This window comes from Ptychodera flava, chromosome 2, assembly GCF_041260155.1.
Source record: "Ptychodera flava strain L36383 chromosome 2, AS_Pfla_20210202, whole genome shotgun sequence".
NCBI classification, from domain to species: domain Eukaryota; kingdom Metazoa; phylum Hemichordata; class Enteropneusta; family Ptychoderidae; genus Ptychodera; species Ptychodera flava.
This window is the reverse complement of record NC_091929.1, coordinates 42,869,042-42,993,624: the sequence shown is the minus strand read 5'-3', so window position 1 is coordinate 42,993,624 and position 124,583 is coordinate 42,869,042. Positions and strand designations below refer to the sequence as shown.

Sequence of the window (124,583 nt, the reverse complement as noted above, 5' to 3'; positions counted from 1 at the left end):
AAAATCGTAATAAAATGGCCGCCTGGCAGCCATATTGGATCGTATCATGAAACAAATCGACGTGCATCTGTATGACATATGAAGTAATCCTTGTACCAAGTTTGAATGAAATCGCTCCAGGCATCTCTGAGATATCTGCGTGAACGGATGGACGCACGGACGGACGCACGGACGGACGCACACACGCACGGACATGACCAAACCTATAAGTCCCCCCGGACGGTGTCCGTGGGGACTAATTAGCGAATTAAATTTTAGCTAAAGTAGCTAAAAAAGGATGCTGGCTAAAAAGACTTGTTTTACAGTAGTCTGCCACAATGGTCACCCAGCTCATGTCTAAGAAAAAATTATAGACGATAATCGTCATTTCACCACTAAATGCCATCACAGAAGAACAGAGTCGCACACTTAAAAGTGAAGCCGTGCAAATAATTTCAACGTTCAATGTTTTGTCATCTAAATTCCGAGCTTGACACTATACAGACGTGCTGATCACATGATCTTGTCAGGTGACTGTGCTCATTAATATGCAGTCAAAATTCTGACTAAAATATCAGCCCATACCTGATCCGATTTTTGTGAGCAGCACAGCCAGCGATAGAAATGGGGCAGGGGACCACACTACGGCGACATGCAGAAGTGAGCGCCCCCACACTGTGGAAGAGCGCCCCCACATTGTGCAGAACAATGATGTAATATGCAAAGTTTTCTTGAGTCTACTAGAACTTTCTAAATTCAGTGGAGTCCATATTTGGCTTGGAGGCGTATTGCACCTAAATTTGAAGAAAACACTCTCAGCTGAATATCTCACTAAATGCTGAAACAGTGAATACACAAATATGTAAAACTATGAATGTTTTCATTCTGAACTTGATCTAAAAGCAAGTCCTACTTGCAAATCTAATACGAGAAAATACCGTCAATGACGCTGTACCTTCTCTAATGTGTGGCCAGGTCAGGTAATTGGTGTTGGCATGGAGTTGTTGGTAAATAGTTGATGATGTAGGGGCATGAGGTGGGATATGGACCCAAAGAACCCAAAAGATGATTAAATACATCAATCAAAAAAATTCTAAGCTACAGTATAAACTGCCTAAAGATAGTTCAATGTGGAAAAAAGTTAAACAATTCAGAAATAAGAATTAACAGTCCAAAATAGTAATGACGCACTTCCTGAGTGCATGTGAAATATACATGTACAACCTGGCATCTGTAAATTAAATGTATACCAAGTGATCATTTCCAGTCACTTTTAACTGTTTTTAATGGATTTTCCAAAGAGTCCTGTGGAAATGATGAAAAACGCTTATCTGGTCTTGTGTTTGTATAACCTCATGGCTGATAATTGTCATAGTATTGAAAAAAAATTGAAAGTGAAGAAAGTACTGTTTTTAATAGGCATATTTTCCTTGAAATACATGACCGTGTAAAGAATATATGCTAAAAGTGTTTAAGAGTAAATTTCTTTTCAAAAAATAATTTAATTTGTGACCAAAGGATTTTTATTCTTTGAGTTTACAAATTCAAACATTGCAATTTGTTCAATCATCTTGTGCAGTGCAAAATTTATAAAATGACTGAAAAACAAAAAAATTGGCAGAATTACAGTCTTTGTGATGTAAAATTATGGGTTGACATCACGATAACTGTTAATCTGTTTGAAGTACTAATATACTATAATTTAAAAAAGAAAAATTCATGCAGAAACGGTAAAATATATTGTCAGCAAGGTAGTGTTAATTTTGACTTTACATCAAAATATGCCTTTGCTGGATACCAAATATATAGGGCGAAATATCAGCCATGTTCAGCAAAATCCACACAACAGCATTGATCCTTTTCTAATTTGATTTGATTTGCTTATGTTATCCTTGTATGACAGTCAGTACAATATGGAACAACACAGTGAATAAGTATGCTGTAAATGAAATGGTGTGGCTGCATCCACATGCAGCAATAGGAGTGCCTTTGTCTCTCACCCCTCATTTCCAACCTGTCCCATCCCTGAAAAAATAGTTTGGTCATATATTTATAATGTTAATAATTTCTGTATTTGTTAAAACGTGCGCATCTCAAAAACTTTTGATCATAAACATTTTCAGATCATAACATTTTCATTGTTGTTTTAGACTGACCAATCAGTTACCCTGTTTATTTTGAAATATTTGCGCATTTTTCCTCAGTATTTGACATTTTCTGAATACCTTCTTATTCAGTTTGTCATTTTCTAAAAGTTTAAATGCTCCATTGTGTGGTCAAGCTTTCCACAAGCATCAAATGTGGTACTTCATATAGGAGGGTCTGCCTCTAGAGGGCGGGCATCATGAACACTCCTGTGTTTGTTGGTTAATTCCTCCACGTAAACTTCTGATTGTACTGTGAACGTTGAACATGGCCGACGTCGATTTTCTGTCTAAAACTTTCACTCATTTTCGTTCATATGACTCTGAAACACCAGGAAACGATTGGGAAGAAAGGGTTATCTTGAAATATTGAGGTACTCGCCGATATTTTGCAAAATTAAATGAGAAAAAATGCAAGGAAAATGCCGAGAGGCTTACACAATGACAGTTTTCAGACTCGGAGGCATATGATCATCTCTGCAGATTATGCAACAGGCCCAGATCACGTGAGGCCATGAGCAGTCGGGTCAGCTCCAAAATTGGAGACTCATTATGATAATGTATTCCGGCATTCAGCCAATCATCGACCAGATTACATCATTAATAAAGTACAGGTCACGCTGGGTCACAAATTACCCACCAAGTGTGATCGGCAGTTTTGGGCCGCTTATTAAGCCCCTGTCTTGTGAATTTCGACGAATTTCGACAGTCAACATAATCCACGTGTTCTGCAGAAGGTCATGTCCAACAAGGAGTCCGATTAGTGAACAAATATTCGAAATATTGACGATTCATTTCTACCCCCAGTTTATCGATTTCGCTCAAGTACCGAGAATCATTTTGTGGATGTTCGTCATCTCTATTAGAAATACTGTTATAAAGGTTATTTGTGTAGGTACGCGTATAACATTTTGCAAGGAAGAAGAGCAATGTCAAAGCTTTAAAACGATACCTGTTTTGTAGTTGTCAAACGCAGACTAAAAATGGTACGCGATTTTGAAAATGTGTTGACAGAGTGGCCACACAACTGTTCCCCATACGGTAGAATTTGTATCGCTGCCATCACCGATACAAATGGGGTATTCTGAACGATCTGTGTAGGTACACGATTTATATTTCGCAGGACTTCAAGCCAGAGTCTAGGAATCACAGCGATATATGGGGTTTGGTTGTCTTAGCCAGAATAAAACTGGTACGCGCTTTTAAAATTGTGTTTTGACAGAGTGGCCACACAACTGTTCGACATTATGACAGAATACGGCGCGGGAGTTTGACACAGTATGGCGTACGTAACGAAGGACGCATGTGGAGGTTGCCAGGAAATACAATTTTTACTGATGGCGCGCTGGCCGCTGGTTGGCAAATGAGAGTGGGGAAATATTATGGTATAGCGCTCCAATTTTGGAGCTGACCCGGACTGATGAGAAGATATCCACGCAACTCAGTACCAAACACTAGCGCTCACAGAGTGAGCAAACACAAAGTGAGTACCCCTAACGTCAGCTCAGTAGTCTGTAATAGATTGTAGTCAACTAAGAAACCTTGGAGAAAGGCTTAACACTGTGGCTATGCCGCTAAGTCCCTTTTGATTTTTGTCATAGCTCAAAATCGTTCTCCCACACCTCAACCTGAGCCATGAACACCCCCACCAGTTTATGATATGACCCATCACAATGGCATGACGTCAACGGATCTTGACAGACGGAAGTCTTGACAGATGGAAGTTCTTGACAGCAGCATATTGGTTTTCAACTCTAATACCTTCTCTGTCTATAAATAGACACGAGAAGGTAAAAATTGTCAGTCTTTTGAGTAACAATTGTTTTTTCAATTTTCAAGTATTTGAAATTACTTGCACTGACAAACCAACATCACAATATCATCTGAGTTCACGATTTTTTTAAGATTACATTTCATGTTTCCTTAACTAACAAAAAAAATCATAAAATACAGTGACTTAGTCCAATAATATTTAAGCTACATAAAATAGCACAACAAATACAAGAATAAATAAGATGCTTTGTATATGCAAAGAATAATCAATGATATATTGATAATGTATCATTTTTAGATTGTGGTAGATTGTTTTGGATCATGAACAAATATTGCACTGTAAATAAATTCCATTCTATGAATCGTTTGATTTTTAAAAGTGATGTTGCTATGGTGATTAAACAGCACATGGATTTGTTGTTTACATTGTGGAATAGAACAGCACCAACTGAACTGGTAAATCCTGAATGTGGATAAACAAATCATTATTGCATCAAAAATACATTGCATATGTCAAATAATACTATTAGTTCTGGCAATCCATACACCGTAGAGAAACGTTTTTCTCTACGGTCTATGGGCAATCCAAGGTTTGATTTAAATGACAAAACATCAACCAGCGGTACAACAGAAATGATCACACTTTGCTGTTGAGACAGTATGTTTTAAACCCTTTCACAAACACTGTTCAGCTCAAAATTCACTGTTATTCATGATGATTGTACTGGTAGACCTGTTTACATGGAATCAGGGGGGTTGGGGTTTGAACAGGTTAAACCTTGCTTGAAGTTGACGTAATTATCTATGTGACTTCAAGCTGAGGCAAGATTGCAACACTGCAGATACAAACTTGCTCACAGCCAACTCAAGTTATTTTACAGTTGGCTGATACTTGCAGAGTTACCGAAACATGGAGTTAAACATTGAAATCTGTCTTTTACTGCAAAAATGCATCAAGAAATACTTTTGAACAACAACTTCAAGAAACTGAAAAACACTACTGCAGAAACTGCATACATGTATGAACAGACGAGAGGTATTTCATACTCTGGGATAATTGATCACATGACAGTCACATGATCAATTTCCCAGAAGCTGTCTGCTTATCTCATTGTATATCACAGTCAGTCATAATAACATCAACTCAAATGTAGCTGTGATATCGCAGCAGTGCTGGTGGTGGCTATCGAACGCGCTCAGGCGGTGACCCTTGACCTGAGCTCCTTCAATAGACGCCACTAGCACCGTTGCGATATCACCGCTACTCCAAATGCAGTGTAAAATGTGCTAACCATCTGAAGACTGGGCTGCAATCATTTCTGTTGTGAAGTTAGCTGCTGGGGAGATTACGGAAGCCATCAAGTGCCACAAGACAAAAACATTTATTGGTAAAAAATCAATGCATAGATTGTTAAATTACAAAATCACAAAAGTCAAGTAATTGTTAGATGTTAGGGACTACCTAATCTTTCGGGTAGCAGGTACACATAACATACAGATATATGCCCTGGGCGAGGAATATTGACAGAATCAAGTGTTAGCATTTCTATTTTGTATCTAGTGGGCTAAGAGCTACTATCAAGGTTCGGCGTTTAGGCAGAGGGGTAAGTGTATATTCTATTCTTACAATCCAACCCTTTCACTACAATGGTTTGGCCCAAATCCATTGTTGTCAACCATGATTGTGGACCAGTTTACTTGGAATCAGAGGTGAGCAGGTTAAACTGTATTCACTGATCTCTAAGACCAGTGCCATAGCATATTCACTTGGTTCCAACAAGAGATAGGTTGTCCAGCACCTAATGATCACTGGCTTAGTTGCTAAAACTTTTCTCAATGAAACTTTCAACCATTTGAAATTCAAAATGGCTGCCATCTCTGTGTTAGCTCTATGGGGAAAAATAAAATTTTCAAGTTTCGGAAAATGAAGACGGTGAAATTTTTTTCTTACTCATGAGTTTTAAAATGAGCCCCCACAAGTTGTATATCAGAAAGAATTGTAAAAATTTGAGAGTCAGAATATCTGTCCCCAAGATGCATTCTACCTTAATCCCTGATAATATGCAATGGTAAGAATACAATAGCACACAGCAAAGTTTGTGAAATGGTAAATTACTGGCTGCATATAATATATGCATGACATCACACAAGGTACCAGTGTCTGATTGGACAGATCAGTGTACAGTGGTTGTCCATGTGAATAACTCTTGGCACTGATATGGTCACTGGCGACAAATGATAATCAACTGAAAGGGCTGTTGATGACCTAGAGCCAAGGTCAGGTAATTGCCCAAAGTTTTGCTCCATCTTGTGAGGCCCAAAATGTGGGAACTGAACAGAATTCCCAAGGAATGGGGGGTCAGGATGGAATCCTAGGCCCCTGCTTGAGAGCACTTAAATTGTACATGTTCAAATTTAAACTTTTCTGGAACTGTCATATAATATAAATTGCATAATAAGTGTACATTATAAATAATTAATGTGTATATTGCATACAAATAATTTAATCCAAATATGGTCAAATGAGGTTCGTTTATATTGCAGCAGAGCAGTTGTTCCTAGCAGTAGTTATCAAATTGTTCATTTAACTCTATTGCTGTGAAAATAAATTGTTTTTACGAAAATAAAAAGTGATCAGAAAGATTAATTACGTTTATTTAACCCAATTATCAGGGTTGAACAATTGCAATATTTCTGCAAAAACAATGTCTGACTGACTTAGTATTAACTCTCTCAAACTTGACTACCAGTGCTGATAATACATGTGATTTTATAGTTTGAACTCTGACCCCTGGTGACCTTTGACATGTGTAGATTAAGCCCTGTACATGTCTAAAAGGATTAATCCAAGGAAGCACCATTGATTTTGTTCTTTCATTGTATGCAGAATTTCTACTCATATTTACTGTGCGTAATGAAGTTTTACAATGGCAGGTCAGGTTCTAACACAGACTGTTTCTCTAGGGTCTGTGGTCCTACACAAGATTCCCTGTACTTGGCAATATTTAGGATGACATCTCATAGATGTATGCTAAATGTTGTCAAAATGTTGTCTAATACGCTGAGGCAGTACTTGGTTGTATGTTCAACTTGCCTGGCAATGTTTTCCCAAGGCTATCACCTTGTCTTCTCAATTCAAATGTCTACTCAGCTCAACTGCTAAGGGAGAGATCTTTCAACATCCTTCTGCGTATCTTGGATTGTCTATATCTTGCATTGTCTACACATAAGAGTGTCTACACATCTGTAGTTCCGTTGTCTGCACATTATATGTGGATTAGCCTGTCCAAATATCCTGGGCTGGGTGCTGTATACTTTATATACATGCGTTTAGCCATCGCCATGGAAGACAAATCTTTTCTCAGTCAAACCTTTCAATACAGCATCTAACGTAAAAACTTTGATCATGATCTGATCCACTTCTGTGTGATGGCCGCCCTCATAGATGATTGCAAATTTAGGTCCTGACTCACTGTTACCGAGGTAAGTCATGTCAGAATATCCGGAGTACCATGGATAAATAGTCCACGGATTACTCCATGTTTTACATCCGTCATAGCTTAGCCGGATGGACATAAACTTCCGTAATGTATCACTGGCTGGGTTGGAAAATAGGGCCCATGTTTTGTTACCAGGGGCTCCATTGGGTGCTGGGAATGTTACGATGCTAGCCTATTGGAGGAAACAAAAAGGTCAAAGGTCAAACTGTGACATAATTATCAATGATATCATAAAAACATAAATATAAATGAGCTCAAACAGAAACTGAATTTTAATAATAGCTTCTTTATTGCATACTCATTTCCCTTGTGCTCATCATCAAAAGAATCAGTTTTCTCAAGAAAGCTGCAAGTTTCTATGCATGGCTGTATATATTTCATTTCCTAGGTAACACAAATGAAAACAGGCAGGAAGATGAGGCCTAAAGCTATTTCAATACGCATTTCCTGTGACATGCCTTTTGGAAATATATGACATCAAATGAGTATGCATATGTAAGCGCTATTTTTGTCCAAAAATTAAACTTGAACAAGGTATGTATGAGTACACTGATGTTGTTCTCCAGAAAATCTTCACACCAAACGGAAATCTTCCAGAAGTAGCCACCAGTAGGAAAACATAGTGTCAGACAGATGGCTTTCAATTTTTTATCCAAATGTTGTTGTGTTTGCTTATTGGCAAAAGAAAGTTCAGAGAAATGCTTCATCTCAGTGCTGTGAAGACATACAATGTATCTCTACAGAGTCCTGTACACAGAGGTGTGTATCATATGTTATAGCCCCAACAAGGGACTACTTGCCTGAGCATTTGCCTCACGTATTAAAAGATGGCAAACAGTCTCCTGCCTCAAGGATACATAGTCCCTTGTTGGTGCTACGATGTTTTAAGCACATGTCTCCCCTGCATAATTTTCACAATTTTCACATTTAGTTAGATTTATAAATGACAAGCATATGCATGATTACCGTGATAGACAAAAATCCAACAAAAAACAAACAAAACAAGGCAGTATTGCTTAAGGCAATGAGTACTTGGGCCGTGATAGAGTAATTTTGAGGACAATATATACAACTATTCAAATATGGTCTTGAATTTCCTCCTGTCAATTAGGCATTTGATTAACTGGTTATTAAACGAAGCAATGACATGACAACGGCAAAATATGTCTAGCAACTTTTGTGGAGTTTGAGGCAGGGGTTCTTTATTTATAGTGGAAATGCTTAAACTCCTTAAATATTCAAATTACAGCAAATTTCTTTTGTTCTCGATGGTAGATGTCTAATATTTAGATGGGCATATTTAGATTTTTACCCTATAGTTATCCCTATATACCAAAAGTCGGACATCCAGCTCAGCATTAGATATGTGCATAATTGATGAGGTACAATATGTGGTGTCATAAGGTGTCCCATCATACCATATATGAAGGGTGTAGCACTTGTGGTTACTGAGTTGTGGACAAATATATATATATTTGAGGTCAAAGGTCATTGAGGTCACGTGACATTTTGTCAAAATAATTGTATTGCTAAGTTATTCCTATATACCAAAAATCAGACCTCTAGCTCTATTGGCTCGCTCAAAATTAGATATGCGCATAATTAATGAGGTACAATATGTGGTGTCATAAGGTGTCTTATCATACCAAATATGAAGAATGTAGCACTTGTGGTTACTGAGTTGGGGACAAATATATATATTTGAGGTCAAAGGTCATTGAGGTCACCTCACATTTTGTCATAATTGTATTGCTAAGTTATTCCTATATACCAAAAATCAGACCTCTAGCTCTATTTTGTCGATCAAATTTCAGTAAATTTACCTTACCTAGATGAAATTTTGTCTATAGGCTGAAATTTCGCCGAAGTTTGACAAAATTGCATCGATTTTTCAGGTTCATATCCGACATTTTTGAGTTTTGAGTGCAGACAGAAATAAGTTTTGAGGCAACATGGCTGCGACCCCATGTTGACCCTACCTGCGTACGATGCTATGTGCTACAGCTAACACACAGCATCGCACGCAGGGCTAGCGATAGCCCCGCTCACCACAGCCCTGCAAAGACCCGTACGTAGAGTTGGTGACTTCAAATCCATTTTTGGACTTGACGTAAAAAGCCAAATTACTGCCGAAATTCAGCGTTCTTGGGCCCAAGTCGTATCCCTGCCTACCTCAGCTACTCGATCGCTTCCAAAAATGCCAGTCTTTTATTCTTTTTTCGTAAATAACCGTCGATGTCGGCAACTCTCTCGCTAGCCCTGCGTACGTACGCAGTGTACGCTGTGCATTCCCTGTGTGCGTTCCTAACACACAGCGTACACTGCGTACGTACGCAGGGCTAGCGAGAGAGTTGCCGACATCGACGGTTATTTACGAAAAAAGAATAAAAGACTGGAACGTAGAGTTCAGCTCGCTTAGAGTATCATAACATTCTTCGGCCTTCGTTTAGATCGACCCTAATTCTCCCATTTAGGAAATAAATACACAAGCTACCTTGACAAAACTTCGTGCACCATCGATCCAGGACCAAACGTACTACAAATCTGTCACGGTCTTGACGTCATCATTTCCTTACATGGTAATCGGCATGCCGTATTTTTTAGCAAAGGAGACACAGAATACGTCGGAGTATTCAGTTTCAAAACGTATTACATTGTGTGATGTTGTCAAAAAAGGTAATGTTACTGCAGTAGTATAAATTACAAAACACAAAAGTTCAAATCAGTTTATTTTGGACTGGCTTTACCCAACATTTCATATTGTTTCTTATGCCAGATTTGACCACGTGCTTACTGGCGACCCCTTTACATGCAAATTTTGTGTCAAATGGTGTGCTCTCCTGGAAAAACAAACGTACGATTTCTATATGAAGGAGGCGAAATTTGCCCTCAAAACTCGAAACCACCCCTTTATGGGGTGTACCTAGCTATTTTGAACGAGCTTCTCGAATCTGCAGCTCTATTTCGAAATGACGGTCTGGTTTTCTCAGCTCAAGGATAAGTGTTCTCCATCGCTGTGGGCATTACTATTCTCAACTGGGGGTGCAGTTTCCAGTCGTAATGTTTTTCATTGTATCCGGGATATAAAACCTTTCGTTTTCACAATTTTAGTTTGATTAAAACTAGTCCACATCTTGTCAGTGATTAAACATGTTTCAAGTTTAAATGTTAAATTCTGGTCTCGAGCCCTCTTGTTCGACCAAACTGAAATTACCCCTCCCACTTTGGCTCGTCCAGTGGGTGTAGCAAGGGTCGTGCCATCGCATAGGAAACGGAGGGTGCATTAATTGTTGCATTTCGATGCACATTTTGATTATATTCAGAAGATTTTGTGGCAAAAACTCAGATAGAGAAGCATTAATATTCACATCTCACTTATTCAAGACTGGCTGAGAGCAGCACTTCCATTCAGTTAACATCATTACGCCATTTATTATGCCAAGAAAGATGAAGCCAAGGCATTTTGCCCTCCCTGGTCTCAGCCAGAAATGGTTATACCTTACAGAGTTTTTTCCCACGGAATGAAAACAAATGTACTTGGGCTGAGGCCCAAGTACAATAAAACTTTTCTTCATTGAACAGCCCATGAATATATTTTTGAATCACTGTCATGCGGTTCAAAAATAGTTCTGGGTTAACAGTTACCTTTGAATCCAATGGAGGAGTGTCGTTCCATATATGATGAGTGTAATAAATACATATAACCAAATGTCATTAACCCTTTTAGAGCTGTAAATTTTACCACCTAAATTTTAGTGCAACATTTTACAAATTTTCATGAATTTTTCTGTAATTGTTTTTGTAATTTTGGAGCAAAAGGTTGTAACTTGTCATTGACTACAATTTTTTACCAAAATTTTGGGAAAAATCTGAAAAGAAATTGTCTTGATCTGAAAGAAAATTGTCTGCACTATATTTTATGAAGGCAACAAAAGTTGACTTTGGCTCTCAAAGGGTTAAAGCCACAGAAACTCATAATAATTTTACAACACCATTGTATCCACTGTGTTCCTTACCTGACAGCCTGGTGCCACCCTAGGCTTCAAAACTCTGTTCTGAATTTTATATCCTGGTTCTACAAGATTGGGAATAATTTCAGCTTTGCTAAATGTCATGCCACCATCATGACTGAACGCCTGAGCTCGCGACTGATGATGATCTAAAGTACGTATGCCCATTACGATGACTCCATCGTCTAGCTCGGCTACCTGAAAGTGTCATATTGATTCAAGAAATGGAAGCGATATAAGCAGTTATCAAAATATCCATTATCTCAATTAGCAATTATTTGAACTAGTCATCTGGGAACAATTACCTAGCATTGTGGCTCTGCTGTATTCAGTCATCTGTGAATTATTTATGGCACAGTAATTTCAATAACTATTCAAGAAATTTTGCAAATTTTAATGCAATTATTTCTTAATGCAATATTTGAATATTCAACAATATCTTTGTTTATTCTGTAGGTAAATTAGGTTTATATATCCTTTTAACTTTAATTGATAGAACATATGCCCTACTTTCTCTATTTCAATAATAAGTACATTTGTTCCACCCATCACTGAGATAACTGCCAAACACCATCACTAGGCAACTAGAGGCAGCCATCTTGTCACTTGTATAAAATGGCGATGAATATACAAATAAGTCAAAATCACATTGCCGAAAACCTGAAGCATTTTAAAATTATTTTATTAAAAACTTGCTTTTTCAGTTCAAGTTATTGAAAGGTTTACCCTGCCTGCCTAAACATTCCACTGTATTCTGGTTACTGTACAAATGTACAAATACAGTTCTTGCCTGCCATACATCTTCTTCCTCTGTCTATACCCCTTCATGCTATGAGGTGAGGGGGAGGTTGGGGTAGAGGTGGTTGGAAGTAGGTAGATGACTAGAGTACTGATAACATACACTGATGGTATTGCACGGTGATTAGGCAAAAAGAATAGTGCCAATCGCAAATGATGTAATTTTTTCTCTCATTACTATGCATAAATAGATATTTGTCTGTATTTTACTAATAAATGACAAAAATAAAACCTGCTAGTGCTATAACGGCTACTAAAAGTCATACTTATTCATATGAATTTATGGCTCAGACTACAAGCTGCAACAACAACACTGCATGCAATAACAAAATTTGTCTGAATTTTAGGCAGCATTGTCTGAAGTGGCACGTGCATGAAATCTGACAAAATCTGTGAAAACACACACATAGACACACAGTTTTTCATTTGGCCTTATCATACCGGGTAAATATTCACCAACAATGACAGAAGCATAAAGTATTCAATGTTGAGTTTTCAAGGACCATCTGACTAACCTGTGCTTCATTGGCAAATATTTTTCTTCCTTCTTCGTCTCTGGACCTTGGCAGTATTCCTCCCATCTGCCAGGTATCACCGCCATCATCGCTGTAAATAACGTTGCTGTAGTCGCTGTTGTTGAACAACTGTTTTGGACCAACTGTGCCAAAAAAGGCAAACACAGAGTCAGTGACATTGAGATACATCTTGAGGTTCTTCATCAAATCGTTTTATTAGTGTATCTGATTTCACGACGGGACAATAGCTACAAGTCTTGATGTTTTAATAATTTTTGTACCACAAAAAAAGGAGGAAATTTTCCCATATCCTTTTCCTGCAAAGTCAATATTTCACCGTCAGGTCAAGTTGGTTAAAACTGGTGAAACAAAACATGTCCCATATGATGCATTTTAACAAAGATTTTAATGTCCCTGAAGACAAAGATACTGTAAACATGATTTTTACCGACTAAAGCTGCTATAACATACTGTACCAAGCCAAGTGGGTCAAATACACATGCTTTTGGCTCAAAGCCGCTTTTTACTGACTTGGCTGATGGGAAAGTGATAGTGTCTGGCAGGAAAAGGGATACAGGGGTCAGTGAGGGAGATTGTACCTGGTGTTGTTCAGGTTTGCCTACATTGAACGCAACATTGGAACACAGCACTCATCACTGACAAATAGAAAATCAAACTTACCAAGACCACTCCAATCTTTCTGATAATGATTTCCGGGAATAAGTAGTCTTCCAGATTTCAACTGTATGCCATGGCCAGGGCCTGTACCAGATTAAAAGATGGAAAAAGTGGACAAATGAACAGCAATGTTAAATAAATACTATCTTAGATACATAAAATCCCAGACACTTTTAATGCAAAAGTAATCGTTTTCATGGCAAAAAGTTGTGTGTTCTTGAAACTAGCTAGACTTATACATCTTTTCAACTTTTCAGTGTTTTTGCTAAGGTTGGGGAACATTGGTAAATGATTTAGGAACCATGTAACATTTCTACTGTCCCTTAATCTGATTGCATTGATATACTTGATGGTGTAACCTTTTTAAAATTGATTGTATTTACCCAGCGTCTCTGATCACACTATTTGTGTGGATTTAGTCGCTTTACAAATGAATAAATTATTATTATTATTATTATTATTATTATTATTATTATTATTATTATTATTATTATACCAAGGGGAATACCGCTAAAAGACTGGGGAACCCCGGTAACATTTACGTGCCTTAACAAAAACAATGTTTCAGGCATTTCTGGTGTAAATATCTTTTGTAACCTAAAACTTTAATTTGGTTTCTGTAATCTCCATGTTTCACCTGTAGAAATCTGCCATATTTACAATATGTAAACCGCCTGACTTTTATGACTCATTTAGGTGGCAAAATCATATTTAAGGTATTAAGAATTAACATTACATCATATCCACATACTTATTATTATGTGAAAGACAAATTAACTTCTTTGCTTAGGACAAGATATAATAGCCTCCAAAGAAAAATGTACATGAATAAATTCTGTATACATTATAACAAAATATTTAAATGTGAATTTCAGAAATTGAGAGTTTTTGTTACAGTGACTGTGAGTTTATACTTTAAAATAGTCTATTCTTGCATAACGTATTTGTACATGTCTAAAATAATGATGAAAATGGGAAAGAACAAGAACTTCTGATGATGAATCATTGTTGGGAGGTGCAGTGGTTGGGAAAAACGTCTGGATACTTACCTGGAGCATAGGCTGAGGCTTTGGGGTTTTTGATGGTGTTGACAGTAGATTCTGTGATGTCACGCCATTTTGTCCACGTTTTACCAAAATCATGGCTCTATCAAATATACATTAAATGACATATATTAATTTACATATAACGTTCATTTCTTGTTAGAATAACAAATTACAATGACCAATTTATTGAAAATGTTTAGTTGTTTAATTTTTCATGAATTTTGTGGAAAGAATTGTATAGTTTTGTGAATCTTCCAGCTGTTATGTTAGTCCCTGCCGCTCATCCTGCCGTAATATGAAGTCCGTCAGTTTAATCTGTTCATCCCATAACACTGTACAGATGCCCAACTTCACCATAAAAAAAATGGGCACGGGACAAGTAGGGTTAAGTAAGGTAATAACAACGTCAATTCTCTTCTTGCACTGACTTCACAGATTAATTACAAATACATTTATTTTCAATCTTGATAAATGTATCAGCAAGATTGACAAATAGTTTAACCTCTGACTTGACCATGGTACAAACCCACATATGCAAAGGCCCATAGAATTTCCTGTATTGCAACACATGGGTTTGTTTATACCGCCATCATGTGATCTCTTGCGCATACTTGTGTGTAGAACACATCGGTAATTTCAATTCTGTAGTAGAACCATTCAGTGCCCATGCTAAGCTGTATGTTTGTATGCATTCCAGTGTTCTTAAGATGTGCCATTAAGGATGATATAGAACAGATACACGTATATACTGAATAGATACCGGTATATTGAAAGATATATATATATATATATATATATATATATATATATATATATATATATATATATATATATATATATATATATATATATATTGAATAGATGAAAAGATATACATGTACAAGTACTGTACTAATATACTGAACGGATATACATGTACTGGGCTGATATACGGTACATGTACTGAACAGATATTGAACAGATATACATTGAATATAAATAACCAATCACTTACAAAGTTTTATTCAGTAGGATTTCTCAATGTTTAATCTAATTTTAGATTACGATCACACGACTCACTTTGACAACTGCAACTTGTACATGATGCTCTCCGTCTCTCACCATTTGTCTTTCAGAAAGAGTGCTTTCAATGATTAAGAAAATCAGCACTACGGTGTTTCTTATCTTATCGTAGACTGCAGTGGGACTCATCGTCCTGAAAAAAATTAATGTAAGTAATAAATGAGAGATAATCAGTAAACATGAACTTGAATGATAGCAATCTATGATGTCATTAATGAAACAATTCACTATTGTCAATTACTGCAGTCATTGTTGTCACTGAAAGCTGTGAGCAATGAAAACAATATCATCAATGAATGCGGTCAATGATGTTATGAAGACAGGTAAAATCAACAAGGAAAGTCATTGATGATGTTGCAAAGTCATTGATGCAATCAATGAAGACCCGTAATATCATCAATGAAAAGATTCAATGATGTCATAGATGAAATGTTATAAAGGTAGTCATTGATGCAATCAATGATGACATATCATCAATGAAAACAATTTTATAGGCACTGTCAATGATGAAGTCAATCAAAACAGGTAGCATCATCAATGAAAGCATTAAATGTCATCAATGAAAGCTCTTAATGATATTATAAATGCAGTCATTGATGTAATCAATGAAGATGCATATCATATATAAAACCATTAATAGATGTAACCAATGCAAGCCCTCAATGTAGTCAATGAAAACCCTAAATGTTACAGATACTATTAATGATGCAGTTGAGCGACAGGTAGGACCATCAATGACAATATTCAATGATGTCATCAACGAAAGCCCTAAATGAAAGCCCCTCCATGATGTCAAAAATGAAAGTCCTCAATGATGTTGCAGACACCGTCAATGATGCAGTCAATCAAAACAGGTGACATAATCAATGAAAGCATTAAATGACATTATCAATGAAAGCTGTCACTGATGTGGCAGACACGGTCACTGATGCAGTCAATCAACAGAGATAGCATCATCAATGAAAGCAGACAATGTCATCAATGAAAGTAACAAATATCATTGAGGAAGCTGTTGGTGTCATCAATGAAAACAGTTCATATTATCAATGACAGCAGTCATTGATGTTGTCAAAGAAGCTTGTCAACGGCAACTTTGATATCAACAATCTGTGACTTCATGCTAGCGGTCATTGTTTGTAACCTCAATGAGAAACAGACAACGGCAAGATGGAATGTCAATGTTATAAATAAATGTTGTCAATGAGGTGTCAATGATCTTGGTTTCGAAAGAGAATGTTGAAGGTTTGTTCGTGAAACGTTTGAGCAAAAGAAATCTTTCATATTTTGAGGCACGAACTACCTTTAAAAGGATATGATAGCTGTTTGATGGTTTGGTATCTCTCACCTCATTGCTGGTATTTGCACAACTATTTTACTGTCTTCCCAAACTATTGAGTTGTTGGCGAGCAGAGATCCTCTCTTTGAAATAATCGCCATGTGTCCAAAGTCTGCAACCATCGTCCTGGCTTCACAAAACACCAGGAATTTTCCATCATGAAAAATCATGGCTGGGATCCTGGGAAGAAACAGGTAGCTCAATTTATTTGAAAAACCCCACATAATATTTGGCACATTGTCTAAATAAAGAATCAATAAAACCAATTTTAGCAACATTAATGGGGAAAATTCCTTAAAATGCCTGTAACAGCTATATTATGGTATTCGTGACCACATTATTATATGACCTATATTTGATATACATGTATATGTTTGCTCTCATCTGTTTCAACTACTACTGAGTTTCATTTACTTCCACTGTCTGTTTTGTTTACATCAATGCCATCTGAAGGCAGAGACAGTACTTGCCTTGCTTATCAACTTTTCATGAAATGTTACATGCGAAACTTTTTCTGGGTTCAAAGAATTACGTCACATGTACTTGTTGATGCCGATCGTTGATTTTCAAAGTGATACAGTACTGATATTCAAAAATGCAAACTGCTTAACTGTATAGAGCCATGACAAGCAAAAGGTAAACACGGCTAAGGTAGGATTCTTTCATTTATAATTACAGTGAAACCTGTCAAAACCAAACCCTGTCTAAACTGGAAACCTGTCTAAACCAAACCCTTTTCCAAGTCCCATTCCAACAGAACTCTATGTTAAAAGGACCTCTATAAACCGAACACCTCTCCAAACTGAACAATTTTATCCGTCCCTGAAGGGTTTGGTTTAGACAGGCTTTACTGTATATGCAAATTTACAGTGACTTGGTAACTCAACTGACACGTCACCGCTCATCAAAATTCTCATTGACAGTTAACACTCTCTGCTTAAGGTCAGTTCAGGTCACTAGAATCTAAAAACTGCCACTAGGCCATATTTATCATCTCTTACTGTCATTCTAGTCTGGTTAATGATTACTCTATGATATTACGTGGCAATGGATATTTGTGAACAGGAAAGGGATATGCTTTCAACAGAACCATTCAACTGATGTGTTGACAAGGAGCAATTTTCTTTACACTTTATGCATCAGTGATAGTTTATAAAGTCTAGCAATTTACAGGAAACTGGATGGTCTTCTCTTATCATTTGAACTAAAACACAATATTGCATTTCCTATAAAACTTGAAATATTTGAAATGCTATGAATTACTGACTCAAATTATAAATATTTGATAATTGATTCCTTGAACATGGACAAGAAATCAAGTTTAAACTTGATTTTTAAATTGTGTTTTCATTTTTAAACAGTGTTAAGTTTTGACACTGTCACTTGATATCAAACGGTTACATTGTATCATCACTTGATCAAATGGTTACATTGTATCATCATGGTTGCCACATCACTGTGTAGCCTGTTGCAACATAATTATCACTGCAGTGTTCGAAATAATCGGTGGCAATGGTGGCATTTGCCACCAAAAACTGTCAATCTGCCACCAAATTTTTTTTCTGGTGGTATTTTTCTGCCACTAAATTTTGGGTCTCATGTCATCGATCCTGTACGGCTTGAATGAAGGAACACTGAAGGAACACGCGTTGTCAGACGGCGGAAGAAAAAACTCATTAGCAAAAAAACCCGAACTAATTGCGACATTTTGGCATGAATGAAAACATAGCGTGAATCCAAACTTGTGATTGGCTAATCTCCATATCGATGACAGCAGCTTTTGTACACTTGACATGTTGTTGCCCTCTGTGATAGCCGCATATGCAGTCATACGGCACAAGATAAAAGCATGTTGTGACATTTTGAAAACAAGCCAAACTGCAGCCTGCATGAATTAATAAATAATAACAAATACTTGCAATTCATTAGCCAGTACAGGGCTCCAAAATTCCTATCGCCCGACGCCCGTGGCTAGCGAATTTTGCGTTCGGGCAAGTAAAATCAATATGCTTCCCGTCCGACGGGCAAGTGCACCAGCGGTTGAATTAACTAAGCTCTGGACAATTCGACCTTGAAAATGTATTTCATTATACAATCATTGTAAGTCCTTCAACTCTCAGAAGTTTTTCCTGGAAACCCATGAAGATCCGCCCGACATCGCAAAATAATCGTTCTTGCTGTTGTAAAACACAAAAAGTCGTAAAAATAGAGTTTTGCGACATGTTCTCTCCGACGACACGGAGTGAATTCACTGTTTTGTATGTGTATGCCGTAAAGTGGTATGCTCTTGACAGTAGTTGCCATTCTTTTTGTGCCAAGTGTATGAGTCGTATGACAATCGATCGGCTTCACACGATAGTGTAATTGCACCATGTGCTTGGTAAATGGATGTAAACTTATTCGAAGCCATTGATCTCGGCAATGCTTACTGTTCAACGTAAATCACTCAGTCGACCAAGGCGGCCTAGTGCGTGAGATGCAGACAGTTTCAAATTACGTGACCTTGGTTGTTAGGGATCGGCTCTCACTTACAGAAAACAAATCTGCACTGAGGAGTAATGAAAACGAAACTTGAATCTTATCTGCTCTCTTGACGAATACATTTACCAAAATAAATCTTTGAAAGACTGCTGTGTTAGATGAGCAAACATGTAAACAGGTAAAAGGGTTGCAGATGTACATGTGCGTATGCATTGGCCAGATAAACACTGTAGCAGAGCAGTTGTTTGTGATCTCAGCTTGATAATAAAGAGCAGCAGCCAGCCATGCACATTGTAAATCACACAATCTTATTACTCTTATGCAAAGATTTTAATTTGGATTAGGTTGTGGAAAAATTCCAAATTCAAAGATGTTTTCTAGATGGCCTAATCTACAGAAAAGACTAAAGTATTCTCACATTTCTTCTGCGACATTTCAGATTTGGTAATAGTCCTTCATTTTAACAAGATGTAGTTCATGTTTGAATCTGTTTTTTCCCCCTTTGAATTCACTTCATATGGCCAAACTCTTGCTCTCTGTTACAAATTACTGGTACAGTTATTAAAAATTTAGGGCAAGTAATTTTTCCTCTCGGCCAAGTAAAAATGAAATTCACGTGTCCCACGGTTAGTAAGTTTGAAAAAAATTTTTTCGAGGCCTGCACTATGGGTTGACTTTTTGTAACGTGTACTCACCATATTTTCAAGAATTTATAAATTAGAATGAGTATGTGGCAATGACAAAATGTTGTATTATACCAATCACATGATGTGTTAAACTGCCACCAGATTTTTCATAATTGCCACCTGATTTTATATCCGGTGGCAAACTTTTGCCACAAGAAATAAAAAAGTATTTCTATCCCTGTCACTGTCACAAAGTATTTTGTTGCCATGCTAGTTAGTGGCTGTATTGTTGCAATATGGCTCCAAGTTTCATTACGGATGTCACATGTATTGAGTTGTCACTGTGTATTTGGAGGTTAAATTGCCTCACTGAGACTGTCACAATATATGAAGTAGACACAGCTGAGTAGCCACACTGTTTCATATACATACTTGTCACAATGTGTCAAGTGGTAATTGCTACATATTGTTTACATTCTTTCATTATGGTTGTCACAATATATCAAGCAGTTACTGCTACACTATGGCTACATTTTTTCAACATAAATAGTTGTCATTGCTATTGAGTGGCTACATGTGTTATTATGGTTGTTTTGAATAGTAACTGCCCATCTAATGGCTACATCCAAATTACTATTATGATAATAACATTTATTCAGTAATATAGGCCACCGGCCTGTTTACATAACATGAAAAGTAAATACAAGTGAATACATGTGTGGGGCTAATACATAGTTAAACCATCTCAAGAAGTAGCTATTGGTGTCCTGCTGTATCTAGTACAGTGGTGTTGGTGCTATCGTTGTCACGCAGAATTGTGTGACTTCAGTAATTAAATCAAGTAGCTACACTGCATAATACCCTTTGTCACAATGTATTGATGGAAACTGTACAGTCAAGGATTTACATTAGTGTAGCAAGGATTCACATTCGTGTAATATTTCATGCATTGTCACAGGACACTTTATTTCTTTGATCAATATTGTACAGACAATGGTTATAGACTTCATTTCACCATTTTGAATGAATGGTGGTCCTTCTCGGTCTAAATGATCTACGCTTCTGATTTGGAATTGTAGAACTAGTAGCACTGTGTCTACTAAGTATAAAATAAATTATTTCATGGCATAACTATGTTTATAGCTTTAAGCAGAGTAGGGTTTCTTCAGATGGTTTAAATTATTGATGAGATGTGGTCCTCTTTTCGTCTTTGAGGTCATCAAGCTAGGGCATCTTACAAGGGGCTGTTAGCCTTGACCTGATTAAAATGAACTTGGCAGTTTTTGATGTGTTGACAGCACACTGAATATTGTACTTTCATTTCTAACAGTCCAAGTAAAAGAACCGATGCCCCCAAGTTGCTGATTCTAAGGATTACTGTGTTTCTAAGATTAACTAGAAACTGACAGAAACTTACAAAAAAAAAGTTTCACTGACCTGGCAACCGAATAACCTTGTTCATTCCCAGAGAACACATCTGTAACAGTAAAACAAAAATGCTCTTTAAATTTACTCCTTTCACACCAGATGACCTTTGACCTTGACATCTCAAATGTCTCTGCTCTTGCCAATGGTACTAGTATCTACTCTTATATAGACTGTTTAGTGATTTTGGTAGTATTCTTCTTGTGTCCTCAAATGTCAGCATCCTTGCCATCACAATACCTACTCGCAGACAATCTCTCACACTTTACTTGGCAGGTTCAGGAACACAAGCAATTTCCATATTGACCTTAGCAGCAAATAAGTCTACATTTATGAAGTTTATTGCTGTGGTTCATGTTCAGATGCAACAGTACAGGTTTTATGGTGGAAACTTGAAGAGCTTGAAGGGATAAACACTGAAATTCAAGATTTATGAGGTCTGATTTCAGAGGGTAATGGGACAGTTTTAATGACTTGCACTTGTCATATGATCTGACTGACCCAGTAATCACATGACCATATGAGCTTTGGTATAAGCAGATAGCTTTAATACTTTCCTGCATTATCCATCTATCTGTTTACATGTACCTATCCCTCTCTGTTTACCGTATATCTATCCTCTCTCTCTCTCTCTCTCTCTCTCTCTCTCTCTCTCTCTCTCTCTCTCTCTCTCTCTCTCTCTCTATATATATATATATACGTGTGTGTTGTGTACCTTTGTGTCTATAGTACCAGTATGTATCTTTGTATCTATAGTACCAGTATGTATTTCGGTGTCTATAGTACCACTACCAGTATGTATCTTTAAGTCTATAGTACCAGTATGTTTCTTTCTGTCTATAGTACTAGTATGTATCTTTCTGTCTATAGTACCAGTATGTATTTCAGTGTCCATAGTACCACTACCAGTATGTACCTTTATGTCTATAGTACCAGTATCTTTTATGTCTATAGTACCAGTATGTATCTTTCTGTGTCTATAGCCCTCTACCAATGTATCTTTATGTGTCTATAGTACCAGTATGTATCTTTCTGTGTCTATAGACCTCTACCAATATGTACATGTATCTTTATGTGTCTATAATGCCTAGTATCTTTCTGTGTCTATAGTACCAGTATGTATCTTTATGTGTCTGTACAGTAAATACCAGTATGTATCTTTCTGTCTATCTACCATATGTCTATCAATATGTCAGTAGCTACTTAACCCATGCTTTCCATCCTACACTAATCACAAAGAAAGGAAAATTGCCATGGAAACATGTCAGCAACTTACTCATCAATTCAGAGACGTGCACATTCTTGTCATTCCATGGCACTGGTAGTTTGTAGTTTGCCTCATTTGCTGCCACTTTTCTCAAAGGCGAATCTTGCATTTGCCGCGGTGGATTTGCCTGTATCGCTATTGGTGCTTTAAAAGGATCATTCTGTCTCCGTAGTTTGTGTTTTTGCATAGCAACAATAGGTCCCATTGGACCATGGAAATGATTGTCTGTATCAAAGTGATTTGGTTCTGATTTTGGAAACCAGTAGAGTTTTACAAGAATGAAAAATAGCACACAGCTGACAAAGAGTGCCAACTTTTTGGGTTTAACTATTATCTTCATATTTCTTCACAGACTTTTTTTCCCTCCATTGACTTAACAAAATCAAAATCGGCTGTAGCTCTCTCAAAGATTTGTCATAATTCTATGACAAATGTTGGATGTCGTTAAAGAAATCCTTCAGTCTTTGAAGGTAGTATGTACCATCATTACTAAAGTGTGTACCAGTGGGCATTCATACAAATGGTGACACGCTACTGGATACAATATATGCTGTACTTCAGCTTTTAAACCACATTTTATCTGCGGTCGGAACCTGTGATGTTAAAACAGGATTTCCTTGAAGGCGATGTTTCCCTGTAAGACAAGATGAGAGAAAATCTTGAAATATGGGACTACACTAGACCTGTTGTGGAAGTTACACAACCATTCAAAATTTGAATTGGTATTGACATGTTAAATTATAGTATGGTCTTTCAAGACTACCGGTCTTGGTTGACAGAGGAAAAAGAAACAATCTTGTTTTGACAAAAGCAGAAATGGATAAATCCTTAGTCTAGAACCACCCCTCTTGGGTTACGGAGTACAATACACTCCCACTGAAACCTACATCAGTGGGTAGCTAACACACACCATAAGTAAGGAGAGGTCCTACAGTGCGTTTCACATAGGTACCGCAACTCAGCGTATGAGACGAACAAATTTCATGAACAAAATACATGATTAGCTTGGGTATCACGACACATTTCAAAGCTACCGACTCATCGATTGATTACAGTAAACCAGCATAGGACCGCCGCAGTCTAGACTGAGAGATACAATTGATCTACATTGTAACTGGGTTTTTTTTACAATTTCAGCTAAGAGTTCAAGAGGTGAAGTTATTCTCAACAGAAACTAACTAAAAAGACACACATTGTAGATAAAGTGTATCTCTCAGTCTAGACAGAGCGGCTGCCCCATAATGAGACGGGGACTTTTAAATGTGTCGTGATAACCAAGCTAATCGTTTGTTTTGTACGTGGATTGTGTCCGTCTCATACGCTGAGTTGCGGTACCTAGGTGAAACGCACTGTAGATGTGGGTGGATGTGCACTTAATTGAAGTCACAGATGGAGATAGTGTTTTCTACAATACAGTGTACTCAAAGGATTTGATAAATCCTTTGAGTACACTTTATTGTAGAAACCACCATTGCCATCAGTGACTTCAATAAAGTCAGCATTCACCTACCTGAAATGCTGTGCAAACGTGTTTTGGCTAATAAAAGCTTTCTATCAAAAGCACAAAGTAATAATTGTATTGCGATGGATCAACATAACCACATCGATTCGAGCTTTAATGTTTAATGTTTAATGTTTAATATATTTCTATAGCGCTTTTTCTACAATAAAATATTCAAAAGCGCTTTACATCAAGTAAAACAATAAAAAGTATTGCATTCAATAAAAATACAAAACAAGATTTAAACAAAAATCTCATAAAATGTCCAATAATAATAAAAATTAATCAGTGCAGTTGATAAAATTGTTTAAAAAGAAAAGTTTTTAATTTTGATTTAAAAGGTTGAATTTCTGTTATGCACTTTAATTCAAGTGGGAGTGAGTTCCAACCTTGGACCACAGACTGCAAATGCACGATCATTGTACTTGTTGAAAGATCTTGGTACTACAAGATTCATACCGGAATTTATCCGCAGATTATACCTATTAACGCTGACTTTTTCTACCAAGTCACAAATATACTGTGGTGCCATACCATTTAGAGCCTTAAAGACCTGCAAGATAATTTTGAAATTAACCTGGCCTTTACTGGAAGCCAGTGTAGTTGGATCAGTGAGTCAGTCACACCATCATACTTTCTCAGATGCATTACCACTCTTGCTGCATCATCTTGGACACGCTGTAATTTATTAAAATGCTGATTTGGCATGCCATATAAGATTGAATTGGTGTAGTCGAGGTGGGAGCTAATGAGAGCGTGAACAAGAATTCCAGTAGTGTCTTTATTCAAATAATGACGAATACGTCGGAGGTTGTATAAGCTGTGACTGGCTTTTTTACAAATCTGGTTGACATGGTGCTCCATCGACAAGGTCGAATCAAGATATCCTCCTAAATTACGAACCTTGTTAACAATTTGATTCTGTCATTACCAATTGAACATATTCACAAGTTACATTGTAATTTGGCGAGCTGTTGTTGGTACCAAAAATCACAACTTCTGTTTTGTTGTCATTAAGTTTCAACCTATGTTCCAACATCCAATTTTGAATATCACAAACACAGTTTTGTACACATTCAAGTGCTGTGGTCTCATCATCAGCTCTCGGTGCAAACACTTTCAGGAGCTGTGTATCGTCTAGCTTTGGGGCCAGTTGGTCATTTTCACATATTTGTTACAGACTAGGGAGTAAACAAAACCTGTTCACTCTGAAGTATGTTGTCTGCCAACATCATAGTTCCGCTGTTTCAGTGTGTGAACAGGTGGACAGGCAGTGGGGGAAATTTCATACTATGGCTCAGGGTTCAACTTGAAAAGGCCCAATGGGCAAGCAAGAGGTAGGATTCAACTGTTTTTGTAGAGTTTGCCAATCAATGAATGGGTCAGAGGAAAAGATATCAATCAGAGTGAGAACTTTGAAGTGGGAAGAAACCAGAGGGAAGTTTTTGTGAGGAGACGGAAAAGTAGGGATACTTACTGGCCAGAGTGAGGAGAGGGGAAAAAGAGGGGACATTTTCAAATCATAGTGGGAGGGCATTTACCAACAACAATTACTTTATGATAAAATTTAAATTTTCTCCAATATATTTCTACGGCTTCAATTTCTCATAATCAGCTTGCTGGCTGCCCCTGTTTTACATGACAAACTCTGGCCCTAAAAGGACCAGTAGCTGTACCTTATGATTTTTCCCCCACCATCTTTGTTTTGAATGTTACTTGCAAGTTGTCTACTCCCCAAACATTTACTATTTAGCTTGTCAATGTAGCATGTATACTGTAAAATGCATTGTAATTGTTTACATTTTGGGTCAACTTGAAAAGGCCCAATGGGGTGAGTAGGAGGTATGATTCGGTTATTTTCTAGAGTTTGACATCAGAGTGGGAATTTGAAGCGGAATTTCTATGGACTGTCTACAAAAAGCAAATTCACTTGTCAACAACAACAATGCAATTTAGGCCGAGTTGACAAGCTGAACACTATGTGTCTCAACGTGCTTTGGGGATTAGTGTAAAACCCATCGAAAGTTTTAGGCACTGGTCCTTTAAAGTTTAATGCTTGAGACTATGAACGCTCTTGGTTGGAATCACACCATTATTCCTCGAAGTAGAACAAGAACCGAATTCTTATAGAACGCAATCAACCCTGTTTGCTTTGAACCTTTCTGGTGTTATTACGTGGTGCTAAAGAAAGCCATGTATTGCCGAGAAGGCACACACTTGGCAACAAGTCCCAGCTTCCGAACTTGGCAACGAATCTTATCCTGAAAATGAAATTGTAATTCACTCAAACTATGACAACACTGACTGGCAACGAAATCTTTCGACTGTCCATAAATACTCTCAAGGATATTCTTGTGCAACGTCTATTGACGGCCTGAACGGGACTTTGCCTACATAAAGAACAGTTACGAAACTGTATCATCCACTTTCACGACCGGTCATTCGGCATGTTTGTGCTTGATTGGCGAGGTCTGAGCCCGGGGGTCTGAGGTGCGCGACAGTGATGTCACCAGTCGACGAGTTACGCTGCACCGCCGTAAAGCGGGATAACACAGCGCGAATTGTGTGTTTGGATGTGTTACATCAAATATCACGTCTTACCTGTGTCAGTTGACACGAAAGTCTCCTTCGTGGGAGACTTCACGCCGAATTCTTTGTGGTTGTATTCCTGGGATGGGTTGTCGAGCTGAGCAACCGAGCAACCTGTGGTACGTCGCACACCAAATCAAAACTTACGACTAGACCCCTTAACTTTGTGGTTATCAATATACACAAGAAGGTTGCCACGTATTCAGATAGAAGTCAGTTTTGAAAGGATTCGATCTGTTGCATACGTGATCGATGGGAAACCACATTATGTATATCAATACGTGTCTTGTAAAGGAAACACGCCTGGCTTTCTGTGTTAAAAATTGCAAATACCAGAAACGTGTCCTGCGCCTGTCCGTACACCATGACGCGGTTTATAGCGGTTTAGCCTACAGCGGTTGTGTGTACATATGTACAGAAGTCTATGGGGGGGGGGGGGGGGGGGCGCATAGATAGACGCAGAGCGGAATAGACCACAGGTGATTGTTGGTTTACTGATAAATGCGAAATAGAGAGCGGACTGGTCAAACCGTTATCAAAATTGTACACAGCAAGCCCATGGAAGTGTGGACCCCCCCTCCCCCGGGAGCTGCATTGCAGCCAAGCAGCAACATTTCACTGGAATTTCGTAAAGTTCCTAAAGAGACGTGAATTTCAAGAAAGTAAAAATAAAATGTTACGGAATAGTTTGTTTTTGTTTGTTTGTTATAAAGGGTACTTCAATCATACACACAAGGCTTGAAGTTTAGTCATAAAGATTTGTTCAGTAACGGAGTTCATGACATGAAAGATATTCCCCATCCTTCAACAAATCCTAGTAAATAGAAAATACATGGGGAAATATTAGTAAATTTGCCTTACATGTGTTCCTTCGAGTTGTATATTTTGTACAATTTGTGTAGACAGTGTAAAATTTGTTTAGGCCTACAACCAAACTTATTTATCTTACGCCTTTTCAAACATTCACTTTCTCTTATCTGGTTGTAATAAATGTTCTCTCTTCCAATATTTGATCGTGATTTCTCTGACGCAAAGTTTATCTACAATCATTCAGAGGATGAATGAATTGGATGAATTATTATTCATTTTGCATCATCATCATCATCATCATCATCATCATCATCATCATCATCATCATCAACATCATCATCATCATCATCATCATCATTATCATCATCATTATCATCATCGTCATCATCATCATCATCATCATCATCATCAACAACAGATCATCGTCATCATCATCATCATCATCATCATTACTATCATCATCATCATCTTTATCATCATCAGATGCTTGACATTTTTTTCGATGATTGCGCTCATAGTTACAGTTGATATCATTTTCATCTAACCGGTAATTGAGTCAGTTTGCGTCACTTTTCCAACTATGAAGTAGGGCGCCACCAAGTTTGGATTGCCATAATCCTTTCTTTCATGAAGGTGTTACAGAGCACATACGCAAAAACCTTTTCCCGTCTTCTCTTTCTGCGAAACGTCTCATAGTTCAGTATTGGCCAATTGTATAATTCTGTATGAGACTACATGAAGAATTACATCATTTCTATTTCTCTTTTTACCTTGCTTATATTTGTATGTTCTGTCGCATGGCCTAACGGTCCCTGGATGCAAAATGACTGTCCGATGTTTTACAAATTATACTACTAAAGGAGTGTGATAAACGCCGAAAGTCATCATGCTTCAAAGTGCAGACACACTCCTTTCCCTCCGAATTGGAATGTATAACATAATGTACACTCCTCAGAGGTTGACATTCCTAAAGATGCAGGGTATCACAACTTCAATGAAATCATCGAAGCCAGTTCTACAAGTGCATTACATGATTGTTATGGAGACATCCAGCTTGCAAATTCAGGTCGATAGTTCCCCCGTGACAGGGAGGAATGTTCTGTCAAACACGAAGAATTTTTGTTGGAGGATAAATGCGGAAGGCCATCAAAGTACATGTGCCGTCTGAAAGTTTTAATTCCTAGCGTATATTGTCAAGGACCTGTATCAGCTGTATATCAGCGGCACTTTTTAGCGAAATATACGAATGAGAGTGACACAGTTTTAAAAATTGTGGTAAAAATTACAAAGATGGTTTTCGTCCTGTTGTTTGTTTTTATTGTTATGGGCTTCAGCTACGGACCCCTGGACCGACTCGGAAAACGCTTGAGGGCGCGCTGCTCCGGACAATATTCCATTCACTTTACAGGTGTCACAAACCGTTCCCGAATCATCGTTTTTGTGTGTCTCTGTTTTTAAAACAGGTCATCATACAGAGTTATTTACGACTAAAAGATTGAAATACTCCATGTCCTTGACATCTTGAGAGGAGATTTTTTTATCCATTCAAGCCTGCCTTGATCTCCGAGAATCACAAACGGAAATATCGAAGAAAAAGGCATGTTTAGACTGTTAGTCAGCAATATTTTTATTTAAAGAAATGCAGTTGGCATAAAAATCAGGCCGGATGACGGCACTATCTTACATATATATATATATATATATATATATATATATATATATATATATATATATATATATATATATATATATATATATATATATATATATATATATATATATATATATATATATATATGTATTCAATGGCTTCTATCGGCGTGAGGACATTGTGAGAGTTCAACGGAAAATGTATTTTTCGACCAGCATTCTACACAGAAAGGTTTCTGTGTTATGAATGGGTGCGTTGAGAATGCTACAGCCCTGGGAAAAACAGAAAATATTTGGGTTGAGAACATGAAGGTAGAAGGAAGAATTCTACCTCCTTTCTCAGACGTACATACAATTCGCATAGATCAAACTAAAAATACCAATAAATGAATACTCTGGGTCCATCATCACACGTACCAGATTTGTTCTGAATTGGCAAATAAACGTTTCTTCAAATGGGTCAACAGAGGGCGATCTCTCTCTCGAAATGGGAAGACGAAACAGTACACTTTGTTATAAATACCTGCGTTGAGCAAAAACAGTAACTACATAGCTGAAACGTGAAGATATATGATAATAAACTTGAGTGTATTTGTCCTAATAAAGCATTAGTTCGGGTAGAGCGCTGTGTGCTGTTCTGGCTTTTATTTCAAATAAACATACATCATGTTTAGTTAAGTTGTTATTTACTCTATATATGTAAACAATAACAAACAACAAGAAAACATCGGAGACTGAAGTCCCTATGTGGTGAAATAGACACAACATTCCATGTAGTACACAATTTTGTTTTCGTTGTCTGTACAGAACGGGGGCAGTCTGTGTATAGTTTTTGAGCAAAAATGTTGTCAAAAGCTAACGCCCCTTGGGCAATAAACCGTATAGTCCATCATGATCCAATGGAGAGACTATGGCCTACAGACAGGGCACTGTGGTCGATCGGCTGTCGAATACGTACTTCTTCATCATTACGACGTCACGTATTTTTACAGCGCACGATTTTAAGTTTATTGCTATAAAACCTGATAAAAGAAAAGTATAGATATTAATTAGGGTTCATCGTAAGACCATATGTATTTCCCGAACAGCACAATATATAATTACATTTATGATGATGAGGATGATGATAAGAGTGATGATAATGATGATGTTCGTGGTCGTGATCATGTAGGCCTAGGTATCAAACACGGCGTTTCGGTTGGCTATTGGTTAAGATAGGGTCATCCGGGGTCAAGCCCGCCATATCTCCGCGCGCGTACTGAGGTTTTCGGAACTTTTCTGGGGATCACCGGAGGAAACATAAGACATTTCTTGCAGAATTTTCCAGCATTGGCAATTTTCTGTCAGTACAGAAAGCAACTACTTTTTACACTGTAACAAATTTCCTTACTAAAACAAATTGATTATAGTAGAAGATAATACTTACGGGAATAAATAGGCTGTATGAGAAAACTGTCAAGAAATAGCACATTGATTTAGTGTTTATATTTGTGTGTGTGTGCTCTATCCGAATGGACGCAAAACAAAGAATTAATTTCTCCGGCCTAATGCTTCGTATAAGTGATGATGATGATGATATGATGATTAAGATGATGATGATGACGACGAGGACGATGATGATGATGATGATGATGAGATGATGATTAAGATGATGATGATGATGATTAAGATGATGATGATGACGACGACGAGGACGACGAGGACGAGGACGAGGACGACGACGACGACGATGATGATGATGATGATGAAGATGATGATGATGACGACGAGGACGAAGATGATGATGATGATGATGATGATGATGATGAAGATGATGATTATGACGACGACGACGACGACGACGACGACGACGATGATGATGATGATGATTATTATGATGATGATGGTGCATCGATGATGATAGAAGAGACCAAAACCATTGTTACGTTACTGAAAACGACGACAGCAAAATGCAGTTGTTTTGGACAATTGTTTCTAGGTTTTGGGTACAATTGTTTCATTTCTGTAAGCCTGCAGCCTAGTACAATATATCATTTCACCCCGGTAATAGATAAAAGTAGCTGCTTGTGAATTCAAATAGCAAAAAAAATAATTATGCACCATGATATCAATGTAAACACATTTGTCTTTTATGCCTTTTATGGCCTATCCCGGGATGCAGAGTTGTCGTTTGATGAATATTCATTTTTCAGCGCGTCTTTCAGCATTTTAGCAACATGACCTTCTCAATCAGCTCAATTTGCTGCAAAAATTGATAAAAAGTGATGTTTACTTAGGTAATTGCTTTAATATTGTCTTTGTCCCCTTAGCCGTAATAAGTTGAGTCGATCCGGTCTCACTTTAGTTTGATAATCAGCTACAAACACATGCTATAAGCTTATTGTATTGGAATGTGCGTGTGCCACATACCGGTAGGTGAATTGGCCGTTCTCGTCGGACAGGTAATATGAGCGACATCCTACCACAATTGGCAATTCAAAATGAACCTAAAATATGAACTCTGTTTTCAGCAAAAACCACTTTTGCATCGTTTGTGAAGTTAGGTAAATAAGTCTGATTGCGGAGGTATTAAAAATCAACGGCTAAACAACAGCAGCAAAAAAACAAGGTAGACACGCCGACACCTCTATATTGATTGAAATAGATTGAGTACATGTCACTAATATTATATTATTTTAAGAAATTATTACCATTGTAGTACATTTCTTAGTGACAAATGTCATGTTTAAACTTCTGTTGTCGTGTCGCATACAGCAATAAATACGAGTGACATAGTTGGCCATGTTAACAATTTTCACGAAGTTAGGGGTTCAATTTCTCACCACAACACACGTTACGGCAGCCAGAATGCACATTGCTTGCTAGTTTCGAGTCATGTCAGCTGCAGCTTCTGCGACCTTCGCCGGTGGATTGAAGGAATTTCCTTTGACAGGTGAGTCTTTGTAGAGCTGTTAAGTGATAACAACCGCCGTTTTGATGTGTCTGTCGCTTTTATCATTATGGTCCCTCATGCTTGTGAATGCCCGATGGCGAGTCTAACTTGCCTCGGGTTTGCGTTCGGAGCCCAGGCCAGCAGCAAACTTTATGTTGCAGACGTTGAATGGCTGGAGGACAGTTCACACTCGGCACACACCTCTTACGTACGCTGCTATTCCATACTTTGAAGCAGGTTTATAAGAAAGGCAATGAAAGCCCACATTTTAATTGAAATAGAACTGTTTTCGAATCTTAAATTTGAAACCGCTCTCAAATACGACTCGAACTTCATCACCGGGAAACGGGCAGCGCTCGGAAACTGCCCTGTTACATCCATACTTTACGCTGAACGATAGGAGGGCCTGTGATTATAACATCTGCCATAATTTCATTACTATCAGGTATGGAGCCGTCAGTCACGTTGATAGCCATTATCATTGTCAAATATACAGGCATCGGTTGCTCGAGATGAGTTGATTGAAGAATTATTTCTGTTTCTGTACATTCCACAATGTAGTGATGTATTTTGTAATTAGCTGAATGCAGGCAGTTTAGTTTGTTTTGAGCGCATGAAAGTAAAACGTGGTAAAACTCTCATGTTGGTAAACAACAACAACAACAACGACAACAACAACAAGAAGGATAATACTGATAGTATGAAAAATGAAAAACATAGTTTATAATTGTCATCGACATCATCAATTATTATTGTTGTCTTTATCCTTTGGTTGTAAAAAGATACAGCATACCCTGGTAGGCCAGACGGAAAACAAATAATTGCTTCACGGATTTCTTTAATAAAGCTACATAGGCGTTGAGCAAATATTTTCCCCTTTTTTCATAAACCAGCAAAATCTCCCATTTAAATGACTTGAGGTCTAAATTTTATGATATGTCAACAGTAATACATATACAGGCAGTGTTGACAGAACAAAGTCTGAGTATTTCCGTATACTCCCAGAAGAAAACAAGAAAAACTTTAGAAACATGCTAAGAAAAATGCCCTTAATGTGAAACAACTGCGGTATAAATTGCCTTTTTATTGTCCTCAAGGTGTGCTCCAACATTTGCACATTTTCCTTTTACTTTGATCTCATGTTTTAGCCGCTTTAGCACTGTTCTATTTACACAATGGTCTCACAACACTACTGTGCAATTCAAAAAAAATAGGTTCAAACTTGGCAAAAGTAGAAGCTTTATTCTGAGGAACAATTTCCTGGCCTTATTCAATTTTTCAGTCTTCTTGTGAATTCCACATTACACCTGAAGAACACGGCATGGTCCTTTATATCTTCATCAATAAAGAATAATCAATACTTGTTCAAGGGTGCCTGTAATGGAAATAAATAAAAGCATGCCCCCCATATAAAAAGATGGTGTTGAATCATACTATAGTTAGCATGGTCCCAGTATTCTATAATAATGTGGTACCACTGTGAACGGTTTTGCAGAAACATTCCACTGGTTAAATCTCTATTACTAATATAGTATTTAAAATTCTCATGTGAGCCAACTTAAAATATTCGAACATTAATTTTTTTTTTTATCAATTATTAATTGAAATACTTTCAACAAAACATTTTCAACAGTGCAGTTAGTAAAATCTGTAACGCTTGCAAATTGAGGCTTTTACAAAAAATAAGTGAGGTGATTTTTTTTATCAATTACTTTCAACAAAACATTTTCAACAGTGCAGTTAGTAAAATCTGTAACGCTTGCAAATTGAGGCTTTTACAGAAAATGAGTAAAATGTCAACCGGAAAAAAATGTCTGCCCCTTTATGTCAAGCAATTAAGACAAGATGCTATCTGTAACTTTGCTTTCCATCTTTTTGCCTTTGGTTTCCCGTTGATCTTTTCTCTGATATTATTTCCAAAGTTTTTGTTGTATGTGCCTACAAGCATTTTAATGCATACCGGTATATGGTACTTATATATATATTTTTTCTTACAGTGTAAAATTTTTTTGTAAGTTCAATATTTTGTTGATCTTTAAATATCCTGATAGCATGCAAGCATACTGTTGTTTGTCCTTTTACAGATCATTTATAATTTTCAGATATTTTCCCTCCGTCCAGAGTTCTTCAACTCGTTGTCTTCCAAGCATGACCTGATACTGTTTTGCTGTTGAGTCTTTCACTTACATGCAGTATGTTCTTTATCCAGAAAACTTACAAGAAATTGAGAACACATTCATTGCTACTCTCAGTCAAGTGATCCTGACAAGCTAAACTAGACAGGTATTGATGCCTACCCTGTTAGGCTCCCACTATCAAAGGCCCTTGGGATTACACAGAAGTCGGCTTAAGATTTGGATAAATTTGATCTCGTGACCGATCAATTTCCCCGAAACCCACAGGCAAATATTTTAATTATAAACATCAATATTGTATCAAACTGGTGATTAAATCAATTTAGTTAATTGCATGAAGATTACATGTTGCCATGGCAACATACTTGTCAAAGTCTATCAAGTTGTGATAGGTTATACCATATAAATGTCCCATGGCGAAGTTACAGGAGTTAATTATCAAATATTGTAATTGTTTTTCCTCATTAACTCTGAAGAAGACGCATCGATAAACATGATATAGGGCATTCCATCTTTCAAGAGGTGGCTGCAACATAATCTCAGGATCTTGTTAATATAATCACTTGAGGTGATGTTTACCCCTTTCATCACAATGGTTTGGCCCATACCTTTTGTTAGATTAGTGATTATGGATGTGTTTACAGTGAATCAAGGGTGAATAGGTTAATTCTGTGGTGAATGGTGTCGTCAGAACAGCTTTCCTGTTCACAGGTCTTTTTTTAAAATCCAGGATGTATTATAATGGAGAGGGCATTCCTATTTCCACTTCTACTCCCATCATAGTAAATGGCCTGAAACCATTATGTTATTGGGCATGGCAGGGTTGATGTAGTATGCACCACGAAAATGAAAGATTTGAACTTTTTCTCAAAGTTTCCTCAATGAAACATTTAACCATTCTCTCACCAAATCAAGAATGAAAATCAGGGGTCACAGTTCAAACTTTGGTAAGAAATACATTACCTAACATTTCAAGATTTGAAATTTCTGCCATTCCTGCGTTAACTCTATAGGGAAAATTCAATTGTCGATTTTAGAAAAACGAAGACAGTGAAAAGTTTTTTACTCCAAGAGCTTTAAAATGAGCCCCCACAAGTGGTAGATCAGAAAAGAATTATAAAGATTTAAGAGTGTAAATAGCTGTCCCTGAGGCACATTCTACCGCAATACAAGAAGCCCACCTTTAAGACAGATATCCAAACTTGAAGTTGTAAACTTTTCAGTTTGGTTGCCTCCATTCAGTAATATTACTGCCTTCTGTGACTATTTCTTGTATGAATGCTTTTTACGTGAGTACCAAGTGAGTTTTCAGATCAGTTTACCTGCAAAGCACAGCTAAGCTGCAGAACACTGGGTCGAAAATGAACCATATCACAAATCAACATAATTCTAGGCGGTCAAGTTGCTTCAACAAGCTAAGAAGACCCCAATAGAACTGAAATTGATATTATTATGAAAATTGGGCATATGTCTTTCAGACGTGATTCAAGCCAATGAAAAGTCCTGACACGTTTCAACAGGGTTCACAGCAATCTGTGCTTTAGAATATAGAAAGGTTGAAAGTTGACATATGGTTGCGAGTGGCTGTCTCTTTCAAATTGCCTGTGGATAACTCACCAGACTCTCTATTTGCTGGAAATCTTTATTCCATTACGGCAAAACAACCTACTCAGGGAAAATGCCAGTATGCATGATGACAGAGTACTACCTTAGGGCTGTTGTCAGTGCAGATATTCAAAACTATTTTTCATTCTGAAATGTCACTGGATTAGTTTGTACTGGTAGTAGGATAACCATAAAATAATGATGTAATCTTGTTTTGTGCTGCACAGCCGAATGGGTAAAAGAAAATTGGAAAATCTAAAGTACATGTGGAATATTGTCATTCATCAGGCATATCTGGTCACTATTGAAAGTTCATCTGCCGCATTTAATTGTTTCTGTAACATTTGATTACAAACAAGTCATAGAATTAGGGACAAAAATCTAATACCTCAGTGAATTATTAATTTGATTTTGTTTTAATTGAAGCAGGACTTAGATTTTTTTTCTTCTTAAGAAAATTTAATTACCATTTGAAAAAAAAATGGTACCTGAAAAAATTCAGAAAATTTGAACAGTCTGTACAATATGTATGAGTGCAAAGTTCGTTACAGACCATTAACAGTTTGATCATCCATGGAGATGTGATTTTATAAATTCTCAATAAGTACTTTCAGCAAATTTCTGCATCGAGGAGAAATTGTTGCTGTCGTGTGTGAGGCATTTATTGTATGTTGTAAAAATTTGCTGTCAGGTATTTGATTTTTCACACCTGGTACATTTGGAGCACAGACCTGTGACTTAATTTGAGGTTAATGTACTCTTTAGTGTCATTGTATAGTCTTATGGACAATCACAAAAAATTGAATTTACATTTGTTGGGAACTATTTGTTACAAAAGAAGAAAGGCTGAATTCATGCATTTTGCATAAAAAGCAGACAAAAATGTTTTGAAATTTTACCAGTCTATTTTCTTCCATCGTAAACATGTAACCTTTCTGATAACTGATATAATTACAATGGAATTCATAAATTCACTGTTTAATTTTGTTTGGTTAATCAAATGATTCAGCAAAAACACAGAAAATGTTAAATAATTCGTAGTAGTTCAGGAAAATTTTATGATTATCAAATTGTATTTTTGGCAAATTTTATTAAATTTTTTTCGGTCTGCACCTTTGCTATTCTTGCTGCGTAATACTGTTTTCCTTGTTACTGTAAATGGAATTGTAGGTGCACAGTGCTAGTAATAAAGAAATTTCAAAAAGCAGCGACTAAAAACAAACCAAAAACATGATGCAATAACTGAATTGATATGAGCAAGATGTATATGACAACTGAGATCACTTTAGTGCAATCACTGGCAGTGAAAAGTAGAAATATTTGTGTCGTACGAACAGTTACACATCAGTGAATCGTGCATTGTCAATGGCAGTACCTCTCATGTGCTAAATTAAACTGTGTCCTTGTTAACAGGACTGTCAGACAGGGAAACGGGGCAGACTCATTTGATTGGAATTCCTGTACGTAGGGAATGTTTCCATGGTTTTGTGTGTGCCATGATGACAAAGTGTTAACTCAGAATAATATCCAAGTCAGTGAAGCTTTGACCTACACATACACCTTGTGATAAATTACACTGGCCATTTCACATTTGGTCTTTGTTTCATAAAAAAATTATGCCAAAATAAAATGCTCCAAAGTCTATTCCAGCTCTATGAATAAAATGAACAATAAATATTCTACCAAAATTAACCCTTTGAGCGCCAAAGTCAATTTTTAACGCCTATATAAAATATACGGTAGTCAATATTTTTCAAATTTTTGCCGAAAATTCTGAAATAAAATGTAGCCCATGAAATTTGATGTCCATTTGGTTCAAATCAAAATAATAAAAAAATTACTGACAAATTCATGAAAATTAGTTAAATGTTGAATTAAAATTTTGGTGGAAAAAATTATAGTACTCAAAGGGTTAAAGGGGTTTGTTTGAAATACGGCTTGCAACAATGATGACAAGGGCATTTGTTCCCATCAGTACCCTTTCACTACCATGGTTTTGTCCAAGCCCATTATTATCAATGGTGATTGCGGACCTGTGTACTTGAAAGTGGAGGTGAACAGGTTAAAAATGTAGAAAACCTGTGAAGGGCTCCAACTTCCCTGAAAGATACAGCTCTAAATAGGAAAAAAGTCAAAATTTGTCCAAATATCTGTCGGCAAGAGTTTGAGCCTGTGTCGCACACATGATGCTATGTTTAGTAACGTCCCATCAATCGCGATTAGTACTCTTCTACGACTACACATAAGAAACCTGTGGTTTGTTGAATAGCGAATATTTCTTTTTTCTATAGGTGCAAATATGTGATTTTCTCATCAATTTTCTATGTAAATTATTTTCCAAGTATTAATTTTCTTTCAGTGGAAAAATATTACCAAATGATTTAGTGAGAAACACAAAATTTCAACCATGTGGCTACATCCTTCCCTTGAAGTTAATGGTGGCTTTGAAGTATTGAGGCAGAGTATAATTGGAGATTTAACCGTGGAAATACTTGGAATTAAGTGATTCCAGTGGATTTTCTGAGAGAAATGTATGAAGTCAATGTTGGAAGTGTAGTCCCTTATTTCCAGTCCAGTTTGGTTAGTGTTATTGTTAGCTATGGCTTGGATAATTATTCTAATTGCACTGATGATAGTTTTCCGGGATTTCAGTTGTATCCTCATGTAAAAATATATTGTTTGGGAGAATCCACAAGGAGAATGGATAGCGAAGAGTTTATGAATACTTTAATCAGGCATTTTAGGGCGGATTATCAAATCAAATTTTAAAATATGTATCCCGTGAAGAGGAAATTGTTATGATCAAATCAAGTAATTACGGTATAATTTTGCCTTTTCAGCAACTTAACCTATTCCAGATACATCACAATGATTTTTGTAAAGTCAGCTGAAATGATGCAGAGTAGTTATGCACAGTGACATTTACATAATGAGTGGTTTTCAGATTCAGTATAATTGGTCTGACGTGAAATATTCGCACTTTAGAATGATTAGAAATTGTCGCTGTGACAACTTAAGTGAAACCAATTGTGGAAATGGATGTGTATCATTAGAGGACAGAATCACCCAACGACGGACCAATGAGGATTTCCCTATCCCATCATGCCTTGCCACTAAACTTCAATGGGTTGCCTTCTTTAGCTTTTTGGATTTGTTTTATGTGGTGAGATTTTACAAATTATATTATGTATGAAAATGTGAATTCTTTTAGTTCTCATTGGTGAATTGAAGGTTGAAGCCATCGCTGCAGATATGTTGATGCTGTTAGCTTTGAAGTCACTGTTCAACATCAGTGATATAATTAAGCTAATTGCATTGGAACGTGCAATATTGAAGTTTAATCAGTTGGATCTATTGCGTTGGTCACGATTCAATATGATTGGTGAAACAAGTTATAAATAGAGTGCGTCTGAATCAAACTCAAGGTCAGTTAGCAGAGTGAAAAATTGCTGATGTAGAAGAATTTCGTTGTTGATATCGTAGGTCAACAGAATAAAAAATTCATAGGCAGCTGAAAGGTAGTCAAGTATGAGTTCAAGTGAACATCTGTTTTGAGTTCAAAACAGATTTACTGTTTAGACACTGGACTACATGTAGCTAAAACCATTGAGACTTGAGGTTGATGTGGCTGTGGGATGCTTAATGAAGTTCAAAGTTATCATTTTGATTTTTTCCAGTCATACTATATTTAACTTACAGCTTCTACAAAATCATTTTGAGAACTAAAAGAATTCACATCTGTCTTTACATAAATCAATTTTTCAATTGTGATGGCAATAACATAAATGACAATCATTGTAAATGTGAATTTAATGAATGACTTAATTTTAATATTTTCCTCGCAATTATAAAGGGAACAGATTCAAGGTGAACAAAGTTTTGAACAGTTGTTGAAATGTCGGCGAGATTTTTCTCATTAATCTAAAACACAAAAGGGAAATTTTCAGTACCGCAATTAGTTTGACATGTATCTTGTTGATCAGTTATACAGACAGACATGGGTGTGATGTACTGATTAAATTATTTTGTCAGACATTCAGTCTGTGTCACCATGTTTGTAACCATTTTCCATTAGATACTTTTTTACCTGGTCTTGGAGAGATCTTGTGATAAATTTGAGGTGAGTGATGCAAATCAAATTTTGCATTAAAGTGAAGTGTCTTTGTTGTTTAATTAAGGTAGAATGACTCTCTGGAACAGATATTCACACTCTCGAATCTTTACAATTCTTTCTGATCTACCGTTGATGGGGGCTAATGTTAAAGCTTTTGGAGTCTGAAAATTTTTCACTGTCTTTATTTTTGGAAAACAGAAAATTTTGTTTTTCGCTACAGAGATAACATTGGGATGGTGGCCATTTTGAATTTCAAATGTGGGTATTAAAGTGTTAGGTTATTTGTTTCTCAAGTATCAAATGTTGAACTTTTACCTCTGAATTATTCTTGGTTTGTAAGAGAAGGTGAAATGTTTCATCGAGGAAAGTTTGAGTAAAAATTTAAGTTTTTCAATTTTGAGGAGCATGCTGCCTTAAAAGTGACTTTTGAGCAAACTTTACCTCAGAGTCTGTAGTTGATATAATGTTTGTTCTGTTTTGTAAGACAATGTCCTGAAAACAACCCAGCAATGAATAAACTATCATTTCTTATGTCATATAGAAAATTCTCTGCTGTGATGAATCCTGCAGTAAAATCTAGTCAGAATATTTTCTTTGTAGAATCAAAAGTTCAAATTCAAATCATCTCTTTCAGTTATTTTCAAAACTGTTTTTAAGAAACACATGTTAACACAAGTTACCAAATTCCTGAGAAAATGACAAAACCTTATGTTTTAAAAGGTATACAGTCACCTGTAATCTAAATACGCCCATATATGGTCAAAGGGGCGTTCCTTGGTATTCAAAATGCCCATATGAGGGTGCTGTTTTTAAAAAGCGGCCACCCGCTTAAAATCTGTGATTGGTTAGATTTTCTCTTTCCATGGTAACTGTGGCAAAATTGGAACAGGTGACAGTATACCTTTAAGTCACTCTGCCAATGTCATCTAGAAAAATTTAAGTGTTAGGACAGAGATGCGTCTTTCAAAATTTATGTGGAAAGATTTCCAATGAACCAAATACGTTTATTCTCATATCAATTAAATGACAATTCTATAGTACATGTAATATTATGATGTTGATTGTGTGCGACTGAACTAAAATGTTTAAGGTAGTATGCACCTCGAAAGTGAAAGACTTAAACTTTTGCGCTAACTTTCCTCAAGGAATCTTTCAATCATTCTCTTTCAAAGTCAAGAATAAAAATAGGGGTCACTGTGCAAATTTTGGTACTAGAGAAACAAATTACCCAAGATTTACCGATATTAGAAATTCAAAATGGCCGCCATCCCTGTGTTAACTCTATGGAGAAAAATGAAAATTTTCGAATTTCGAAAAACTAAGCCGGTAATAGGTTTTCTTTCACCAGAGCTTTAAAATGAACCCCCACATGTGGTATATCAGAAGAGAATTGTAAAAGTTTGAGAGTCCGAATGTCTGTCCCCGAGGTGCGTTCAACCTTAATGCTTTTTTAAAATTACCATTCATGCAGTTTTCATGAATTGAAGATTAAATTACAGTATCAAAAAACTTAAACATAACTTGTGATAAACTGTTAGAACACCAAATTTGAGGTTGCTAAAAGCGTTCTCTATGGACTGTATTTGTGAGATGTTCTCTACTTTGTACTTGATATCTGTCAGGCTTTCAGCCGTATTTTATTCTGCATATCATTGTGTACTAGCAAAGAGTGTTTATAGGATTACATTCTACCATCAGAACGGCTCACTAATGGAGTTCAGTCTCGATAAGACTTTAGAAAAAAGCTTATTTGTAAAGAGAAACGGAGTGAATGGTGACGAGGGAAGTGGCTGTGATGCATGTGAAGTGGAATTGTAGAAGACGCTGAACCGAAGATTAGTGTACGTCCAAATGTCAACAGAAAGATAAAGGGGAATACCGAAAGCATTAAGTGGTTTATTTACAGTATTACGCATAGTAATGGTTCTACCTAAACCCTGTAGAGTATCTTACATTAAGTGAACGTCAACTTCAAACGATTGATTGACAGATTGTGCAGTATGCCTTGCTAAATTGCACTTTTCTCAGGGGTGGACCATGTGATACGGTGTATGGGGTGGGAGTTGGGGTGGCATGAAAAATCTCACAATGTAACTGTGATAAGAAAAGGTTTCTTTCGTGAGATAACTTAGAGAAGCCAGAAAACAGAAGTTAGTAAATTTTACAAGAATAGAATTGAAAAGATGAACAGAGCACTTCATCAAATTATAATTTCAAACCACCCTCTAACGGATCATGAATGGTTCCTCCCTTAAGTCATAATTTCAATGTTCGAGCAAGTGTGTAGTATGAATTAAACCAATGAAATATGGAAAATGTTTAATTCACATAAAAACAGGCATATTACCAGTACAAAAACAAACTTTGTTCTTACTTACCACCATATTTCTGAAATATAATTTCAATGTTTGGACATCTTCATAGATGAGAATATGCTTTGTATATCCAATGTATTTTCAAATGTTTTGTTGGCGGTATTGTGACTTATAAAATTTGTAGAAAATTCTCTTTGCATTACCCATGCAAGGAGATTATATTTTAGCTTCTGTCAATTATTGTAACATTTCTAAGGAAGAAGGAAAGCGTGGACAAATATGACGTATGCAGTTGTTTAGTACAGTACACAAGAAAAGTGCCGTAGTACCAAAACCGTAGAATGGATAACATTGGCACCTGTGATATTGTGAGTCTTGTAGTTCTTGTGTTTTTATGGTGAGTTAAGGAGCCCTACTACACTTAACGTGTGTACAGTGACCGTAAGTGTATTTCCATAATTTACATGTTTGGCCCTTATCACACATAATGGATATGGTGCGTAAACGTACTCAGATATGTAATCGCTATCACAGAAAGAGGAAATGGATCCTCAGAGGTTTAAGTGGTACATTCAAGTTACTCTCTGGATAAGGTGGCTGATAAAAGGCATGTGTAAACTTTGAGTTCTTCTATGTCATGAAGAGTTTGTTTGCCAAACACCTTTTGGCCAAGATATGTGCGAAAAATCCCATAAATTTATTGTGAAGGTTTGTATGGGAAATGATTTAGAACAGTGATGTGCCATTTAATTTGCGTACTCAATACAATCCTCATTAACACACTTTGCGTAAATGAATATACAGTATTTATTTAAAAAATTCAGTGTTTGGCAAAAATTGGATTATGTTTTGGTCATTGTATGGTATACCACTCTGAGTGGATTAAAAAGTAACTGTTTGGCAATATGATACTAGAATAGTTAACAAAAAAATGAGAAAGTGGTATTGCTCTATCAGTTTTGTGAAATGCCAAGAATCTCTTAATTTTGTCCTCAATTGACATTTTGTCATGTGATCTGTAGCATATGGAGTTGCTGTAATGACTTAGAACTCACCGGGATACACTGGCTAAATGAGTGAGCACACCGTTGCTATGATGTTGTCATGGCAACATTGAGTTTCTTGTACAGGGTTGGCAAGGTTACATGAATTTACTATAATGATTGAATATGATTTTTGAAAAAGCTGATTTTATCACCGTAGTCTAATTGCTTGAATTACTGTACCTAACTAGCTATCTTGGTTACTGATGATAACATGTTTACCTTCCTAAAGTTGTTTGCCATAATGGTACCTCAAGTAGTTAATGAAATAGGTCGTACTGTTTTACTTTGTAGTGTGAATACCCTGCCAAATGCCGGTATTGGTTCACAATTGGGTTAAAAGGCCAGTAGCTCTAATGTTTGATGATTTTTTCCACAATTTTTTGTTTTGAACGTTAACAAGTTCTTGTTCTACTCCCAAAAGCATATGTTGAAACATGGTCACTCCTATTTAGCTTGTCAACACAGCACCTAATACCTGTAAAATGCACTGTTATTGTTTGCAGTTGAATTCTCGTCCAGACCAGAGCTCACTTGTTAACATTAAGTAACAATGCAGTTTACACATGTACAGGCTGAGCTGATAAGCTAAATCATGAATGCTGTGTATCTGAACTTGCATCAAGGAGTAGAGAAAGAAACTGTAGGTGACATTAAAAACAAAGATAGTGAAAAAAATCATCAAAATTTACATCTGCTGGCCCTTTAAAATCTTGTGTCACAATGGATATAAATGGACTGTTTACTAAAAGTATTGTGACAACTCAAAATTTTTTATTTTTTATGTTTTAATATAAATTGATGAAAATGTGTAAATATCTAAAATGTGTACAGTCAGTTGCTGTCATGGAAATGCTTGTTGCTAAGACGATGACCCAGCATGATAAGGACTTCTCATCCATGTCAAATAATTCTACATTTTGATGTTTTTCATGTTTGGTTGAATTTGCAGTGAAGAAATGAAGTTTCCCCTCTCATAATGGCACATTTGTATGGTGTTTCCTATACGTGTGCTGCAAATAACCATTTTATCATTGAGGTGGAATTATGATGTAGTGGTTCCTGACCTCTGTCATGAATATTAAAACCTGATTCTAAAACAGCGCCTAATATTACTTTTCTGACGATTGTTTGTATTCTTTTACTTGTACTATTCATCACTTCGCTCTGCCAAAAACTGACCTCCTCCACTTAAACAGGTGAACCCCAATTTCAAGTTCACTGTTCCAGATCATATTGTGGAAAAGACTCAGAGCGACTTGTGTGGCTCATACCTGTGTCCATCAGCATGTTCTCTTTACATGAATATGTTATACGAATTCCTACTGATGAAATTGCTATACATTAAACCATCTGTCAATTTACACAGATCCAGTAGCCTGTAATTCGGCAGAAATCTCAGCATCTTATCAATCAGGCCGGCACACAGTCTGGGGAATTACATATTGTGTAATCTGCTGTTGCTTCCAATCTTAGCGCATGCAGAATGATTTCCATTGACGCAAATTACTCAATTCAAGATCAGATAGGAAAAAGTAATATCCCCAAGATAAACAAAATGAAAGAATTGTTATTCAATTTTGACATTTGCAATCCAAACTTATCCTTTGAAGCTGTCATAGCATCCCAAGCATTGATTGATAATCATGTATACTTTGTTGAAGAGAATTAAATGATTCCCAAAGAAAAATAAAATATCAGAGAAGTTTTCCCAAGTCGTCGTTGTCATGGAAACTGCCATCCAATTATTCCAAGATTTCCCTCAGTGATTAGCAGTGGAAGTTAGATCAAAAAACGCTCGTAAAGGGATCGGCCATTTGATTGGGGAGGGTTGATAAATAGGGGCAGGGGAGGGGACAGAGTCAGAATCAACTGCTTTGGAGAAAGAAATTCAACTTTAGTAGTCATGAAGATAAGTAATGTACCAACAATATATATATAAAGAAAAAATATTTGTGTAGCGGTAAATGCAATAGGTATACTGTCACCTGTTCTAATTTTGCCACAGTCACCATGGAAAGAGAAAATCTAACCAATCACAGATTTCAGTCAGGTGGCCATTTTTAAAAACAGCGCCCTCACAAGGGCATTTTGAATACCAAGGAACGCCCCTTTGTCCATATATGGGCATATTTAGATTACAGGTGACTGTCTACCTTTAAATGCAATAGGTAAATAACCTGCTAACCCCAATTCCATGTATACAGGTCCACTATCACCATTGATATCAATGGCCCGTAGGAAAAAAGACCATAGAATTCTATAGCGTTCCGTAGCTTATAGGTATTTTATAGATATCTATAGAAGTTCTGTAGAAGTTTGTAGAGTTTTTGCTACATTTTCTATAGAATTCTACAGAAAATACAAGATTCCGTAGGATTTTGTAGAAGTCTATAGAACATTTTTCATGCTGGTGAAGATCAACTTTTCCTGAAGTGAATAAAAAAGTTCTGACTTTGGGATTGTGGTGAAAGCTGCATTGGCTGTGACTTTTGATTTATATTTTGTGATTTTCATTTGACTGTGAAACACAGGATTAATTGTGCTACTCCAGAAATCACATCCAAATACCAAGTATTCAACTTTCATCGTAACAGCCTGTACCAGTATGTGTGCGATGGCCCATGTTACTGTCGACAATTGACTTTTAGTCAGAAAAATGACTTTTAATCCAATTTTTCAGCAATAATATGGTACACAATGTTGTATTTCAACATATTTATAGGGAAAAGAATTCAGAAAATTTTATGGAATAAAAAATAATGAAAATGTTATCACAAGTTATAGTTAATCATCCTGTCAAAATCTGCTGCCACAAATCAATCTTCCAAGCCCACTAGGTTATCAAATTATCCATCCCTAATGAAAAACATCATCAATGTTTAACAAACTTTGGAAATACAAGACAGATTGTGATCACAGACTAGCTGTCTGAAAAGCAAAAGTGGGGTCAGTGACCTCATTATTATCATGTAGACACATGCAAGTAAATGTGGCAAAAGTGGGTGTTTTGTTGAATGGTGCAGTATGTTGGAAAAACGTGTATTTCTTTCCATGATATGAGATACACAGTGAATGTAAAGTAAGGATCATTGAATATTTAGATTGTTTCATCTATTCATTGTGTGTGCAAAAATTGTATCCATTCATTTTGTAATAAGATGAAAGGCATGTTAACTTTGATTATTGATTAATTTTGCATTTCATTCCGTGAATTGTTGATCGTTGTGAAATTTAAATGTTGAAATCTGGTGAAAATCTTGATTTATCACTGGCAGCAATAATCTGTGTGGCATATATTATTAATGAACTAAATTTGTTTGATAAATTCAAAATTAATCTTTTGGTTAGAAAAATCTTTAAAGTTTTTGATTTCTGTTGACAAGTTTGATATGAGTGAAAAGTGTCAGTTGAATAATTTCTTGAAATGTTGCATTGTATTTTCAGTAAATCACAGAAAACAACAAAAAAGCTGACAATAATTAAACATAACCAAATAAGTAAATAGTGATATTTGTATAGTTATTACTAGGGATCTGACATCCAAATTATATCTATGGTAACGTCTATTTTATCAGGATTTTTGATTACGTAAGACTTTTACCAGAATATATGATGTATTATAATACAGTGCAACATTTACTTCTGTCGGTATCAAATTTCAGGATCTTGGGTTTTAAACAAAATCTACCATTAGAATCATCTGTGTTGTTCAGTGCAATTGTACGGGTCATGTGATCATATTGATCAGTCAGCATAAACCCTTTGAGTGCCAAAGTCAATTTTTGTGGCCTTTATAAAATGTACTCCGGTCAAATTTTTTCAGATTTTTGCCAAAATTTTGACGAAAACTGTAACCAATGAAATGATGTCCGTTTGGTCTTATTCAATTATTAAAAAAATTACAGAAAAATTCACAAAAATTGGTAAAATGTTGCTCTGAAATTATGGCCGGAAAAATTACCTAAATGTGTTTTCATGATCATAGTACATGTACTCTAACAGGAAGGGGCATGAAATTATGTCATTGTTTTCTTTGCATCAGAAAGTTAAGTAATAATTCATTGTTTTATGAGAAAATATATCCTGTGGTTTTTCACGAATTCTCCATAATATCTATAACTGTAGATATGACCAATGTTTATGCTATTGCAGTCTCCTGGGCATTACACAGGTACCGGTAAATTACCAGGGTTTCCATGTAATGCTACCAGAGTTCCCCCTGGGTAAACCAAGGCATCATTAGAAAAACATCAGAAATGGTATTTGAATTCCCAAACCACTTACCTAGCTTCCCAAACCTGAGCAAAAATAATACCACAAAGGCAGCCGTACATACTAGCTATCCATGGCTAAAGAACTGACAATGTACTGTTAGTCCAAAAAAATTAGAGATGTTATTTAAATTCGACTGTAAACATATATTCTACAGTATACCTGTACATAGGGGGGTTGATTATTGTTAAAATCAACTTGAACATCAAGTGCTACACTTTGAAAACTTGACTTAATATCCGACATAATGTAATTTCATAATTATTATATTATATAATCAATGCCATCACTTGAAGTTTGTCCATTACATAATGTGATAAAACTGACAATCCTTTGTTATGAAAATCAATATTTGCAATGCCTGTTTTTAATTAAACAGAAGTTTACTTGAGGTGAAATGTGCTCGGTACAGAGACATGTTAATGGATCAATAGCTGTAGCTTTTGATGATATTTTCATAATGTTGTTTTAACCCTTTGAGTGCTGTAACTTTTTCCCACCAAAATTTTAGTGCAACATTTCACCATTTTTTTTAAATTTTTCTGTAAATTTTGTGATTATTTTGGACTAAATGGCCATCACATTTCATTGGCTGCAGCAGTTTCCTAACAAAATTTTGGCAAAAATCTGAAAAAAATTTCTCGGATACATTTTATACAGGCGGCAAAAATTGACTTTGGCGCTCAAAGGGTTAAAACAATTTTATTTTCTATTCTTGACCCTAGCATACCAGTAAGTTGAAATGCAAAGGATTAGCCTTGCAAACACAGGGCATCATGTCTAATATTGATGTTGAATGAATTTTCTCCAGACTAAAATTCAATTGCCATTTTGGCAAGTTGAAAAGTACTAGGCATTTTATGATAATTTTAGATGTAGAACTAGAAAGTGCATTGGAAATATGCCGGATGTAGACACTAAGGGAGCTTTAGTTTATTTCTAAGCAAAGTTCCCATTTATCACAGTGATTGCATAATTTTCACATTCGATATAATTTGAATCGGCACTGGTGGTAATGACAATGTAAAGCGGTAGGTCAACTTTGTTTAACATTTTCTGTGAATAGTTGTTTAATATGACGGAAACGTTACAGATGTCAATAAAGCGTATTTCTTGTAATTGGAAATGTTGTGTTACACTTGTAAAAGTACTGATGTCATCAGATTACCTGTATCACTGAGCATGCTCATGCTGCCGTTATTAAAAATGTATGTAGTAGAGCCAGATATTTTGAATCTTGCTGGCAGGATGTCTGTACCAAAATCTGATTTCCTGTTGTTAATGAGAAATTTAGGTCCTTAAAGCTGTAACTCCAGGGAATAATTATTTCAATGGTCATAATGTCCAAGGCTCAAGTTAGATAATATTGTGAAATGTTGTACACTAAAAACCACGGTCCCTTCACAGAATGCTGTTAGCATATCAGTTATGTAAATCATAGATATGCTTATTTATGACATTTACAACTGCTCCTTATCTGCAGATCAATATACCATAGTAATTATTTGCAAAGGCTGATTAATCAATAATTTTCGACTTTTTACTGATTCTATTATTTTTAGAGTACAAATCATGATATATAGCTTGTGTATTTGAACTGCAAAGAATTTTTTCCTGTGAAAATATTGTGCGATGAGGCAATTTTAATTTAGAGGATTGTGTGTGGTTGATAAAAATTGAATTATTTGTGACAGATACAAATGAAGTAAGGTATTACTGGTCAAGGATGTGACTTAGGGCTTGCTTGCTGCACTGTTTAAATCAGGAACTATTTTATCCCCCCTGCAATAATGTTGATGCACCACTCATTCTAGAATGGTATGATAAAGTCTTTGATATACCAGATGGCATATGAACTCAACATCCTGCCCATCAATTCTGCTGATGCATTCAGGGTAAAATAATGATGTTTGTGGTATTTCAGGTTTAATATTACCCTGCATTGTTTAATTTTATGAAGAATGCTTCTCCGGGACAGGTGTTTGGACGCTCAAACTTTTTCAATTTTTTTCTGATCTACCACTTTGTTGGGGTTCATTTTGAAGCCCCTCAAGTAAGAAAAACTTTTACCAAGTTTTTTATAATTCAAAAATTTTATTTTTTCTATGGAGTTAACACAGGGATGGTGGCCATTTTGAATTTCAAATATTGTTGAATCATTGGTAATTTGTTTCTCTTGCACCAAAATTTGCAAGGTGACCACTGGCCCCGATTTTTATTCTTGATTTTGAAAGTGAATGGTTAAAAGATTCCTTGAGGGAAGTTTGAGTGAAAGTTTAAGTCTTTTACTTTTGAGGCACATACTACCTTAAGAAGTTTATCAACTTGCCTTTGAGCATAACAACAGTGTGGTGTAATGTTCGAGTAAGTGACAGTGGATTAGGAGTTCACTTTTGGTGGTTTGAAATAAATTTCATGTGGCACAAAATTTTGAAAGAAAGTCATGTGACATAGTGGTCCAGATTGCTACCAGAGGTGAGGATATGGCCAAAATAGCTTTTTCAAACTACAGTGTTTCCATCTCAATTACAGATGTCCAAAACATTTTTTATACCAACCATAACTCTAAATGTCAAGCAGATGGTAAGAAATTTTATCATGGCAAAAGTAGTAAAAAAGTGCCTTTTTATCTGATAATTACACATTAATGGTTAGAACTCCATAGTTACAGTTGTCCCACAGATTCTGATGTACCCTGGTGACATTTGCATAATGCAGAAATCAAATCATTTACCATTTATGTACCTTATGGATGTATACGGTGAGTTTACAGACAACATCAACTTAGTATTGTATACAGGTTTTAAGACAGAAACTAGGATATATATGACACCTGTGGCCCCACAATTAAACTTCAGGGGAGAGAAAGTTAACAAAGCATGGCCGGATCATCTAAGAATTTGCAAAAGGAAGAATGTTCATGCAGTGATTGGAAGGATAACTTGGAATATACCATCAATAAACTACCAGTAAATTCACTGTACATTCTCAATGCAGGTGAACGTTCGTGAAACATTGCACCTGACACGTACTGTGTACTTTTCATTATGAAAATCAGTTTGAGCCTGAAAATACAGAATTTGATTCTGAAAACTGATTTGATCAATGCGAATGTTGTAATATTTAGCTATATCGAGCTAAGATCAATGGGATCGCTTTTATTAGATACTGGATTGGATTATATGGGATTAGACGGGTGGATGGGATTATGGGATTGAAGAGTTGCATGGTGGGATTATGGGACATGTCCATTTGTATGGATTTGGGGATAGAATTGAAAGATCTTATTGTTGGAAAGGATTGTGGCTAAGTCACTGCCGTAGGTCATAAATATTACCCAATATCTATGAAATGGGGAGTATTGCTGAACTATGGTACATCTCTCCAGTATTAATGTATGCTGTATAATAGGTTTCAGTATCATTCCCTTTTGTCTGCAGAATTATGTATAGCAGTTCTTCTTGATATGAATAATAGGCCAAACCCGGAATTCGAATCGACCACGTACAAACAAAGCCATGTGTGCAAAGCGACGCATAGACGTACGTGTATTTCCATACGCGTTCAGTACACATGTGGGTTTGTTTGTACCGGCATCACGTGATTATTTGGGCGTACTGAGTATGTAGAACGGCGTACGCATCGCGTCCTTTTATTCCGGAGTAGAACCATTATACCGTAGTTTTTTTACAGCCGCAATTAAGGTTGCAAATTTACTCTGAACTTTTTGAGATTATTTGTCCTAATGAAATGATACAGTGGTTTGCTTTGAAGCATTGGCATTACGCGAAGTAGACATATTGTCTAAATTGAGGTATTGCCAACACTGTCAGGTGTAATTATCAGCTGAGCAGTAATTCAAGTCGACCACAGAGAAATCAACTCTGCCAAAGTTGAAACATTGTCTTGCAGGAGGTCAGATGTAGTCAAAACAACTACACCTGAAAGCAAGTGATATGACTTGGACAGTGCTTGGACATATGTGGTGGTGTTGTTCAGAGACAATGATTTAACTTTTGCAGAGTTGATTCCTTTATGATCGACTCATTAGCTCTTAATTGCACCTGACAGTGTTGGTAACACCTCGATTTAGACAATGTGTCTAGTTCGTCTAATGCCTATGCTTCAAAGCAAACCACTGTAATTGAAATCTGTATCCATTGTTACAGTACATTCATGAATTCTTATTTTTGTAAAGATTTTCATTCAGGTAAATTAGCCTTGTCTAAGAATTTTTATGAGAGATCTATCAAAGATAGAAATTTTGATTTCTTTGAACTTACCCAGTGCATTTTTTCCACAATATTGTTTTATACATCCTTGATGCACCAGCAATTCTAAGATTTTACAGTGGTTTGCCTTGAAGCATTGGCATTAGACGAACTAGACATATTGTCTAAATCGAGGTGTTGCCAACACTGAGGGGTGCAATTAACAGCTTAGCGGTAACATGATTGAGTCGCTCATAAATGAATCAACTCTGCAAAAGTTGAAACATTGTCTAGCAGACGGTCAGACGTAGTCTGAACAACACCACCACATACGTCCAGACACTGTCAAAGTCATATCACTTGCTTTCAGGTGCAGTTGTTTTGACTACATCTGACCTCCTGCAAGACAATGTTTCAACTTTGGCAGGGTTGATTTCTCTGTGATCGACTTGAATTACTGCTCAGCTGATAATTACACCTGAAAGTGTTGGCAACACCTCAATTTAGACAATATGCCTACTTTGCGTAATGCCAATGCTTCAAAGCAAACCACATTGCCTGATTCAAAATTTTACAAACATTTTTCTGTATATAGAGTATATATCTAATATCTTATTCATATCTTTTATTATATTTTTATGACTTTTTATTCACATAAGTTTGTCTTGAAAGTGTCAGTGGTATGATGTTTTCTGAATTAAGTGGGAGTTATGGAATTACTCCTTGGATTCATGTTTACATACAAAACAAATTATAAAAAAACAAAAAAGTAAAACATAAAATTCAACAACAATAGCTTCCCCTTCAACAGAAAATTTCTTCAATTGATTGCTAACTTTTCCATGGTTTTCAAACATTTTCCATGCATAGGTGACTCTTCTAATAGATTGCCAACTTTCCTATGGAATAGCAAATTTTTCCCAGGATGAGCAACTTTCCTATATACCGGTAGATTGCTAGCACTTTCGAATCCGCGGTTTACCAACACAAAAAAAATCCTGAAAGGTAAAGTGTTCCATTAAAGCAAGCTTTATGAATGGAAATGCTCCTCCGTGTAATTGTAAATTTCCATCATCATATCACCAAATTTTCTTTACTAATACCGCATAGAATATCGTGTAGTTTATCTGTGATGAATACAAGTACTATACCACTACAGAAATTCAATACTCTTTTCAAGCGGATGAATAATGATACTGCTGAGGGCAATGAGGTAATTAGGCCAGCTTTGAGTACACCATATACTCCAGATTAATATACCATAGCTGTTAAATTTTCTTAAGCTGCATACAGTGTTCAGCTATTTGTAAGAGCATGGTGTTTTAGTTTTCATTATTTCATCAGAAGAGAAAAAATAGATTCAGTTATTGATCTCAGTCCTAGTCTGTGAACTTGGGTGAAATTGAGAAAGCGTTGTTTGTTGTGAGAAGTCGGAGTAGCTGTAAGAAAGACTGCTTTATGGGACATCAAAGAAACACAAGTGAAAGGGATACAGTCATATGAAAACATAAAAGCGTTAATATTATTGCTGTCTTTGACCAGGCAGGCTATAAATCTCTTTTCAGTTAAATAAACATAGCGTACATTTAGAATTGAAAAAGTTAATGTAATTTCACCATATATATGAACATATTAATGTTTTGATAAAAGTCTATCTGGGCTGTTTTCATAACCCCATGACTAGCATTTAGCATTGGTATCCTATATGACCATTATAGCTCCTCATTATAATGTAACAATATGCAGCTATGGTATATTTATGCATAAGGATGTTAAAAACTCCAGGCGAAACTTAGTCTGAACAACAATGTACCACCATATTGTAAAATTGCTGTACCAAAGATAATTTGAATGCATATTGCAGCTCGCCAGAACTTTCTTTTACTCCGTGTATTCTAATGAGTAATATGGTGCCAAAAATTACATGCTTTCAAATTAGTCTAAGATTGATGTAAAGGTCACGGAATTGTAGATAAAAGTTACATTCCCTTAAGGCTCGATTTAACTCCCCATATGGGTTCCATATTTGAATATTATCACTTGATGACATTTTGTTATTTTACAAGTTGCCAAATATAGAAATATGCTAATGGAATATCTTGGCCAATCGTCTAATCAGATGACGTCTTTGGAAAGGTCAATTAAGTTCAATTGTAATTAAAGTAGAGCCTGTGGAGATAATAAATAGGTTTGAATGTGTTGATTTAGTTTTCCACGCCATGATCAGTCACTGATTAGCTCTCTTCTGTATCAATTTGTGTGATGATTGACTCTTTCTATTGAGATCCTCTTCTGGCCTTGGAGTGTCTTGTTCAACACCTGTCTGTGCACAATATTTTGCAAAAATATGGCCAATCCAACACAATCAACTTATGCTAAATGTACGGTACTGTGGATATTTGAAAATGTATACTGATAATTTTACTACTTTTCGGCATTTTTGAGATGATACACTTAACTTAGTAGTACAGGAACTTATGGAAGGTCAATACACGATTGCAATATTGTGCTTCAAATTCAAAATGCTAGGGTTGATCTGAGAGAGAGAGAGAGAGAGAGAGAGAGAGAGAGAGAGAAAGACAGAGAGACAGAGGAAACAGACAGACAGAGAGACAAACAGACACAGAGAGACAGAGAGAGACAGAGAGAGTGTGTCGATTTTGTGTAATGTAACAACAGGCTCAAAACATGATTCTTTTTTGGAATATATGGACCACTAAACCCATGAGAGTAATTGAAAACTATTACCATGGCTAGACTTCGTTAACACCAATTCCAGCCCTGATGTATGTATTTGCAGACTGCTTCTATTACATCAGTGTTTACTCTTTGACACATGTGTTGGATACATTTTTTGCTCATTCAGAATTTCACATCTGTAGTACGTGTTAAGCAAATAATCCAAACAGTGTGAAAGCAGCATGTGTGAAAAGAACTGATGGCAGTATCGACCCGTTATAGTGGAGACTCTTTTGCGTTTTCTCCAGTCGTCATGGAAACCAGATTGATATGCGTTATACACCTTCCTTGATTTGGCATTTGTTTGAACATGGTTGTAATTCATTTTTGCATTGATTTACTCAGTCAAGAGCACATCTCTTGATGAAGAATAGTTTAGATGAGTGGCTCTCAAGGCAGATACTTGAAAGTGATGTCAGGTGTGTGGAAAAGAGTGAGGTAACCCTAATTAACACTCTGTGTTAACTCACATGAACCAGCGTACCACACCTCAGGTAGTTCATGGGATGAGCACATACAGCTGTCTTCCAGGAAAATTCCTATCTACAAATGGATAATATTTGAAATATTTTGGATTTATTTGAAGGCTTTATCAGATAGTTCATGATATCGCAGAGCATGCATTACAAAAGCTTTACAGCCATCATAAAAGTGTTTTTAGTGTTTGGTAATGGCTAATGGCCAAGCTAGTGTTGTGAAATCTAGATCAGCATGCTTCCTATCTTCGCTGTAAATTGTACATGCCAGCGATAAGCAAATACTTCAATTTCTCACGGGTTACATGTATATCTTGCTGATATCTTGCGCTTTTTTTGGAGAGCCTGACCTTTAGCAAAATTGCACAGCAGCCTTGATCTTCTGTGTCCTCATTTCGTCTGGTGAACTTAATGACTAAAACCATGGTAATGTTTGTCATTGATTTTATACACCGTCAAGCCAAACAGTAACAGTTTTCTGTTTATGAACTAGGTTTGAATTTTTTAAGCATAAATCTACTATGTACAGATTCTCTGTAGGTGCCATATGACATTTTCAATTGTTACACAAAAATGTTTCTTTGCGCATGCTGTCTCTTCGTACTGACTCTTCCCGTTTGTCCAATAAACCTGTCAATTACATTTTGAGGTTGAAAGTGCCTCAAAATTACAAGACTTACACTTTTGCTCATACTTTCCTCGAGCTCAGTAAAACTTTCAACCATTCTCTTAACAAGGCAAGAATTAAAGTCAGGGGTCACCATGCAAAGTTTGGTACTAGAGATACAACTTACCTAACACTTACCGATATTTGCAATTCAAAATGCCCACCATACCTGTGTTATCTGGTTGGGGAAGAATTGAATCCCTGATTGATTGTCTCAAAAGGAGCCCCTATAAGCGTAGACCAGAAGAGAATGGTAAGAATTTGAAAGTCAGAGTGTCTGTCGCTGAGGTGCATACAACCTTGCACACTCTTGTCCCTTTAAGGTTAGCTGCATGTCCCAACAGTTTTTTCAAAGCAATATTTATCATCAAAGATGACAAGGAAAACCCCTCACACTATATATTTCAAAAAGCAGAGACTCTAAAGTTTTGTATGGTGTAGTAGTTTAATCAAAGGATGAAGTGGTATATTTGGGGTAAAAAACCTCAATTTTGGTATTAATGATAAAAATTAATTTAAGTCAAAAACTTGATGCTATTTTCTGAAATGTAATATTTCACTTGAAAGGAGAGTATACCGGTATGTATAAAAAAACGACTATTTCATTTTGCATTATTTATCCTCATTCTAAAATGGCAAGGGTTTAAACACTGACACTCAAAACAATTGATTAAAATCATCATAAGCAAAATTAAAATGCCTTTTACTCGAAATAAAATAACTTTATTGCCAAAGAAAATAGTCATTTTGTTATATGGCATTTAAAGAACATAATGTAAAAATTTCAGAAAATTCAACCTAGCCAGAGTGGAGTTAAATTCTTTGGAAATTTCGATATTGGGAGGAAAAGGAGCTAAAAACCGGGTGATTTGCATACATTTGCATAAATTAACACTTCTTTATCACATAACTTTAGCATACTTGACAAGTTACAAGGTGAACCCAACCAATATTTTAATCTTGGGTTAACAAATTAATTAAAATTGAAAAATATTTGCAAAAAAGTGATTTTTGAGCCAATATGCTGTGTAGGGTGCAGCTCCTCCTTAAGTTTCCCCTTTTAGCTAGCTGGTCTTTGCATTCTCATGCTGTCATGTTCTGTTCTCTTTGATTCTTATTAGTCCATCACACCCACCCCTGTCTCTCATCTCATCTTTGCAACTTTCCTTTTCATCCTCTCCTAACATACGGTCTTCTTTTTTTCTCTCATCTCCATAATTTGTAAGTTCATTGTTAGTCTCGTCTTTCTGTACAAACTTTCCTCTAAGTCTAATCTGCTTGTTTTGAAAAGTACTGAATTTGTTATGGCTGCAGTGTAACCCATGAGTATTGCCATGGTGTAACTTCTTGCCTTGCAAAAATCCTGGTAGAAAACCTGTAAAGTAAACTATTTCAAAAAATAAAAAGTAATTGTCCGTCACTCACAATGTATCCGTGACACTAATGCAGAAAACCAGAGAAGTTAAGGCTATTGAATGGTTCTACTCAGGAATAAAAAGAATGCAATGTGTTCTACCGGTACATACTCAGTATACGCAAAAGATCACGTGATGACAGTACAAACAAACGAATGTGTACAAGGTGCATATGGAAATGTATGTATTCATGTGTTTTTTGCACACATGGGTTGGTTTGTACCGTAGTCCATTCAAATTCCTTGTTTAACCTATTCTTTGTGATGATGTACTGGTCTTCTAGTTAGTCAATGTCTATCACATTGTAAACTACCATGAGGTAACAAGGCTGAATGTGGACAACAAGCTGATGTGAAGGACGCTTTTGTCATCATCTCATTCACAGTTCTCTACCCCATCAGTGGGGTAGAGTTATCGTGTCCAGTTCTCTACCCCATCAGTGGGGTAGAGTTATCGTGTCCAGTTCTCTACCCCATCAGTGGGGTAGAGTTATCGTGTCCAGTTCTCTACCCCATCAGTGGGGTAGAGTTATCGTGTCCAGTTCTCTACCCCATCAGTGGGGTAGAGTTATCGTGTCCAGTTCTCTACCCCATCCGTGGGGTAGAGTTATCGTGTCCAGTTCTCTACCCTATCAGTGGGGTAGAGTTATCATGTCCAGTTCTCTACCCCATCAGTGGGGTAGAGTTATCGTGTCCAGTTACTCTACCCCCCATCAGTGGGGTAGAGTTATCGTGTCCAGTTCTCTACCCCATCAGTGGGATAGAGTTATTGTGTCACCTGTGAACAGTTACTTTACCCTGTAAACTGACATAACTAATACACAGTGTCACATGTCAACTTGGGCAGCCAAGTATTTCTTGTTACTGTTAACCTCTGTGGGACTAGCTTTAACTCTGATTACACAATTTTTACTACACTACCGGGTACTGTGTGAGTGAATGACATTGCATCCTGCCTGGATTTTAAAAATATTAAAGTGAGCTTAGGAACTCTAGCTTCAGTTTACAATATATATACAAAGAGGTGTTTATGTTCAAATTGAAAACTAATTGCCCTGTATATAAATTTGTATCACTATACATTGATGAGTTTACTGAAAAATGCCAAATTTACCATCTTGCAAAAAGCATTTAAAGTCTAAAATGGACCTGGAGGCAATTGCATTTCATATTTCAAATTGCTTTTCTATGAATAAGTTTACTTAATGATTGTCACGTTGGACAGGATGAAAACCAGGTTGTTAGGATACAAGATAAAATGAATGAAATATTGCGCTTTCATCAAATGGGCAAGTGAATAAAACCTTAGCACCAGATAATATTTCAGTGTTACACTAGATAATATAAGACTGAATTAATAATGAAGAGTGAGTGAAAATCTGTGGAGGTCTGTATGATACATTATATCAGAAAGAAGGAGCAAATATTTATAAGCGTTCAACATGCAATGAAAATTTTGAACAAAAAACATTGACATTCATAAAATCAATACTGACTGACTTAATTGCTGGATAAATGCACCAAGCATTAGTTACAGTTCACTGATGAAGAACGGTCAGGTATGAGTGAAAATTGATACACTGTGAAAATTAGTCACTTTAGGGCCAAAAACATATGTCTACCAGGTATGGTACAACTTAATACTCCATTGTATAGTTGCAAAGGGGCAAGAGAAATACAAATGGTTTGGATAATTATCATGTACCGGTACACATGGTAATAAAATTGTATTGAGGGCAATAAACTGACTGAATTATTGATGAGGGCTACATTTTGTAAAAAGATTACTCCATATGGGGTCAACATTGTTGTCAAAGCCATGGTCTAATAATTTTGTGTAGATGCATACATTGTATACACACTGTACAAATATGGTAGTTTGATTGAACAAAATGTATCTATTCTGCCATATTGAAGTCATTCAAAATTTCATTGAATTGGAATATTGGTTGATGTTGTAAATGCAGTAGTTGTATTTTGACAAAACAATGGCTGAAAATTTGAAATGTAGCAAAATTAAACTGGGAAAGCTAGTGAAAAAAGAGGAAAATACTTTTTGCATGTGAGTAATTATTGAAAATGTACCTGTTAAGATTTACCAAACCAAAATTAACCCTTTGAGTTATAAATTATAACATAGACAGTTTTTTCAGATCCAGACATTCAAATTCTTTTCAGATTTTTCCCAAAAGTTTGATAAAAACTGAAGCCAATGAAAAGTTATGTCCATTAGGTCCAAAATTATGAAAACAATTACTGAAAAATTCATGAAAATTGGTAAAATGTTGCTCTAAAATTTAGGTGGGAAATATTACAGCACTCAAAGGGTTGAGGAACATTACACTGCTACATCTTAGTTTAAATGGTGAAACTCTGGTAATGAGGAATTTGTTGGGTATTAAACTTCTGAAAAATAAATCAACTGTGTCCCACAAACATGATCAGCATCACATTTATTTGACAAAGATCTAAAAATTTGAAATTCATATTGTTTTGTGATGACGTGGATGAGAGAGTTTCAAGGAAATGCACTTAATTCTGCGATCCTTATTTTGTTTTGGTGCATATGTTTACAAGAAACTCATCAGTTTTGAGTTTGACCGTATGAAAATGACATTTTCACCATCAACCAGTTTTAAGTCGAATTGTGTTACTGTACTTACATTTTGCATATTGTATTGAGAGAATTTTTATCCAAGCCATCAAATGCTATAGAGCTACATGTAGCCATGGTGATGAAGTCAACAAAACTACTAAATGCATAATGTGTTATATTCAGGCTGAACAGTTTAACAGTTATCAAGTTTTTGAGCAACTAGAGTTGAAAGATGGCCGCTATCTCTGTGTTATCTCTATGGAAAAAATCGAATTTTTGATTTTTGAAAAAACTAAAACAGTGAAAACTGTTCCTTCAAGGGCTTTAATAAGCCCCCCACCAGTGGTACCATCAGAAAAGAACTGTAAAAATTTGAGTCCAAATACCGGTATCTGCTCGAGAGATGCATTTTACCTTAAAATGTGCATGATCTGCATTTTAGGATAAAAGTTTAGTGTTTATAGTTCATATGGATTTTCAGTGATGATTCTATGCTGACAGTTGTGCAGGACCAACAATGCACTTTTTTCTACCGCACAATACAGCTACTGTATGCAAATTAGTCAACACAACCGTGAACACCATATGGCAGCTATTCACCGGTGATTTATGACATTCAGGGGTCAAAGGTCATGAAAACATTAAAAAGAATATGCTGCAAATAATGTAACGTCAGGATTTATGGCATGTGAAATGTAATCAAAATCTCCTTTGTATGAAATGGATGGTTGATGAGAGCTAAATTGTTAAAGCCTCCTGTTGTACAGGTAACAGGCCCCATGTACATATATTAAAAGTGGTTCACAATCCTGTAATGTGATTTTACAGATTTTCATAATTCAAAATATACATATTATATGTATCAGGCATAGTCTGTTGCTTAATGCAAGTACTGAGTCTGATTGTTTGCATTCGCCAAAGCAGTTAATTTAACTAGAAAACCTGCTTTTTAATGATCTGCAGAGACAACAAATAACGATCCATCTGTTACAATTTGATATTTAGCCACAAACTTACCACAGAGTTTATAAATTTTCATCCATTAGCAACACAATATTCTCGTAAAAATTCTTAAAATGGCCATTATTTACTATAATGCTTTATGCAACAGCAGTTGATGTACCCATGGAAATTTACTGTTTCATGATCCTTTAAAATATTATTTCATCAAAATAAAAAAAAAATAATTTTACAATATCATCAAAATATTTGCGTATGAGTATAACGTCTTGCTAGGACATCGAGTCACCATCCAGATTTTCTGTTTTCAGTATGTATGGTACTAGTGATTCGCTTTGTTATACACTATCTTTAAAATTTACATTGTAGGTCAATATCCTCAATACGTAAAAGGACTGCATGTAACCTTTAAATAATCTGTCTGGTTTTTACGTCAGACTTTACCATCACAGAATGTACAATGACTCTAGCATATGCTGCAGTGTCTCGTCTTTTGGAATCCATATAGTTACACAAAAGGACGCAATATTCTTTCATTACAAATACCACTGTGATGGCATTTAGGAATAACCAGTCATCAAAGATCTTGTACTGGCAAATTTTTGAAAACATTTCAAAAGCTTGTTTCCTTCTTATTGATCAGCCATCTGGGGAAAAAAATGAATTGAAAGTAATCCAAAGAAATTACTGGATTGAAAGCAGTCTTATCTTTGACAGATTGGACTTTGTGAAATGATGTTAATATGACAGTTGTGTAATCTTAATAAGCTTTACAGAGTTATGGCTTCTAAAGCTACCATCACATCATCAGAATTTTGCATAACATGGAAATTAGAGTAGTTTGATCAAGTACATTAAGAAGATATATTTGCATCACGGATGGTTACCATAACAACTCAATCATGAAAAAGGGACTGTTTAACAGAGATGTAACTGTCGATTAGCATTTGGATATGCTGGCTGCATAGCTTTACAATCGGGATGGTTACCATGATTGCCCATAGATGTATATTAAAGTTAGTTTGGCTAATTTTGTCATTTTTGTTCAAAATATCTCTTTCTCTGAAACCACTTGACAGATGCAAGCTTACTTTCACCAGGGAATGACTTAGTAATTTGTATTTGATTAACTGTGGTGAAATTTTTCAGTAAAAATATTTTGGATAAAGTTTCTCATTTTTTTGCTGAAAATATCTTATCTGTAACTGCCACTGGGTAATGTGATAGTTTCAAAGGCGGTGCATTAAATTTATGTTTATTCTGATCAAATGGGAAGATATTTTTATGGATGCTATTTTTCCATAAATTAATTTGTTTTCTGGTAAATCTTTGCAACATTCTAGATTAGGACTGATCCGTGATGATGTCACATTTCAATTATTGATATGCAAAAGTGATTATTTGTCTGATAATTTTGACAGAAATTCGGAAGTTAATCTTACAGGTATGGTGAAAAAGGTACCTTGATACTTTGAACCTATAAAAATTATATGCTGAAGGATACCTAGATTACAAGCTGCGACATTAAACACTCCTGCGCAAGGACAAAATTTGTCCAAACTTCTTTAGTAGCAAATGTCGTGCGCAAATTACCATATTTAGTAACAAACATAGTCGCGATCAGCACTATTGAAAGTTTTCAATTCTGCAGGTCATGGTAGGTCAATCAACAATAAATCCCGCTTTTGATATCGGCCACCTGCGGGTATTTGAATAATTACAAAAAGGATTAAATTTTGAACACAAATGGAAAAAAATTGTTGATTCTGTTCTATTGATTGATATGGCAGATTTTCTGGTTGTATTGTGGCTGGCTAAACCCTTCATGTCAGCACTAGTTGGTGATCTACTGGTAAATACTGTATTATCCATGTACTGGTACTGCTATACCACATCACAGCTACACAAATGCATGCTTGCACATGTTTACACATACTTATATACACTCAAGGCACACTCTAAAACTAAGTGGTTTGCGCAGTTCTTACGGTTCATACCAATATGTACTATGGGACATATTTATTACATGTGGCTTAATAATTTAATAATTTAATGATTTAATTTTGAACGTGTTAAAGACTGAGACCTATCTGTTTACCGGTAGCCTAAAACTGTAAAAATTACTCCAGATGGCACTGTTATTGTGTATCACTTGAATTTATCTCAAACACTACAAATTAATCTTACAATGGGGTTGTCACGTGACAGTGATCATGTTCACCCTGATATAAGATACCAGTACCAAAAAAGTCCACAATTTGAATGACAATAAACCTCTGTCTTTGTACACTCACAAACTGAAACTTCAAAATGGGTAAATTGCTTACAATTTTTTCCAGATTTCTTAGAAAGCTGATTTCAATTGATTCCAATAAAGAAACCTCTAAAGGGCACATAAAAAGATATCAACTTCATTGCCTCCTAAGATGCAGATGGCTAAATTACTGTTGTTGGTTACATTTTTTGACGTGTTGATTTTATTCTGTCATGAGATGAAATCCTAGCATGCTGAGATCAGCAGACCAACCTTATATGAAAAAATAAGAATTGCTGGTTAAAGTGTGAAAATACAAGAATTTATTGTAATTTATTGTAAATGAGCAGATTTTTTGATGCTATATGTGAACGGTAGGGTAGCATTTTGACACCAATAATAACGAAATTCTGACTTTCCAGCATACGTACAGCATAAAAATGAATATCCCCTAATTCAAAGAAAACTTCCAGAATAATTGTCATGTCAATGACACTTTCAGTATAGTCTTCATGGTACACGGCTTGGAATATATTTTGCTGATATCCACTCAGTGAATGTCAGGTTTTGCACCAATGTATACATACAGTATATATCTCCCTGTACCGTACTGATAATATGCATATGCATTAGGTGTGCATAGTGATTAGGTATATTTGTTGCTGATGTTCAAAGCCAACCCCTCCATCATCCCAGACAAGTTTACATTATTATTAATAATATAACCATATGGCCACGTTATTGTCTTCTATATATTTTACCATCCGTGCATCAAAGTTTATTTGCTAGGCCACAGAAAGCTGTATAAACACATACTACCGATAGCTGTACATCCAGGCTCTTTATTTGACTTCACCTTGTAAGTAAATTTGTTGTATAACAAAGAATTAATTGAGTGCCAAAGTCTATTTTTGTCCTCTTTATAAAATAAACCCCAGTCAATTTTTCTCAAATTTTTGCCAAAATTTTGAGAAAAAACTAGCAAATGAAATGTGATGTCCATTTGGTCCAAAATTATCAAAACATTATTAAAAAATTCATAAAAATTGGTAAGGTTTTGCACTAAAATTTTGTCGGGAGAAAATTACAGCACTCAATTAAAAATGTGAAAAAAATCACTAGTCAAAAAACCTGAGGCAGGATAGTGAAGCCCGTCCAAGAAACTCAGAATATACCGGTATACTTGTTTTACTTGCAACGTGTACAACATGTATACACCCCAGGCAATAAACCAGTATGCCTGCACCAAAGTTACATTGGCATACATAGTGCTGGGCAGCATGCATCCGAGTGTTTTGAACCCTGATGTTACAAAAGGAATAATTTGTTTAACATGTTCCTAACCAATGATATCAGTAATAATGAACATGTATTTGTTTTATCTTAACAGAAATATTTGGCCAAGGAGATCATGGATATGACACTTTCAGGTAGGTTAAAAAACTTGAGTACTATTGTAGTACATGTATACATGTATGATAGTAACAGCAAGGTGTAAAATCGTCCTGCAAGAAACATATACCGGTATGCATTAATATCAAATCTTGTAAACTTCTTCTGTGATCTAATGTTGGAAATCCATGGGGAATCATTCAAAGTGTAGAGCCTACAAATAAATGATCTGTGTCTTATCTGGGATTCAGTATTATTTATAGAGTGTAGAAAAATACTTTTACAGAGATTTCAAAGCAAACAGAGCAATACAACATGATGCAGTGTACCGGTAGGTAATTTTGACATCAACTGCTAGATATCAAAATATTGAAAAAAAATGATTCTCTCAAGTAAGACAGTTTTCAAAAATCATCTACATGTGCAACATATGCAAAACATGTCATTACCATATGTAAACAAACCAAGCTGTCAATCATAGTACAAAGGTTGATAGTCTGTCAACATTTAAAATGTATTACCTGATCAATTATTCAAACAGACTGTGGAGGTTGTAATTCGGAGGACAAACAGGTTTGACATTCGTGAATATTGTATTTGTGACTGTGTGGCTTGCATTCATTTTTTGCTCAACATCCGTATAACCTTGATTACTTAACTTGCCTTTCACCCCCAGTTCCCTTTGTACAGGTCCAACTTTACCATAGAAAACAATGGATTTTGGACAACCATGGTGGTGAAAGGGTTAACTTGCCGTACAGGTACACAATCACATTTTTCTTGTTATTTTGTACTTCTCTGTTGCAAAAATACTCTTCATGATCAATAATGAATTCAAATATCATTAAACATGTATTAAATTAACGTCCAATACAGTCTCATTCCACTACCGGTATTCTATAGCTGGCAAAAACAACCGGCTGTTAGCTAAAATTTGCTGGCTGTGAAAATTTAGTTTTAGAAAAAAATCAAGACATTTTGCACAAACTTTGTGCGCTCACACACCACCTTGTAACAGCCTATACTTTATTTTTGCCATGTGTAACTGAAATTTTCTATATCCTTGAAGTAACTTGATTGGTACCTGGTATACTGGGCTGCTGCAACTACATGTAACTTGTTTATAATACACCATGTGGTAATGGATTGATTATTTCATTTGGACAGGTCCACAGCACCTGTGGTTCATTTTCTGGGTCATTTGTCATCAAGTTGGTTATTAATTTGACATTTATAGGCAGTAGGCTGCATGCTAGAGGATTACTGTATATTATCATCTATCATGATGATATATCTTCAAGAGTGATTTTAAATGGGGTTTACACGTGTGAGTTAAGTCCGGAGTTGACACCGGAATAAATTTAAACCTGTGTCAGTTGGACGTGTGAACAGACAACACCGAACTAACAAAGAACTAAATTAATTCGGTATTGGAGGGCTGGTCCAGGTTTGGTGCTCCGTACTAAACAATGGCCTATTTACACGTGTGACCAGAACACCGAACTAAACGCCGAACTATATCCTGTCTTCGGGCTTGCAGTCATTACCACAATGGACGGTGTTCAATTAAGCTCTTGCCACCGCGGCAACAATTGGCCGCAGGAAGAGATCAGGCTACTAATGTCAATCTAGAGAGATGAAAATGTCATCCGTATGATGGACGGCACATCGAGGATCAGCAAGTGTATGAAGTCGTCACTGCCAAGGCCAGGGAGAAGGGACTCGAGAGGACAGCGGAACAATGCCACAACAAAATCAAACGGTTGCGAGCTCAGTTCAAGTCCGTGTCCGACAACAACCGTCGTAGTGGCAGAGCTAGAAAAACGATGCCATTTTACGATGAGTTGTAGGTAGTAAAGGGAAAGCAACTCCACACATCGTTCATATTTGGGTTGTTTGCGTTTTGTGTATGATATCGTGTATAACATAAGTGTATATCATGTTTAACTGTTTTATGTAAAATGTTGCTTGGCCATGGCGAGACGTATACGTGTCCTGTGTTAATCCACACTGGAGCAGAGAGACTACTGACACTGTGATCCTTTGGCGCTACGTTTCGAAAACAGAGTTTTCTTCATCAGTCGCTTAAAATTCATTTTGATTGTGAGACGTGTTGAATGGTTGATTGTTTTTATTTTATAATATGTGAGTTCCACTTACGTTTGGTAGGGAAGCTAGAATGTCTACTGTTTGATCTTGTTGTGTTTGTGTAGGTTCATGTGAACCTGAGTTTTGGCTATTGTAGTTTTTGTGATGTCTGGCGCTTATAGGTGTGTTGCCTATATTTCTGTTCCTTCTATATGCGATTATTGGTTGGTTTTGGAACAGTTTTTTTAGTGTTTCGTCTTTTTCAAGTTCATTCCAGTTTTCTGTCAGGGCTTGCTTGATTTTTGTCGTTTCGATGTACGGGCTATACGTTGTTATGAAGACTACTGTATTGTTGGTGGCGTTATTTCTTTCGCTTGACCCGAACTAAATTTATACCTTGTGTATGACGTGTAAACGTGAGATCGCTTAGATCGCTGATAAGGAATATTTACAGAGCGACTAATCAGATTCCCTCAGGTTTAAAAAAATACACGTGTAAACCCACCTTTAAATGTTCTTGAAATTCTTACTGGTATATTGTTGTCTTTTTGTTGCAGTCTGTGTTTGTTTGCCAGGGGTTTTGGAACATAGATACATGGTTCGGAAATCCAAGTACCGTTTCTTCTGTCCCCCACATGATTGCGTTATTGATATCTCGTGGGGGAGCCCTGGTAAAATTTACCTATAGGTACCACCCATAACAAAAACACAGACAGTACTTTCAGGGATGAAAATTTGTTGCAGTAGTCTGATATCTAGTCACAAATCTTGTCTACTCAGATAAAAATGTTTCTGAGAAATGTAATCAGTAAGATCTAAGGAAGATATAACAAGCTAATTGATTGGTTCTGTGTACATAGCATATGCCTTTGATAATATCAGTTAAGGTGATCGACAGATGGGTATTTGATCAATAGTTGGTTTAATTATACCAGTTGCTTTTGATTGTATCTCTCAGGTTTAGGGAACTTTAATTGATTGGCCCATAGGTCAGATTAAATTGAGCTTATCCATTCCTTAATAATGCCACTCACTGTATACAGCCTCATGTGGTAAGCCTGAGCTCTGGGCTGTTTCTTTCCTTGTAGCTTCCGAGTGGTTGATTGACTATGATGTGGGCAATTACATACTGGTGTATGGATGTGACGTTTTTTCCAGATATCTTGAGGAACAGGAAGTATCCATTGGCGTCCATATATGGAAATGTTGAGGAGTCACTTGTGATAAAGTTCCTCGTCAATTGCATATACAAGGCATCACAAGACCAAGGCTGGGGTAGACCAGTGGCATAGAACCACACCTTACACTACAATTAATTCAGCCACATAAATAAATGCACAAACACACGTGTGCACTTACCGCACACATGTTCAGATTCATAAATATAGATTTCTTAATAACAAAATTGAAATCACTCGATTTATATCAGCAGTATCACTCATTCCAGGAAAACAAGTGATTCTTGTTGAGACGTCAGAAAGAAATTTCAAATGTCGGATCTGTTGGAAATTTGTGTATGGTTTGATCTAGATATTACACAATGGCTCTTTCACAGAGACTGTTCAGATTTGTCAGTATTTGCAGTTCGATCATGCAGAAGACGCAAATGACCGTGAAACTATAGTACAGCATTTGTACATTTCCACTTGTACTGGTGCATCTTTATAACAATAGCATAACCATGAACTTTTTACAGGTGTCCCTCACTGTCCTGACCACAGGAAAGTCTTCCGATTCACATTAAATGTCTCAGAATCATGTACGTTTTATCAAAGGTTGCACATCAAAATTTAAAGCAAGCCATTTAACACAGGAAGGAGTCAATCAATGTAAGTCCTTGTTTGAGTGTTGAGCAAGTGACATGTCCTCACGGAATGATACATCAGTATTTCCTCTTCCAGATTTTGTGATTGTTGCTCAGATACAAGGAAGGAAAGCAGGAAGGAAAAGACAGCAGTGTTCAGTATGCACACCATTTCTCAGTATTCTTGGAGTGTGAAGTCAACTTTGGCCTCGATAATAGCTTTATTCATAAAATATTGCACTTGAATGTAGTTTCCTGCCCGAGGCAATGTGCATAATTGTGAGCAGGTGTAGTTCAATATGATATATTGATATGCATGAAATTGGGAATTGATATTTATTGAAACTGATGTTGTTGAAATAAACGCCTGTCTTTTGATTAGTTATTGATATTCAATCATAGGAACTCTCAGACATGCTTTATTTTTTGGTTTGAATTTCCATGTGTTTGAATTGGTACACTGTTAACTTTCTGTACTTTGTGATTCTCAAGGGGTCCAAAATCTTTGCACATGACCAGTGTGTGTCAAAATTGAATATTAAGTAAATTGGCTAAATCACATGCAACTCTCAGCTGTTTAAGCTTCAGAAGTTTTGAGTCATGAAATGTTTTTGCTTAAATGTAGTAAAGTTTGATAAGTACTGGTTGTGTTTGTACTGTTAAAGTTCGCTTGTTTATATTTTAAGTGTGATAGGGCTTGCAAATTCACCTACGAGACAAAACTTACAAAATTGTAACAATCTAGCTTGATTATTGAACCACTCTTTTTAAGGGTTGGAATTTGGCCGAGCGATTTTGGCTGTGATGCTTTCGCTAGGTGAAGCATTCAACACTGTATTTCTCAGTTAATGAAAAGAAAAAGTTCGTACTGATGTTTGTTACCGCTGTAATTTTTTGATTGGCAAATGTGATCTTCCCCTGACAATGTGTAGCAACTTGGAAAAGAGACGTTCTGAAGAAATTAGATTGCAAAGATGCGCTTTTATGTCTGAATCATTAAAATGCTCCAGCAATGATTTATTGAATGAAAACTGTGTTATGGAGTGTCTTTGTGCCGGGGAGTGCAATCCAATTATTGTAGGGTATTAGCTGATAATGAAATAGTGTAGTGATCATAAATATCATCAGTCAATTGACAGGGTATGTAGTAAATGTTTTATACATGGCATTGCTATGAACAGTATTTTGAAAGTTTAATATGAAGGATTTGACCACACAAAATGAAATTTATTTATTTTCTCATTTTCTGTTGAAACAACATTGTCTTTGTAAAACCACCAGCCAACTTGCTCTCAAAAGAGATATGTATGTTTCAGACAATTGTCTTGTTCACACATGTTCAAATTATGACAAAATTTGCATATGTAATACCTTTGGCAATTTTTTTATAATATTAGGTCAAGGCATAATTTTACTCATATCCATTGTCTGATTGATTCAACAGTGTAATAGGTTCCATCAAAATTGAGGCCAATTTTGCAATTTGTCAATTTTCAATATGTAATAACTTCTTGTCCTACCGGGAGATGAATGCAGCTTTGATACATCGGCCAAAAAGTTTCAAGTAATGACATTTGTGAAGAATGTATGCTGCGGCTGACATTTTTATAAAAGTGTTAGTCTTAATCCGTGGCTTTTGCATTCAAGCTGTATTCACACTCGTCCAGATTTTTGCTTTCTGTAGAAAGTTTTTCCTTAGTACATACCAGTCATTTATTTTTTCAAAGAATAATTTTTTTATGAATAATACTTCCTACAAAGGCAAAATTTTCAATCCCTTGTTTGTGAATTAGATCAGAATAACCCAAGCTTGTTTCCATGGAAATTATGATGCTGTATTAACCCTTTGCACCCTGACCCTCTGGTGACCTATGACATCATACAGACATTTTTTTCCCATCCGGATTCAATGGGTTAATATCAGTATTTGTTTGTGTGTAGCTGATTAAAATGCCTTCAAACAGAGTGCATATTCATGGAATATATCCATTCAAAATACAGAATAACGCTTTCATCAGCTGCTTTGAGGGATAAATTACATTTTTCCAGGAATAACTGCCAATTTGTATAATGTTGTAGATGTATTTGAAATGAACTCGCAGTGGAATGATAAACCTAGATGAATGTGTACTTCAATAACCTCTGACATTGAGACAAATAACTTTAATGTTTTCCCACTTTAGGTAAGTAGAATTTTGATTTACTTCTGCCATAACACGATTATATATTTAATATCACCATAACTTGATAATAACCTCAATTTTTTTGTAACTTGATTATGATGATGAGATGTGATGTCACATTCAGTTGTAGAACATCAGTAACCAATGTGTGATGGTGTTCACAGCATGAACAAGTACTGGACAAATGTTTGATGATTGTTAGGGTAGTGTGTCTGTGTGTTCAAACACTTGGTAAGACTTGTTTCATTATTTCAGTAGAATGCACTCGGGGACAGATATTGAACTCTCAAACTTTTACAATTCTGTTTTAGTCTACCCATCATGGAAGCTTATTTCAAAGCTGCTGGAATGAGTACAGGTTTCATAGGCTGAGTTTCGTGAAAATCAGGATTTCATTTTTCTTCATAAAGATAACACAGGGATGGCGGCCATTTTGAATTTCAAATATCAGTAAATTATAGGTAATTTCTTTCTGTAGTATCCAAATTTGCAAAGTGACCCTCGACTTTTATTCTTAATTTTGAAAGAGAAAGGTCGAAAGTCTCCTTGTGAGGAAAATTGTTATTTATTTTTTAGGTGTGAACTACTGTAAGTAGATGGACTTACATCATTAGCCACTGTTAAGTTGCATTACCTTGACCTTCAGTGCCACTTTCCCTCACCCTTACTTGACAAGGTGATTAACTGTGACATCGCTGTACACCACAAGCTGCTTTTCAACTGTCAAAAACCTGCAAACAAGTCAACCCTGTCTATAAGTGTATTATGATATAGCTGAGTAGTTTTCCATTAAGAGAGTCAATGATTTGTATTGAGGTATTAAGGCAGTTTGTGCCTTAAAATTTGAAGACTTAAATTCTTACCCAAACTGTCCTTAAAAAAACTTTAAACGTTCCCTTTCGCTTTCAAGAATAAAAGTCGGGGTCACTATGCAAAATTTTGGACTATAGAGAAACAAATTACCAATGTTTACCGACACTTGAAATTCAAAATGGCTGCCATCCCTGTGTTAACTCTATGGGGAAAATAAGATTTTCAATCTAAAAAAATCGGTGAAAACTTAACTTACTTGCTGAGTTTCAAAATGAATCCCCACAAGTGTTAGACAAAAACTGCATTGTAAAAGTTTAACCCTTTCACCCCCAGTTCCCTGTATACAGGTCCAACTTTACCATACAAGACAATGGATTTGGGACAAACCATGGTGGTGAAAGGGTTAAGAGTCTAAATATCAGCTGTCCCTGGGCAAACTTTACCTTGACTTTTTGTCTTCTTGTGCAAAATACCAGTATTAATTGTGTAGATTTATATATACAAACCTGATCACAAACTTTGATGAAAGATTTACAAGTCATGTTTTAACATTGTAGTGCAGTAGGGAAATATGTACATGTAGGTGACAGCAAAAATTGCCTCTTGTTTAAGAACAGAAAAACCAACTGCTGTGTAGAACAATACGGGTATGTGAATTTCTAAATCTGCATCAAGCTGTACATAAGCAAATGCAAATGGTATTTCAAAGTAAGAGTAAACATAAACGTGAAAATTTTTGTCTTTTCCAAACATGTTTTGTGCTTTTCACTTATTGGATGTGAATTTTATTTTTATTGTTTTCATACTCATAGTTTTGTGATTTTGTATTAATACTTGTAAATCTCAGCGGAATGTAATCCATGATCAGCATTATCACAAAAAAGTAGTTAACTACTAGTAGAAAGAGTGACTTCATTTCTGTTGATCAATATACAGTATACCTAAGTTGGGTAGATGGGTCAAAGGTCACATTTTTGGGAACAGTTTTATGCATATTTTTGAACAAAGGTACTTCCATTCAAAATTGTTAGTATATTGTAGTAAATGTAGAGTAGATGGTTAAATAATCACTTTTTTGGAACAATTTAATGTGTATTTTTAATTTGAACAAACGTACCTCCATTCAAAAGGGTTGGCTGGTTGACGTACATGTTACCACGACAACAGCTATTCCACGGATTAACCAGGGGTTGTATCATGATGGGCTAATGTGCAATACGATTTCATCACCGAAACCACTTTACGACCACAATTGCTGTTTTACGACCAAACTGATAGCCATAGTGGCATTGTTTGTTTAATTACCCTACTTTAAGTACTTCTACACAGATTGGCTTATCTGTTGAAAAGGAAAGTCTTTTTTAGAATTAATGGATGTGGGGATCCACTTTGAAAGCTGCACACTTATCGGAGCATTTTCTGGCATATTTCAATGAATAAACCTCTGTTTGCAAAAAGGAAGTGAAAATGTAGTACAAGACATCAGGTTTTGATATCTGCTCATTAAAATTATAGTGCATCATATTCTAGTATATCGTTTCATGTAGCTGCAGATATTCACAGGCAGTCTCGAACATATTGTAACCATCTTAGCTGCATACAGGAACAGATTTTTACAAAATCATGCTTAGCATTTTTATGATTATCTTAAAGCTTCCATGGAAACAAAAATCCTTACCTATTTGCAATACAAAATATTCCAACTGATTATACATGCACTTTCTCTGTCTTCAATTTTGTGTGGACAACACACCACAGCTGGATTTGAAGGAATTGCAGTACATGGTTATTGTACCATGTGGTTTAAAGCCATCAAACTGTTCACTGTGAAAGGATTCCAGTCTAGTAAAAATGCGTGACTTGCGTCCCAAAGTGACTTATTCTGGCAGAGCTACATAGTGTACAAACATCAGCATGTAAAAGACTTAAATAGCCATGTGCCATGATTTAGCATAGTATATAAGAATGAAGTAACTCCCATGGTATTCAAACCCAATATACTAGATCTCGTGAAAAATTTTGTGATTGACTTCAACGGAACATGCTGTTGACAATTTTTGTAGGCTGCAGTCCTTTGAGCAGTTTTATGGCTTTTACCAGTAATAGAAAAATGGGACATACGACACTAGTTGCAAGTTTCTGAGTACCATACCAAAACTACCATACCGAGATGTTCCAGAGAACCCATTAAAATAGGCCAAACCCGGAATTCGAATCGACCACGGTACAAACAAAACCATGTGCGCAAACGCGCACAGACGTACGTGTATTTCCATACGCGTTCAGTACACATGTGGGTTTGTTTGTACCGGCATCACGTGATTATTTGGGTGTACTGAGTATGTAGAACGGCGTACGCATCGCGTCCTTTTTATTCGGGAGTAGAACCATTGCATATGCAGCATCTCGGAAGTTATTATCCAATTGGTTGGCTGAATATCACCGCTATAATTGAATTATATACAATAGACTCCTTATGTGAATAATGATCGACCAATCAGATGTAATCTTCTGAGCTAGTTGCACATCAGCAGAAATTACTGTTACAGTATTTTGCTATTTCTAATAACATTTGATACTCTTTGTTTCAGCCAAATCCATCATAATATTTTGAAAAAGCCGAGTATCTTTTACATGTGCTTGTTCTCATTCCATCTTGTGATCAAATTTTCCTCAAAAGTAATATAATTATATCTTAAATACCCAAGCGATTTACTTGCATGACACATATGGCTTTTTTATGTTTCTAAAATTCTGAAATTGGTTTTCTTAATTACTTCTGAGTATTGCAAATTGGTCATTTTATCACTCATGAGATTTTAGTCAATGATCAAACTTAATTACATTTATGTCTTATGACCATGTGTTTTAATTGGTGTTTTAATTGGGTAGAGACAGCCTGTGTTACAGTGTCTCGAAATTGTCATTTTCTTCAGCATGACGGGACAAATAAACTTGGCCTGGTATACAATGTCTTGATAATGTCCAAAATTCTTAAACTCATATGCAACATGTAAGAAGTGTTCCTTTTCTGATTCATGTGAGACTGATGTCATATCTATCATTTAAGAATTATTTGAACATTGACCTCAACCAAAGGGGAGTGCTTTAAGAGTTGCAAGCATTAAATTTTATTGAGGTATTACATGTGTGTATTTTGCTCACAGATATATTTTATGAATGTATGGTTTTCACCAGCACGTTGCCTTAATATTGATTGGTTTTTATCAACGAGCATGTTAAGAAACCCCGCTGCATTTGGTAAATAGAAAGACATATTAATCACACCATGTGCTTAAATTATTGATGGATACAGTGACAGATAACGTTCAGTGCTCGTTTTTAGCTCCCATGAACATAATCCAGAGGTATTAAAAATTAAGCTCCTTCTTCAGGTAACGGTATGTGAATCTAGCTGCAAGTCCAACCATGTATCGTACATGTGATGTCATTATGCAAGAATGCCTTTATGATTTACATAAATACTTACATATATGCATGTCAATTTGACTTTGTGATACAATCCAATATGGCCACCAGTGTCAGTTTTCTTCACAGTGTTGAAGTACATACCGGTATACCTTGATCCACTCTTCACATAGACCAGAACAAATGTCATGTGAAATATGGGTTTGCCATACCCTTAGTACTTGTGACTGTCAATTTGTTTTGTGGTATGATCCAATATGAGTGTCTGTCAGCAATTCTGTAAAGAAATCTTTTGCTCAAAGTTATTACTCAGGAGTGTATGGACCAATTTTCTTCAAGTTTGGTGTGAGGATAAAACGAAATATCAAATAGTTGTTATACAGGTGCAGTTATTGTACAGCATGTACAGTTGTTGCATGATATGATTTTGTTGATGAACCTTTTGTGTAATACTCTGATCAATATAAACATCCCTTGACTAATTTAATTTAAATTTTGCCCTAATGACAGTGAATTACACAGCACAAACTGAGACATATCGGTATGTACATGCATATACTGCATGCACACATACCAGTACATACTGTATACTGGTATGTACATACAGTATATCCATACATATACCAGTATACATGTACATATGCACATACCTATCTATCAATTTTCGTTATGCAGAAAAATCCAATGTAGCTTTATACTAAGTTTGTCAAATATACAAGAGGTGTATCTGGTATATCTAAGGACAGCACTGTGCTTCAAAACAGTTTTTGTACTCACATGTCCATTACAATGGATATCATATTTATAATTACTAATTGTGTACAGGTATGTAAGTGGAATGCCACCCCTCACTACATTGAAACACTCTGTCCAATATGATTCTACAATATAGTATGGAATCAGTGAATCCTGTCCACTAGAAATAGTCAAGGCAGATGGTAACAGTAATATTCCATTTGGATCCTACATGTAGCTTGGTACATGAAATGCGGTATTGGTGATGGATTTCTACTTGGGGCTATGTGACAGTTCTGTTGAGTAGTTGATGTTAAGATCCAACAAGGAAAGTCAGATACTTGTTTTGATTAAATTAAAAACTCTCAGTAAATAGCTTTCAATGACTCCCTGATTGCCAGATGGTGGACTCAATTATTTAATGCACTTGAGTAAGATGGTTCCTTTTTGTCACCATGGTAACAACTATAATTACTGTCAATCTTGCCTATTTTGGTGTCACAGTAGAATAGTGGTTGTAATCTGTCATTGTTGAAGTTGTTTTCCTTGTGATACATCACATACTCTGAACTCCAGCATCTCTGCCATGTCAAAGGGACTCAATGTTGCCATTTTTAAGTCGACTGCCGAGTATTGTATCAAAGTATTACCAGTAACATACACAGTCAATGTGCCTGGCAATAGAATCTTCATATCTGAGCAGTAGTGTACAATTCCTAGGCAGTGTGGTTAGAAAAGAGACAACTTTTCTGACTATGGTACGCATCGTGTATCACCTTGTAAACATGCCGGCATTGAAACATGAAGTGAACAAGTATTGCTTTGGCAGGATGCTTCACCAGTGTACATGTATGGGTAGACTTTATAATTTTTATAGTGTCTACAGTAGGATGTGTTTCTTGTGCGCATGCCATTTATGCCATTACGTTATTATTAAAGGCATCATTGATTTGTGTGCCATGGCAACCTTTGCTAGATGGTATCTTTACAGCTGCCATCATCAGTGGACATTATACAGGGTATGTTTTTGATTCAGGGGGTAATTTATTTGGCACAACTATCATTCAGGAATTGGAATATTTTGCTCTACAAGTCACAGTCCAGTAGAGTGAATAATTACAAAGAACGGTGTATGCTTCACAAAAATATATCATTTAGTTATTGATGATATAATCACTAATCTACATTGAATGCCTTTATGCATAATTAATGCATATACCAGTAGACAATAATTATATTCAGTAAAAAAACAAACTATTTCAAAATTTAGTGAAATGATGTCATATTACTGGGGATACATACTTAATATGGCAAACCTTGTTGCAACTTGTTTGTGCCTGTTGTTTTTCTTACAAAATACAAGAAAAAGTATTCTCTGATGTAGATTGCATTAATACTAATCATGTTCACTCTTCTCTGATGTCAATTATTTGATCAGGTCTGTAGATTTGTTACACTATCTTTTGCAATCACAAGTGAATTGCACTGGAGTTCATGCATTTAGTGAAATGAATTCATGGCTGTGACATGAAATTGTAGCTTCCTTGGTACACCTGAATATTAACTTGTCCTTAGGATTACAACATAGTAAACCAATTTGTTGACAACTTTATAAATTTTGAACATTTAATCAAATTTGACTCTCTATTCATGTCGCTAATTGTTTTAACAGTGATTTGAATTAAAATATCATTGCTATCAGGTTTTATGAAAGAATGGTTTGGAAAAGTTCATAAGCTGAGTAACCTTCCTTCCTAAATGACATTTACAGTTAGGCCAAAGTAATTAAATTCTTTGTTTTGCGTCCCCACCCGCTTAGGTTTTTAAGGTTTTCATGAAAAACACACACAGTGTATTTGAATAGGAAATTTTAGGACGTAACCGCTTAGCTTTTCTGAACTAAAAATTTTGTTACAATTTTTTGTTTGCTGCAATCAAATTACATTATATTTAATTTCCTTGTGTGTGTTTTTCAGCTGCTTAGACGCGTACCTTTTCCCATTTTGAGTGGACGCACAACAAAGAATTTAATTACTTTTACCGTTAAGGAAATTAACTCAAATTGGTCAAACACAGATAACAATCTTCAGTTTTTCTCAGAGGACATTTTTCATTTCCATTTTGCCAAGTTCATTTGTAGCTCGTATTACATAACAAAAGATTATCATGACTATTTTTCAAACCAATCATGTGTCTGTGTAACAATACTGTAAAGCACAGGGAATTTTCAGCCTATCACGTTATCAGTAGGGAGGCCGCACACCACAGAGCGCGTCATTGCTGCTTTTAACGGCACCCTGCTCAGATAATTAAATCGTCTGATCTTATCTGTTCAAGGAGATCTAGGGAATTGTCACTAAATATAGACTGACAGTAATCTAATGGTATTCAACCAATTATTTTTTATGTCTTCTGAGAGTGTTTTCAAATCGTAAAACTCGAAGTTTTGATGGTGATGATGTGTGAACACATTATGTGTCTTATCGTATTTACACCCACACGTGATTGACTTTCTTGTGAATTAATTTTCCGGCACTATAGTGTGCTTGCGTAATTACATTCGGCGGAAAGTACAAATGGATTGAAATGCAGCATGTTTACATCATTTGGCAAAATTAATTATCCTGTCAGAAAAATGTGCATCCTTGAAGTTTTAATGATACCTTTTGGTATGATTGCATTTGTCTAGAGCTGTAAAAATATTGCGTCATAATAACTATAGTGTCACGTATTCTCCAGATGTTAGAACACAGTGTGAAAGCAGGGAGACAAATTGCTTGTGTAAATTCAGATCTGCTTAAGTCATGAATTCTGTAAAATTGATTCCAGTAATTGTTTCTGCCTTGTAGTGCATACATTATTTGGATTGTGTGAACTCCAAGGTCAAATGGTAGCAGCAAATGAAATGTATTCAAAGCTCATTCAAAGCTCCAAAACTTGCATCTGTAAGGCATATCTGCTGTACGTATCATAGATATTTCAGGATGTCCGAACATCAGTAACTTTCAGTCTAGACACTAGAAAATGTCTGCAACTGATGCAAAATCTATTGTACTGCACTTTAATTATACCGTACCGTACATCCCGGGTACACTAAAACACAACCCACGTCATGGCTATAATTCGTAGACATCAATAACGTCATATCAGTGAAATTTCTCAGCATAATTTGTAATCTAATGGACAAGAGATTCTAATAAGAAGTGATTAAAGCTAATTTAATTTAATTTAATTAATAAAGAATTTCTGTTGAGACTTTTTGAACAGAAATGCAAAACAAATCAATGATTTTGATATCAGCAATTTCATTCAGGAATTAAAGGTTGAAAAGAACTTACTGGTAATGTTTTGTTGTGAACAATTTTTCATATTTAAAATATTTCATAGGAACCTATACACATACCTCCCACTCTCAAGGTGTGACTATGGGTGATTGGGTAATTTATGATCAAAATTCTGATGTTTTACATCTGTTTGTTTTATTTCATTTCAGAATTCCTGCATTGGTGTACAACAATGGTGTATTCCTAGCATTTTGCGAAGCACGGAAGAACTCCTTCCGTGATTGGGGTGAAATGGAATTGGTTTTGAGACGAGGTGTTCTTGAAGAGAAGGGAGTTGAGTGGGGTGACATACAAGTCATTGCCAGTATTCCAAATAAAAGGTACAGTTACAACTTTTAACGATGCTGTTAGGTTTGCAGGTCTTATCTTTTGTGTTGAAGTAGTAGTGATGCTGTAACAAATTGAAGATCAAGAACCTTGATTTCCTTGTATCCTAGCAACATGTTAGCCTGGATTGCAACATCACATCGCCATGGAAACATAACAATATAATTCTGTGGCATTATCCAAAGACATAGTACTACTATAGGAATACTGGGGCGATATCAGAGAATCATATATTTTAAACCTTGACAAGGAAATACTGTATGTGCCTGAGGGCAGGTGACCATTTTCCCAACATCAGGAGAATAAAGGGTATCTTGCCTCAAGGATACATGCCTTTCCCACATTATTTCTGTACAAGATTTTTGGTTTGATTTGCTAATGACAATCACATGTTTGATTCCCATGATAGATGAAAATCAGTTAGTTATTGAAGGCGAATGAATATATTTGAACGTCTGTTATGCAGTTTAGAAATAGTTTCGGGTCAGGTTCAATAAGTGGTGACTATGCAGCCCGTCGCATCATCAACAATTTACCATTGAATCCTTTAGGAGCATTTGGAGTATCACATTTTAAATGAGGCCTGTATAAAATTAACTAGATATGCCACAGCAACATAAGAGTAAACAATGCTGGTGTTGGATTATTTGAACAATGTAACAGTCACACCTATAATTAACTTAAATTTTATTGTAGCGAACAATATCAAATTATCAAATGCACTTAAATAGTATTGCATGGTAACAACATCACATTGTTGTATCAATATATCAGCATACGGCACAGAATAATATCAGAATCGTGTGTTACATGCCATCTGCCTATACAGATTTGCATACATGGTATATTGGTGTACTTTTCCAACAGATGATAACAGGACTCTCAGCAAAATGAATGTGGACATTTTTGGTTTTCCATGATGTCATTTAGTGATGAGTAAAATAGATTTTACATCATCTCATGGAAGTGTTTATTTTAGAATTTGAGATAAATTTAGACAGCTCTTAAGATGCAGAAAGAGTATACAATTCAGTTGAGTATTTGAAAGACAGTTCCGCATACTGGTTTAGGTCCTTAGCAACAGTGGCTCACCTGCAATTCTGTCTCCATGGCAGTTATCATTTAAGTAGACCTGACTCATCCCTTGACAAGATGGATGCATTTAATCATTTTACGCTAAGATGTTTCCCATAAATAGCCAAATCTAAACTATGCTGTTAGGAAATAGTCATCAGAAATCTAAAGCTATGTTCTGTGGCCATGGTTTCATGGTACTGCAGAATGTTTTACTCCATGAATGAACGTATTATATTGGTCTTAGTTTTAACACATGCATTTTAAAGTACATTTCTAAACATCACTTATTAAGTGGAAGCAGATATTTTTTCAAACAGTGAAATATTTAAATGAAAAGCACAGGTTCATAAAGAGGTCACTGGCACATGGAGTACGGCATAAAACCTACAATTGACCATAACCCTTTTCTTGAAATTTTGTACAGTGTTGTTTTGTTTTCTTAAGTGCCTGAATATCTTTCTTTAAATACGTTTAGTGAAGTTGTTGATATATGGTGATCATTAATGTCCGTAAATGCACTACCGGTGAAAAAGGCAGTAAAACGCATAGAGACCGATTACTCTCTGCCTCTACAGGTAGTTCTTTTATTTGATATACCTCATTCCATATCATCGCCAAGCAATATTGAATATGGATACATTCAGTTTATTACTGTTAATCGATTAGAATTACTTGCATGAATTCATACACTATTTAATCTGGGGTCATATGCATTACTAAGATTTCCTGTAAGGGTATGGCAGCAATAATTCATCTCAATCATTTGTTATGATTACTGTTAAATATTGTTCACATTTTGTGTAATTTTACGTACAATGAGTACTAGTAAATGCTTTTTCCTGCACACTGCGTTCTCGTTTTTATTCATGCAAATATTTTATTACATTTTGTTCAAATTTATCAAAGCTAAAACAGAAGTTGAAAATAATGAAGTATGCCTTCTTTCTCGACTATCAGACGCTGACCAGTAAGTTAAAAAGTATCGCATTCAGCTTCTGATAGTTCCATCCATGTTTACAGAACAAATATACGGTAGATGTTGCTAATGCAAATCTTACACACCCGTGTATTTATCAATTCTTACTATCTCTCTTCTTCACAGAACTATGAACCCAGTGCCAATAGTAGACAAACTGAATGACAGTATTGTACTAGTGTTCAATACGTTCCCGCCAGATGTTACAGAAACAGACCTGCTAAAAGCTGGGCTATACAATCAAACGCTTTACGTGATGAAAAGTTTGGACAATGGAGTGACCTGGAGTGAACCAAAAGACATCACGGATATGACATTAGGAAGTGTGGAAAAGCCTTGGGCGATATATGCACCAGGTATTGACCATATTTTAATTGATAGAAATTCCATATACCCTTCAATGGCCATTTGACTATTACAGCAACACTGATATACGTTGTGTGACTGCTAAACACCTTCAACATGGAAATATTGGACAAAATGTTATGGCATGTAAGATCACTGCAAGTCATGAATTCAGTGCGTAAAATTGGTTTTCCTTGCACTATTTAATACCACTTGTCTAAGCATACCGGTACAGCAGACTGGATGTTGTTTTTGGGTTTAATTCATGTCATCATCTCATATTTATTGAGTGTACACATCTGCATTCTCTCTATATCAACGTTGGTACCTGTTGCATGCAGTGTTCTCTTTGGAAAACACATAGAGTTACCGTACTAGTCACAGAATTCAAGCGTACAGTAGTTCATCAAAGCAAGAATGAGGAAATGATTGTTTAGAAATATTTAAACATTATGTAGCCAATATTACAGTCATCATGTTAATTCTCAAGAAATTAAGTCCATTGATATGAAACAGCCATATATTCACGGCAATAAACTTGTCAGCTGAGGATATTGTTTGAATTTAATTTGATGTTCAATATGATAAAGCTATATTAAGTTTTTCACATTCTGTTATTGTTGAAAGATTCTAGAAAAATTACTCAAACTTTACAAAATTCCTAGTTACCTCACAGTTGGTGCCAAGAGACCATCTGGACAGGATGTTTGATCTAGTCTGCCCAGGCTTTGTCTTCATAATTTTTCCATAGAGTAAAATTTTAATTAACTCAGTTTAAATTTTCCCATCTACCAGTGGGTGGTTATATCTGTTGACTTTAATTTGCCATGCTATGGGATAAAGCAAAGGCAATTGTACAATTTCAAAGAAATCAAGTGCATTGCTATGTGTGTTTGTTATTTTGGTTGACAATTGCTCGATGGTGTGAGACTATCTGACAGTAGAAACATTCCTGAAGTATTGCTATTGATTCATCTTTGGTTCCACACAATTTGCAGAAATACCACAGGGATGAATTTTTTTATTAAATAATGTCCAAAAACAGCTGATCCTGTCAACGTTACCATGAACAGTTTGAAGAAAAGAGAAGGCTGAACACAAAATTAACCCAAGCCATCTGCTGTTCTGCTTTAATGTAATACACACGTGTAATGTACAGCTTTTTGACTTCAATTAGTTTTAACCTCTTGATTTCCTTGAATGCCGGAAATTTCCGGTGCCATAATGAATTACTGTATACCTGGGGTGCCAGAAAATTCCAATGGGATTAGATACATGTTCACAGTATGTTTAGTACAGCAATTTTGCTTCATTGTGGTAGTTACAGGAATACGAAGTGGTTGAAAGCCTCTTTATGAGTTGTTATCATGAGTGAAATACCAAGTATTTCATTCTCTGCTTTTCTATACAGAATACAGAGCATTCATACAGAATGAAATGTTTATTCACAGGTTTCAACTTGTTCTCTTTCATTTTCATTGCACTCTAATTTTTTATTGCTTTATTGAATTGATTTGAATGCCAGAATGTTGAGTGAATGTAGCGTTTTATGAATGCTCCTGGTGTTTAAATTTTAACAAAACAGAAATGGCAAAATACTTCTAGTAGAACACAGTAACCTTTGCGACTTGTATGAGCTTGTTATTTGAGCATTGTTGTGTGAAATTCATGTGATGTTGTTCTTGTTAATGGTAAACTACATGAAACGTGCTAGAAAAACACAGTTTAATGGTTGGTACAGAAAACTACCTGTATATAGTACTTTTTATTTTTACAAATTTCATGATTGTATTTCCAGGTCCTGGGCATGGTATTCAGTTATCGTCTGGTCGCCTTCTTGTTCCAGGAAACTATGCTGTGAAAGACCCAGTAGAACCAGGTAATCATTCCCAATTTCCAAAATAAATGTAAAACTACAAGACTTTGATGCCAACTTTCACTATTAGCATTCAACACTTCTCTGCAGGTAATAATTCTGCTAACTAGAAAGTTTAAAAAGTCCATCAGTTATTTATGTTCAGAAGATTACCAGTATCTTTGATAAAAGTGACTGCTACTGTTCTAGGCTGTGAAAAGTTAATGTACCTTCCGTATTTACAGAAATGACCTTATGTAACCTTTTCTGCCTGTCAGTACTTGTGTGTCCCTGTCATTGATATCATGAAGAATCCTTGGTATATACATTCTAGATCTTTTTATAGATGGTCAACCGGTCATAGCAAAATGGTTAAAGCCTATTGACATTTTAATGCATAGTTTGATTAAAAAAAACAGTCATTTGCATAAATCAGTGATATTTTAATTTATTATAGAAATAGATTTGCTTCTCAAATTTGGTCCGTACTTTAATAATTCACCCGTCTATCCATGAAAGTGATCATTGGTCTGACTTGTCTGTGTAAGTGTATGGTGATGTTTTTAAACGCTTTTTAGTTACAGATTGCAAAGTATATAATTGTATTCTCTCAAAGTTTACAGAATTCAGAGAACCAAAGTTTTAAGGCAGAATTCGACTAATTACTGTATTCTAAGATTTATTACAGTAAATTGAAATGTATGTGCTTTATATAATATTCATATTAAGTTGTTTGCATATCATAATCTCAGTTATTAAGCAATATAACGGAGGTCCGCTATTAATCGTCAAATGTGAGATACCGGTATATAGTGTACTGGTAAAGTATATGTAATGTAATGTAATATATAAATATATATATATATATATATATATATATATATATATATATATATATATATATATATATATATATATCTATATATATATTTGTTTTATTAAACTGAAGTATCAGCCTAATACACAACAGCAATAACCAGAAAACACTGATACTAGTATCTATACGTCATTGTTGCTTCAGTATTAATCTATAACAGTAATTAAATAAAGTGCTTCATATCAACACGGATAACTTTATTTAAAAGGATGGGGTCATGCTGTCTGCAGCTGTGCAACTTTTTTATTGATAAACATTGCATTTTCCCAGAAATTGACAATGAATATAATGCAAATGTGAAGCAAATTCAGCATTTGATACATATTCATAAGTCACCACTTTTGTAGCTTTCAAATCACTGCAAGACTTTGCCAAATAATTTCAGTTGTATCCCTTCATTTCAGTACAGCCGCCATTTTAAAATCTTTGATATGCAAATGGGATATTGGGATATTTTGTGCACAGCAACATGCCTGTTGTATGCGACGCAGACAGGACGGCTCCCTGTAATGAAATCTACATTAAAAGATTCTCTCAGTGGCAAGCCCAGGCAGTTAGGATGTGATCTTCCTAATACAAAGCTAAGATATTTCCTCATTTCAAAAATTCTTACCGTCAAATATTCTAGTCAGTATCATTCATAGAGGTGAATTCTTTGTTTTTTGCTAAAATAATTTTCAACCAACTATGTTGTAACAGAGGAAATACAATTAATATGTAAGGTAAATACTCTTGTTCAAAACATTCTGACAGTATACCCCGGTATGTAGCCATAGAACGTTTTGTAAGGTTACAGTCATTACGAATATATTTCTTCTTAACCAAAGTGAGGTATTCACCATCAACTTAGGACTTTTACATATCCTGAATACAGTCTATTTCACCTTCAGATGTGGATATCTTGGTAATGCGGTGATGAGAATTTTAGAAACATTGATTTGTAGGTTTTATAGAAATGTGGTAATGTGCTTTATCGCTTATGCTTTGCATCACCAGAAACTTTCCTTCATTCTGATAATGCAGATGTAAATGCATGAAGTTTATAAGAGTCTATTCATAGTATTTCCATAGGATTTTATAGGGTAAAACTATTCAGGTGTAAATGAAGACGATACAGGTTTTGATTTTCACAGAATAACTACTTGCATGAGTCAGTGGATTGCGCAAAGTGCAACTTGCACCTGCAATATTACATTTTGACTGGCAGAGTGTTGAAAACAATAAAACACAGTATGAAGTTCTAGCACTAATGCAGGTACATCCAGTCCAGTCTTCACGTTGGTGGATTTTAACTGAATTGGAAAATAGAATGGGTTCTATGACAATTTACAGTCTTTCAGAGATTCATTCAATAAAGATCAGGAGTGTGCTTAGTCCATTAATATGTACAGTTGGTTACTTAATTGAGATGTACTTGTATTCAGGTGAATATCTTAAAATAAAATATGTTTTTAAGAAACTGTAAATTTGTAAAACAATAGCAGAAATACTATGCATAAAATACTTCAAGTTTTAACCAAAAATTATCCAATATTTGGAGTATTTTCCTTTAAGCTGGCATATACAGGTAGAGTCATTCCCTGTAGGGCACAGAACACTCTAAACCAAATGACGTAGTCTGTACAAAAGGTTACTGATAGTTCTAAGTCCCAGTAGCTGTATACCGGGTATATGCCTTGTTTTCTGCCTTATCGACCAATTGCTATATTTATACTGTTCATGAATTACTAATTACTATCCAATTCAATTCAGGATGTTTGATAAGAGAAGAAAAATGAAAGTACTCACAACATATGAAACATGTTTTCCTCTGAGACTTTCATTTTCATTCCCCATTTAGAACTATTTGTCCTGCCCACATGTATCAATTTCCTCAATGGCACACAGCGTTATCCTGAATTTCACTTGCTGCGACACATATTTTAGATTAGTTGTATTTCAAATCCTGATGATATGAGTATGATTTTACACATACCGGTACATTAAACACTTGGAAACAGATAAAAATCTTTTAATTATCAGCTGTTATATTTAGCATTTCAAATCATCAGTGCATGCAATAAAATTACAGGGTGTACCATTTGCAAAACGGTCTTAATGACATTTGCCTCTGATAGATATGCCAGGGAAATCCAATCTGGACTCTGTCTGCAATGACAGTCACATGCAAATCACATGCAAATCATTAAATTAAATTTGTGTTCAGACTGTGCAATGAAATAAAAAGCTACAAAATAGGAACATAATTCAGATTGTATTTTTATGTGTATTGTCAGAAATTTTTTAGTTATTTCATGTATGTGCAATGGTATATACTGGTACTGTACCGGTGTGTAAATGCCAAGTACTGTAAACTGTGGAATAGTCTTTTAGTTAAATGCTAAAACACTAATTTGCTTCAGGACCTAAAAGACTACATTTAAATAGTCGAGTAATTTCAATCAGCATTTATCACAATATTGGATGTTAGTATGGAGATGGTTACAGTGAATATTGACTTCATGTGGGAATCCAGCAATGTGTTGAGTCCAGGACAGTGCAAATTAGTCTGGGAAAACCCTGAATGCTTCCAGTTGTCATTTATTCCCAGGGGTCTCCTTTCAGCTTTGAACCGTAAGCTTTTGAGTTGTCATGCAAGCGTACAGGTTTAATGAACCATGAACACTAGAGGGCGAAGTGCCAATCATGGTACTGATAACTCTCTGGATTTTGTCAAATGTTATTTTGCTTTTTATTTGATCAATGCAAGTAATGGATGAATCATAAAGACATAATTTGCCAATATTTAGAATATTTTTTATGTTTGAGATCATGAAACAATGAATTTAGTACGATAGAATGGAAACACTGTACGGTCATTGTTAAAAGTGCTTCAAATATGTCAAGTTTTGTACAAATTTCTGGCAAAGTTGATTTCCTTCGAACATTACCAGCAATTTAGGCTACCTGAAACTTGGTTTTAACAATATCACTTCTGTTCTTTTGGAGTTTAAGCATATAAAATACTAAGGACAATAGATTTAAGTGTGCAAGTAGTTTTAGAATGGGAGGTGAAAAGTTGAGGTAGGGTGATAGGTTTGTTGGGAATATTAGGTTTAGATGTGGCTATGGGTTAAAAGGGGTAGTTGGTTGAGAAGGTACAGTATTTAGATAGGCCAATGAGCTGAGTAAAGTCAAGACTAATACATTTGCTATTTCATTTCAGGTGTTTGGCCTCAAATTAAAACAGCAGTGATGGAATTTTTTGACATCTTACACGGTTCTCTTGTGACATCCAATGTACTGTATAGTGATGATGGGGGTTGTACCTGGCATGTGGGCGGCAGTTTGCCTGCCGCTATGGCACCAGAAAGTGACAAAATAATTCAATGTAATGAAGCTCAGGTTAGTTTCTCCTAAACTCATCTCTTAATTAATTTGTAGATAGGTACTAGGTGAACCCTAACAAATGTTTAGTAAATATTTTGTTTTAATCCTGACAAAATATTTCGATTGATACCCTGTCAGCCAAAACTGATGAGAATACAATTTACAATTTAAAAACAAAAAATTTGATGACCATATTTCACCATCAAGCACTGTCTACCATTTACAACCTTACTCACACACTGTATTTCTAATCCATTGTCATTGTTGTTGCATTGTTATTGGCATTTGTTGCATTGTTATTGGCATTTGATCTAAAATCCATTTTTGACTAATACCGGTACTGATATCTATGTTGAGATCTCTGGAGATCTATCAGGCATCAAGACAACAAAATCATCATCTGCTTCAGTCACTTTCAAATTCCTTGTACTATGTACACTGTATATTTGATCATCCTACTATCTTTAATGCATACTTTTGTCCCTCAGTAAGATGACTACCACAGTATTAGTGACCTACCATCTTTATTTTCACCACCTTCCTGTGTTAATGTATCGGATTCAATGAGTTTTCTACATCATACTGTGTGCCTATATGTATCAACCAACATGCTTGTTGACTCATGAGCATGCATGCTTACAAGCATGTTTACATAAATCATGTACGTTCCTTGCTGCATGTTTTTGGACACCGTCCTATATGTTTCAGTGTCAACAGTCTAGCAATATGGTTACAGCATGCCACCTGTGATCACTACATGAACCTATATGATACATGTAACAAGTGCATTCATATGGCCATGTGCCTGTTATGGAATACTGTCCGAGTGATGTAATGTATTACTTCATGTTCTGAAGCTCATCTGGCTGTTTATCTTGTCATCATCAGTAATATTGATGTAACACTCATTGTTGTATTCAATGTTCCACACAACACATACCGGTATACACACACTCCTTGGCTGTTTGATTGTTTTACCATACTTCACAATCAACTTCTCACTTTATCCATCTGTATCTATCCAATATCATTGCGCCTTTTGATGTAAAAATCAAAATAAATCCTTGACATCTCTCAATCCACCTTCTGTGTGATGCATAAATGTCAATGCTACTGTACCTTTATCCTTCCAATATTCCCATTTTCCGGGCATCTGTTGATATGACTTCCTGATTGGCTAAATGATGATTCACACCTCAATACAAAAAACACTGCAGTACCTGCTACTTGTTGCTTGGTTACTATGGGTAGAGTTCCACTCTTGTTGCTTGGCAACTCACATAGTTACTTTTGTTGCTATGTTACCGCCCTACCATAATTGTGAATGTTTCCTTCATACCTACTGGTAAATGTACAAGCCTTCAGGCTGGCTGATAACTTTAACCGTACTGACACTGTGTCTCAAATCTTCTTAGACTTACATCTATCAACATTTGAATTACTCTGTTGTTGTATTTCTATATTCAAAACGAAAATCCAGCTGAAAAATACCATAGTTTCTGTGACTGCTAAAGAATGATCGACTAATAACACAGTGCCTGCATAGGATGCATACCCATTGCAAAATAGCGATTTGCAAAGGGCTATTTGACTTTCTGAGTAATAGTTAGTCATTGTTAAGTCTTCAGCTGCATGAAAAGGGTCCTTCAACTTACATTGCCTTCTATCTACATGTGAGTGCAACTTGAGATGAAATTTAAATTATTGTAAGAAAAGCATAAACACTTTCCAAAGTGAACTGCTAATATTGTGTATGTAGTGGTAAAACAGTTGTCAATAAACTGTTTTATAGCTCCATCAAAGAATTAATAACTGTACGGTCAATTTATATTTACAAATTAAACATTTGTAATTTAGAATGTAAAACATTAAATTAATAAAGACAATTATAGTAATATGAAATTATTATAAAGTTTGTTCAAAACATGAAATATAACGAAGATAATTATAGTAATTATAAGATTATACTGCTTTTGCAAAACATGAAATTAATGAAGGTAATTATAGTAATTATGAATTAATACTATTTTTGCAAAACATGATTACAGTAATGAAGGTAATTAGTGTATTTATGAAATGATATCATTTTTGCATTAGCACTGTTATTACCTGTAGTGTATATTGGTAATATATCAAGGCCAGGGAATAGAGTAGTGTACTTTCTCACAGAAAGTATATCATGCTTCAGTGGTGAGACTATTTTGAATAGGAAAACAGCTGCCAGAAGTCTGTTGATTGTCATTTTGTGAAAAGTCAATTTTTGTGATGTCTGAAAACAAACAAATGCATTGCCATTAACCTTTTATCATCTTGTTCAAGTTGACTTGTACAAAAAATTTCATCTCCTTTTCTTTTCTTTTTTTGAATATTTAAACATGCTGAACTTTCATAGCAAATGTATATGCAATGATATTGTTTCAAAAATACAGTACTGTTTATTCAATTCTGTGTAACAGAATGTCTTTGCTTATGGTCAATAGCAAAGTTTTACCGGATGCAACCTCTTATCTACTCTGTTTCTCTTCAGTCAGCTGTTTATTTTTTTATGTTAATAGCTTTACTTTATCCTTTGCATTTGTAATCTTGAAAGACCAATTAATTTGGTTAATAAAGTGACTCCATTAAGCGCATTTGAGTATTATTTTTCACAAGGCTACAGTAAAATTATATTCCATAACACTGGCGATTTTCTTCATGTGTATAATGGTTAACCAAAGTATAATTGTGCTGGCCCTAGGGATCTTCAAGATCTTGATAAAATGAAAGTATAAATCCATTATAGTAGACAAGGACTGATCTGGGATACTGGAATCGTGACATCAAATCATTAAAAATCAGCCGCATAGTCGAGCAATCATACCCAGGGGAGTTTCCAGTTGTAGTCTTTGGGGATACCTTGAGGATTTTCACATAGATAGATAATCAATTATGGATGCAAAGCTCACTGCAGAAAATATCAAACAACTCTTGTAGTAATGCGTAGGGTTTTATGTGTTCCATGCCTCACATATCATAAAGATGAAAAGCATAAATGGTAAATATCTTTTTCCATTCTATATACTATTTACCCCTCTGATAAAAAGAAGTAAAAAAGATATTGAACAAATGTAAATTTTTTATGTTTTAACTTTGTATCAATGATTTCTGTAAGCAATTTTAAGAGTGTAAGGAATATATAAAAAGAATAGATGTAAAATACTTCAATCTTGACTACGTTGTTTCCTAATATTAAATATTAACATAAATACTTTTTGTTGGCCGTGAGTATGGAAACCCAAGAATTGTTTATATCTCACGTCAAATAATTATAAGCTTCCACAGCATTGATATCCTACCAGTATGCGAAGGAAATGCTATTGCTGTTGTTTTCATTATTCTAATGATAAATATAGTACCGGTACTGGTATTGCTAATACCGGTATGTTTTGGCCATATGAATTATCATGCATTTCTTTTGTAGTAACAAGTCTCAACATGAACACTGGATGATTTAATTTTTGCAAGCCTGCTTTTGATAGCAATGTTCCAAACAAAAATGTTATTTTATTATAATGTATTTGCTCCTGGTGTCATTAAAATGTTTTAATTGTTGAAAGTTTTGAAAGGTTTTCAAGATTTTATGGATGTAAAGATGTGGCATAAAAGACATTCAATAATTGTTGAAAAATTATGTTACATTTCAAAGAAATATTAGGTATGTTCTTCATAGACAAAATCATTGCACATGGATCAAGAATTTGTGATTAAATTTGGATTTAATAGCTGTATTCATTGTTTATTTGTGAAATTACAAAATTAATGTACAGCAACCTGCAACTGTGTTCAATACTTTCACAAATTTACCTCTTCAATTACATGTCAAACTTATCGGCCACCATTTTGAAGCTATATCTAGTTTGACTCCTACCATATCACCATAACTCTGGTATGCTCAGGCTGTTTACTATATGGTGAATGCCCATTGATAATGCAATGCAGGTCCTTGGTTATTTTATAACTTTGTAGGCATCCTAGGAGAGATCAAGGCTTGGTTTTGGACTCACTTCCACTTTCTGCATGGCTGTACAAATTATTCCAATATATTCTATAGCGATGATGGGGGTAGAACTTGGCTAGTAGGGGGTACTTTATTCAATGCACTGGACAGAGGAAGAAGTATTATATATAATAGTGAATGTCAGGTAGGCATATGCAAATTACCTAGGTGAAACATTGTATCAATGTCTGTTTTTGTATCAGTGCTTGTGATTGGTGGAGCTATGTATATTGTTAAATTTTGTTCTTTACCCTTCCTGAATTTAGGTACAATGTATCACAAACATTTTCATATCAGCATGTGGGATAATTTTCAAAAATGTAACAAGTGCTTATGTATGCAAATAATGTGCAATACTTGTTGCTGTGGAGACAAGCAATAATGACACAACTTTTTCAGCCATGTATCACTTTGACTGGTACTGTATGTATGACCATTTGTTGTGCAATATGCATATCATCCTTTGTGTGTAAGCACCCTCTTTCTGCACATTTCACAATATCATGTGTCAAATGTTATTATCATACAAATATTTCTTCAGTCTGCAAAGTTACAGTATGTAGGAATTTCCTAGGAAACGTGTCAGATACAAAACAATACATAGAGGGACTTAGGGACCGTGGATGCTTAAACAAAAGAGTGCACAGAAAATGAAAGCCAATTTATGTGACCTCAAACCTGTCCCCCGCTTAAAATTAAATGTGCCTTTGGGACTAATATTATGATTCTCAACTTTTTTCAATGTTGTTTTGGTCTACCACTTGTGGGGGCTTACTTTAACCTTTCACCACCATGGTTTGTCCCAAATCCATTGTTTTCTATGGTAAAGTTGGACCTGTATACAGGGAACTGGGGGTGAAAGGGTTAAACTCATGAGGTAACTACAGTCATTTAATTTATGCTGTGTCAGATACTTGATTTTGTCTCATGTCTGACACAGCACTGACAAAGGACACTTATGCTGATATGACACAAGAACAGCCGATATTGGTAATTATTGTCACTCCAGTGCACACTAAGTTTCCCTGAATATTTATGAACAACGTTACTTTGTGTCTCATTCATCAAAGAGGAAGCTTATTTCAACTTTTATGGGCAGCAATTTTGGAGGCTGGAAACCATGACAATATGCAAAGATTAAGAGGGTTGTTATGGACCTTTTGAGAGATGGCAGCATATTCAAATAAGAGCAAATTTTGCCGAAACCCGTTATTGCTTATTTTTTTTTAGTTATGCATTCAAATGTAAGCACTTGAAAATGTGAAGCTGAACTAAAAACTTGGACAATGCCTGTACTTTTGTGCATGTATCGGTACATGCCATTCCATACACATAATTAAGGATGAATGAAACATGTTTTATCATTTTAAGGGATTAATAACTCCAGAAACAACCACATTTTTATACAAATAATATGTTTATATTGTTTAGGCCAAACCATGGTCATGTCGTGAGAGGTTTAAATTACTTGTGAATAGAAAGATTTCACCGTCAGATGAAGACAAGTTTACCTGAAAATTTTATATTCAACATTAATTTGTTCAGATAATCACCAAATGTCTATTTAAACTTAAGAAGGATAACTTTGAGTGATTAGCTCTTCAATAATTTTGATACACTGCTGAGTATTAATATTATGTCCATTGTAAAATTTTAAGGTAAATTATCTTGGAGTTATAACCTCATGTATGCTGTTTTTCACCCTGGTAGTGATATATGGTAGTGTTTCTAACTTTTTGAAAGTTTAAGCCAGACTGACCTGCTTTTTGGAATTGTCACCTACTTGTGAGTCTTTTCACCAAGAGTAGGGAATCCTGATACAATGAGGTTTAAATATACCCTTAACATTTCTTTGAGTTGCCCTGTATGATTGTGTATGTAACCAGAGGAATTCTGAAAATCACTAGGAACTGTATTTACATTTCCTGTCGTAAAGGCCATAGTAAAATCACTGACTAATGATAAAATTAATTACACTGTATTCTGATACAGAAATTGTTACAAAGTGTTGCAAATTGAAACAAATTGTTACAAAGTAGTTGCAAAGTTAAACAAATTGTTACAATAGGGTTGCAAAGTTTACATAATAGTTTGATACACACAGATTGTAACTGATATAAACTTTGTACTATTATTGGATATTGAACTATAATTATAGGTACCGTATGTTGCTTTTATAGTGGTGTGGAATTTTCTCTTCCACCTGCTGGGACCATGTGTATTTAAATTTTACGAGAACAAAGCTGTTTTTCTAGAAAATGTAATTACACCAAATATGTAATCTCTAGATTGTTGAATTATATTATTCTTTTCAAATGAGGGGATGTTATCTTTCATGCAAAAAATAAGATATGTGATAATCAGTGGATTTTATAAATACCATACTGTCAATTATGGATTTTACTATTTTATTTTTACGATGTTGCTTAATAATTGCAAATTGCATTTTTCTGCAAATTATCAGTGCAGGGTTTTCAATGGCCCCAAATCCTGTCAAGGCAGAATATCTGTACAGTAGATCAAAAGTAACCCAAAAATTATTATTTCCTAAAATTATTCTGTCATAGTTATATTGTTGGTAATTGAACAAAGTCACATTTTCCTGTCAAGTCTTACCAACATCAATTTTTCAATCATACTCAAATATGATACGTGTAGTATTATATACTATTGATGTTTAACCACTAAATTACATACTTCTGAATAAGACTCAAGACTTTGTATAAAATATTCTTTTCATTTCTTGTAAATGAATAATCATATTTTCCTTGTTGTAGGAAAATGGGTATTTTAGATGTGAATTGTGATGGTCAGGTATAATGAAAAATATATTACACTGATCGTAAAAAACACTTGTATTTTGTTTTCCACACTTGTTTAGGAAATAATTTTTAAAGGATAATATAGGGAATTGAATATCTGTAAAAGAAAATGTTTTGTTTTCCAAGCAAAATCTCAATGTCTACATGAACTATTTTCCTAGCCAGGGCTAGACATCTGAATGTGTTCGTCATGTTGAACTAGGGATGAAGGACTCAGGGTATAAGACCATCTGGGGACTTGCACTCAGGAAAAACAAACAGCTCATAAAGTAGTCTTATGTTTGAACAAGTGGTTTAGGATATTGATTGGAATTGTTCCCCTACGAAGGTTGTTTATCTGGATAAATGGTCCAGGCCTTCTAATAGAATAGAACCTTCAAAGCAATTGAATTTCAGCTTTTATTAAACAACTAACTCAAGCATCATGGAGATGTTATCTCTGCCTTTCCAAGGTGAAAATAGGGTTAGACCCACCACAAATTGCAACAGAATTTTTTTCTTCAGAATGCATTTTAATGAGGTACCCAGAACAACATATTAAAAGTTTACTCGAATCCACCTTGGGAAATATGTCTAATTTGCATAAATCAAATATGGCGGCCAACCATCATACAAAATAACATAATTTGCTATATATCACATGTTAAACAAGCTATTTCAGTGATTTCAAAGTCTGACACTAGTAATTTGACCAAGGGAATTATTTTGGAGGTATAATGTTCCCTATAGGTACTTTATTAATTTGCATAATTCCAATATGGCGGCCAACATTCCTACAAAAGACATTTTCGGTCATATACCACATATTAAACAAACTATTTCAGGGATTTTAAAGTTAAAAGTATATTTCTTTGGCATGGACAAACGATTTTCGAGATGCTATGATTTGCATAGGAAATTTGTTAATTTGCATAAATCCAATATGGTGGCCAACATTCCTACAAAGGACATTGTCGGTCATATACCACGCATTAAACAAGCTATTTCTTTGATTTTAAAGTTTTAATATTTTTCTTGGGTATGAAGAAACACTTTTAGTGGCTCAATTTTTACAAAGGCCCTTTGATAATTTGCATAAATTAAATATGGCTGCCATATTAATGCCCCATGGCTTAATAGTTTCTAATATAAATAACGGTTTTGGTATAGTTTTTAGCACTAGGAAACTATCAAGAAGAAACTGTTAAGTCCTTGGACATTCATTTTTAAATTTTTTTGATTTTTCTGTATATGACGACTGTTAGTCTTCTGAATGATAAATTCTCTTTCTAAATATAACATTGAATTCATCTGTGTGTGGCATTTTCGTAATTTGTAAGGGTGTTTAACACTCTACAGTGTCAAAGCATGTAATCTGTAATGTTTACTGTTAAAAAAAGGGGTGTTCAAAATCTTTAGTTTTTAATTTAGACTGAACCCCCTTCTTATGGATGGGTGCATCTTTATAAGATCCCTTAGATGATAGGCAAGAAGTCATCACACATACCAGCAAAATACAATAAACACAACAAAGCTGAAAAAACAGAAAAAATGATATGACCGAAATAAAAAATGTCGTAATACACACAAATTGAAACTTAGCACTATTGCAAACAATGTCAGATTCATAAAAACTTTCTAGACACACAAACTCAAAAAATCTGAAAACTGCATGCTTTAGCAAAGACTTACAATTAATCCAAACACAGAATCCAACTATTACAATATACAAAGAACTACATCTGGAGTCATTTTTCCAAGTGTCATTTTTCCAGATGTACATGTTTGTATCATGTAACAGTTGGATTCTGTTGGGCTAATGAGTTGTTTGAATTAATTTTAAGTCTTTGCTAAGCATGCAATTTTCAATTTTTGTGAGTTTGTGTGTTGATCAAGTTTTTAAGAGTCTGACATTGTTTGCATCAGCGCTAAGTTTTAATTTGTCTGTATTGTGGCATGTGTTATTTTTGGTCACATTATTTTATTTTTGCGTTGTTATTATCTTTGTTGTGTTTATTGTATTTTTGCTGTTATATGTGATGACTTCTTGCCTATCATCTAGGGGGATGTACCATAGATGCACTCGTCCATAAGGAAGGGGTTCAGTCTAAATTAGAAACTAAAGATATTGTCCACGACTTTTTAAAAACAGTAAACATTAAAGATTGCATGTTTTAACACTGTAGAGTATAAAGCACCTATAAAAATAACAAATAATGCCGTACACAGATAAATCCAATGTTATATTCAGAAAGAAATTATTATTAGATGACTAACAATCATTAACGGTTGTCATATTTAGAAAAATCACAAATAATTAAAATTGCATGACTTTCTTACTACTCAATAGTAAACGCACATCAACATATACGTATTTTAATCCGTTCGGAAGTCATATCTGGAAGTCTACCAAATTTGCTTTAACATTCTTTTCAAAATACAATATATTTATGGGGTATTTTAACGAATTCAGGTATCACAGGTAGACACCTATTAAAATAAACTTTTATTCGTAAATGGATCGTTATTGTAAGTACATTTATTGTATATTTTCTACATTTTTAAAAATAAATGTTCAAGGACTTAATGTGGAACTGCACGTTGCCAACACATTTTTTTTCGATGGAATATTTCTCATCTAAGATGACAAGGAAACCCGTACAAACTATTTTGTGAAATGTAATATTTCACTTGAAACAAGAGTATATCTTCATTCTAAAATGGCATGGGCTGAATGACTGACACTCAAAAAAGTGCTTAAAATCATGGTTAGCAAAATAAAAATGCCTCTAATTCAAAATGTAAGAATTTTGTCGCAAAACAAAATAGCTGTTTTGTTATATAGCATTTAAAAACATAATGTGAAAATTTCAGAAAATATGACCCAGCCAGAACAGAGTTAAATTCTTTGGAAATCTTGAAATTCGGATAAAAGGGAAGCAGGAATTTGGGTGATTTGCATACATTTGCATACATTAACCCTTCAATATCATGCAACTTACGACTGCTTGCCAAGCTAAAAGGTGAACCTAACCAATTTTTAATCTTGGGTTAACAAATAATAAAAATTGGAAGAACATTTGCAAAATACAGTGCGTTGGGTGCAGTGCCCTCTTGACAGTTTTTTCTTGATATTCCTATTCCTAAAAACTCTACCATAACCTTATTTACATTAGAAGCTATTTGGGCAATAATTTGGCAGTCATATTTAATTTCTGAAAATCATCAAAGTGTCTTTTAAAACATTGAACCACAAAAGGTGTTTCTTCATGCTCAAGAAATATAATTAAACTTCAAAATGGCTGAAATATATTGTTCAATACATTTTATGACAAAAAATGTCTTTTGTTTGGATTTAGGCAAATTAACGAAGTGCCATCGCAAATCATTGCACCTCAAACATCATTTGACTATGCCAAAGAAATATACTTTTAACTTTGAAATCACAGAAATAGCTTGTTTAACCCTTTGACTGCTTTAATTTTTTACACCAAAATTTTAATGCAATATTTTACCAATTTCTGTGAACATTTCTGTACGTTTTTTCATAATTTTGGACCAAATGGATATCATTTTCAGCAGCTACAGATTTTAATCAAAATTTGGCAAAAAGCAGAAAAATTGACTGTGGTACATTTTAAAAAGTTGACAAAATATACTTTGGCGCCCAAAGGGTTAATACATGGTATGTGACAGAAAATGTCTTTTGTAGGTATGTTGGCAACCCTATTGGATTTATGCAAATTAACGAAGTACCTAAGCAAATCATTGCATCTCGAAAATTGTTTGTCCATGCCAAAGATATACACTTTTAACTTTGAAATCACAGAAATGGCTTGCTTACCCTTTGGCTGCTGTAATTTTTTACACCGAAATCTTAATGCAATATTTTACCAATTTCTGTGAACTTTTCTATACGGTTTTTATAATTTTGAACCAAATGGATACCATTTTTCAGCAGCTACATAATTTTATCAAAATTTTGGCAAAAAGCAGAAAAAATTGACTGTGGTACATTTTATAAAGTTGACAAAAAAGACTTTGGCGCCCGAAGGGTTAATACGTGGTATAAGACAGAAAATGTCTTTTGTAGGTATGTTGGCCACCATATTGGATTTATGCAAATTAACAAATTATATATGCAAATCATCGAAAATGGTTTGTCCATGCCTAAGAAATATACTTTTCACTTTAAAATCACTGAAATAGCTTGTTATTACGTGGTATATGACCGAAAATGTCTTTTGTAGGAATGTTGGCCGCCATATTGGAATTATGCAAATTAACGAGGTGCCTATGTGAAACATTATATCTCCAAAATGATTCCCTGAGCCAAATAATAGTGTCAGACTTTGAAATAACTGAAATAGCTTGTTTAATATGTGATATATAGCCAATTATGTTATTTTGTATGATGGTTGGCCGCCATATTTGATTTATGCAAATTAGACATATTTCCCCAAGGTGGATTCGAGTAAACTTTTAATATGTTGTTCTGGGTACCTCATTAAAATGCATTCTGAAGAAAAAAATTCTGTTGCAATTTGTGGTGGGTTAGGTGCCAAAATCTCGTAGATGTTACTCTGCCTTTCCAAGGTGAAGAGATATGATCAGATGCAAAATCAGCACAGAATTATAAGTATTATCAACATGGCCGGCTTGAGTCATTTTCAGAATGAACTTGAAAAGTGTATTCAACGGAGAGATGAGACTATAACATTGGACATCATCATATCCTCAAATCATGTTATTCATGGTCCTTGCATGATGTTTGCATGATGTACACATGCTAAAAGTAGGATCTGCACATGATCTGCACATGATTTGTGTATGCTGCATGCATGATCAGTGTATGTGTCTGCAATAGTTGTACAAGCATTTTAACTTTTCATTTCTTTCAATGTTAGTCATTTTAATGTAGTTGGGAACATTAAAAGTATGAATTTGTAAATCATTTCTGTCAACTTTCATTACAGATGAACAAAGTAAAGTTTAATACACAGTGACACAAAAGTGTTATATGTTTGACATTCATTTATATGATATGATTCATTTTCAATTAGGCGATTGAACTTGATGATGGATTAGTTTGCATTAACAGCAGAACATTAGGAGCTGATGCACCACGAGCACAAGCGTACAGTACAGATGGTGGACTGTCATTTGGTAAAACAAGGATAATTGAGGAATTAATAGAGCCAGGTTATACTGGTGGATGGATGCCAAGTACAAAGAACTTTGGCGGTTGCCAGGTGAGTGTGTAGAATTTCACTCTTCCTGCCACAACAGTGGTTGCTGTGTCAATACGTTCTGCTATCAATGTCGGTGTCTGTCAGATCCGTCAACAGTAGTTGCCACACCAAATCATATGTCTACGAATAGAAGCTATAAATGACAACAAGTCAAGTACTGATCTTTGGAGCACCAAAGCAAGACTTGCACATTTACTTGTCAAGAAAACGTGTTTCCAATGTCAAGAAAAAGTGATACCGATCAATTTTCAAAGAAGTACCTGATACATAATTTCCGAGGCTGTAAGTTTCAAGAGGACTGTTCAGTATTGTAGGTTTACAACCACATATATCATATGGTTTGCCACTATACCGGTATATGGTTTGCTACCATATATGGCCAGTCACCATATATGGTTTGCTACCATATATGGTTTGCCACCATATATGGTTTGCCAAACCATATATGGTTTGCTACCATATATGGTTTGCCACCACATACGGGCTGCCACCATGTGTGGTTTGCTACCATATTTGGCACTGTGTTCACAACCTCACTTCTGCTGACAGAATTTCAGACAAAGTTTTTGTATTGTTTTCATTAAAACATTAGCACTACTGAAAGACAAATTATTTCGTATTAAAGATGGTGTGTAAACAATTGCAGATAAATAGTTATTTAACATCGAAGTGACAGAACTCTGATGTTGTTTGAAATCAGCCATATTTTTAACAAAAATGACAACCACTGATTTGTAATTCAATTGCAGGGCAGTGTCCTTGGTTTTCCAGCTCCAGATGGTGTTCCCAATGGTCTTCCTAAAACATGGGCAATCTTCTCCAATCCGGCAGATCGAGAATCCCGGATAAACCTTTCAGTGCGACTCAGCATGGACCACTGCAAAACCTGGAGTTCACCATGGTCACTTTGTCCGGGACCAAGCGCATATTCAGATTTGACATATTTTGAAACGGAAGGTGAAAATGGTTCTGCAGTGAAAAGATTTGCATGCCTTTATGAATGTGGAACGACAGATTTCCCGTATGAAAAAATTGTTTTTCAAATGTTTACATTAGAATCATTATTGGAGGGAACAAAACACTGACAAACAAATTAGCCGTATCTTTTCAAAGCAATATTCATCCTTGTTACAAATGTAGCTCACTTATTTATGTTCCCAAATTATAAAATCACAATTTTGAAAGTTTGAAACAGTCACAGATTTTAAATTTTAAACTTTATAAAGCACAATTTATTTTTGTGCAAGATAATTTACAAAATGTTGGTATTCTTGTCGGCTGGATTAGTTACACTCTCTTGTTACTACATTTCTTAAGTATATTAAAACATAATGCACCTCATGGAGAGATATCAGACTAAAGTTTTACAATAATTTTCTGGTCTACCGCTTATTGGGCTTATGTTGAAGCTCTAAGAGCGAGTAAATTTTCACCGTCTTTGTATTGTGAAAATCAAAAATTTAAAATTTCACCATAGATTTAACAGGGATGGCGGCCATTTTGAATTTAAAATATCAATAAATGTCAGTAGGTGATTTGTTTCTCTGCTACCAAATTTTACACAGTGTCCCCTGATTTTTAGTCTTGGTTTGGTAAGAAAATGGTTGAAAGTTGTTCACATTATTCCAATGGTTGACGTTGTTCACTTTCAATGCGCATATTACCTTAAAGGCCTGTGTCAGGCCTCAGATTGTCTTGCCAGGAAATTTATTCACTGGATTACAATTTCAATGGAAAACAAAAAGGCTACAACACTTCCACAATCCTCTTACAGACTAGAACAAACTTGATTCTTGATCGAGTTGCCTACCTTTTAGCAAATTTCATGGTGATGAGTTTAATTATTTGTTTGAAGAAGAATGCTTTGAAAAGAGGAAATGTAATCTATGAAAATGCCATCAGCATATAACAATCAGTGTTTACTTTGTCACTCTTCACAGCCTATGACATCATTCTTCTGTAATGTTTATTGGAAAAGAGTTTTCAAGATTTTTTAAGGATTGTCTTCAGGGCTGTTTGTCCAACCAGTTACAAATGTACCTGTAACTACATGTATGCTATATATATATATATATATATATATATATATATATATATATATATATATATATATATATATATATATATAATATAAGGACCTTTGAAATAAGAAAAAGAACGAAAGATGTAAAGAGGAAACTGTTGAATAAGTGGCCGTAAAAAACATAAAACGTTTTGCTTAGAAGCTCAGAATTTTTTGGAATAATCACATCAGAAAGTACCCCTTTGTGCAAATTGAATCCATTCACAATAATAAACATTATCTTCCATGAAAACAGAAATCCCCTGTTTCAGACTCATTCACTCTTTCTGCAAAAATGTTTTATATGCATCTTAAAAATAGTGACTTTTACCCAATCCTAGTGCTTCCCTTCGCATTATTACACTTGTATGTAATATTTAAATTTTCATGTAATATACAGATTCTGTGTAGAAATTGCATTCAAAATGCTCCTATCTAGTATTCTGTACATTCTTAAGTTTGTAATTTTTCCCAATCCCATGAAAGATTATTCTCTATTTCATATTTTTATGCAATATTCTTACAAAATTTTTCATTCACAGCTAGAGATTTATTTCACCCAACTAAATTTTACACAAGCTAGCAGAACTTGTTAGGAAATTCAGTGTACAAGATAGCAATACTGTAAGCGGTTCTCAAATGCTTTCCTCTACACTAAGGTCACATCAAGTGAAATCGGTATTTATCTGGATGTAATTTCTAGGATGTGGCAGAACCCAACTTGCCTGCATTTCTTAAAAATGAACAATTCCCCCATATGTGGATGGTAAGAAATCTCCATTTTCTGTTCATAAAGCTTAGAAAAGTCCATATCAAAACTTTGGCATGGCATTGTGATTCAAAGAACCATGTACACTACTGTTAATTTGTACACAACATGTTTGTTTTATTTGCATTGATAATCTGAATTTAGTGTGCTTTACATGCATAATAATGGGGATTGAGAAAAAATATCAAAAGGCATGATTAAAATACTCGGCAGAGCTTGATGCCACTCACCTTTAGAACCACAAAGACTTGGGTTTGTAATTTTCTTCTGCTGTATAAATATTATCTATTAAAGCTTTAGGAGCAATTGTCACGATATTGAGATTGTACATGTAGATTCAAGCATTAATCTAAACTGTAGAGGGAAAGAAAAGGATTTTACCATTTTGCATCAGGTAATGTAGCATAGCTGATCATTGGTGTTGATGTTGTTGCAGTGGCTCTGAAGTTTCATGTGTATAATGGCTCATATTCATCATTTACCAAATATGGATATATGCAAATATGTGGTGACCCAGTGACCTTTATGCTTGAATATACTGACTGGTTTCTATCTAGAAAATGGCCGGCTGTCATTGAGTGTACAGTCTTCACTTCACACAAACCATCAGTGCCAGAAAACCCTGTTGTTCTTTTGACATCTTAAGAGAGATTTTGAAGTGAAAAGGACTTTACACATTGCTATTTTGTTGATGAAAATAGATATTGAACCAATGCAGCAAATCGTTATTAAAGGCCCAGTAGCTGTAACCTTTGATGAATTTTTTCAACAGTTTTGTTTTTAGTGGAACCCACATTTTCTTGTTCTACTCCCCAAAGCATGTTGAGATGTAACAGTGTTCAATTTTGTTAACTCTGTCTATACATGTTTTAACTGCAACGGTATTGTTGATAAGTGAATTTTCATCAAGACAAGAATTCATATGTAAAACAACAATGCATATAGACGTGTAGATACTGAGTTTGCAAGCTAACAAAGTAGGTGTTTCAACAAGTTTGGGGAGTAGAACAAGAATTTTCAATTGACATACAGAACAAAACGTGACAAAAATCATCAAATGTTACACCTACTGGCCCCTTAAGAGTCCTTTTATAATATCTTGAAGACCATTATAAACACAGGAAGTGCCCAAGGCAGTTTTGTCAATTTCGTGACACAAATTTGCCTTACTGAATTGTAAACATCAAACTATAAATTGAAATTGTGACTTTATGTCCATGTAAGAAAACTTCATTGACAGTAGTTTATAATATTCACAATGCAAAAAGCAAGCGAGGTACCAGAAAAAACCAGTGTGGTGTTAGAGCGCCATCACAGGCAGAAAATTGTAATTACATGCCCTCTGTGGATCTCATTGTCTCACTCAGTCTTTCTCAATATTGAATGATTTATCTTACTATCTCTTCAATTTCATGTCAAAGAATTTATACACTCAATTTTTTTGTCGATCCGACATGTTGTAAAAGAGATATGAACTTAGATATACGGTTTCCAAAAATCGGAGCAGATAATAGAATGGCTTTCTCTAGAACTTGTTAGATTTCACAAGTCTTGCAATAAAACTTGTCAATTTGTCACAAATTTTGAGTGCTGTCTTCCTGTAAGATGACATTGGTGATGATAGTGAAGATGATGCTAGCATTATTATTTATTCTGCACTATGTTCGTGGGTCATAAGATATGTGAGTATCTCACATTTCATGTGCGCTGTTTGACCCCTCGACGAAACCTATTCCTGTAATAACTCTCTTAAGTAGGGTTGGTATGGAGATTTGGTCCCAGAAATTTTACAAAAATGATTTTTCTCGTAAATCTTAAGAAAATTAAATGATTCACGTTATAGAAATAACAAGAGGAGAACGTGATGAAAAAGCTCATCTGTACATTTGGAAAAATTCTGAAATGTACATCATCTTAAGGTAATATGCAACTTAAAGACAAGTTTTTGATGAAACTAGAACTATGTTTAAGAAAACTTTATCATTATCTTTCAAAATCAAGAATAAAAATGTGGGGTTACCATGCAGTTTTGTTTCTAGATAAAAAAAATACCCTAAAATTACTGTTATTTGAAATTCCGAATGGCGGTGGTCGTTTTATTATAATTCTGTGAGAAAATTAAAACTTTCGATGTTCAAAAACAAGAATATAAAAATGTCATCTAATCCTCAAGATCTAGACTGGAAGATCTGTCGCTTGAGGGCGCACGCTACGCTCATAAGAGGAGGGGAGCGTAGGGAGCGCCTTCGAGCGACGGATTTTTTCAGTACTAGTCTAGCGAAGATCTAAAATGGGTCAATTTAAACATACAGCATTCAAACTGCTGTATACATTTTGAGAGTCGTAGTGTCTGACCCTGAGTTGCATTCTACTATTAAATACCTGCTCTTTGCAACATTGCATCGATATCAATCCGTGTGCAAGTGAACGAGCCATGTCAGCTTCAATATTGATAACGCTATACTGGTAAAATTTCAGCAACCCACTTTATTCACAACATTTGAAATGAGAAATCAATGGTCTGCCAAAAATAAATAGTACAATGGCTGTGAATCTTCAAGGTAGAATGCGCCTCGGGGACAGGCTATTCCGACTCTCAAACGTTTACAGCATTATTTAGGCGCACCGCTTCTCGGAGGCTCATTTTGAAGCTTATGGAGTGAATGTTCCACGGCTTACTTTTTGTGACATTGAGGACTTCTATACAAATCGATTGCTGTAAGCATTTTTTTTGCATTTGAACTAGCTACGGTGGGTGCATGAGGTAAGGGAATATATATATATATATATATTATATATATATATATATATATATATATATATATATATATATATATATATATATATATATATATATATATATATATATATATATACTCTCTGTGCCCAAGTTCAGAGGTTGCCATAAAGCCATTATGGTGATAACCGGGAGGGCACATTGTATACATTTTGTGTTTTTTGTATATATATATATATATATATATATATATATATATATATATATATATATATATATATATATATATATATATATATATATATATATATATATATATATGATTGTCTCCACACTCCAGATTTTTGGCTTTGAAAAAATGACCGTGTACGACTTGAACCCACATCCCCTGAATTCAGTTCGGAAACGGATCAGTTCAAGTTGGTTTGACGTGCGCTGTCCTGTTCCCATTTTCTTCCCCGAGAGAGACCTCAGATTTACACTGGTTATTCTCGCGGTGAAGTTGTAATAAGGAACCGTAAATATTTAACTATAAGGTGAAAATCTGAGGTCTCTTTCGGGGAACGTGAGTTCGAATCTGACATTGGTTCTTTTTTTCAAGCCCTAAAATCTGGAGTGTTGAGATGCTGAAGCAGAGCGTTTTAAACAATACCTGTTACTTGTTTGTACTATCTGATCAATGCCTCCTAAATGTGTTTTCCGGTCTTTGACAAGGATGACAGTAATTGCTATTGCGTCATTCGTTCCTGCTCTTAGCAACGCCCAACACCTCCATTGCGAACTGCAAGATGTGACCATGTTACCTCGCGTCGTTGGTCCGTAACTCTGGAGCACTCTGTCAGAACAGTTCTCAATTTTTAGCCGACTCGCCATAAATCAGTCTTTCAGACTTCCATCCTAGAGGATCAAACACGATTTCATCTGAGCAAACAAACAGCTTTGTTCAATCCCGACAGTAGTCGCCTTCGGTTCAATCCAAGTGCGGAAAAAACCGTTGTAAACTCAATCCTTTCGAGAAATTATTTTTAGTAATACTTACTATGATTGCAAAAAATATGTTTGTAACAACCCCATTGATGACGTCAATACAGTAAAAGTATGTTTGTAGGCGTTATTAAAGGGCAACTGACATAGAGATTTAAGCATTTTCGTTTTGTTTGTCTTATCTTATTTTTGGTGTTTTTTTCTCCGGTTTTTGTGTGCTTGAAGAAAGCATCATTGATAACGCCACCTTTGATAGCGTCGAACTCAAATTCATAGCCAGTCTTCGGTGGCATGAGTTAAACCTAAATCTGTGCATCAGTTGTCATCGTGTTCTTTCAAAACCTGAACATCAGTGTAGCTACTGCTTGCTAAGGATTTTTAACTGTTTTATCACAATCTGTCTCTTTTGTATGTCAACTGATACCCATTGAGAGAGAGAGAGAGAGAGAGAGAGAGAGAGAGAGAGAGAGAGAGAGAGAGAGAGAGAGAGAGAGAGAGAGAGAGAGAGAGAGAGAGAGAGAGAGAGAGAGAGAGAGAGAGTTTAACAACAGGGAGCATGACGTAGCCCGGATCCGTAATTTGAGTTAATTCACATTGAGATTGGCGCTCTCTACGGTCGGACGTAAAGACAAAAGAAAAATCGGATGAGATAATTTCCGACTAACTCTAACAATGACGAGACTGAGGCATAACCATGACGATGAAACAGAAGTGTGATTTCAGCATGGAATTTTCAATTTCTCATTTATAACATGTCTATGTCAAAAGAAATTAAGTGGTGTTCCTACCCTACCGGCAATAAAACGTAATGACCTATGTGTCGATCGGAAATTTTAATTAGTGACGTCGAAACATATGCCTGGATATATCCAGATATAATCATGCGCACCTCGACAATGACCGAGTGGAACTTTTGCTCATTTTTTTCTCAGGGAAACTTTCAACCATTCTCTTTCAAAATCAATAATCAAAATAATAATAATAATACTTTATTGCATAACAACACACTTCGGGAAGTGCGGTAGAGCAAATCAAAATCAAACATTACACACATGTTCAGGTAAGACTGCTGCTGGGGATGAATCTGTAGTGTAATCAAAGTCAGGGGTCACCACGCAATTTTTTGTACAGGAGAAATAAATCGCCTATCAAATCCGATATTTGAAATTCTGTATGGCTGCAATACCATTAACTAAATGTACCAGTATCTCTCTGGGGGCAATAAAATTCCCGATTTTAACAAAACTAAGCCGGTAAAAACTTTGTTTACTCTGTAAGCTACAAAATGAACCCCCACAAGTGGTAGGCCAAAACATGCTGTAAAAGTTTGAGAGTCCAAATATCACATTCTGCCTTCATATTTACAGCCATTCCTATCTTTATTTTGTTTGCGTTCTGCTCCTAATATTTATCTTTTTAAAAAGCCAGTAGCTGCAAATTTTGAAGACTTTTTAACGCCATTTTGTGTTTTTTAACGGCAACCACAGTTTCTCATGCAGCTCGTGCATTCCTCTCGTTGACAAGTGAATTCTGGTCCGGACTAGAATTCAAATGCCAACAACAGTGCATTTTACACATATTCAAGCTTTGCTGACGAGATAAACAGAGAGTGTTCTAACACGATGTGGGGAGTAGAACAAGAACTTGCGACTGACATAACAAGTCATCGTTGATGACACAGTCCCCACTTGTTAATGGGTACTTTGATTACAGGTCCTCAGAGAGGATAGAGCCCTCTTCATTAAATCTGTGATAAAAATACTTTTGAAAAAATTCGCTGGATACATGTCTGAGTTATCGTTCAGGACATAAAAAAATCGTAATAAAATGGCCACACGGCGACCATATTGGATTGTATCACAAAACAAATTAACGTGCATATGTATGACATTAATCAATGTCCTAGCTTGTACCAACTTTAATAAATTTGCTTGATACATGTCTGAGTTATGGTTCCAGACATGAAAAAAAACGTAACAAAATGGCCACACGGCAGCCATATTGGATCGTATCACAAAACAAATCAATGTGCATGTGTAGACATAGGTGAATGTCCTTGTACCAACTTTGAATAAAGTCGGTTGAGATATGCCAGAGTTATGGCCCTGTACATGAAAAAATCATGACAAAATGGACGCACGGCGGCCATATTGGATCGTATCATAAAACAAATTGATGTGCATAGCTATGATATTGGTCAATGTCCTTGTACCAAATTTGAATAAAATCGGTTGAAACATGCCTGAGTAATGGCTCTGTACATGAAAAAATCGTAATGAAATGGCCGCTTGGCGGCCATATTGGATCATATCACAAACCAAATTGATGTGCATATGTATGACATAGGTCAATGTCCTTGTACCAAGTTTGAATAAAATCGGTTGAGATATGCCTGAGTTATGGCTCTGTACATGAAAAAAAATCGTAACAAAATGGCCGCACGGCAGCCATATTGGATTGTATCACAAAACAAATTGACGTGCATATCTATGACATTGGTCAATGTCCTTGTACCAACTTTGAATAAAATCGGTTGAAACATGCCTGAGTAATGGCTCTGAACATGAAAAAAATCGTAACAAAATGGCCGCACGGCAGCCATATTGGATCGTATCACAAAACAAATTGACGTGCATATCTATGACATGGGTCAATGTCCTTGTACCAACTTTGAATAAAATCGGTTGAAACATGCCTGAGTTACGGCTCTGTACATGAAAAAATCATAATAAAATGGCCGCCTGGCAGCCATATTGGATCGTATCACAAAACAAATTGACGTGCATCTGTATGACATATGAAGTAATCCTTGTACCAAGTTTGAATGAAATCGCTCCAGGCATCTCTGAGATATCTGCGTGAACGGACGGACGCACGCACGCACGGACGCACACACGGACGCACGGACACACGCACGGACATGACCAAACCTATAAGTCCCCCCGGACGGTGTCCGTGGGGACTAAAAAGACTGTGACGTAAATAAGTTGCAGCTACATGCCCATGTATAGGTAGAACGGGCCTCGGGGACAGATATTCAGATTCTCAAATATTTACAATACTCTATCGATCTACCATTTGTGAGAGTTCATTTTGAAGCTTATGAAGTAACTGACGTTTTCAGTGTCTTAATTTTGTAAAAATCGAAGATTTTAATTTTCCCCGTAGAGTTAACACAGGGATAATCTCTTTCTGGTTCAAATTTAGACCTACCAACAGGAATGCCGCAATATATGACCACGACATGACCTCATTATGTTTTGATGGAAGGACTGAAAGTCCATAAGAAAGGCATCATGGGATTGAATTAAGGTAGAATACGCCTTTGGGACAGATATTCGGACTCTCAAATCGTTGTAATACTTTTTTAATTTACAGCTTGTGAATGATCGTTTTGAAACTTATGAAGTAAATAAAGTTTTTACAGTCTTCTTTTCGTGAAAATCAGAAATTTTATTTTTCATTTTTCTTCATAGAGTTAACTCAGGGATGGCGGCCATTTTGAATTTCAAGTATCGGTAAATATTGAGTAATTTGTTTCTCTGGTATCAAAGTTTCCTCGGTTGGTTACCCATGGTTATTATTCTTGATTTTGAAAGTTAGAAAATAAGTAAGCAATTTTCTTACTCAAAGTTTGAGCTATGGTTTAATTCCTTCAGATTCGAGGCGTGTATTGCCATAATTTCCAAATACATTCTGTCGACACGCTTTATAGAAAGGCAAGTATTTTCTAATCTGCCATGGCATGACGTCAATAGCACAAAAATAACAACTGTCTTCAGACTGTGTAGTGAATTGATTGTATTTTGACCATTGCAGAGAATCATCTCTATTTTGTAGAATATCTTTTGCATCGAAACAAGGTTTTTAATGAGGGACATTACTTCAAATTATGAAACCCTTCTTGTGCTGCGTGAAAATACATGACCTCCATTGTAAGTATTCCTATTTAAGTGACCCTTTGATTTTGCTGGCCTGGCTCGGCCATTGAACGCAATTCATGACCTACCTTGTAAGTCATCCGATTTAAGTATGGCCTAGCTCGGCCATCATAATTGAACAAAATAATGACCTACATTGTAAGTATTCCTATTTAAGTGACCCTTTGATTTTGCTGGCCTGGCTCGGCCATCATAATTGAACGCAATTCATGACCTACCTTGTAAGTCATCCGATTTAAGTTGACCCTGTGATTTTACTGGCTTAGCTCGGCCATGATAATTGAACAAAATAATGACCTACCTTGTAAGTATTCCGATTTAAGTTGACCCATTGACTTTCCTGGCCTAGCTCGGCCATCATAATTGAACGCTTATGCGTCAAACATATGATTAATCATTTGAACCATGTAAACGTTTCGATGTATGCAACAATTACTTTATTACGACGCTGTACCAGATTTACTGGGTCACATGTTATTCTTGTTTGTTGCATGGAAAGCTCTGTTGTTGATAGAAATTTATACGACTTCAATATTCAAAGGCACACCATGTTGTCTTTGAGATATCTTGTCACAAAAAAAATCACGGTCACATGACACTAGTGAATTTACGAAGTGAACCCGATAAACTCACTCGATATTCACACAAGTTGGTCGAGCAATTGTGAAATTGGTGAAGTTGCATACATGTACATGTATGTCACCACTATTCCGTCTGAAATCTACCAGGCAACCTATCAGCTCGAGGATGGCAAAAATAGAGAATTGTATTGAAAAATGCGGTGATTTTTTTGTGTTTCAGTAAATTGACTTAATGCACGGCACAGTATCAGGGATATCCCATGATTCATCAGTACCATTGGCAAATTGTCAGTGAAGTTTGGCAAGTTGCCAATGCATACAGACAGACTGTGTTATAGGCTGGCTTGTAAGTTTTGAAAACGTACTGGTAAAGACAACATTCTTCTCGATCCCTATCGTTTATGCTCGGAAGATATGTTTTGGTGAGTGAATACTGTGAAGTAAAGTGGGGAGAACACATACACCTGCTTAAAGGGAAACAGTCGTCATAACTGCGCCTGCGCGAGTTTCTTGTTTACAAACAATGTATTTGGTGCACGATATCTGGATGCACCTCATTATCATTGCTGCAACATTTAAATTATTCGACGTAGATTACGACAGACCTGTTTTAACTTTCATCAGTCACCATCGTACCTTAGATACAATGTTACATCGGTCGTTAGCTGTGGGTCCATAGCTGTGGTGTTTCAGACGATTTTAACCCCGCCACCACAGCTGGGGTTAAAATCGTAAAGTCAAAACCAGCCCGTAAAAGGCAGGAATCCCGTCTGAAAACACCACAGCTATGGACCCACAGCTACATTGGTTGTATGGGTCCTAACATTTACCGATATTTGAATTCAAAATGGCCGCCATCCCTGTGTTAACTCTACGGATAAAAATAAAATTTTGGATTTTCGAAAACATCAGGATGGTGAAAATTTTTCTTTATACTGAAACATTTTAGAATGTACCCAACAAATGATAAATCAGTAAAGAATTGTGAAAAATTTTAGAGTCCGAATATCTGTTCCCAAGGTGCATTCTACCCTAAAGCTTTACTGTAACGTCCGTAAAAACTTTTATGAAGTAACAACTTAGGTCTTTCATGTTATTGGTAATGTGAAAATGCCATAAAAGTATTATAACATGGAAGCAACTTCTAAAAGTTCAAAGATAAGGTTAATCGCGCACGGGTCCAACTTTTTCTCGATACACGGACTACGGCTGAGTTGCAATTGGAGTACAGAGAGCTATTCCTGAACAAAAATCGACAGTCACTGGTCTATTCTGTTAGTGAAACCTACAGATAACTGTCGACTCAACATGCACCCTACGTGAAAGACGCAAGATTCAAATTGCAAAATAGCCGAACATACTGTCAATTACTAAATATGGATTACCTGACGCCCCTCTGCAGTATCTCATATGGGATTCTTTACCCGTACTAGAGTTTCTTATACCATTTTTACTATTAATATTGTTTTATTTGGGAAGGGTTTCAGATTAAATTGATCAGTAATCCCCGCAAATGATTGTGCTTACAGCAGACGACAAAAAGTGACAACCCTGGTCAAGCGAAATATATTAAGGTAGCGGTAAAGGCTATTTTTGCACCAATTCTTTTCTCAGAGTTAATGTCAAGTTTCAAGTGTTAGAATCAAGATATTTAGTTCAAATTTTCAGGATAACTCCCTTAGTTAATACTTTCTCCAAAGAATATAAAAATTGTATATTTATAGCCATGATTTTGAAATATGACACCAATCAATATTAAAATTTAATTTTTCATATTTTTTTTACATATTTGAATTTAATAATAATTAATATTACCAAATTAGTTATAAATATGTTGACACTATTAATTGTAAGATTTGTACGGCAGGATTTGTAAATAAAATTTGTTTTTATGATTTTACATGGGTTTACATATCAAAAAATTATTAAAATTCTTTCAAATTTCAAAATGCGATTTTTCAAAAAGTACTTCAAAACAGGAAAATTGTGCCGTTCAAATCTTATCTGTAACCTTGTTAATAGGCTGTAAAAATTCCATGTCCATATCTCATTTCAAAGGTTGGATTTAATTGGTATAAAATTATGTAGGAAACTGTTATTCTGTCAAAATTGTTGAAAACAAGCCATATTTGCACCCCTCTTTTGAAGTCAAAGAGCAGTCTTTTTGGTTAATCTCACTTTTGACACCTCTTTGACACTCAAAGAATCTAAAAATGCATTTATAATAGCAGTCACGCATTCTGAATGCAAGCACTGCCTTGTCAAACTTTCCTAAAAAACAGTAAAAAATGACTTTCCCTTTTCAAACATTTTTTTTAAATGCTAGGGGACCTCTACCATAGTTAATACACTAAGGACTCCCCAACTTCCTCTTATTTGGTCAGTTTTTCAGAAGTTTCAATGGGCTATAACTCTGCAATGCTTATGACCCCAAATGTCTAGTTTTTTTTATTCCACAGAGAATGTTGACTACTTTCATGTTTTAATAGTTTTATTGAAGTTTATAACTGACGCTCTAGCCTTTACCGCTACCTTAATTAGGCAGGACTGAAAGTAAAATTTTTAAACGTTGACACCACTATTTTAATCATCGCCATGTATTTAATCGTTTAATCGATTATAGCGTTACTTTCCTATTGTTTAAACAGTCTATGGCTTGGTCAGTATCAACATTTCATTCCAGGCAAGATACGTGTGTAACCAGTGGGCGTGTAAACACACACCACAGAAACAAGCGATGGTTTCGCGCATAGATCCATTGTTCGCCGGTTTTTATTCCTTCGTTAGAGCTCTCATTTTACGTACAAAGGATATTGCATTTCCGGCACGTTACCGAGAACACGCTTTCTGAATTGAAGGAATTTGGATTGTATGGCATCACTGTAGGCAAGTGTGATTTTCAACCACTTTTTTATCTTACCCAATTTATTTAGAGTGACGGAGAACAATGGTTTTCACGGAGACGAATCAGGTTAGATGATTTTCCTCAAGAAAAGCATAGCAACCATGATACCAACAACACTTGAAGATACCAAACATTGAACCGAATAATTTGTGATTGTTTGAACGAAAACGACCCTACATCTCTCAATGTTCTCTTGTTTGGGGAGTTCTTGCTAGGAACTCCACTCACTACTCGTCGGTGAAGGTTAGTAGTTAAAGTTAAAACGGTCGTCGGAACTGCGCATGTGCGAGTTTCTTGTTTACAAACAATGTTTTTCATGCATGATATCTAGATGCACCTCATCATCATAGCTGCAACATTTAAATCTTACGATGTAGATTATGACAGACATGTTTTAATTTTCATCAATCACCGTCGTACCTTGGATAACAGTGTTTACATCGGTCGCATGGGCTCATACGACCTTTGAGCGCGATTCCGACGACTGCATCCGTTTAAGGTCACGGTAGTATGTGCCTCGAAAGTAAAATACTGACTTTCAATTTGTACTCAAACTTTCCTTAATGAATCTTACAACCATTCTCTTACCAAATCAAGAATAAAAACCAGGGATTATCGTGCAAAACTGGAGAAACAAATTACCTAACATTTACCGATATTTGAAATCCAAAATGGCCGCCATCCATATATTAACTCGATTGGGGAAAGTGAATTTGTTGATGTTCGAAAAACTATGAGGGTGAAAATGTAATATTTAAAATCATCATGGATACTGCTGAGGTTTATACAAAGGAATGGGCTGCTCTAGAATGAGATGATATGTAATTTCTATCAGACTGGACTACGCATAACCTGAAATAAAGTTAGATATGCCATTTTACGTCTGCGTTCTTCGCGCTGTCTTCAACTGCCTTGGATGAGCCTTCCGTATGTTAGTGCGCAAATCCGTAACATGAACAGTATGCTCTAATTTTTCTCCCTCCAAAATGTTAGTGCAACATTTTATCAGTTTTTACGAATTTTTCTGTAATTAATTGGATAATTTTGGACCCGATGGGCACCAAATGTTATTGGCTACAGTTTGTTTTATCAACATTTTGGAAAAATCTGAAAAAAATTGACCAGGGTACATTTTATGAAGATGGCAAAAAATGAATTTGGCGCTCAAAGGGTTAACGTGTCCGCAGACAAGGCTTCAAAAAGATCAAATAGTATTGCATTTAATTTTCGATGAACGAGCTGAAAATTAATTTGGATAAGGGTAACACAACCTGCTCTGTTTCAACCTTATCTGTGGAGGAACTTCTTCAGCATCATTCATCACTTTTAATGAATTTGGCACCAAGTTAGGGTATGATGATAAGGTATTACCCAAGCTATATTGCATTCCTAATATTCCCCTAGAATCCCTATAAACAGCGTTTCATTGCTGGTTTCAGTAAGTTTACAACCAAATTGTTGTCACAACTTTGGACCAACATTTTGTCAACTATTAAATCTGGTGTAGTGCGATATTGTGACAAAGTTTATGGAATCAGTGCAATGTGGATATTACAGAATCATATTACATCTTTTACAAATAAACATAAATGTGTACGATTCCACATATTTGATTTACAACATTGTACACAGCCATCCTGCATGGCGGACTCAAAGAGAGATAATCTGTGGTGAAGCTAGCCTTCTTTCACAAGAATGGTAGTTATAAGTATGAATTTGGATATTTTGCAACAGCAGCGGTGCCAAACACAAATACAGTGATTTTAATGTAATTAAAATTATGTATTTCCTAATTTATAACATATTTATCAAATTTGTTGATATGGAATTCAGGCAAATTAGTTAACTGTAGGTACTACCATCAGCATGAACTGTGCACCAATTCTTGCAGATTTTTCTTACATTCGTGTAGGAGGTTGAGTTCCTGAAGTTTCTTCACAAATTGGTATGTACATGTAAAAGGGTTGCTCAGCGTTTTTAGTATCATTTATAGATATATTGATGATGTCATAAGTTTAGACAATCCCGGTATATCAAATTATCTTCACCACATCTACCTAGATGACCTAGAAATCGAAGAGACAGTTCAAAGTGTAGACTCAGCGTCATACCTAGATTAGACTAATTGCGGCGCAGACAAAGCTGTATGACGCAGGCAATGATTTCAATTTTTTTCCTTGTTGTCATGGTAATTTACCATCTGCTTCTGCTCATGGTGTGTACACTGCGCAACTCCTGAGATATAGTACAGCTTGTTACTCTTAAACGCAGCCTATTAGCACAAAAACTAGGGACTAGGATTCTCGGAAAGTAGATTAGTGAAATCATTTAAGAAGTTTTATAGTAGATGTGGAGATGTTGTATCGAAATATGACATCTCTGTTCCTCAAATGATGAGTTCAACGTTCCTGGCCTTTACCGACTACCGTTATTTGGTGTTTTTTTGAGATGACATTAAATGTGTCACTTTGGGTTAATTTTGATGAGTGAAGCATGCTAACAGGGTACGCTTATCCATTCCGGACACCTGGTACTACCACTAATTAGTGGTTCAAGATTATCCCACTGTTATTGTCATTTTCTACTGTGTTCAAGGTAGTGTCCGTATTGTTTATTAGACTGTAATATAGATATAAGTTCTCGTCAACATATTTTGTATCGTACGTTTCTGTTATAAGGTTGTATTGTTCTAATTTGCTAGTCATCTGTTTGTCAACCTTGTGTGGTATCACTGGTTGACGAGCTATTTTGACGCTTCCTTATAAGCACGATTTGAACTAATTTGGGATAATTGGATGGTGAAGTAAGGTAGGTTTAATCTGCAGATGTAAGCTCATCTGCTATTCTTTTTAACTTATACACTTGTTTTATGAGTAATTTGTAATATTGCAACACTCAGCTATTGGGCACTTAACACGTTTGAGAAATTTGAAAAATGTGAAGATCCAGTTATCCCAAATTAGTCCCAATCGTGCTATTTATGTCATCATAAATGTCTAGAACTTCCGTTCCGCTTCCTTTATCAAACGATTTGATTGGTATCTCGCCGTTTTCTGATAGTGTTCTCAATGTGTTCTTTTCTGTGTTTTAAGGGAAAGGATACCCAGTTTCAGGAAAGAATGCAATAACATTACACAAGCCTTATTAAGGTTTATTAGTTACTTAAGGCAGTGATAAACAAATCACATACAAGTTCAAGTTTAGTACATTTATTGCTGAGTTTTGTTACATTTATGGTTAATTTGTGTATTACATTTCTGGTTCTGGGTTGTTACATAAACGATTGAATTTTTATGGCCTTTGTGGGTGATTTTATTACAATTGTGGTTTAATATTACATTTATTCAGATTGTTACATTTATGGAGGTTACAGGATTGTACCATTTTAAAATAAACACAACAAAGCAAAGATATATCAGAAAAAAAAATAATAGTATGACCAAAATAACAAATGCCACAATACACACAAATCAAAAACATAATAATCCCAATAGAATCCTCCTCAGACACAAACAAGTACATCTTGAGAAAATGACACTTCGATATATAATGAGACATAAACAAACTATCTGATAGTATCGTGTTTGCTCATGTAATTCGAAATTAGGACATTCGTTGGGATTGTGAGTTCTAAGATTTCTACGTGTATGCCTATGTTTTTTATTCTTTTGAATCCGATAATCCTTTGGTTTGGAAATAAATTCTTCATTGTTTTGTTTTTCAAGTTCACACCAGTTCTCTGTCACGGATTGTTTGATTCTCTTAGTTCTGATGTTGGAACTACATTGTTGAGAATAACAGATTTTCGTCCTTGGTTTGGTTTGCTACTTTTATTTCCACTTGCCTTCTTTCTTTACGTTTGGTTCCCCCGATGATATGTTCTATGTCCCGTTCTGTGCCATCTATGTAGTATCGCTGGTCGTCCAGTTGTCGCTGACATTTCCTTGTGTCATCATCAGCGTTTAGAGCTGCTGTTCCCTATCTTGATCAAATGTTTGATGTTATCTTCTTATTTTATATGGCATTTTTAATTTTTGGCGTTCTGCAAGCATCATGTGATTTTTCTGGGTTTTTTTAAAGTGATGTTCACAATGGCCACCTACGTATAGTTTTCAAATAGTTTTCTAATTTCTTTGTTTTCTGCTGTATGTGAAGCCAGTGTTCATATAGATGATGCCTTAATTGACATATGATTTCTCCTTGATTTGACCTTCGAACTTTCAAATACTTTTTAACCTTTAGTTTCAAGTAATTTGATGAAAAAGAGCACATTTCACAATAAAAAATTCTATCGACTATTCGAAAAACAATTGACTATTCAAAATCCAAAGGGACAATAGCTCTAACGTTTACCTTCATTTATAGTTTGGCTTGTAATTGTACAGAGAGCACTATTGTTTGTCAATCATATTCTAATCAAGTTGTTCAAATCTGCACTTTCAAACACCCTAATCAAGAACATTTTTATCCATTGTCAAGCATGTATAAAAGCACAGATTTAGCTAGTTTTGTATAGTGAAAATCGTTCGTAGTTTTCTTATAGACTACCCTGTATAGTGAATCAACATTTTCGGCGAAATTCCATTATCCAATTTCTTGTACACACATGCACTTGTAACCACCCTATTCTAATACATTACTGTTAATAATCAAAAGTCTATAATTGCGTAGATATTGGTGGCTTCATATTTGAAAAAAATTTCAAAGTTTTCTCATAGAGTACCATGCATAATGAATCAACATTATTGGTGAAATTCCGAAATCAAATTTCTTATACACACATGTACTTGTAACAACTCTATTTTAATCAGGTACATCAATATCAATTAACAAAAGACTATAAATGCAAAGATATTGATACCTTTACATAAAAAAATGTTTATAGTTATCTCATAGACTACCACGTAAGGTTGATCAATATTTTCGATAAAATCCAAAACTTTGTATACACATGTACTGTTTATCTACCACTTCAAGCAAAGTTTATTTACATTAATTATCAAAGATGTATAAATAACATATATGGCTTGTGCAGTAGGGGAAAATTGCTAATAGTGCGCCCAATAGACTCCACGATTTGATATTTTTGATGACCACTGTATCGGCCACATCTTGCCTCCTTAGAGTTTTGAAATAAATGATGGCCTTCCCCCTAAAGGCATACCTGAAATTTCGTGACCCTTGAAAAAATGTTGCCAGGAAATCTCTTTCATGTGACGATGAGAACCAAGAGTGCTGATATTTGTCCATCTCCTGTACGTTGCATTCGGAAACAAGAATGTTATTTTTGTATATCTCCTGTATGTTATAATTTGAAACAAAAGTGCTAATACTTGTATATCTCTTGTTTGTTACGATGATAAACAAGAAGACTAATTTGCATAATCAAACCCTGGGGTTTGGAGTTCCGTATGTAACCATTCTACAACATGTCTCTGTTGTATAATTCCGCATAGGTTAAAGTTGTCCTTGACGATATCTGTGTTCGTTTATATAATGATCTGGTCTCTGTCTATTAATACATCGTCCCCTTCACACGGAGAGACTGATGAGCGCTCATTTTTCATGTCTGTGACGTTTACTGTTAGTTTCATTTTGTTCGTTTCTCAGAAGATTATATCTGGCTTGAAATGCACTTCAAAGCAAATATCCTCAGTCCTTGATTCTGAAGTTCCTGTATGCGTTGACTATTAATGACCCTTTTTCTCCTTTGAAAGTTGTGTTCAGATATTCTGTTTGCTCAGAGATAAAACTGGTAACAACCTGCCCCTTTAAGGTTAGAAGGACTTTCAAACTTTTGCTCAAACTTTTCTCAAATCTTTAGTACAAATCAAGAATGAAACTCAGTGTCACCGTGTGAAGTTTTGCATCAAAGAAACGAAGCTGAAAATCACCATTGTGTACCATGTCTTAAGTCTGTGGACAAATTTGATTTTCGATTTCTACGAAAACGAGACAGTGAAAACTTCATTATTCCGTCATGTGACACAGGAAGCAGCGCATTTTACGGTTGTACGCTCCTCGAATGTGAATTAACTTTACACTTTTCCTCAGACTTTCCGTAAGGAAATTTCAAGCCATTTCGACATCAAAAATAAAAAAATCAGGGGTCACTATGCAAATTTTGTACAACAGAAACAAGTTGCCCAATACTTACCAACACTTGCAATGCAAAATGGCCGCCATCGTTGTGCTAACTCCACGCGGAAATATTATTGTTTTCCTTTTCGCAAAAACAAGTCACAGAAAACTGTATTCACTCCATAAGCTTCAAAATGAGCTCTCATAAGTGGTAGACTAAAAAGTATTGTAAAACTTTAAGAGTCCAAATATCTGTTCCCGGGGCGTGTTATACCTTTATGATCGAGAGTCATATGTCTGCTCCATCTACAAACCAGACAATCGAGGCCTCAGACTGATTAAGAGGCATTGCCAGATAATGAAATTGATGATATTTTTAGAACTGGTGGCGACACTTTTTTGACACCATTCATCTTTTGTACAAGGCCATATGTCTTCTAAGGAGATTGACAAAAATCAAGTTGTACACAGCTAACGTGATATCAATTTAGCCTAGAGATCAACACAACACAAGGCTCGACTATGAACCCCCCCACCCACATTTTATCAAGTTATATACCAGATATGAACTGAATATACTCACGTGTTTCACAACAGGTTCATTAATAGTAGTACGCTTCTCAGAACAATAAGATATATGTTATCACTATATGAAGCAGGTTTTTTTCAACATCGCACAGTACTCTCAGATTTTAATCACTAATTACAAAACTTTATTAAATATGCAAATGAGCTGTTCATTAACTTGACACTGCTCAATGCTTCATGGGACAATTAGATATCCATCAGATCAACATTTGTAGCACGTTTTATTTAATTTAATGCTGTAATTTTAGAGTAATGTCACTAATTACAAAGTTCATTAAATATGCAAATAATCCCTAAATTAACTTGACACTGTTCAATGATTCATAGCACAATTAAATATTTATCAAATCAATATCTGTAGCACGTTTCACAAAATTTGGTGCCGTAATTTCAGAGTTATATACCTAATTACAAAGTTTATTAAATATGCAAATGAACCCTTAATTAACTTTACACTACTAAATGCTTTACAACACAGATAGATATCTGTCAGATCAGTATATGCAGCAGTTTTCATCACATTTGATGCAATTATTTCGGAGTTATATGACTAATTATAAAACTTCATGAAATATGCAAATGAGCTAATTCTTAACTTGACACTGTTCAATTCTTCTCAGTGCAATTGGATATTTATCATATCAACATCTGTAGCAAGTTTCATCAAATTTAACGCTGTAATTTTGGTGTAATATCACTAATTACAAAGTTCATTAAATATGCAAATAAACCCTTAATTAACTTCACACAAGTAAATGCTCTACACCACAATTAGATATCTGTCGGATCAGTATCTACAGCTGATTTCATCACATTTGGTGCAGTTATTTTGGAGTTATATCACTAATTACAAAACTTCATAAAATATGCAAATGACCTATTTGTTAACTTGACACTGCCAAATGCTTCTCAGTACAATTAGATATTTATCAAAACAATATCTGTACCCAATTTCAAAGACTTGGGTGCCGTAATTTCAGAGTTATATACCTAATTACAAAGTTCATTAAATATGCAAATGAACCCTTAATTAATTTCACACTACTGAATGCTTTACACTACAGTTAGATATTAGTCGGATCAGTATCTGCAGCAGATTTCATCACATTTGGTGAAGTTATATCGGAGTTATATGACTAATTACAAAACTTCATAAAATATGCAAATGACCTATTTATTAACTTGACACAGCCCAATGCTTCTTAGTATAATTAGATATATATCAGATCAATATTTGTTGCAAGTATCATCAAGTTTGGTGCAGGAATTTCAGCGTTATCTCACTAATAACAAAAGTTCATTAAATATGCAAATGAGAAGGTAATTGACATGACACTCACAGTATCATCATAATGTTCTGAAATTGTCATCTGTGAAAAATTTCATGAAATTTTGTGCAGTATTTCTTGATATATGTCTACACTGTCATTACCGTCTCCATAGGGAAACCATTGTACGGAAAAAAAGGATATTGCATAACTTCATTAATATGCAAGCCACACTAACCAAAATCTAATCAGTTCTTGCAAGTAGCATATGGTACCTGTGTACCAAATCTGACTTGAATCCGTTCAGGCGTTTTTGAGTTATCGTGTAAACAGACAGACAGACAGACAGACACACACACACACACACACACACACGGACAGACAGACAGACATCGCTATGACATTAGCCCACGTGTTTACACACGTTATATAAAATGAGGAGTGTGTCGCAAAGCATTGATCCAATCGCACTGCTAATTCATCTGACCATACAGCCATCGTGTATTCAGCGAGTTTTTCCACCGAAATTGGAAATGCATGCAAATACTGCTTACGTAGTCCATTTATGAAAGCGGACTTCTCGTCACTACTGTTATGAAGTGCTGATCGCAATTTTTTTGAACTTTTATGATTTATTAAAAAAGAAAATCTCGATCCCAGGTATCAAGTAGGCCGATGAACACACATGTCTTCCATTTCATACCACTAACTTTAGAAGTTTGTGTCCGTGTTAGGCTATCGCAAAACTTCGAATTCTTCAACGGTACCATAGACTGACACTGCCTTCGCTAAACTGTTTATGGGTCAACATAGGGCAGATTTTGATACTAGCACAGAAAGTCGTGTAATTTTACCTGCTCTGAAAATAAAACTGTATAGTGTATCTGAAGAATGTTAACGATGGCTAAGATGTTCTTAAATGTACCGACTTTACTTCAGTTTAACGTAAGAAAATACAATTTCTACAGAAGCTTGATGCATGAAATTTCCTCCTCTGAGCCCCAGTTTCCAATGAACAATGATCTATACGATCATACGATTCGGTTTGCGATGTACCGAAGAAAAAACATAGAACTTCTGAAAAACTGGCGACGTTTTGGTCTTTTTGTGCACTGATGTTATATTAGCTCAAGTTTTGGCTAATAGACTGTAATCAGTACTTCTACCAGTAGTAAAATCAGTTTTGATCAAATTGTATATTGAAGATAGGCAAGCTGGAAATGTCGTGAGATTAATACAAGATGCATCCAATTACACCTACGGATACCAAAAGTCAAGTGCAGTCCATTTCATTGATTGAATAAAAAAGTCGCCTTTGATTTTGTAAATTTGAGATGTATTCAAAACGTGTAAAAGCTTTCAATTTGCTTTAAAATGTACATGGTTTGGAAAATATTATGACGACGCATAAGCAATATGAAAAACATTGTTAGCTCACGTGTGTAAACACGTGGGCTATTGTCATAGCGATGTCTGTCTGTCTGTCCGTGTGTGTGTGTGTGTGTGTGTTAGTGTGTGTGTGTGTGTGTGTGTGTCTGTCTGTCTGTTTACACGATAACTCAAAAACGCCTGAACGGATTCAAGTCAGATTTGGTACACAGGTACCATATGCTACTTGCAAGAACTGATTAGATTTTGGTTAGTGTGGCTTGCATATTAATGAAGTTATGCAATATTGTTTTTTTCCGTACAATGGTTTCCCTATGGAGACGGTAATGACAGTGTAGACATATATCAAGAAATACTGCACCAAATTTCATGAAACTTTTCACAGATGACAATCTACGAACATTATGATGATACTGTGAGTGTCATGTCAATTATCTTCTCATTTGCATATTTAATGAACTTTTGTTATTAGTGAGATAACTCTGAAATTCCTGCACCAAACTTGATGATACTTGCAGCAAATATTGATCTGATATATATCTCATTATACTTAGAAGCATTAAGCAGTGTCAAGTTAATAAATAGCTCATTAGCATATTTTATGAAGGTTTGTAATTAGTCATATAACTCTGATATAACTTTACCAAATGTGATGAAATCTGCTACAGATACTGATCCGATTTTTATCTAACTGTAGTGTAAAGCATTTAGTAGTGTGAAAAATAATTAAGGGTTCATTTGCATATTTAATGAACTTTGTAATTAGGTATATAACTCGTAAATTACAGCACCCAGGTCAGTGAAATTGAGTACAGATTTGTTTTGATAAATATCTAATTGTACTGAGAAGCATTTGGCAGTGTCAAGTTAACAAATAGGTCATTTGCATATTTTATGAAGTTTTGTAATTAGTGATATAACTCCAAAATAACTGCACCAAATGTGATGAAATCTGCTGCAGATACTGATCAGACAGATATCTAATTGTGGTGTAGAGCATTTAGTTGTGTTAAGTTAATTAAGGGTTCATTTGCATATTTAATGAACTTTGTAATTAGTGATATAACTCCAAAATTACAGCGTTAAATTGATGAAACTTGCTACAGATGTTGATCTGATAAATATCAATTGTACTGAGAAGCATTGAGTAGTGTCAAGTTAATAATTAGCTCATTTGCATATTTCATGAAGTCTTATAATTAGTCATATAACTCCGAAATAACTGCATCAAATGTGATGAAAACTGCTGCACATACTGATACGACAGATATCTAACTGTGTTGTAAAGCATTTAGTACTGTAAAGTTAATTAAGGGTTCATTTGCATATTTAATAAACTTTGTAATTAGGTATATAACTTCAAAATTACAGCGTTAAATTTGATGAAACTTGCTACAGATGTTGATTTGATAAATATTTAATTGTGCTATGAATCATTGAACAGTGTCAAGTAAATTTAGGGTTTATTTGCATATTTAATGAACTTTGTAATTAGTGACATTACTCTAAAATTACAGCATTAAATTACATAAAACGTGCTACAAATGTTGATCTGGTGGATATCTAATTGTTCCATAAAGCATTGAGCAGTGTCAAGTTAATTGCATATTAAATAAAGTTTTGTAATTAGTGATTAAACTCTGAGAGTA

At 35.4% G+C, this 124,583-nt stretch overlaps 2 protein-coding genes across 3 annotated transcripts; one reads left to right on the top strand and one right to left on the bottom strand.

Annotated features, from left to right (window-relative positions):
- Positions 1-5,254: 5,254 nt before the first annotated feature.
- Positions 5,255-26,885, bottom strand: LOC139121509 (sialidase-2-like). Its single transcript, XM_070686423.1, has 10 exons — positions 26,743-26,885; positions 22,650-23,274; positions 21,386-21,425; positions 16,851-17,021; positions 15,503-15,638; positions 14,447-14,543; positions 13,401-13,481; positions 12,720-12,862; positions 11,413-11,604; positions 5,255-7,568 (listed from the first exon to the last, which is right to left on the bottom strand). Exons 2-10 carry the CDS (start codon positions 22,978-22,980, stop codon positions 7,227-7,229), a joined length of 1,533 nt encoding a protein of 510 aa, XP_070542524.1. The 5' UTR covers positions 22,981-23,274; positions 26,743-26,885; the 3' UTR covers positions 5,255-7,226.
- Positions 26,886-31,998: 5,113 nt separating this feature from the next.
- LOC139121499 (sialidase-2-like) lies at positions 31,999-101,189 on the top strand. 2 transcript variants are annotated; one of them, XM_070686411.1, is made up of 8 exons: positions 31,999-32,122; positions 64,317-64,356; positions 78,864-79,034; positions 81,221-81,450; positions 83,238-83,318; positions 91,546-91,721; positions 99,441-99,629; positions 100,379-101,189. In XM_070686411.1, exons 1-8 carry the CDS (start codon positions 32,065-32,067, stop codon positions 100,712-100,714), a joined length of 1,281 nt encoding a protein of 426 aa, XP_070542512.1. In that variant the 5' UTR covers positions 31,999-32,064; the 3' UTR covers positions 100,715-101,189. The 2 variants fall into 2 exon arrangements, with proteins under 2 accessions (XP_070542512.1, XP_070542504.1); XM_070686403.1 differs by lacking the exon at positions 91,546-91,721 and adding an exon at positions 87,377-87,555.
- The last annotated feature ends 23,394 nt before the right edge of the window (positions 101,190-124,583 follow it).

Bases quoted from the DNA above. Each gene is read 5' to 3' on its own strand.
- LOC139121509 (XM_070686423.1), bottom strand. From the start codon at position 22,980: ATGAAGATAATAGTTAAACCCAAAAAGTTGGCACTCTTTGTCAGCTGT. The intron at 12,863-13,400 runs GTAAGTTTGATT...TTTTTGGCACAG, and splicing joins GAAAGATTGGAGTGGTCTTG to TTGGTCCAAAACAGTTGTTC. The intron at 11,605-12,719 runs GTTAGTCAGATG...TGACACTTTCAG, and splicing joins TATTTGCCAATGAAGCACAG to GTAGCCGAGCTAGACGATGG.
- LOC139121499 (XM_070686403.1), top strand. From the start codon at position 32,065: ATGTCAGCTGCAGCTTCTGCGACCTTCGCCGGTGGATTGAAGGAATTT. The intron at 64,357-78,863 runs GTAGGTTAAAAA...ATTTCATTTCAG, and splicing joins CATGGATATGACACTTTCAG to AATTCCTGCATTGGTGTACA. The intron at 81,451-83,237 runs GTATTGACCATA...TTGTATTTCCAG, and splicing joins TTGGGCGATATATGCACCAG to GTCCTGGGCATGGTATTCAG.